Consider the following 144,179-nt stretch of genomic DNA (forward strand, 5'->3'; position numbering starts at 1 on the left):
AGGCATCCATATTAATTATAAACTCCGATGCAGAAGCCGGCGTATAGCCAACTAATCACCGACTACGATGAAGTGTTTGATGGTATCTTCTTGAGTTAATTTGGAGATAAAAGTTTCCTCATCAGCGAGTTAGCGATGTTGGATTTAGCGGCTGATCTTTGGAATCCAATTACACTTACAAGTTGACATCAAAATGATCTCATTTTGGTTTCATTTGCCCATGCGACACGCTCGCGCAAATCATTCAGAAAAAGGATGCGAAAAATACACGCACGAATAATAACAAAATGACATCGTTAAGATATCACAATTTTTGTGAGATGTAAATGGTCTCCAAGACTTGAATTCTCAGCAACTTACCGGTAGGAACCTAAATCAATGTATGGAACCGTTCACAAAGACTCGATTTGTTAAAACTGTATGATATGACTTTGACATTTAGAGACTGTATACATCTCTAATAAAGTATATATATTTCATTGTTTCCATCGGAGCTGCTGCTGCAGTATTCGGTAAGCTGGATGCCAAGGTCTTCCGCTCGCATGACCTAAAGCTAGCTACAAAGATCTCCATATACATGGCGGTGGTGTTGCCCAACATATTGTACTCCTCTGAAACGTGGACCGTATATCGTCGTCACATCCGCACACTAGACCGATTCCATCTTAAATGCCTCCGTAAGATCCTAAAGATCAGCTGGTCCGACCGAGTGCGGAACACCGAAGTCCTACGGAGAGCCGGCGTGGGTGGAATCGAAGTCTACCTCATGCGACGACAGTTACGTTGGAGCGGCCACGTTTCAAGAATGGTGGAGGGTCGAGTGGCTAAGTGCGTCTTTTATTCCGAGTTGGAGGAAGGCAAGCGAAAGCAAGGCGGACAACTCCTCAGGTACAAGGACGTGCTTAAACGCCATATGAAGAACTGCGACATTGAGCCGCTACAGTGGGAAAAGCAGGCCGCCAACCGCCCTGTGTGGAGATCTTTGATTAAGAAACATACGGATATTTTTGAATCCCGTCGTCAAACAGATCTGGACGACAAGAGGGATGAGCTGAATGCCCGACCACCAGCGGTGATCAGCTATAATTATATTGATGGTGTCCTCTCGTGCCCGTTGTGCGCACGGGTCTTTGCCAACAAGATCGGCTACATCGGCTACGTCAGCCACACGAGAGCACATGAACGCCAAAAAAGGAGTTGAAGCAGTCGCCGTGGCCGAAAACGGTCAGGAGCATATATATATATATATATATTTGTAATTGTATTTTGTTATTTTATTATTTGTAAAATTTGACATGTAAAAGTGGTTGCTGAATAAATGTTTGATATTTGATATTAGGAGTAATTTACCGGTGCTGGTAAGCAATTATACCTACGTATACAAATAATTACTTAGATATCCCTTCAAATTCCTTCTATTTTTATCCATGCTAAAGTAACTCTGTCGGTCTACCTGTTACCACTTCATGCTCAAACCGCTGAACCGATTTAGACGAAATTGATATGGATATACCTAGTTTTAGTGTTATAGGTTTTGTGACGTCACGCTGACGTAGTAAGTAGCGCTAGCAAAGATCTAAAAATGAATCTATAAGTTTAAATTAATAGCCAATGTAAGTGTAAATAACCGTCACCGCGCCGACGACATATCGCGTCCTGTGTAAATCAGGCGCGATAACGCGGCGGCGGCGTAGCGGTGGCATAGCGGTGGTTTATTGAAAAACTTGCGCCCGATTAGCGGCAACTTGCACCGTAATTTAGATCGCGGGGAAACTCGCGGGACAACGCGCTACGGGCGCTGGATATGCCTTTTTTCTCGTTTTCTTACGACTGTTACGGTTGTTATGTGTAGCAACTGCATGAGGTCGTTGTTTTGTGTATCAAGGCTCTCCATTCTGCGTGATTTTCCGCCATACTAATCACCGTCAACGCGCCGACGACATATCGCGTCCTGTTTAAATCAGGCGCGATAACGCGGCGGCGGCAGAGCGGTGGTTTATTGAAAAACTTGCGCCCGATTAGCGGCAACTTGCACCGTAATTTAGATCGCGGGGAAACTCGCGGGACAACGCGCTACGGGCGCTGGATATGCCTTTTTTCTCGTTTTCTTACGACTGTTACGGTTGTTATGTGTAGCAACTGCATGAGGTCGTTGTTTTGTGTATCAAGGCTCTCCATTCTGCGTGATTTTCCGCCATACTAATCACCGTCAACGCGCCGACGACATATCGCGTCCTGTTTAAATCAGGCGCGATAACGCGGCGGCGGCAGAGCGGTGGTTTATTGAAAAACTTGCGCCCGATTAGCGGCAACTTGCACCGTAATTTAGATCGCGGGGAAACTCGCGGGACAACGCGCTACGAGCGCTGGATATGCCTTTTTTCTCGTTTTCTTATGACTGAGGGTCGCGACCACATGAGGTTGTTGTTATATGTATCAAGGCTCTCCATTCTGATTTTCCGCCATACTCTTCTTCTTCCTCGCGTTGTCCCGGCATTTTGCCACGGCTCATGGGAACCTGGGGTCCGCTTGACAACTAATCCCAAGAGTTGGCGTAGGCACTAGTTTTTACGAAAGCGACTGCCATCTAACCTTCCAATCCAGAGGGTAAACTAGGCCTTGTTGGGATTAGTCCGGTTTCCTCACGACGTTTTCCTTCACCGAAAAGCGACTGGTAAATATTAAATGATATTTCTTACATACGTTCCGAAAAACTAATTGGTACGAGCTGGGGTTTGAACCCGCGACCTCCGGATTGCAAGTCGCGCGCTCTTACCGCTAGGCCACCAACGCTTCCAAGACGCACGTTTATCAATGGAGACCAAAATCAAGCCTAAAGCTGCTAAAAATGTTTCAGCATATCATGTCTCTATTTTGAAAAAATCCAAATTTCAAAGATAATATTTTTTTAACCATAAATGTGAGACAGGGGCCGGGTAATCCTTTTGTTTTTTTAATTAGACTCTCAGCTATAAATAAATACGCAAATAAAACCTAGAACTTTTAAAAATATTTTTCTATATTTCAAATGAATTTTGTTAAAATTGAATATTATTAAAGTTAAGTTTTTTCTTGCTCGCTTGATTTAGGACCGAGAACTCCGAGAACTCCTGAGTTCTACGAACAATAGAGCAAGAGCTATCGTTTGAAACCAAATATATGTCTGTACCTTGTTAATTTACATCAGCATAACACGTGTGAAGTTAGCATATCATTGTATTTAAAAAATAATTAATAACTGTAATGAATGGTCTCTGAGATGTCTTTTTTGTGTCAGGAACTTTTTGTTATCACGTGACAAGGCAATACAATTTTTTTCATTCCATTTGTAACTAAATGATATGCTAGTGTGTGAAGTTAGCATATCATTTGGTAAAAATCCATAGTATTAGTTTTTATGATAAAAACGCCAGAACTATTGATATAAAGTATCAGGAACTCTAGAACTATGGTGCATGCTATAGAACTCCAATAAAAACGTGATCTGCTAGACTTTGATATGCCAACTTCACAGACATCAAGATTCGGCTCAGGACAAGCTCAGGATCGGGACAAGTGGCGTACTAGAAGAGAGGCCTATGCTCAGCAGTGGGCGATAAAAGGCTGATATGATGATGATGATGATATAATGCTAAAGTAAGTTTTTGCATTTTTATGGTAATGCTTCGTGGTTTTCTATCGAAATTGCCCATACATTAGTATTAAGTACCTACATCCTTTTCCTTTTTAAATATGGCATACAAAATTAACGCGACCACAATAATACGCAAACCCAAACCACAAAGATAACTTTCCGGGTAATACTTATATTATTTTTTCTACTCATAGGCTGTAATGGTTGAAGGTTTCTTATACCAAACTATAATTGCGTACTATTCATGTATGGGCTCCCACTCAACTATAAGATCCTTTCGATACGCTGTAGTCAACTATAAAAAAAAAATTGTCCAATCACGTGCTGCCGCGCTACCATAGAAAAGACAAAACAGGCGCAGGCGGGAGTTGCGCGTTTATGTCTACATTTTTGTTGAGATACTTACCAATTTTCATCGAATATTTAGGTTTTATAGTTAAAAAAAAATTTACATGAATAGTCAAGCATTTCAATCTCGTACCTTACTTAGGCAACACAGCAAGCCGTTGGCTAAACACGATACTCGACTGAAAAGCTCTCTGTTACATAACGATTGTTTATAATAAAGTCAAAGTCAAGTCAAAGTCAAAATTTTCTTTATTCAAATAGGCCTAGCAACAAGCACTTTTAAATCGTCAAATTTTACGAATATCATCTTAATCTAAATATCAGAGCAATTTATTGATGCAGTTATTATTGTTCTAAAAAAAACATTGAACTATTATAGATATGGTAAACTTAATAATAAGAATTTCACAAAAGGATCGTCAAACATCAAAATTGTATAAAAATACTAGTCTAGAACCTTTCTAGAATAAAATCTAAATGTCAAAAAATACGGTATATATATACATTGAATTAACAATTTCATCATTAATAACAACAATAAATAATTCATTATTTACAATCACACTTAATCCCACAGTGTTTCATCATTCATGTAGTCTTGTGTGCTATAGGCTTTAGAGATAATACTATTATAAAACCCGAAAGCGCATGGAGAAATGGGTTATATCATGTACTAGTGACCCGCCCCGGCTTTTCACGAGTTACACAAAACCTTAACAAATTATACACCTAAACCTTCCTCAAAAATCATTCTATTGATAATGTACCGCAAAGAAGGTGTAGTGATAATTTTTTTGTTTCCAAGGTTGGATATTTTACGGTAATTTTGAAAAGTACCTATGTCAATTGAACGGCCTAGTCGGTGTAATAAGGACCATCCTACAGTAGCGTCTTTTGAGCGTCGCCGTCTAGTCAGCGCTATGGAAAATGGCGTCGCTGCGCAGTTGCGCCAACGTTGCGTCGAGCAGCAGCCATAGGGTTGACTAGACGCCGACGCTCGGGTGACGCTAGTGTAGGGTGACTCTTAGTCTCTTAGATACTTGTCCCCTAACAAGTTTTTTTTTATTAACATAAATATGAAATATAAATATATTTTTTATTTCATAAGAAGTAATTTAATGTTACGGTGAATAAGTGACGTTTTTTATTAATCAGGTTTAAAATAAATTAAACTAAAAAACGAAACAAATTAAACTAAAACTACCTAAAATATATAAATAATCTCAAATCACTTCCAGTATGATTACATCAGCCGTATCTTGTAAGTGCTTAAGCCTAGTTTACACTTAGCTCGTCTGTCGAGCTTCTAATGAATTAAGTCGTATTTACACCCCTCCAAACTGCATAATATGTAGCTGTTATTATAAAGTTTTGTGGCGAACGTCTGCTGAGTCGTAAATAATGAAAATTTGCTTTATTATCTTAATCACCTCGCAGCTTTAGCTATATGGACTTTAAGAAATAATGGTAAATAACTCTTTTGTCAAAAAGAAACGTTTTTAAACAAGTTTTTATCGCTGACTGTACTTATTTCACACGGCATCTAATACTCGTCGAGAAAATCGTAACATCTCTGTCGTTTCGCTCTTGGCACAGCGGTCTTGGTCAGGTTGAGGTGCCCGCATCGGAAGTACAGGCGGACACAGCTCTTCGAACGGAGTCCCGCCATCTTTCCCTGTTGGTAGACTGTCTGGCACCGTCAGACACGCGGTTTCTTAACTTTTATAATCTTAAGTAAAAATTCGAAAAAACTCAAACGTCCCCTACGTTTATAGTGTGGTTGATATACAACAAATTGTATCAAAATATTTTCCATAAATATGCAGAGATGAAAATGAGGCCCACGTTTGTTAATTTGTTTGAAACGGCAATTTCGCGCGGGTCCTTCAATTCCGTCTTAAAGTCGTTTAAAAAATACAGCATAACCTTTTCTGGAACTTTATAAAGTTACACTTACAATATGGTCTTATAATGAAAAAAAATCGATTTGTGTTTCATCCTTGATTCAGTTCGTTAAATAAATTAATTTTTAAAACCCTGCCTAATTACTAACTAAGCTAGCGATACTTACTCGTCAGAGGCAAATATGACGACCTAGTCCTAAATATGTGCCTTACAGCCGTTTTTTGCCTTAATTTTCCAAACAAAATTTATTAGTCAGTTTTGTAACGGTCTATACATGTACGGTTAACTGCGATACAAAACTGACAATTAAAAGTGGGACACTTTTTTATTGTTTAAATCGAGAGTGCTCTTGATTCTGAGTAGAACTTTGTTAGGTTTTCAAAGAAAAGTAAACTGTACCCTGTACTTTTTTTTAAACCTAACGAATTTTGGATTATACTATACTCTCCCCGGCCGGTTTCGACCACGGCGACTGTTTCAGCTCCGTCGAATACGTTCGTGTGCTCGCAAGTGGCTCGCGTAGCCGATTTTATTTGCGAAGACTCGTGCACACGACGAGCAAGAAAGCACACCATTCACGTAATTGTACGTAATAGCCGCTGGTGGGCGGGCTTTCAACTCATCCCGTCTGACATCGAGTTCCACAAGTCGACGGGATTCAAAATCACTGGTTTGCTTAACTACGAAAGATCCCCACACAGGGCGGTCGGCCGCCTGCTTCTCCCACAGAAATGGGTCAATGTTGCAGCTCTTCATGTGGCGCTTAAGCACATCTTTATACCTGAGAAGTATAAAGATGTGCTTGTGTTGTTTTGTGTGTGTGTGTGTGATTTTGGATTATTTATACTCAGAATCACAATCATTAGAAGTTTTGTAACACAGTTAACCATACATGTTGTGTGGACCATTACAAAACTAGAGTCTGGCTACTGAAATATTACACACATTTTTGGCGGGAAATTCAAAAAATCTTGGGCTGGTCACACTTTGTGTAGTAGGAATTATAGTTTTGATACTAGAAAATATTTTTTATTTTCTGTGCGCTCGTAAGGTACCTAGCACGTAAGGAAATGAGTTAAATATACGTTGACGTGCACTACTAAAGTACAAATGACATATATGTATAGAATAGACATGTTTCGCCAAGATATTTTTATTATTTTATATTTTTATATCAAATTACTACTGACCAGTCACTCCACAGATTTCTTCTAAATATTGGTTTTCAGTAACTCGTTACGTTCCAATGTTTTGAGTTTATTGATATTTTCCAGAACTTCTAGTCTATCCGTTTCTTTACACAGGTGTCCTGTTCATGAGATTCAGGTATTAAGAAATTCACGTACTTAATCAAAGTTATAGGCAAATGTTAGAACTAGTACTTATGTAACAAAATATTAATAGAGCACCAACCTAATAAATTGTTTACGACTTGTAAACATTGCAGTTTTTCGTTATACAACGCTTCACGTCGACATCGCACATTGTCGTAATTATTTACGAGGTTAAATAATAGTTTGCGGACGTCACTCGGTATAGTCATTATTAATATTATTTAAAAAAAAAACTAAAATAAACCCCTTATAAACCGCGAACAATTTAAATGAATGACATAAATTGACAACAGACTATTAGCTTTTTTTAAATCATAGACAATTGGTGATACAACAAGGAAATATCTGTCAACAATATTTGGTGAGCCAGACTCTAACTAATACATTTTGTATGGAAAATAAGGATAATTAAGGCAAAATGTAAATTTGTTCTCATGTTGATAGCAATCGCTCGTACATTTTGCAGCAATTTATAAGAGCGAGCAAGCTGCGCTGTGAGTAATAACGTATTAATAACAAATCGATAACAGATTTATAATGTTCGAATAGGCGCCTATATTCGATTCGGTCGAAGTGTGCACCGAAAGTTCATTCGGTCATACGTACATACATACTGCTGCGCGACATACACATTGCACGCATGAGTGGCACATTTAAATAAGTTATAAATAATATTTAACAACATTGTTCCAATATCTTGGTCAAATGTTTGCCTTGTTGTGTCTTATTTTATTAGTGGGTAAGTTTATTTTTTGTATTTTCTCTACGGAGTTAAAAAAATAATAATAATTAAGGCTGGTTAATACCGATTGTTTTTCATAATCTATTTTTTATCTCTACCGTTCGACTAGATATAAAAAGTTAACGTAATTAATTTATTTATTTATTATGGATGTACTCGTAACATTAGAATATGTACGTACTCATATTTTTAACTCGTTACATATTTTACGCTCGATATATTTTGTAATAGTACATTACTATAGAGGACGGGAAGCGAAGGGTTGCAGGCAAAGTAGATATAGACGGCCGAGCGTAGCGGGGTCGGTTAGGGATACGCGGCCGGCAACCCCGGCCGGTCTAACTCTACAAGCCCTAACTTCACAAACTCTACACCTTAGTCAAAATATGTGGCTAGGTAGATATTGCCCTGGCACTTCACTTTGCTCGTCTTGGCGGGGGCACTACCGTGCCCCCAGATTAAGATTTTACTTCGCCTACGATAGTTATTTAAAATACTTAACAGTAATTTTGGTATCTGGCTCATTTTCCTTGACTGAGGACAAAACAATGGTACATACTATTAACTTCATAACAATTTTTCCTCTTCGTTATTATTTTGAAGGTTATGGTTTTTTTTTGCTATTATATTGTGACTAATGTCACCCTGGTTGCTTATTAAATCAAATGTATCACTCTATCACTTCTTTTAGTTTATTTACAATAACAATATACATAATTGACATATACAGAGGATTACTCATCATTCGCTTGCTCTTATCCCATTCATTTGGGGTCGGCGCAGCATGTCTTTTTCTTCCATATCTTTCTGTCACCCGTCATCTCATCATTCACTCGCGTTCGTTTCATGTCATCTGTCACACAATCCATCCACCTTTTCCTAGGTTTTCCTCTCCCGTTCCATCCCTCCATATTCATTCGTAATACCTTTCTCGTCACATGACTTTCATCCCTCCGCATCACATGCCCATACCACGTTAGGCGATTCGCTCTTACTTTATCTATTATGGGTGCAACTTTCAGGCTTCCTCTTATATACTCATTCCTTATCCTATCCATTCTTGTCACACCACACATCCATCTTAACATTCTCATTTCCGCTACGTGCAATCTCTTTTCATCCGTCACTTTTAGGGCCCAACACTCTGATCCATACAGAGGATTACTATAACTAGCTTAAATCTAAAATAGGCCCTTGAGGCATTGTACCAAGGATGCTGGCGGCATTTCCTTGTTGTATCGCAATACTGATACGTTGTGCGAGGAAGCAGCCAGCTCTTCGGTCACCAGTTACGTTAACTAGACGCTTCGCGATTTCTGCAAAAAACTTGTGCGCGCTGTGACGCCATGGAGCTCGAGTTTCAACTCCGAATGGTACAAAACGGTACTCTTTACTACCGAGGTCCTTATATTTATAACGTTTCAAAATTTCGGCGTTTTCCGCCGCTGCTCCCGCTTTTATATTAGTCCGTTGGAGGTGGGATGGTACCAGTGTGTCTACGCATGTAGCATCCCACACTGACATCCATCCCAGACTCCAAAGGAGCCAAGGACAACCCATCAGGCCTCTTGCCATCATCCCTGATAATAAAATCAAATACTTTCTTCTGGGGACACAAAAACCTCCAGTAAAAAGTAGAATGACCCCTTTGACCAATCACGTGCCGCCGCAGCCGCGGTCAAGAGGACGCAACAAAACGATAGCTCTAATATTTATTTCAAGTTATATAGTAGAAACTTTTTTTTCATAAGGCAGAAACGCGCATGTGACGCCCTTAATATAGCTACATACAAAGACTACGAAGACCGCGCTAGTGTTGCTTGTTAGTCTCCATAGGCTTCTGTGGCTAAAATCGAGAAAAAAATTGTTTAAAAATTTAACTTAGCTCTAGCTAAGTACCTAATGAAGGCCTTATGAATTACATGAATTACCTCATGAAAGTGGCGCCACCCGGGCGGCGAGGCTACTTGCGTATCTTGGCTGTATACTTTTGGTTTGTTTACCTAATATGATTAGGTATACTAGTTTAAAGAATTATTTTAGTTGACTCATAGAAAAAGTATTGTATACAATAGTGACATAATCAAGCTTTTCAATCTCGTACCTACTAAGGCCACTCAGCAAGCTTCGTGATCGACATTCACACGTACACGACACCGTACTCGACTGAAAAGCTCTTCATTATATCACGATGTATATAAAATACCAATGAAAAAGTCAAATCCCTCGTATTTGACCCCTAAATTATATTCACTAGCTGATTTTTCTTTAAAATCTGTTTTAAATGGATGCCACGATCAAAATAACAATAAGTGTGTGAAAATATCGGTTGAAAAAATGGAGGTAATTCTCAATTCATCAGAACCCCTAGTGTAATTTTTTCGATAGCGAAACGTGACGTACGCTTTTGCGTTAAGTCTCATTTTATATGGGATTTTGAGTTTCCAAAACGTCCCGCTTGGCGCGCTGTTTCTAAATCCCATACAAAATGAGCCTTAACGCAAACGGGTACGTCATGTTTCGCTATCGAATAAATTTACACTAGGGGTACTGCTCACCGATTACTCGAAAACTAATACTAATTTCGAAAATTATGTTTTATGTGTAAGGGTATGCTTTCTTGTCGGTCACATTGTCATCAAGTCAATATCTGTTAAGGGGTTTTTGGGACACCAGTCTAGGGAACATCTCAAATAGCGAGTACAGTGTTTTTGAAGTAATACGTGAATTTGCTGTCGAAAATTACCATTTTGCGAAGTACACCTGCTGATGAAAACCATAAAATGTTGGCATTTTGAATTGTGAAATCGGACCTTTTCTTATTAAAGATTATCAATTGTCTTCCCTACAAAAACCATTATATGCTATTCACTTGCTTGTTATATTCATGTTTAAATGAAACACTGTCCAGTACAAATTAGATTTAAATTTTCTGAACATTTTTGCCTGTTTCGCAAGTAATAATACATTTCATAAATTGTTCGGGTATTACGAAAAATTATGAATAACCGCTAGTTGTGCGGAAGTTACGCCATCTTTTGGTACGACTAGCTACCAACTTGCAAAAAATTACTGTAAAATTTTAATTAAAAATTAAAAGGGAAAATTCATGAATGGAAAAAACGCTAGAGGAAAGATATGATTGTGGGCAAATGATATAACAAGTCAACCACGCTAAATTTACACTGACTTGGCAGATACAATTACCCATTTGTCGGAGAACTAGGCATGAAAACTTATCGTGGTTTGACTCTAATAGATGATTAAGTGTTACGTTTAAAATAGTACGTCTATGATCGACAGGGCGGTACTGCGCAGCTAGTGCGCCCAACTCTGACTACGTGTACAGGCCAGAAGTGGACGCGTGGCTGCGCCTGCACACGGTGCCCGCCATCTGGTCGGACGCGGGCATGCGCTGCTACCTCGAAGGTATATTATATTCTAAATTGACCAAGTGGGTGACTCTTTGCGAGTTTGAAGGCCAAGCTGAAGGCTCTATAACCAACATTGGTGAACAGCCACACATTGTTAGCTACTAACTGTTGCCTATTAGTATTATCACAAAATTACCCACATCAAGCCTACCTACGAGTACTTGTCATGTTTTGTAGACTATTAGGATAGACCAAGGCGTCGGTTTACAAGGCGAATGGTATCCAGATTATTTAATACGGGTATTAATCCGTTGTTAATTTGAATATTGCATTGATATTAGCACACTAAAATTGCAACACACGTCTCTCCTCTTAGCCTGCGACGCCAATCATAAGAAATATTTTAATTCACAATAGCGGTGGCAGCTTGGTTCCATTTTTATCACCTGTCACTATGCCCATCACTTTCGCGCTTACTTATTGCTTAGAACGTGATAGGCATGGTGACAAATGATAAAGAGCCGACCATCATAGCCCTACAGATTATTTTAGTCTAATCCGATTCGCCCTGTGATCCGATTCACCTCGGTCGACCCTACCTACATACGAAAACGTATGGTAGACAGTGTAATACAAAGTGTAATTAAAATAGTGGGGATTCTGATTAGGAAAAAGTAGAAGAAAACATCTTTTGACGCGAAAAATGTTTGATCTTTGTATGGACTATGGAGGGTTGGCCAATGGTTGGATAACCTGCTCCATAGAACAATATTTCTTTTCGCGTCAAAAAATATTTTCTTCTACTTGTTCCTAATCGGAATACGATACAAAATATGCCGTTCAACGCATACCCGGCATACCTACTATTTTTGTAACACCCTGTATGTATACGTTTGCTGATCCACGGTCTCCATCTTACTAAATCGGTTTTAGTTTCGGCTTCCGTTTAAAAAATGAGCAAAAAATATGATAGGTATACAGGGTGACCTTAGCCATTGGACAAACCTTGAAATCCCACGTAGGGTTACTTCTCAGGAATGCTCTGGCGTTAATATTTTTTTAATTAGAACAAAGGATAAAAAAATATTTGCAATAATCAACAACAAAAAGAAACACACTGCTGCACTAACACATATATGCTGCTCCAAAGTAAAAAATGGTAATTTGTTAATTTCTTCGAAACCGCTACACCGGTTGTTATGATACTTTGTACACTGGTTCTAAATACCCTAATGCATATGTACATGTCGGCTTTGTCATTGGACCACACCATTAGCCATTGGGCTAGAAACACACTGTATATTTCTAATGGAACTTCCACACTGATGTAAATTTGCAGGTGGGACGTTGGCTTCACCGACGACCATCGGCATGGCACAGGTGATGTCAGCCATGATGGCCGAACACAATCTGACGCGCAGCATCTTTACCGGGATAAACTCCATCTTGACCGCGAAAAACTTCAAGTCTCTTGACGGTAAGCTACAGAGGCAGTAGCAGCTTAGTAGAGTTCGTGCCATCCACGATGACGTGCAGATTTGTCAAATCTAACCTTTAATAACATGACAATTCTAGTCAAGGCATGCGTCTTCGTGAATGACACGATCTAAATGTACGGTCGCGGAAATTGATTCTTTAGCAACTTGCGGTTCAAGTAAATTTGGCTGTACATACTTATGGTAAGAGCTGTCCATTGTAACGTGACACGTTAACTGCTAAAGAATCAATTTCCTCGACTGTACATGTGTCAGACAAGATGCTACCAAATAATTAGCAGAATTAGCGTTTTGAAAGTGTTTTTTTATCAAAATAGACTACGTTTTGCTAATCGTCAATAGAGTCCCAGGCTTGTGTTATGTATGGGTACTAGACATCGATATATGTATATCACATACGTACAGTTGCGATCGTGACCCACAACTGGTCTGGTCAGAAGATCAGCGCTGACCAGTCAGAATTATACTGAGGCGAGCCCATTCCATGTTAAACAATGTCAAAATGTTTTAGTCTTTTTTTTTTGTAATATATACACTTCTATATGTAATTTAAGTTTTTATTTTTCTTTTATTTTATTTATTTGGGGCATCAACAGCAATACAAAAAATAATACATAGCATAGTGAACAGGAAACATAGCCAATAACAGATGTCCACATAAGAAAATATATAGAAACCATCCATAACTCATTCGTGATAAAACACAAATATTAGCCCTTACCGGAATTCGAATTCGGGACCTCCAGCTTCATAAGCAGAGTCACTTCCAACTAGGCTAGACTAGGCCGTCAAAGGTGTCCGGTTGTTGACAGGAGTGCTGGTCTCCAATATCCCTCTACCCTGGGCTGACGGTCAGCCGGACGACGCGAACTCGGACGAGGACTGCTTGGTGCTGACGAGCGCGGGCGAGCTGGCTGACATCAGTTGCGAGAGCTTGCTGCCATACTTCTGCCGCAAGGAGAACAAATGCGGTGCCAAGGACAATGGTGACTGTTATTCATTTTAATAATGTAAGAGTAACTAACGTTGAAGTAGTATTGCCATACACCGGCAATAATACATCATATTTAACCACTCACTTGCTTTTGTTAACTGTAGTTACCAGCTGTCACTCTTATTTTATTATAATAATGTGGTTAAAGAATTTGAATGGAGGTAATAATAAAATAAATTTTTAATAAAATAAATTTTTATTGGCATTAAGGGAAGTACATTTTAGTGTTGAAGTCCCTGACTTCAGTACCCCTAGTGTAAATTTAATCGACATCATAACGTGACGAACGCGTTTGCGTTAAGTCTCATTTTGTATAGGATTTTGAGTTTCCAAAACGTCCCGCTTGGCGCGCTAGGGGTACTGAGCTAGGTAAAAACCTGTGTTACAGAAGTCAGTGTCCTCTCCCAAACATAATAGTAACTATTAAGACATTTACCATTTTCATTTTAGACTTAAAGTAGATAATTAAGGCTTGTTTTAATACTAGAAAACAAATGCCATTCTAATAAGGATACAGTGCAATTTATTTTACGTTTATATTTTTTTGCGTAGATGTGTGTGTGTGTGTGTTTGTGTGTGTGTGTGTGTGTGTGTATGTGTGTGAGTAAATCAGGGAAAGATGCTTTCAGTTTGTACATAGTCTAGTGTCAGCAACCAGGACTTAAGTTTTTCCTTACACTCATGTTTATTTAGGGAATAAATGTTTAGGGTTTTGTTAGAGGTCACTGAAATATGAAGCATGTGAATGGATAAACAAACAAAAAATGTGAAATTAATACAAAATTCTCGGTTCAATCGCAGCACAACCTGACCTACGGAATTATTTTTTGGGAAAATTCTGTAGATGTACAAAGTACTTTTCTTTTACAAAAGAAATGTGTACGTACTATATACATACGTATAGCGAGCAATCACTTCCAAGTGTATTTAAAGACAAACGGATACACACTCTTACGGATATTGATGTACTTGAGCTTTGTCTTTTCGTTAAGAATAATTTCGAATATTTTTCTAAAGTCTTCATCAAGAGATAATCTAAGGGAAAAATACATACTTACTTACTTACTTACTTACTGCTGTGGCGCAGCGACCCGAAGTGGATCTTGGCCTCCGACACCAAAGACCGCCATGCTTCTCTGTCCAAAGCCGTTTCTGTCCAATCGACGGCGCCGAGTTCGCTAAGGTCTGGACCGAAGACCGTCTGGACGCCCTAGGTACCGCTGGAGAGATGAAGTGCAAAAAGACCTTAGCGAACTCGGCGCCGTCGATTGGAAGGGAAAAATACAAGTATAACTTAATGCCTCCAAAGAAAAATACGCGCTAATAGGCTATATATAATATATAGGTCATATTGAGCAACTTTTACTATCGGACCGACCCCGAAATCGCCAAAAAAAATTACTCTCCCATTCAAAATGTCAAGGTCAGACAGCCAAAATGTATGAAACAGGCAATTCCTTCGCGATTTCGGGGTTCGTCTCATACTAAAGGTTGCTCAGTGTGACCTATATATTCATCACCCCGTAAATTATTGCAGGTGACTAAATAAACATCCTGTATAGTTGTTATTTATTTTTAAGTCTATAATCTGTACGGTCGTAACGAGCAATTTTGATACATTATTTATATTTAACACCTTTATGTACATACACAGTTTACAATAAAGCAATTACTTACAACATACTTCTACTAAACTGTACCCCTAGTGTAAATAAATTCGATTTCCAAACGTGACGTACGCGTTTGCGTTTAGTCTCATTTTGTATTGGATTTCGAAAGAGCGCGCCAAGCGGAACGTTTTGGAACCTCAAAATCCTATACAAAATGAGACTTAACGCAAACGCGTTCGTCACGTTATGATGTCGATCAAAGTTACACTAGGGGTACTGAAATAATTGTCATATAATAAGAAAAAGTGACCAAGGCCTCCAGTGCCCCAGGCTGGAATCTAACCAGCGTTCTCTGCTATCGCAGCAGGTGCCTGAGCCACTCGGTCACCGTGGTCACGGCAGCATTGATCGATTTATTTTATTTTTTATTTTTATAATTTAATATGTTCTAATACTTCTAATAGTATTGATTGGCAGCGCCATCTCTCTCGCTAGCTCGGTATCACCTGAGTTGATCCAGTTAGAAGGTATGAACCATACTGTTCTACCTTAGGGGTGGCTAGGGGGCGCCATAAGGCTTCAGTAAGAAATGCATATACTTGAAAAAATCGATCAATGCTGCCGTGACCCCGGTGGCCGAGTGGCTCAGGCACCTGCCGCGATAGCAGAGGACGCTGGTTCGATTCCCGCCTGGGGCACTGGAGGCCTTGGTCACTTTTTCTTAGTATATGACATTTATTTCAGTTTATAACTTATATAGTAGTGTTTCTACTTCAAATATAAACAAATTAAAATATTTTCTGAAAATAATTTAATTTGTTCTAATACTTCTAATAGTATACTTCTACTAGTTGCAAAAATAAAACCTTATACTAATTGGATCGGTTGTCAGGGTACGAGTGGGAGCCCCGCACGGGGAGCTGCTACAAGTTCCACCGGACTGCAACGACCTGGTGTAAGGCCCTGGCCACGTGCCACGCCGAGGGCGGACGTCTGGCCATCATCAACAATCCGACTGAGTCCGCTGCGCTTAAGGAAACCATTCCAAAGAATAAGATTATTGGGGCGTATGATGTAGATTATGCCTTTATTGGATTCAAACAATATTATGATGACGAATGGGCTACAATTAATGGTAATTGCTTTATGTATTTAGGAAGTTTTTACATTTAACTTGCAATGTAGATAATAGGTATACAAAGTCTTCTATAGCTTAAAATCATTTTATAACTATGTAAACCTAAATGTACCTATATTAATATCAGTCGCTACTGTGTTCGGGCATTGTAATCTTTTAATATGAGGGTAAGTCGTTCCGGAGCAAATTCGGGGGTAGACAAGAAACCGACTGACGTTCTCCTACCTCGGCTCGGGCGCGGCCTGCAACGCATGTCGTCTGTGCGCTATTATTTCCAAAAATCGGTATTTCGGTGTTTTCGGCGAACAATCAGTTTTGTGGTGCTTTGTATTGACCTCTCAAGGACCTGGAAGTGCTAGCTAGCTGAAGAAGGCCCAGGATCTTCAGAGTTATCGGAGTGTGCTCAAGGTTAGTGACTATATCCCATATTGAATGAGTGCAATGCCTGTCCAAAAGTTTTAATATGCTAGGGAACCTAGGACCAGCTGAGCTATCGAAGGGTTCATACGTGAACATAAAATTTTGGTCCATCGAAACGGATAGGTTTTCATAAAAAGGCGTTTAGCTTAGGGCAGCCATCTTGTAACGGTAAAATCCTTGTCCAAGAAGGCACATTTTGTTTTGTCATTCATTCATTTCGGTTTAACTAAATAAATTCTTAAAAGTAATATCGGTTAAGATGGCTAAGATTTTCGCCAGTAAATTTAAAGTTAAATACGATTGGTTTAAAAATACTTTGCAAATAATTAGCAGCAAAAGTTATAGTTCTACCGTAATTTCGGCACGGTTACGTAAATTAGAGGAATATTTTAATGCGTTAACGGAAGCGTATGAAAATATATTATGTGCGGAACTGAGCGAGGATATTGTTGCTAACTATGATGAAAAATATAAGGAGGCCACAGATGCCTACAATCAGATAGATGCGGTGGCGGCGGCCTATCCTAACTTGGACGGTACCCACTTGCCAACGGAGAGCGTTGCTTCATCACGGCTACCTCGGATTAATTTAACATCCTTTGACGGCGACGTATTTTCATGGACGAGCTTTATTAGCCTGTTTACCTCACTAGTTTTGTCGCGCAAAGATATTTCTAAAACGGAGAAATTTCATTACCTATTTTCTAATTTAGAAAAAGAACCACAAACGCTGATAAGGCATCTGCCTATGATAGATAGTTCATTAGATACGGCAATGGATATTCTCAAGGCTCGTTATGAAAATAAACGGTTGCAGGCGGATTCATACATTTCTCGGGTCTTGCATTTACCGGTCCTTAACAAAAGTTTGGGCCTTAGGGCAAAAATCTTAAATCCATTGTTAGAATCGACGCGGGCTTTAAAAAATCTCGGCCTTCCGGTGGAGCAATGGAGCTATATGTTGTTGCATATAAGTCTGACGAAGTTACCTTTAGATATTAAGACACGGTTTGAACAAAAATACGGCGGTAATAACTTGGAGTTACCTACTTTCGATCAGTTAATGGAATTTCTACAGAACGAGTGCAGATTAATAGACACGGCTTCGGCGGAACCAGTATTGACTTGCAACGACCACGCACGTAAACCCGGTCGTTCGGTGCATGTGACAGAGCGCAATAACAATAATAATAATCATCATAAGTCGGAATGGCCGAATACGCGTAACAACAATTCACATAAGGCTGCTAACTGTGCGTACTGTCAATTATCGGGCCACAATATAAATAATTGTTATAAGTTCGCAGATATATCTACCTACAATCGCAAGGATTGGGTAAAAAATAATGGGTTATGTTTTCGATGCTTTGGGAATCATACGGCGGCCGCGTGTACTCGGCAAGTACCATGTAATCGATGTGGTAACGCAGGTCACGATAAGTTACTTTGTACAATGTCCATTGCGCGCTCAGACCCGCCGGTGGATAATGAGCAGCGTTCGAGACACGCGTTGGTTAGTTCGCAACGCAATGATTACGGGGGCGGTCGGCGTTCACCGAATGGACATTATCGCGATGATCGAATGCACCGACCCTCCAGTTCTTCGGATAATGGAGTTGATAGTCGTATGCGTAAATTAATGAGTAGTTACGAATGTGACAATGCGGCTGGTAACACAACGGAACGTGACGATCGGCGAAGTTCGGAATCGGGAAATCGGGAGTCGGACCGTTCAATTTCTAGGAGTGCGCAAAATTCGGGTAATCACCGTAACTTGCGCTCTCAGAATGGTTTCCAACAATAGCAATTACAGTGTTGTAATGTCGCTTCGGTACCACAATTAGTAAATAATGTTATTCTACCTACGGTTGTTATCGAAGTCAAATCGGCTACTGGTAACTTTGTTCAGTGTTTGGCTCTTTTGGATTTGGGAAGTCAAAGTACATTAATAAAAAGTGATTTGGTAGCATGCTTGGGATTGAAGCGACATTACTGTAAAACACCTCTATCAGGTGTCGGAGAATTACCTTATAATGACGGAACCCACATTGTTGAGTTTCATTTTAAATCGGAAAATAAGAAATGTTTACTATCAGCCACGGCGGTTATATTAAAAAGGCTTACCTCGTATTTGGTTCGTAGGTTACGGACGTTATCGGCAACAGTTAAACTTTCGGGCGGTGATCATAACATGAAACATATCGACGTCATTTTCGGATGTGACGTTTTAGGTAAAATTTTGACCGGTGAAATAATCGATCTAGGTTCGGGCGGCCCGTACGCTTTAGGTACGATTTTTGATTTTGCGGTTTTCGGTCCGGCGCGGTCGGCGGATTTTTATGATTCGGAGTCTACTTGTGATAATAATAATTATGTCGGTATCACGCTTATCGAAACTGTTGAAAGGTTCTGGCGGTCAGAGGAACCACCGTCGGCGACCATAATGAATCCGGCGGATTTAGAATGTGAAAACTTGTTTACGACTACTACGTCGCGGGGTTTGGATGGTAAATATACTGTTCGATTACCATTAATATTGGGTCATCAGCAGCTAGGTGATTCTATGGAAGTTGCGTTACGACGTTTCTTGGCCATAGAACGTCGAATGAAACGGCAACCGGACAACTCGGCCATATGGCGGTTTCGGCTTTTGATACTGAGTCGAAACAAGAACATTATTTTTTATGCCACCATGGAGTGTTCGAAAAATCTGGGGATGAACGGATTCGTGTTGTTTTTAGTGGTCGCGTTCAAACTACGACAGGCGTATCACTAAATGATTGTTTGTATTCGGGGCCAAGATTACAAAGTGACATTACGGTGATCATAAATAACTTTCGTTTGCCACGGTTTGTTTTTACCACGGATGTAAAGATGATGTTTCGACAAACATGGGTACATGCGGACGATCGGAAATATCAACTTATATTCTGGCGTGCGTCACCTGACGAGCCGCTGCTTATTTATGAATTAACGACAAACACTTACGGTTTAAAATCTAGTCCTTTTGTCGCTATCCGGTGTTTACATCAGTTGGCTAACGATGAGGAAAATAGATATCCTCGCGCATCGGCATTGCTACGTAATAATAGCTATGTGGACGATCTCAACGGCGGAGCCGACACGTTGGAGGAGGCGATGTCCTTACGGAATGAGCTGGTATCTCTTATGAATACGGCCGGCTACGGCCTTAGGAAATGGGCATCTAATGATGTCAGACTATTAGATGGGTTACCGGTAGATCACCTCGAAACTCCTCATTCGTTTGACCCTGACATGGACGGTTCTAGTTTCATCAAGGTTTTAGGGATCCAATGGGATCCAAAATATGACGTATTTACCTATCGACTTAGTCTACCGGATCCAGGAGTAATTACTCGGCGATTTATCTTATCTTTATCGGCGCGGCTTTATGACCCTTTGGGGTGGGTATGTCCGGTTGTATTTCGAATTAAATTACTATTGCAAACTCTTCTTGGTACCTTTGACAATTCACGCAAGGTCGAATGGGACGCTCCGGTACCAGAAGAGGTAAAACAAAAATGGCAAGAGATATTATCGGACTTACCTAATCTGCGAAGAGTATCAATACCTAGGTGTCTCAAGTTTGATAACAATGCTACATATTCAATTCACGGGTTTTCGGACGGCTCATCACTCGGTTTCTCAGCGGCGGTTTACTTACGATCGGTTAACACAGACGGGACGGTCCTCGTGCGGCTACCAATACCTAGGTGTCTCAAGTTTGATAACAATGCTACATATTCAATTCACGGGTTTTCGGACGGCTCATCACTCGGTTTCTCAGCGGCGGTTTACTTACGATCGGTTAACACAGACGGGACGGTCCTCGTGCGGCTACTCATGGCGAAATCTCGATTAGCTCCATTGAGGACTAAGCACACAATTCCGAAGAAGGAATTAAATGGAGCGGTTTTATTGGCTACTCTTATTAACCATCTCACCTCCTCGTTAGAGCGTGATATAAGGTTAAGTGAAGTAATCGCTTGGTGTGACAGTACCATTGTTTTAGCGTGGTTAAAAACCCCGCCATACAAATTACAAGTATATGAAGGAAATCGAGTTTCACAAATAATAACCTCCAAATCAGCTATCATTTGGCGACATGTCCCAAGTGAATTAAATTGCGCGGATGTCGCGTCGCGCGGATCCACGGCGAAAGAATTGCTGCAGCACCCGCTATGGTGGGAGCCGTGTTGGCTGCGAGACACCCCTGACCATTGGCCTGGTCAGTGCTCGGATTTCCCGGCGGATATGCTACCCGGTATACGGACCACTTCGGTTAACGTTTGCACTTTATCGGTTTCGGATTTTGACTTAATGGATCGGTTTAGTTCATTTGAAAAGCTAATAAACGTCACGGCTTATTTACTACGGTTTATTCGGCATTGCAAAAATAAGGATAATAAATGCGGTAATATTCATATATCAGTTTCGGAGCGCAGGGACGCTACTACATGTTTAATACGGTTAGTACAAGATCGGCATTATAAGTCAGAGACGGCCTTATTACGGGAAAATAAACAGATAAACAATACATTACGGCGGCTAAATCTGTTTTTAGATAAAAACAATTTAATTCGGGTCGGCGGTAGAATTGATGCGTCCGGACTACCATATAACGCGCGGCATCCAATTTTGTTACCGGGCAAAAATCGGTTTACGGAACTATTAGTTACTCATTATCACAAGGTATATTGCCACATCGGGGCAAACTCACTTGAATCTATTTTATCCTGGACATACTGGATAGTCGCCGCGCGGCGGGTAACGAGGAGTGTAACCTTCAAATGTATAGCGTGTTATAAGGCCCGGCCGCGATCGGTGCAACCTTTCATGGCGGACTTACCCCCCGATCGGGTAAAATGCACACGAGCATTTCTCGGCACGGCAACAGATTTCGGCGGTCCATTTTACATAAAATCTAGTAGCCTTCGTAATGCAAAAATAGAGAAGTGTTTCCTTTGCATATTTGTTTGCCTAAGTACTAAGGCTGTCCACTTGGAAGTAGTTAGTCAATTGTCGGTTGAGGCCTTCGTTGCGGCGCTTACGCGTTTCGTATCTCGGCGTGGACTACCAAATTTATTGCGGTCAGATTGTGGTACAAATTATACGGGCACTAACAAATACTTAAAGGAACTGTACTCGTTCCTGCGGCAAAAACAACCTGAGATTGACCGGGAATGTGTTAAGCGCGAGATTAAGTGGCTGTTTAATGCACCGTCAAGTCCAAATCACGGCGGCTTATTCGAGGCGGCAATTAAGTCTGCAACAACTGGCGACCTTTTTCTCCAGGGTTGAAGCGGTGATGAATTCACGACCATTATGCCCTCTAAGTTCGGATCCGGCTGATCTAAGTGTATTGACTCCAGGTAGTTTTTTGATAGGGGAACCTTTGGTAGCGCTCCCGGAATACCCGTATACGGAAGTTAAGGAATCCCGTTTATCTCAGTTCCAACGGATACAAAAGATGACCCAACATTTCTGGATACGGTTTAAAAATGAGTATCTTCATACGCTTCAGCAACGCTATAAATGGACCTCTCATACGGAACCACCTAAATTAAACGATTTAGTATTGATAAAAGAAGATAATTTAGTCGCGCTTAATTGGAGGCGCGGACGTATAGTTCGGCTGCTGCCAGCTAAGGATGGAATCGTTCGCGTTGTTGAAGTTAAAACACAAAACGGTGTCTTATTAAGACCCGTTTCCAAACTCTGTAGGCTACCTATAGAAGATTAGGAACCAAGGAGGCCTTGGTTAGGCGGTGGGATGTTCGGGCATTGTAATCTTTTAATATGAGGGTAAGTCGTTCCGGAGCAAATTCGGGGGTAGACAAGAAACCGACTGACGTTCTCCTACCTCGGCTCGGGCGCGGCCTGCAACGCATGTCGTCTGTGCGCTATTATTTCCAAAAATCGGTATTTCGGTGTTTTCGGCGAACAATCAGTTTTGTGGTGCTTTGTATTGACCTCTCAAGGACCTGGAAGTGCTAGCTAGCTGAAGAAGGCCCAGGATCTTCAGAGTTATCGGAGTGTGCTCAAGGTTAGTGACTATATCCCATATTGAATGAGTGCAATGCCTGTCCAAAAGTTTTAATATGCTAGGGAACCTAGGACCAGCTGAGCTATCGAAGGGTTCATACGTGAACATACTGTGATCATCAAATATGTAATAATGAGCTTAATATTTCACTATATTAAGTAAATATAGTGAAACTACTCAAGTATAGTCCAAAATCTAACAGCTCATAGAAAAGTAACGAAATGCTTAGATCTAAAGTATAATGAAATTATCTATGTCGGTCTGCTCTGCTTTTTAGGCTAATTGATGTAAATTTCTGAATACCTACCATGCTAAATTAGGCTGTTTTTGCGAAGATTTCAAGTGCACTAGCGCCTTAAGAAACAAAAATATCATAAAAGCAAATCAGTTAGACACAGATATTAATAATAATCGGTGTTAAAAAAAACATTGCTCTAACTTCAAAAACCACGGAGGAAACAGTCGAATACGTATGTATAGGGAATGACCACTCCTGTTGCCTCTTAAATGTTTCTTTCTATTGACAGGTGACACTCTCGCCAAAGCAGGTTTCGAAAAGTGGTCAAACGGCGAGCCGAACAACCCAGGAACTGAGTGCTGTGGCTCCATCTACCGAAACGGATTGCTCAACGACGCCCAATGCGAACTAGAATTTCCATTTATTTGCGAGTTTACGCCTTAATATAATCGGACCTGTTTGCCTATAAATCGTTTTTTTTATACCACGTCGGTGGCAAACTAGCATACGGCCCGCCTGATGGTATGCAGTCACCGTAGCCTATGGACGCCTGCAACACCGGAGGTATTACATGCGCGTTGCCGACCCTTTAAAAACCTGTACACTCCTTTATTGAAGAACCCCATACTGTAGCCCCTCGGGAAAACCTCGGCAGGAAGTTCATTCTACAGCCGGAGTGTTCGCGGGAGGAAATTCCTCTTAAACAGAAAAGTAGCTACTGCATGTAATTGCATGATTTCTATAATAATCTAAATTGCATTTTTTTCTTATTTACTGCATGTTAATTATAATATGTAATGTTTTGAAAAGATGTGCCCCGCCGAGTTTCTTGCCGGTTCTTCTTACCCTCCTATTGAGAGGGATTTAAAATTTAAATCTTCTCGGGTCAGAGGTGTAGGGTTGGAGCCGGTGTAGCTTTATTTGACGTTCATAAGCGCATTTTAATATGCCTACTTGAATAATAAAATATCTTTAAGGAGCACAAAAAATACTTCCATAATTATGTAATGACCTCCGAAATAATTAGTTTTTGTTGATTAGTTTTTCATGCCATTTATCTTTGTTACACTCGTTGTTGAACATAAGCTTGTCCCTTTCTCTCGTGTGCTTATTAGCACGTGCACATCTCTCGCTTGCCTAGGCGCGACTATAGAGCATTCTGTACAATTGTCATAAGTTAAGTGCTTCAATTATGGAGCGTGTATAACCTATCTATGATTATAATATCACTGAGTACAACCAAAAGTATTTAGGTATTGCAATAGAAAAGTTGTGTTTACTAATAACGTGCTTCTTACGTTTCGGGTAAGTAAGTAAATATTCTTTATTATATTACAATTAAAAATAGACAGGAAATGAAAAACACATAAAAGTTAGGTAACAACAGGCGGTCTTATCGCTAAGAACCGATCTCTTCCAGACAACCTTTGGGAAGCAGGAAACTATGAACTTACAACATTGAACGGATAGTGTCGTTATACATATAATTCAACAAAATGAAGACGCAAACAATATAATACATACCTACATACTAATAAAATAAATACATATATACATATTATACAATCATAAATAAAGGCAAGTTAAGGCAGCGAAAGGTAATGAGGGTTATTCGCGGACGGTCTAGAACGCAAAATGACTAGTGTAATATTTTACCTACATCGGTTATAGTCTACCGCTCTAACGGACTAGAACGCAAAATGCCCACATAATTTTTTCCGTTTTATCTTAAATTTATAGCGAGGTCGACGGAGCCCCGCTACCGCGGGGCTCCTATTCTGTACTGTTTGGGCTTCAGCCATTTGAAGATACCTAACGAACCTAACCTACCTATATAAAATGTTGTGGTCATTTTGCGTTCTAGACCGTTTGCGATGTAGACTAATAGCGATATAAACAAAATATTACAGTAGTCATTCTGCGTTCTAGACCATCTGCGAATGACCGGGTAGTCTTCAAAAGATTTTTGAAAAGGGGAAGGGATTTAGCACGTCTAATGTCTAATGTCTAATGGTAAATAATAAATGGACATTAACAGGAAAACGATAGTTTTATTATTGTTAAAAATGTATGTGATATAAATATTTTAACGTATTTATGATAATTATTGTAACTACTGAGCTCAGTGATTGTGATTGGGGGGTCACGGTCGAGTTATAAACTTATAGATAAAGTACAATTCACGCAAAAAATACATACTTATGATTCACTACACAGTGAAATAAAAAATTATAAATATAAATTAGATTCCAGAAATCATTTTTTTTATTATTTGACAGCTTTCATTGTTAACCAAGGGATAAAAGACACTCATTTTAGTCGAGGTTGTTTCACATTTGTCTTTCACTTAAACCCTCTACTTTTCATTTCGAATACGAGGAATGTAAAATATATGTGTATTTAAAAAAACATAACTAAGTTTAAACTTATTTAATATTTGCTGAGGGCAGGTACTTTCAAACAAACATTTAGGTAAAAGTGTCGTATTTATGGAATGGGAAGTTAAATGGACCATTTCAGGGTTCCGTACCTAGTCAACTGGGAACCCTTCGGTCATTCTCCAGGGTTGTGCCTGCCTCCAAACTCCGTCAAACTGTCGTTAAGAAAGCTGCAATTTGGTATGAATATATAAAACAATTATGCTGACAAAATGGTGAAATAAAATAAAGTTTTTTTTTTTGGGCAGCTACCCAACACGTAAAGAGGGGGTAGTTTTTTTGTCGCTTCAACCCTATGGTCGTTGGATAGGTCTTTCAAAACCAATAACGGTCTTCACGAACCATTTTTTGATAAACATAAGATTTTCAGAAATAAATCCTATTTCAAACCAAATTTTAATTGCTTGTCGTAAAAAATATAAAAAACCGGCCAAGTGCGTGTCGGACCATGACTAATGGTTCCGTACTTTCATACAATACTTTCATACAATTTCATACATAAAAGCCGTATAAGCAAAAAAAACGTATCTTGGCGGCACTTACATCGCTTTAATAAGATCAGTTTTTCAAACTTGTTAATGGCTAAATCGATAATATTCATAATAATTTTCGTAGAAAGTATGTATTAAGCTTTATCAGAAAATGGTATTGAAAAAAAAAATTACAGACGTCCAACAAAATAGGTACCGACTTCACAAAATAGATTCCAAAAGTTTTATGGTCTTCATCATTAGCGCAAGATGCTGTCCGTGAGCAAATGCAATATGTGTTTTCTAAATATTTGACGAGTTTGATCGCATCATTAAATTTTGCCGTGATATATACTAGAACTGAACCGCATTGGGAAGTATTATTCAAATAAAAATATTTAATTTCCAAAAACGGTTCACCGTATTGTCACAAAAAGCAAAATTGGATAAGTGTCATAAGTTTACCTATATTTAAACAAACCGGCCAAGAGCATGTCGGGCCATGCTCAGAGTAGGGTTCCGTAGTTACTCTTCCGTCACAATAAGATAACTGGAGCTTAAAGTATAGTAGATTGTTAACCAAGGGATGAACTGTTGATGTACGTCTTTTTACTATGAAGGGGAAATTTTTTGCGATAACTTAAAAATAGCTAAACTGATCATGTTCGCTATAGTTTTCATTTAACGTCTTTCTTAAGCTCTACTTCCTTGTTTTTTTTTTCATATTTTTTGACCTATGGTTCAAAAGTGAGAGGGGGGACACATTTTTTTTTTCTTTCGAATTGATTATCTCCGAATATATTCACTTTATCAAAAAAATTTTGTTGAAGACCCATATTAGTTTTGAAAGACCTTTCCAACGATATCCCACACTGAAGAGTTGAAGCAAAAAAAAAAATTCCACCCCCACTTTACGTGAGATTTTATTGTACAACTTTGTTGGCTTCATTGATTTATATATCCATGCCAAATTTCAGCTTTCTAGCACTAACAACCACGGAGCAAAGCCTCGGACAGACAGACAGACAGACAGACATGGCGAAACTATAAGGGTTCCTAGTTGACTACGGAATCCCCCTTACCCGACATCCTAATTCAAAATTTTTAAGTCCGTCATAAACAAGTTGTTTTTACAAACAGGGATTTTCCAGTTTTTTTCTTAGTTAGTCATTCTCAGTTGATAAAGACAGACAATATAATGGGTTCTCGCACGTGAATGAGCGACAGTTACACAGATTACACCACAAGTGGTACATTTAAGAAATTGCGATATAACTAGTGTACAAATCAAAAGTTTAGTAAAAATGATTAAGTTAGGCAACCTATTGTATGTCGTTTTATTTGCGGGTAAGTTTTTGTCTTAATTTAAGCTATTTTATTTAACAGGCAGGGTCCGTCTAAGGGCTAACTTTGCACTGACTTAACTTCATGTTTTCATAGAAATCCTGTTTGTTTAACTTTTACTCGATAGAAAAACGATCACGAACATGCGTTCGAATCGCTGAAGTCCCTAGTCCTTCGTGTGCTAATCTCCCGCAGCGGGAGGGAAATAAATAAATAAATAAATATTATAGGACATTATTACACAAATTGACTAAGTCCCACAGTAAGCTCAATAAGGCTTGTGTTGAGGGTACTTAGACAACGATATCTATAATATATTAATATTTATAAATACTTAAATGTATAGAAAACACCCATGACTCAGGAACAAATATCCACGCTCATCACACGAACAAATGCCCTTACCAGGATTTGAACCCGGGACCATCAGCTTCGTAGGCAGGGTCACTACCCACTAGGCCAAACCGGTCGTCAAATAGGCCACATCTGCCAGCCTCCATTTTGCATATTTTGCCGGGTCTCTTTTGTTTCCCATATAGTTTTAAGTCATAATGTATTGTTTGTCCGCATTTTCGTTTGCCATAAATTCGTTTTTCTCAGAAACGTGTAGCTTTTCAGGATTGCCATAAAACAAACCTAACCTAACCTATCTACAGGATAACCTAAGGAAATTCCTGAAAAGTTAACGGTTTCAGAGTTATGACTAATGATAATATGACTATCATTACATTAGGACTTTCACTAATTATGCCAAACAAAGGGAGCCGTTTAAAAACACTCATATTTTTATAAAACTATCCCTTTTCGGAATTATTCACATTATTTGACGTTTTTTCAATACATGGTCCATACTGTAACTGGTGTAAGACACATGACACAACTCTGGTTTGATTTTCTCTTCCGGATAGTTTTCTCCAGTCTCCTATTATACGAGGGCTGATCCAAAAGTTGTTAGTTGCTTCGGCTCTACTCATGCGATAAAAAAAATATTTATACTATTGTGAGGGATATTTCAATGCTACTTATGGCCATCAATTTTTTTTTAATTAATGCAAATAGTTTTTTTATTATATATTTTTAACTGAAAGCTGTTTTGTAGAGTTACGAATTGCTTAGAAAAAACGGCATTTTTGGGCACATTAAATGAATTTCGTATAGAAATCTTTGAAAATCGAACATAAATTTACCCGGGTCTAATTATTATCTTCCTTGTGCTATTTCCAATGTATAAATCAATAAATGATCTTATATATCCATATATGTATTTTTTTAAATATCAGAAATTTTTACTTTTAATGAAAAGACTCATTGTTGACACCTATTAAATCATAATAATATTTACTCAATCAAAACGATTTATACGTAAAAGAAGGGCCGAGATTCCTGTTAGTAGCACCTAAAAAACTTTTTTTTTTACAAAAACTGTATATAAAATGACATATGGAGTCTCAATTACTGATTTTCATGACTGATGCTTAGGATTCGACGCGTCGAAGTAAAAATAAAATAAAAACAAAAAAAAGCTTTTTCTAAAAATGTATTTACATCACTTTAATAACCACTGAAAAATCCCTCACAATAGTATAAATAAAATTTTAATCGCATGAGTAGAGCCGGAGCAACTAACAACTTTCGGATTAGCCCTCGTATTAGATTCATCCGATTTCTAACAGGTCCGTGAATGATGCTGGCGTTACTATAGTTACCTTCTTACGTTGCAGGAGCGCACTACGCTGCTGGCGCTCCCAATTCTGGCTACCAGTACAGCCGAGAAGTGAACGCGTGGCTGCGCCTGCACATGGTGCCCGCCACCTGGGCGGAGGCGGGCATGCGCTGCCTCCTCGAAGGTTATTAATTATATTTTCACCACACCAACTGTTAAAGGCCCTCTTGATTGCTCAAACACGAATGAGAAAGTTGCATTTTATCCACATGTGGGACAAAGTCAGATGCAAATTTTGATTTGTTTCTTTTTTAGCTAGTAGAATTGACCTTTAAATGATGATATGGAATGTTTTTATTTTTTATTACTTTATTTGGATTTATCTAATTTTTTTGGTAGTTCATAGTAGTTTCCTCGCGTTGGTGTGGTAATTTTTTTTGTGTTTAACTCGGAGGCAAAGTTTGTTTAATCCTCGTGCTTTGAAACCCTCGCAATGCTCAAGATTCTACTTCTCGAACCAAATTGGATTGGTTCAATCACTTTGCCCCCTTGTAAGGGCTCCTCTACACGATGGCCCATCGTACGCCAGTCTAAGGGACGCAACTATGCAGTGGAATGAGATAGCAATGTCACTTGCTCCCTCTAACGGATAAATGCGTCCCTTGGACTGGCCTACGCTGGGCCATCATGTAGAGGAGCCATAAAACAAATAATTATTACAACAGTCTCTTTTAGATTCTCCGATTTAATATCAGATGTCGGATACGACCACAAAGAATTAAAATTTGAAAATGTGCTATTTATGTTTATTTATTAATTTAAAATGCGTTTCTTGTTAATGAAAAAACATTTACTTATGCAAAAATAAAAGGACTGGCTTCCAGCGCGGCTGTATTTCTGTAAGGGTCATCCAACATCAGATATTGCATCGGACGATGTGAACGTACTCGTGTTTTTTGCTGTAGAACTGAAGTTATAAAAAATACTTAGAGACAAATTTGCTACTATGGTAGCAAATTTCTCTCATTATCAGTCGGTACCTTAATGAATCGACGGACAGCGCCTCCACTCCTTTTTAAATGCTCTAAGATTTGTGAATCCATAGTGTTACAGAGGCTTGTGCAAAAATCACGCGAGGTTTTTTCGACTCCTTTTTTGACAGAACCTTGGTGATATTTGGTGAGGTTCTTGGCTATATATTTTTCTTACTTTCGTTCGCTATAGAAAAATACACGTGAGGTTTCCTTATACCCCCCCTCCCCCAACGTGATCTGTCGTGATTTTTTCGTGACACTCCCCCCCCCCCACCCCACCCCCCAACTATCGAACCTCGCGTGATTTGTGCACAAACCCTAATCCACGTCATATTCACGGTACGCGCTAATTTTATAGTGTCAAATTGGGCCCCAGGTCTCATAATAAAATAATGCTTAGTTATTAAACCACTATTATTATTTTTCGTTATTGAGCTATATAAATTTTACGTTTCACAAACAAAGCCCTGGGAGCCTAGCAAAGATAACAATTACACTCATATACAAGAATGATAGAGAGATATAAAGCGTTTTGTTGAATATAAATATGATAGCGCCCCGAAATAATTATGATAGTAATGATGATACTATCGCGAACGTATTGCGAACCGGCTAATATTTGCCATCGTTATGGAGTAGATGGCGCTAGTAGTCACGTTTAAGTTAAATAACCGCTTCTAAGTTATTGTGATTTTTTAGCTGAACTTGAGAGGGTAGATGCGTACGACAGTAGGACAAGGAGGTTGTGTTCAAACAAATCTACGGAGATTGATATTTGCTTTTGGATCAAGTCAAGGATGTTCTTATGGTGTTATTAGAATAATGATGTGTCTCTTGTAGATTGTGACTAACGTATATCAGTACTCAGAGTAAACAGTGATCCGTGGAAAAGTTTATAGCTAGAAGGTAAGCTTAGTATGAGGAATGGGGTCGCTATACGGGGAGGTTTGGAGGCGACTATTAAGCTCAAGAAACCAGGTGAATAAACATGTGAAACTCATGTTATATGTAAGTAATAAAGTAGGAAACCAGCAATGAGTTCTCGTCATCTCACTAACGTCCAGGTCTCTTATAGGTATGTAGTATATTTACATATCGCTTCTCAGTATCAGTAATGGGCATCAGCTCATTCGATAGGTTATTCAGTATGGTTGGTTTGACGACAGATACCGATCCACGGTCTCCATCTTACTAAATCGGTTTTATTTTCTGCTTCCGTTTAAATGTGTAAAATAATTATGATAGGTATATTTCTGATGGCACTTCCGCACTGATGTTAATTTGCAGGTGGGACCTTGGCTTCTCCCACGACCAATGCCATGGCCCAGGTGATGGTGGCCATGATGGATGACCACAAGCTGACTCGCAGCGTGTTCACCGGGATCAACTCCATTCTAGTCAGGGAAAACTTCACGTCTCTTGAAGGTCAGTTATGGGACTAGGGAGTTGTATAAAAAATCCATATAATTATCGAACCAGCTCATAAAAAGGTATAATTTATTTTACCATTATCGCACAAAAAAATAATACTTGTACAATTGTATAAAAGGCAGACTTAATGCTATGTGTAGGGTTTCGTAGTTACCATTTATTAAGTATCATATATATCACGTACATTACGAGAATAAGGGTCTAAGGGAGTACCTTCGCAGCGCTTTGTACGTCTTTTGACTAAGAAGAGTTTTTTTTTGCAATAACTCTAAAACGGCTGGACCATATGTGCTGTAGTTTTCATTGAAAGTATTTATTAAGCTTTTGTTTCACGATTTTTTTCAAATTTTTTGTACCCATGGTTCAAAAGTTCACTTTATCAAAATATAATGGCTTTTGGAGACCCTTATTCGTTTTGAAAGACCTATCCAACGATACTTCACACCATTGAACATTGGGTGTAAGCGAATTTTTATTTACAAAGAAAAACATTTTTTATGGGAGGTACCCTAAAAAACTTTTTTTCTGCTTTTAATTTTACGTTCTGTCGCCATCCATGATTCTTGTATCCCTGCCAAATTGCAGCTTTCTCGCACTAACGATCACGGAGCAAAGCCGCGGACGGACGGACGGACGGACATAGCGAAACTAAAAGGGTCACTACGAAACCCAAAAAAAAGCGTATGTATTATGAAATATCTGTATTCTCACTAATTCTGTCGTATTTGTTTTATTTCTTTAATGCATGGAAAGTACGTAAAGACAACTCGTGCTACCAATACCTAGGTATATATTATTTCAACCGATTTCAAGATAAGGAAGAGGTTATCAATTCGACCCTACTTTTTTGAAGATAAGAAACATGACACTTACATTCGGCTAATACTCGTAAATATCCTATTAAACTTCATCAAGAAACATATGCTTAAACATTAATTACATACAACAAATACTCTATTTAATAAGAAAATATCTAAACATTTCTTAGATATCTGTTTTTATTCATTGCAAGAGTTTTCTGATAGTAATGTATATTTATAGTATTTACTATAGTAGAGTTTAGATATAGCAAGTAAAAAATTTGTTACCATTTATAAGATATATATTATACCTTGCATGATCCTTATAAGAGATAGCCTTAAGCCATGATTAAGTTAGATTTTAAGTTGTATTGCAGTGCCCTACAGAGTTTCAAAGCTAAACACAATTAAATGTAACATCTTGTGTAACCTATGAAAGTAATAAAGATCAAGAAATTGACAGAAAGGGGGCGCCACAAGCCCTCAGAAAATTGTCATACACTTAGAAATTTTGATGACACATGCCACCATGACCGGATGGCCGTGGTCTTGGCATCTGTCGCGTGAACAGAGGATGCTGATTCAATTCCATTCCAGCTTTTCCTTCGTATATAATAATAATAATTAGGGGCCTCTACGTGTTGGCTTCGGCCCCACGCACGCCTTCAAAATGCCCCGAGAATTTGTAAGAGACATACAAATAATAATAATAATAATATTCTTTATTGTGCACAACGAAAACATGATTAAATACAGTAATTAACATAAAAAAACTAAGCAACAACAGGCGGCCTTATCGCTAAAAAGCGATCTCTTCCAGACAACCTTCAGGTATTAGAAATTACCGTAAGGAACAAATATGTATAAGGGTAGCAAATATAAATGGAGAACCAGAACAGAGGAAAAAAATAAAACAGCACAAATATATGTATAACATATAAATATATACATAAATATGATAAATAAATATATATATAAACATATACATCCATATTTCACACAACACAGAATCAAAGAGACTGAATCGAATGATTAACGAGTTTGAGGAAGGGACAGATAGTGTATTTTGAGTTGAGCCTTAAAAATGGGGAGCGATTTAGCATGTCTTATATATTTCGGTTTACAGTTTAAATCTTAAATAGTGTGTCTACTTGCAATAACACAAATTAAAATAATTTTATAGAAATTAATTTAATTTGTTCTCAAATCAAATTAAAAGAAGTTTTTCTGCGCTGGGTTAGGGTGGAGACTTTAACTCTTTTACGCTGCCCTCAGGCTGGCTTGTACGCAGCGTCTGTTACTAAGATATGGAACTCATAGGCATTACAAATTGACAGGAGTGCCGCTGTCATCTATTCCGGTGGGCTGGGCCGCCGGTCAGCCGGATAACGAAAATTCGGACGAGGAATGCGTGGCGCTGACGGGCGCGGCCCAGCTGGAAGACGTGAGCTGCGGGAGCATGCTACCATACTTCTGCAAGAAACCCAGCAAGAGCCCTAACTGCGGGGATGGAGAACATGGTAAGAGCATGACAATGAAACTTCTAAGTACCAACCTACCTACACATTATGCTAGTCTAATAGAACGAACGAATAAACTATCTATTTTGCTATGGACGATCAAATAAATATCCTATTGAGATTAAAAACAAAAATATTACTTTGTTAATCGGCGAAATAATAAGGTGCTCATAATTAATCAGTGTGTGTGTGTGTCTAATTACTAATTCATTGCATGTTAAATTACGAAAGTAAGTATAACGGGTTAGCAGTGATTGACTAGCACTTTATTATTTCGGGGATTAGCAAAGTAATATTATTGTTTTAATTAATATGGATTTCTGCAAAGTGACGCCTGATTCTATCATCCTATTGATATTTTCGTATAGATATCGTATTTTATTTTATTTTTTTACAATGTTTTCAATGGATTTCTCGTATAATTATCATCTTGATTTTATAATTCTTACTAGAGTTATCCGGCAAAATATCGCATCAGAAATGGGTACCTTTCATCTCTTGGTTAAGAAGGAAAAATACCACGTGATCCATACATACAGAGACAACGTTTTTCTACTTCTAAATATTTTCCATACTCCATGATTTTTAGTATGTTTTTTGACACAATGAAAAACTAGGTTTATAGGCTTTAATTTTTTTTAAGTGAAACCTATAAACCTAGAATATATTATGCTGAAGCGATCGACATCAAAATCAAAGTGATTTGTTAAGATTTAGTTAGTGGAAAACGTTTTCACCCGAAATGGAATTTCAAAGAAAAAGTACCGTTATTTCGCTAGGATCGCAAAGCTATTCTTCCCTACAAACTACAATATGTTATCGAAATTATTTCAGAGTACAATATGGTGTCTCGTACGGGCAGCTGCTATAAGTTTAACCGAGAACCGAAGTCCTGGCGTAATGCCCTGGCCACCTGCTACGCCCAGGGGGGATACCTGGCCATCATCAACAGTAAGACTGAGTCCACTGTGCTCAAGGAAATACTGGCCGTTGAAAAAAAAGGTGGATATACCTATGTTGGATTCATGAAATACGCTGATGGCGTGTGGGCTACAATAAATGGTAAGGAATTTATAGACCGCGAGCCAGGAATCTGTCGGGTTTAATTGGCCCACGTTGTATATATATACCGTGTTTTTCTTATTTCCGTTAATTTCAAGGGAGTATTCCTGAGCTTACATTAAGTACCTTTCTCAGACACCGGTATTCTAATTAACTCCATTTCGGAGATAATCAATAATTTATTTTGTATGTAGGGCAAGTGTATACGAGCGTATACACTTGCCTTAGGGCCTGTACATATTGATTAGTGTTAAGTACGAGTTCATACATTTGCTACTAAACGTAAGTACAGTCAGCATCAAAAGTAGCGGATCAAACAAGGTTTCAAAAGTATCTGCCATTCTGTAACAGCTTAACAAAATGTGGTGGTTATATGTAGAACAATTAAAACGGTAAAAAATATATAGTTTCTATTTTCCTCCGTGAGCTTCTACGGATTATCGTCTTATCTATTGTTTAAAAACCGCAAAGGCGCGTGCCACTATGAAAAAATGGTCAAGCCGCATAGGTAGCGTTTATTGAATTACTACTCTATTGAGCACGGAATAAGATTCATTATGAACTAATACAGAATTCTAACAGAATAGCTGTCTGATCTCTATTGGTGCGTCTAAGGTAGGCGACTAAACGCTCTCAAACCAGCTTAACTTGTGACACTGCGATCCGAAACAAAGATACGTATTCGAAGACCTCGCTTGCACTGGTAATGCGAGCGCACGGCTAGCTAGCGCCAAGGAAGCAATGTTATGTTTCTCGAGGAGCAGGTAAAAAACAGGGCCGGATTTTCACACAAATATATTTGGGTGGTTATACGTTGTTTAATTTAAAGAGATAAAACATAACACTTATACTTTTCAATGTAAATTTTAGAGATTTATCTATATTTGGAAAAGTTATCCGGAATATCCGATACTTTTGGCGCGTTGTTTCATCCGCTACTATTGATGCTGACTAACATATCTCGGACGATTGATGTTCGGAATAACATTGATATGTATTTCAATCGTTTATTTGTATTGATCATACATTGTTATAGATGTGTAATTTACATTATTGTATACAATAGGTACTTATATCAGGAATACATAAAATCTATTGCTTATTTTATACAATCATTCAAAATACTTAAAAACTAGGGAATACATATTTCAATTGTTTGGTTGAATTAATTGTAATGCCCGTGTTTTAACAACTCTATATGCAACATTTAATTATTTTTTATAAAAAAGAGAAAAATTTATATATATACATATATAAACGTACGTACGGTCAACCAATTTGATTCCTAGGCCACTATAGAACCATGCCATAATGACTTCTACGACAGTGCTTATTGAGTGATGCGTGTCAAGTATCTAGTAGTTAAAGCGACAAGGTTCTATAGTGGCCTAGGATTCAAATTGGTTGACTGTACGTTAAATGTACTTACGTAAACCCTGAAGTTAACGGAATTCGGTAAAAACACGGTGTATTCGTCCATGTTTTTACTATTCTTACGTTGTAACGTATTTTATTTCATTTTTTAAGATTTAGGTTTTAAGTTTAAGGGTCCACTGAAAATCAGCGTCGTTGCACTTTGTGGTCCTACACGTGCTGAGTGGTATCCTCTTTGGGACAACAAATTACTAAAGTCAAATGTTAATTTTAAGATTGTTGTGTGTTGTTTCAAATAAATTATTTTCATTTTCATTTTCAATCATTTTTCATTTTCATAAAATAATTTTACACTAATGGGGTGTAAAAAAAAACTGAACATAAATGAGTTTCATCAGGAAACTTTATTATCAGCGAAAATACTGCACACTTGCAAGGATTTATATTGGTTTTCAGTACTAGAAACATCTTATGAATAGACATATAAAACTCATCTCGCTATTACAACTTATTTTTAAATTTGACAAATCGATAAAAATTGTAACTGTTGAAATCTAGGCGTAAATAATGATTCGGGGGAAGAAATATACCAACCAAACCAACCAACTTATACTAACTTATACTTAGGGAGCAACGTGTCATAAATCTATTTAAACATTTAATCCATATTTGTCCACACTTATCAAACTGGTAGTCAGGCAGCGACAAGACAACTTGTAACTTTAGCATGTCTTTACTATCGCACGCACAGATGACTAACCCCCTTATTCATAAACGATTATTAGCGGCTTGTTAACTTTAGTAGACGTTTATGAATAAGGGGGTAAATGCACACCGTGGGAACAAGTAACCCGACAGAATTTAAAGATGTTTTCTTGAAAGTGGAATAAAAAAAAAAATTGAGATTATAAAAAAATACAAGGCTCCGAAGTCTCTAAAAAAAATTTTTTTTTTGTCTTTCAAAAATAGAATAGAAAATGGTACCATTCGATTCCTTACATTTTATTGAAAAATAAATTGTATGACAACTATACACATAAACGCAATATTTCAGTGTCAAAATGGCAATTACCTTGATCTTCCATACATTTAGGACAGACTTATATGATGTGACGTCACATCACATTATCATTTTGTTAGAGGCGTTTCAATCGTCGAGTGCGAGCGTCAGACTTTAACTCTCATTTCTGACCTTTGTGTTGCTTAAGTGCCATGAGTTCCTATTTAGACATTTGATCCTCAGGAAAATCAAGATCGTTTGACATTATTTACAAAAAACTGTCAAGTAGCCAATTCATGTAAAAAATTGTTGTGAAAAAAGCCTTTTTTGGCTTCGACGCTACCACTATGTGACTTAGCTTAGACATACCTACTGACAGACTAAAGACAAAGAAAACTCGCAAAAATTTTCTGTAAATAAAAAAAAATACTTATTCAAAAAAAAACTTTAATTAAATAACGTGTCGTGTGGATAAAATACACACATTTTTTGTGGAATTTTTCCAAAGGCATATTACATATTTTGCACCTTATAAAATCAATTAAAAAAATAAAAATCGTTTATTTCAGACATCCTCCATCCGTCCATACAGGTGTTAGATTTACTTACTCAAAAAAAAAATATTATTATTGAAATAAAAACTTAAAATTAAATTAAATATTTTAGGGTTTCAATTGGAGCCAGGCACATACACCAGTAATAACTACATACACTCATGTGAGTCATGTGTATGTAGCTACCACTGAGTGTACCCTAGTCCAGTGCACAAGAAGCTGATTGTCAAGCCTGTCAGCTATAACTGACAGGAGACTTGCGGCTGCCCCGCAGGCGCAGCGCGCGAGCATGATGGCCGGGAACCCGTCCACGCGCGCATCCGTGAACATCTTCCATCATCTTTCATTTTCGTCTTAAGACCTCAGAAATTTTCTTAAGCCACATATGCTCTAATTGCGCTTATGTTTTGATAGGTGATACGCTCGCCGAGGCCGGATTCCAAGAGTGGGCCCCACAAGAACCCAACAACGCCGCAGGAATTGAAACCTGTGGCTCCATTTTTGCTAGCGGACTTCTCAACGACGCACAATGCGTGGATCCACGCGCATTTATGTGCGAGTTTACCCTTTAAAAGTATCTTAAATGAACCTAGTCGCCGCCATTTTATTAAAGTGACGCTCTCATTTTAGAGTCCGCAGCAAGCTCGGTTCTCCATACGAACGTGCTCTCATTTAAAACAATTAGCTAGATTGATCTTAAACTTTTTACTTACAATTAAAAAAACCACCTGTAATTAGTTTATGTAGCTTAAGTAAATAAAATAAGTAAATAAAATTCAGCTAATTTAAGTTTTTCATACCGTTATGACGACCGGTCTGGCCTAGTGGGTGTATAGTACCCTGCCTATGAAGCCGATGGTCCCGGGTTCAAATCCTGGTAAGGGCATTTATTTGTGTGATGAACATGGATATTTGTTCCTGAGTCATGGATGTTTTCTATGTATTTAAGTATTTATAAATATTTATATATTATATATATCGTTGTCTAAGTACCCTCAACACAAGCCTTATTAAGCTTACTGTGGGACTTAGTCAATTTGTGTAATAATGTCCTATAATATATATATTTTTTTTAAACTTGTTTTTGCTGTATTTCGTTTGTTTTATAAGCTGGACTAAGTATATAAACTAATTACCTACTAATCCAACACGTAGTTTAAAATGATAACGAAACTCCATTTGTATTTATTTTTTATATTATACGTCGGTGGCAAACAAGCATACGGCCCGCCTGATAGTAAGCAGTCTCCGTAGCCTCGTTGAGCTCTGGCAACCTTACTCACCGGCAGGAACACAACACTATGAGTAGGGTCTAGTGTTATTTGGCTGCGGTTTTCTGTAAGGCGATGGTTGTATGTAGAAAGTGAATTTTCTATAACAATCTCTACCTATGATAACTTGTACCAGTAACTTTTTCATGTAATTTCGATTTTACGGTGACAGGTCCGTGTGACTCTTAAGACGAAATTAGAGGACCCGCGTATAATCGCCTTGGCATACAAACGTAGTCCTCATTTCCCTCTCTGGATGTTAACATTAATGAAAACATTTTAACAAAATTTGTTGTATATTGACCGCTATGCCTCTACATTTGATTTTTTTCAATTGTTTTTATTATTATAAAAGTTAGGAGCATTTAAACATTTGTATGAAAACTGTTTTTTTTTTTAATGTTATAATCAAAAACTCGGAAAATAGTCAAACGTAGCTATTGTTAACCCTTTACAGGCTGACAGTTCAAAAATGACAATCGAATGTAAGTCTTACTCATCGAAAATAGAACACATGTTTGAAGAGCCGCGTGTGGGAAATATATATCCCTTAGCCTGGTAAAGGGTTAACATACATCAATTTATGTAAAAACTTTCCAATAATGTCAATATCCAAAGAGGAAAATGTGGACTACATTTGTATGTACAACCGGCCGTCCCTTTTCCTCCTAAGTGGAAAGAGAGCAGCGTGCGAACGCGTTTCCTCTGCATTACGTCACATATCTCAAATGTTTTTATCACCGCGTAAGCAATTTATAAATTAATGGAAAGCTAGAGTCCGTCTAAGCCAACTCAGCGCGAACTTTGACAAAACAACTACACTACACTAAACTACACCACATTACACTACACTACACTACGCTACACTACACTAAACTACGCTAAGGTCAGTGTTGCCAGGCACACGATAATTATCGTAGTAAGTACGATAATTTGGGTTCTGGTATGATGTACGTTCGAAAGAGCATTATCACACGCTAAAGTACAATAATTTCAGCCCTTGGACGATGACACCCAAAAAGTCAAGTATCATTTGAAGCAAATTATTACACTTTCCCTCAAAAACAGGCTACAATTAGCACCTTTTGGGTGTTCAACTCCTTGGTGTACCTAAGTCAATAATATCGAAATCTCCTGTAAATCTTTGGATCTGTCCCAAAACTATACAGATATAAAACTGATTTTTGCGCAATTTAGACGAAAATTGCGTTTTCTTTGATTATACATTGGACATGTAAGCTTATTTTGCAAGAAATTTTAAGAGCAGTGCCTATTTGCTAGGCCCTACGATATTTTTTATCTGTACGATAATTTTGACATTGAAATACGATAATTCTCTTCCGCTCACCTGGCAACACTGCTACAAGTACACTGGAAAAGTCATATTTACATACCATTTGACATTTATGAAAAGTTATAAGCTCTGTCTGACTCTAGCTATTATTATGAGATCATTTGTAAAAATTATGTATTGAATAAAGGATTACATTTAATGTAATGACTATTGACTTATTTATCTTCCTACGTACAATTTCAGTTGAAATTATACATGGTATTTTTAATATAAATTTATATTGCTATTGTAAGTTTGTTTATATATACAATAATGACCTTTATGGGAAATATATTGTTACCAACATTTGATTCAAAACTCAGAAAAGAAATAAAAGAGGACATTATATTTTTAGAAAGGAGATAAGAATTTATAAGGAAAAACACGTAGGCTACAAAAGTAATTCCAATTTATTGATGAAAACGCACAAATCAATTTTAAAATTAAACTCGACCTAAATAAAGCGTGAACAAAAGTAATCGCGAATTTCGGGACAACCGCACCGCACCAGTGTCGAGCTAAAAGTGTCTCCACACTCCAGCCAGAAGGACGCAATATGGCACCATTTATTTGCGTGAAGTTGATGCCGGTTGAAGTTGCAGCAAATCGGTAGGTAGTAGAGCGCCATCTATTGGTTCAGCGCGAAACAACTTTGCTCAGAGCTGGTCTTGTATTGATTAGCGTCACCGGGTAAGGCTTCTCTTCAATAAAATAAACTATTGCTACTTAAAATATATAATAATTACATGAATAAAAATCGTAGTATGTTTTGTTTAGCTGTGGCAACAATCATTCAATTTTATTATCACATGACAATAATGATTAGTATTCCTAATGAAAGAAGGGGACAGAGATCTCTCTCGAGATATCTCGCTCGTCACGTTCTTTGGAGGCGAGTGCGCTCTCTAGTTCTATTACTACGAGTATGTCTATGTTAACGGTACCTTTGGACCCGGGTATGTCCTTAGGCCGCCTTTACACCTGTAAGTTTTACTTACGTAAGTAGGGACACAGCTATACTATAGAGTGAGAGATGAATATCATTATCTCATTCTAACAAATAGCTTTGTCCTTACTTACGTAAGTAAAACTTACAGGTGTAAAGGCGGCCTACAACTACGTCCACAAGAGAGGTATGGGCATTGTGAATGTCATCTCGCTCTGTGTGGTAGGGCACAGCACAGCGGATGTCATTCCAGATCTAGAGCAGAGCCCAACTGGGGAAGTACCTCGACCTTACAGAAAATCGCAGCCAAATAACACTAGACCCTACTCATAGTGTTGTGCTCCTGCCGGTGAGTAACGTTGCCAGAGCTCAACGAGGGTGGGAGGGGGTTAGGGATTACGGATACTGCTTACCATCAGGCAGGCCGTATGCTTGTTTGCCACCGACGTAGTATCTAAAAAAAAACAAAAAAACACCTACGGATTTTGCATGGTAACAGAATACTACAGAAAATATATCATAAAGTATTGATTTAACCTTTATTGCACAAAAGAAAACCTTACAGTAATAAAGGTGAACTTAATACCATAAGGCATTCTCTACCAGAAGTCAACCTTAAAGCGAAGCAGAGAGATTGTGGGCGGCAAATTTTTTTTTTTCTATAAGAAGATCTTCGTTGCAAAGTGTGAGGCAAATCAACAACAAAGTCCGAATAATGGACTACTTTAGTACATTTTGAGACGAAGATCGTCTTATTCGTCTTACAGAAAAGATTTTTTTTCTGGATGTCATGGATTTAGATGTCTACAGCGTTAATTACAATTAATAGGCAAGATACTAAATTACAATTATAATATAATACACAGTTGTATTTTTTTTGTCGTAGGGTTTTACGTTTTTATAAGAATTTCTGCGTGTTAGTTTACTCACGAGCGGTTAAACAACAACTTTGCCCCCTTGTAAAACAAATAACTATTGTAGTCGTACTCGGCGATGGGCACTGTGTGAATAAGTTGTATTCATGTAGATAAGAATATTTTGCGATGCGTGGGATCTCCTCTTCTTCCTAGCGTTGTCCCGGCACATTGCTACGGCTCCCATGAGCCGTAGCAATGTCTGCATAGCCTGTATAGCCTGGGGTCCGCTTGACAACTAATCCCAAGATTTGGCGTAGGCACTAATTTTTACGAAAGCGACTGCCATCTGGCCTTCCAACCCAGAGGGTAAAACTAAGCCTTGTTGGGATTAGTTCGGTTTCCTCACGATGTTTTCCTTCACCGAAAAGCGACTGGTAAAATATCAAATGACACAATGAGTGGGATGACACGAATGAAACAAACGTTTAATAAAACATGTATTTTATTACAGGGCACAGTAAAATAATTCACACTTATTTTTTATTCACATCAATAATTTCACAAGAAAAATATTTATAGCGTACACGTATTTGCTATGTAAGTACCTGTAGTAAAACTGCTAGGTACAGTCGCCATCAGATATATCGAAGCGGCCGACGTGGTCAAAAATATCTGAACACGCACTCTAGAGCCTTGACAATTCAATTCAATTCAATACATTTATTTCAGGTCAAATAGGCCCATATAGTTTGTTAGTAATTACATTATACTATATTAAATTACACATTTACATTAATTAGTCTTCCTACAATATTAACTATTTCTACATACAGTATATTGGCTTGCCTGTCAGTACATGTATCATATGGCAATGGTTTATGTACTGACAGTCAAACCTTGACGCAAATGCCCTCAGGATGATGTTAGAGCTGTCCCGCACCCTACGCGACAGGGATGTGCACCGCTTCCGCATTGTGGTGTAGAAACAGTCTGAGAGTGACAATAGAGGCGTGTTCAGGTATTTTTGAGCAGCTTTGCCGCCTCGATATAATTGATGGCGGCTCTAGAGTCAGAATCAATAGTAACCGATCATACAGCGCGTCAAAAGTGTCTACCGTTCCGTTATACATATATATTTTATTTTGCACCGGAAGCAATAGGGAACAGATATGACTTAATGTAAGTAATTATTTGTAAAACTTTGTAATTTTTTTTAATTAATGATAATTCATTTTATTTAAATGAATTATCATTAATGATTATGATTATTTTATGATTTTATTCTCATAATTATAATTATTACTATATATATATAAGTCCCTCTAATATGTAGAACAATTGTCTAATAGTAGAAGGAAATAAAAAAAAGACATTTATTCCATAAAGCACACATACACAGGACAAGAAGATGAAAGAAATAAGATAAAAAGATTATTCAGAGAACAACAAAACAAAAAAAAACAACAGATAAAATTATGTACACATTAAAAACCGAAATTTACACACTTGGGTCCAGCAATGTGTGCCTTAGGGAAAAGACCCTGTCTCAGCATATTCTAACGTGCTGTTATTCTGCCAAGGCCTTGACGAGTGACATATAATAAATAAAATAAATAAATATTATAGGACATTATTACACAAATTGACTAAGTCCCACAGTAAGCTCAATAAGGCTTGTGTTGAGGGTACTTAGACAACGATATATATAATATATAAATATTTATAAATACTTAAATACATAGAAAAAACCCATGACTCAGGAACAAATATCCATGCTCATCACACGAATAAATGCCCTTACCAGGATTTGAACCCGGGACCATCGGCTTCGTAGGCAGGGTCACTACCCACTAGGCCAAACTGGTCGTCAAACCATATATAAATATTAGTAAATAGGTTTATATAGTAATACAAATAATAATAATAATTATAATAATTCAGCCTATATACGTCCCACTGCTGGGCACAGGCCTCCTCTCATGCGCGAGAGGGCTCGGGCTATAGTCCCCACGCTAGCCCAATGCGGATTGGGGACTTCACATACACCTTTGAATTTCTTCGCAGATGCATGCAGGTTTCCTCACGATGTTTTCCTTCACCGAAAAGCTAGTGGTAAATATCAAATGATATTTCGTACATAAGTTCCGAAAAACTCATTGGTACGAGCCAGGATTTGAACCCGCGACCTCCGGATTGAAAGTCGGACGTCATATCCACTCGGCCACCACCGCTTAGTAATACAAATAGGTATTCAAAAATACTAGTAATATAGTAAATGAATAGTTAATGAAGATTAAATTTAAATATTAAATATTCATGCCAATAACAATTTATAGAAAGAAGTTTTCACTTCAAAAAAAATTGGAAAATAATTTCAGGGTAGCAGATAATTTTGGCACGTTGTTTCATCCGCTATGATACTGAGTCGTAGTATTTCTTATAATGTATTTGTCCCTGTAGCAAATCTACTAGGTACCTAACTTTCAGCCCGATTCTAAGAATGATTAAGACACGTTTAAGATCTTGGAATGATCTTTAAAAGATCGATAACTAAACGACATGTCAAAATTGACGTTTATTTCGATTCCGCTGTGTGGGATCACAGCTACCTACGATATTTCTAACGTCAAAGTGACTCTGGTTGCCCGAATCGAGCTGCTTCTGTCAATTATACGACATACAAACGATATCTAAATGAGAACTTATCTAAACCATAACTTATCGTTATCGTTACTCATTCTTCGAATCGCGCCGTTTGAACAAACAGCCGCCGACTAATTTTTAGGGGTAAACTCGCAAATAAATGGAGCGGATTGGTGGCACTGGACGTCGTTCAGAAGTCCGTCGTGATAGATGGAGCCGCAGAACTCATTTTCATTGACGTTGTTGGGCTCACCTTTAGCCCACCCTAGAAAACCGAAGTCGGAGAGCATCTCACCTGGCAACACACGAAATAGAACTAAAACTTTTAACCGTTAAAACATATTATAAATATCTTTATTCAGTAATAAAGGACAAATATTTGTTTACGTTTTGGTTTAAATACATAGATATAGTTATTAATTAGGAAAACATCGTGAGGAAACCGGACTATTCCTAACAAGGCCTAGTTTACCCTCTGGGTTGGAAGGTCAGATGGCAGTCGCTTTCGTAAAAACTAGTGCCTACGCCAAATCTTGGGATTAGTTGTCAAGCGGACCCCAGGCTCCCATGAGCCGTGGCAAAATGCCGGGACAACGCGAGAAAGAAGGAAGTGTACAATTGGTCAATTAACTGCACTGTTTAGTAAAGACTACAATAAAATAATATATGATCAACATTTCATGAATAAAGTAAGCTACATCTATTCCCTGTACTAGTATTCAACTGTATCACGGTGGAAACAGGATTCGCCATCCTCTATTTTCAATATGTTAACATTGTTTACAATCAATAAGCAACATAATTTTATCAGTTAAGTTAAATGTTACCCGTAAACGTGGGTCGCTAGACAAAATACCGGATTCTGATGCTATAATAGTTGCAGTAAGTGTAAACATGTAGTATATGCAAAAGAATCACAGTAATCTTAAAAATTACACAAGTTTGTCTAAGCATGCGATGCATATTTGACGAATTTTTTTTTTTTTACACTTCTCCACATTGGGCAAAATTGTTTATCAAGTAAGACCGTCTACAAACTCTTTCGTCGATCCTAAATCTTGCATTTGTACACATAGTCCACTAACAGAAGATCTGTAGAACAGAAGGAGCGAAGCTCTTCCTTTTTGACTATGTCGACCTATATATTCAAATACGGTCTTCCCAACCTAAAATTGTATATTCCGATTTTCTCCACATTGATCCAAGCTTTTTACCAGACGAGACCATAACACAGTTTTTTTTTATAATTAGGAACCGTCATATCCGAATTATAAGACAGTAAAAACATACCCTTACCATTAATTGTCGCCCACACGTCATCATTATAATGCAAAATACCAACAAAGGCATAATTTCCTATTTTCCCAGAAAATATTTCCTTGAGCACTGTAGACTCAATATTATGGTTGATGGTGGTCAGATGTCCGCCCTCGGCGTGGCACGTCGCCAGGGCATCACGCCACATCCGGAATTCCTCGTGGTACTTGTAACAGCTGCCAGTGCGGGGCTCCCACTTATACCCTGAAAGCATATAATTCTTCTTTCAAAAAATAAAACCGGCCAAGAGCATGTCGGGCCACGCTCAGTGTAGGGTTCCGTAGTTACTCTTCCGTCACAATAAGCTTTTTGGACCTATGGTTCAAAAGTTAGAGAGGGGGGGACACATTTTTTTTTTCTTTCGCAGCGATTATCTCCGAATATATTCACTTTATCAAAAAATGTTTCTTGAAAACCCCTATTAGTTTTGAAAGACCTTTCCAACGATACCCCACACTCTAGGGTTGAAGCGAAAAAAAAAATTCAACCCCACTTTACGTGTAGGGGAGGTACCCTAAAAAAAATTAAATTTTTAGATTTTATTGTACGACTTTGTCGGCTTTATTGATTTATATATCCATGCCAGATTTCAGCTTTCTAGCACTAACGACCACGGAGCAAAGCCTCGGACAGACAGACAGACAGACAGACAGACAGACAGACAGACAGACAGACGGACATGGCGAAACTATAAGGGTTCCGTTTTATGCCATTTGGCTACGGAACCCTAAAAAACAGTGTGGAGTGTACAGGTTTTTAAGGGATCGGCAACGCAAATGTAACACCTGTGGAGTTGCAGGCGTCCATAGGCTACGGTGACTGCTTACCATCAGGCGGGCCGTATGCTTGTTTGCCACCGACGTGGTATAAAAAAAATTGCTAATAGGAATTGAAGACGTGAGTGGATGAACGTGCTATGTCACATTTTTCAGATATTATTTTTATGCAATAAATATGGATTCGAAGCTATTATGAATAGCTTCATTATTTCAGATGTCATTCATGTCTTTAGGCCATAAACCTTAAACCCAATTGATGAACGTGTTATGTACAGTCACCTGCAATAATATGTTACACAACGAAGGCCGCAAAAATATCTGACACTTATTTGTAGAACCATAAAAGCGTGTCACATATTTTTGAGGCCTTCGAACAGTAACATATTAATGCAGGTGCCTGTACGCAAAAAAGTTAAACTCTCCGTGGATGAAGGTACTAAGTGCGCAACTTAGCATGTTCTTCCAATTTTACTCCGTTGACATGGAAGAACGCGTTGTATTTGAATCATAGCATCTTCATCCATGTCGAGGTGTATTTAATTTCACATAATGTAAGAGTAAAAAGCGGCCAAGTGCGAGTCGGACTCGGCCATGAAGGGTTCCGTACCATTTATGACGTATTAAAAAAAACTACTTACTAGATCTGGTTCAAACCAATTTTCGTTGGAAGTTTGCATGGTAATGTATATCATATATTTTTTTTAGATTTTTCATTCCGTTATTTTAGAAGTTACAGGGGGGGGGGGGACACACTTTTTTTCACTTTGGAAGTCTCTCTCGCGCAAACTATTCAGTTTAGAAAAAAATGATATTAGAAACCTAAATATCATTTTTGAAGACCTATCCTTAGATACCCCACACGTATGGGTTTGATGAAAAAAATTTTTTTTTTTAATTTTTATGACGTATTAAAAAAAAACTACTTACTAGATCTCGTTCGAACCAATTTTCGGTGGAAGTTTGCATGGCAATGTATATCATATATTTTTTTTTGATTTTTCATTCTGTTATTTTAGAAGTTACGGGGGGGGGCACACTTTTTACCACTTTGGAAGTGTCTCTCGCGCAAACTATTCAGTTTAGAAAAAAATGATATTAGAAACCTCAATATCATTTTTAAAGACCTATCCATAGATACCCCACACGTATGGGTTTGATGAAAAAAGATTTTTTGAGTTTCAGTTCTAAGTATGGGGAACCCCCAAAATTTATTGTTTTTTTTCTATTTTTGTGTAAACATCATAATGCGGTTCATAGAATACATCTACTTACCAAGTTTGAACAGTATAGCTTTTATAGTTTCGGAAAAAAGTGGCTGTGACAGAATCGGACAGACAGACGGACATGACGAATCTATAAGGGTTCCGTTTTTTGCCATTTGGCTACGGAACCCTAAAAAGTGTCAGTAATGATACGAGATTATTCTCCTGTTAACAGTATTTGTTTATTGAACTTGGAATATGTAGGTATATGTCTATTTCGAAAACAAGTTTCGAAGTAATGGAATTTCGGATTCTTATGCGAAAACAAGAAAATAAAAAATTACTTGGGCAGGTGTCAAGGAATTAAATCTCTATGTACCGAAAAATGTCATCAAAAAACCGTAAATAGGTGGCGCTACTATCTACAATACCTAGAATACTTGAATGAATGAATGAATTTATTGCGTATTTGGAAATTCAGGTTTACAAAGTAACAGATACAATTGCAGAAAATGAGTCACACCGAACCCTACCTATACAGGTATACACGCTATTAGATATATTTCTAGAATTATATTAAATACAAAATAAACATTACAAAATGTTAACTATTATAAATATTATTCAATTATTAAATGGTTAATGGTGGGTCCAAGTAATCATTAAGGCTGTAAAAGCACTTATTTATAAGCCACATTTTAATAGTATTTTTAAATCTGTTACTATTGAGATTCATAAAAGTATCTGGCAATTTATTAAATATGTCAATACTCATCATAAAACAATTATTACATGTCAGTTTTAGTCTAGCTAAGGGCTTGTATAGTTTATGTATATACTGGTTTCGAACTTCTCTGGATGATAATTCCTGGATCTCTTGAAACATGTATTTGTGCTTATGTACAAATAAACAAACCTCCAAAATATACAAAATATGTACCGTTAGGATGTGGTGCTTGATAAAGTATGGACGGCATGATTCATGTAGTTTGAGTCCAAATAAAGCCCTCATACATCGTTTCTGAATCAAAAATAGGTCCTCTCTGTCTGTTGAATTTCCCCATGTTGCAATTCCGTATCGCAAGGCCGAATCCACATAACCATTATAAGCAGTAATAGCGGCCTGAAGAGACACAACCTGACGATTTTTTGTTAATGCATAAACAAATTTATTTAATTTGGAACCTAAAGTATCAATACGCGCTTTCCAATCGCAATAACTGTCCAATGTTATACATAGAAAGGTCATTTGCGTCAATTCTTCAATTGGGATAACATTATAATTTATGTCCAAATGCACCTAAATTTCCCTAAATCGAGGTAGTTCAGAATAATGTGTTTTGTGTTTCCACTGTTTCCATACACGCTCTGCAGCTCTGCACATAGGGCTATCTGTTACCCATAATAAAGAGATGTGTGTCTAGTGTGTAGAATGTGTTTTGTTGTTTCCACTGTTTCCATGCACGCTCTGCAGCTCTGCACATGGGGCTATCTGTTACCCATAATAGAGAGATGTGTGTCTAGTGTGTAGAATGTGTTTTGTTGTTTCCACTGTTTCCATGCACGCTCTGTAGCTCTGCACATGGGGCTATCTGTCACCCATAATAGAGAGATGTGTGTCTAGTGTGTACAATGTGTTTTTTGTTTCCACTGTTTCCATGCACGCTCTGCAGCTCTGCACATGGGGCTATCTGTCACCCATAATAGAGAGATGTGTGTCTAGTGTGTTATGTCCTGTAATTAATCCTACTATGTTTCGTAGGTGTCTTCAGTAGTATTGGTGAGCTTGTAATTTAGTCCCGATAGAATTTCCTTGACCTGCCTACATGTATCCAATTCGTCTCAGTATTTTTGATGTATTTGTTTGGTAAAACACTTATTATGTAGTTTATGTTAGTTCGTATGATGAATAAGAATCACCTTTTGCCTTAGTGGCGCCGCACTTGTCCTCCTTGCGGCAGAAGTACGGCAGCATGCTCTCGCAGCTCATGTCAGCCAGTTTGCCCTCGCTCGTCAGCACCAAGCAGTCCTCGTCCGTGTTGTCGTTGTCTGGCTGACCGTCAGCCCAGCTCACCGGGATAGATGAGACCGGTAGTCCTATCGATAACTGAAAATGTCTAAGCCTGCACCATGGAAATATAAAGGTGGAGGACGCTTCACCTTTATTTGTCATACTAAATTAAACCTTATCACTGAGCTAGAAAGGTGTTCGTACCAGACTAGAGAAAACAGTCCGTTTTCACAATTCTTATTACGTACTTAAAAGTAATTTTATCTAAATAGATATGTCTTTATTTCGGCATGTTTAAATTGGTAGAATTACAGCTAGTACAGAATAAATAATTGCCAAAATTTAAATCCAAAGGCCTTAAACATTAATACAGACTCACATTTATACATAGTATTTTATTACTGAAACGGTTTTTCAAACTATTTACATACGTAATCGATTCTATATATAGGACACACATTTCCGTCAGTAGAAAAAGGCGACAAATTTGGAAAATTTAGTTGCAATCACAGTCATCAGTTTTAGTGTGAGCAGGCAAGGAGTAGAGTTACTAGTAATATTGGGAAACTTACCGGTAAATTTGCCAGTCATTTTAGGAAAACTTTTTAATTAGTAAACCTATGTTCATTTATTTCATTTCATATAATGCAATGCAATGGGTATACTTATTGTTATAATGAAAAAAATATTTAATAATACAAGAAATTCGAAGTTTATCGTAATTTACTGGTTTTTGGGAACGATACCAGAAACGTTACTGAAAATTTACTGGGAACGGCACATCACTAGTTCCTTTCCATCCTCTTTCCGCACAGATGGCCTACCAAGTTCGCAAATTGCAGGCATCTTTCTCTTTTATTCTTATAAATTTTACTCCTATTAGAGTTAAGAGTGACAGAGAAAGATGCCCACAATTTGTGAACTTAGGCCTTCGCGGTAGGGTCGACTCCAACAAGCCCCATAATACTATCTTAAGAAAAATATAATAATAAGATTATCTCTGATACCAAAACTTGTACAAACTCCCTTCGGTCGTGTTTTAATTTATCACCACTCGTTACGAATTTCCTATTTTCTGCACTTGTATCGTAAATAACTATTGTATGGGAGGTACCCTTAATATTTTTCTTTGTAGTTTTAATTTTACCGTTCTGTCGCCGTGCATAATTAATTTATTCAGGCCATTGCAGCGTTCTAACACTAACGATCACGGAGCAAAGCCGCGGCCGGACGGACAGACGGACATGGGGAAACTATAAGGGTTTCAGGATGACTACAAAAGCCTAAAAAGTAGGTGACTTGACCGTGAAACGCTTGTTTTCATATTAATTACATATAGTAAAATCGCAGTTTTCATAAAAATTTCATATTGGAAAATCGTTGTGACTTGAAAAAAAGCTGATTTGACTAGGAAAGTACCCTATAGTCCAGTAAACTGACCTTCAAGAGACGTGAAGTTTTCCCTGACTAGAATGGAGTTGATCCCGGTGAACACGCTGTAAGTCAGCTTGTGGTCATCCATCATGGCCACCATCACCTGGGCCATGGCATTGGTCGTAGGAGATGCTAGAACGGCACCTGTAGATTTCGGTTAACATTTGGCATTGCAATTTCGACAGGGTTACGTTTGCGAAATATAAAATTTTGCTCAATAATGATTAGTGCGTATTTCTGTTAATATAATTCATGAGTGATTAATGAATAAATATAAGTAATTAATGACCTTCGAGGAGGCAGCGCATGCCCGCCTCCGCCCAGGTGGCGGGCACCATGTGCAGGCGCAGCCACGCGTTCACTTCTCGGCTGTACTGGTAGCCAGAATTGGGAGCGCCAGCAGCGTAGTGCGTTCCTGCAACGTATGAAGAAAACTAAAGTAACGCCAGCATCAATCTCGGACCAGTATCATACAAATCGGATGATTGTAATACTTTTTTGCAAATAAAAATTGACCCGCATCCTATGATAAGACAGACATAGGAGAATAGAAAACGATCCGAAAGAGTATGTCAAACCAGAGGGATGTGTAGATGTGTATCACTCACACTTGTTACAGTATATGGACCATGTATCAGTAATAATATATACTAATCTATGGTAGCAACTCGAGTCTTCTGAGTCTAAATTGAAGAACTCGACTGGTATTTACGTGACTCAGAGCTTAAAAAACTTCTGAGTCTTTTAAGTCCTGAGTCGAGTCCTTTATTGAGTCTTTTTTAAGCGCAACTCAAAAGGACTCGAGTCTCCGGATAAAGACTCAGTCAACAATTTTATAGGTTTTATCTAAACAACAGTAAAGTAAATAAGCGTTATTGTATGATTTATGTTATGTACATCCATGAATTTTACATAAAGACAAAGCATTTCGAAGTTATTTGTAAAAAATACAAGTTCTCCGAAAATAACTCATGTCTCTACCAAAGACTCGAGTCTCTAATAAGTTGAAAAGAAGTAGAGTTTCATCTTAATTACAAGAGTCTGAAAAACTGAGTCGAGTCTTAAATAAATAAAAATTGTTTATTTCGGACTATAATCCATAGAAATTGGTTAGTAGCTTTTAAAAATCTATGTTAGTCTTATGAATAATTATATATCTACAGGAAACTTAACCTAGTAGGTATTGGGAGCGATAAATAGTCTTACCCTATTTGTCCCTCCCAATAATCACATCGACCCAAAACACAATTAGGTTATGTTGTTTCATCCCAGAGTTCCTATGGCCACCTACCATCTCCATCATCAGATCTCCTCGATGGTACCATATTATTGCATTGTCACTAGACTTACATTATGTATGCAAATTTTCAGCTCAATCAGAAATTGAGAAGTGGGTCAAATTTGGCTTCTAAAATTTAACCCACACCCCACACATACCTACCTATACATACTAGTTAAACAAAAGCTTATACTCGTAAAAACTTACCCACAAATAAAATGGCACACAATAGTTTGCCTAACTTAATCATTTTGACTATAAACATTCGATTTTGATTTACACAAATTTTATCACAATTTTGTTTACATGTGCCACTTGTGGTGTAATCTTCGTAACTGTCGCTTGTTGACGTGCGAGAACCCATTATATTGCCTATCTTTATCAACTGAGATGATTAGCTAAGAAAAAAACTGGAAAACCCCTATTTGTCAAAACAACTTGTTTTTGACTTCATAATTTCGAATTATTCGATCTTTTTAGGGTTACATTTCGAATTAGTCAACTAGGAACCCTTATAGTTTCGCCATGTCCGTCTGTCTGTCTGTCCGAGGCTTTGCTCCGTGGTCGTTAGTGCTAGAAAGGTGAAATTTGGCATGGATATATAAACCAATAAGGCCGACAAAGTCGTACAATAAAATCTAAATTTTAGGGTACTTCCCCTACACGTAAAGTGGGGGGTGACATTTTTTTTTACTTTAACCCTACAGTGTGGGATATCGTTGGAATGTTGGATATATTCGGAGATAATCGCCCCCCCCCCCTCAAAATTTTGAACCATAGGTCAAAAAAATATGAAAAAAAATCGTGGTAGTAGAGCTTAAGAAAGTCATTAAATGAAAACTATAGCGGACATGATCAGTGTAGCTGTTTTTGAGTTATCACAAAAAGTTTCCCCTTCATAGTAAAAAGATGTATATCCACAGTTCATCCCTTGGTTAACAATCTACAATACTTTAAGCTCCAGTTTAACTTATTCTGACGGAAGAATAACTGCGGAACCCTATTCTGAGCATGGCCCGACATGCTCTTGTCCGGTTTATTTTAATATAGGTAAGGTACTTATGACACTTATGTTCACCAATCTCACTTTTTGTGACAGTTAGCTGGACCGATTTTGGAAAGTACTTATTTTTATTTGAATAATACTTCCTAATGCGGTTCAGTTTATCTATCAGGGCAAAATTTAATTATGGGATCAAACTCCTCAAATATTTGGAAAACACTACTGATTGGGTAAATAACCCTTGCATTTTCTCACGGAAAGCATCATGCGCTAATGACGAGACGAAGACCATAAAATGGTAGCTTTTTGAATCTGTTTTGTGAAGTCGGTATTTTGTTAAAATCTCCAGATGACCCATGGCTCTATGGACGTCTGCAACTCCAGAAACGTTACATGCGCCTTACCGCCTTACCGATTAAAAACCTGTACACTCCTTTTTTGAAGAACCCCATACTGTAAAACCTCGAAAAAAGAAAACCTCGGCAGGGAGCTCATTCCACAGACGGAGCGTCCGCGGAAGGGATTCCTGTTAAACCGTACAGTACGCGGCAATTTAGGTCCTATAGGGTGTGAGGTGATAGAAAGCAGCCGTTGGCACCATGTTAAACAATTCTTCAGAGCACGGCCCATTGTAACAATTAATATAACTTTAACTTTTTTTGAAATAGCATGTACATCTTAGTGTGCTCACTCTATACATAGATAAAAACTCATTTACTCATATAATAAGTTTTAAGTTTAAGCCTATTAAGTATTATCATTTAAGCTAGTTTTAAACTGAATGGTAATACGTTTTACCATACCTCCCATTATTATTATATGTATAAATAAACGAATGTATGAAGCGAGTACTCTAAGCTTACTTTAAGTTTTCCTTTGTCATGCTCTGAAACGGGGTCATTGTTTTTATATGAAGTGTGCAGAAAGTGACACGTTGCTGCTCTAGAGCATTTTACTATGGGAAATTCCATACGTTTTTTGTAACCCAGTGGATTATTTTGTAGGACTTACGGTGAAATTTCGCTTATGTTGCACAGAAGGAACTATAAATTTAAATAAATTTATAAATTTTATCCAAATCTGAGAAAAAATCGGCCAAGTGCGAGTCGGACTCGCGCACGAAAGGTTCCGTACCATTATCTAAAAATCACTTTTTTTGTATAGGAGCCCTCTTAAATATTTATTTTAATCTCTTTTTAGTATTTGTTGTTATAGCAGCAAGAGAAATACATAATCTGTAGAAATGTCAACAGGCTTACTATCAAGGTTCATGAGATACAGTCTGGTGATAGACGGACGGACGGACGGACAGCGGAGTCTCAGTAATAGGGTCCCGTTTGGCCCTTTGGGTAAGGAACAAATGAATAAACCAGCCAAGAGCATGTCGGACTATGTTCAGTGTAGGGTTCCGTAGTTACCCGTCCGTCAAATGGGCTCAAATCTGTATCTACACAATACCCACTAATAGTCCCCGTTCAAGGCAGCCTATAATGTACAACCTACATAACCAGCCTTTTAGCCAATTATGTACCTAAATGTATGTTCATTATGGACCTACATAAAAAGTAAAAGGGAGTACCTTTGTAGCACTTTTACTAAGAAGGGAAGATTTTATTCCAAAAACTCAAAATCGGCTTAAGCGATCATGTTCGCTATAGTTTTCCTTTAAGGATTTTTTGGACCCATGGTGCAAAACTTAGAGGGGGGACACTTTTTTTTTTTAGAGCGATTATTTCTGAAAATCTGATGTTTATCAAAAACTGGTTCTTGAAGACCCGTGTTGGTTTTGAAAGACCTATCCAACGACACCCCATCATAGGGTTGAAGCGACAAAAAAATTCACCTCCACTTTACGTGTAGGAGAGGTACCCTAACAAAATTCTTTATTTTATTTTACCATTTTGTCGGCATAATTGTTTTAAATATTCATACCAAATTGCAGCTTTCTAGCCCTAACGACCACTGAGCAAAGCCGTGGACGGAGAGACAGACAGATAGACGGACACGGCAAAACTATAATTCTCAAATTATATGACTGCGGTCAGACTCAACTCCTTCAAACTTTTCATACATGTATTTAGTATGGTTTGACGGAGTTTAGACGCAGGCACAAATATAGAAAATGACCGAAGGGTTCCCAGTTGACTCGGTACGGAACCCTAAAAATAGTCCATTTAACTCCCCATTCCATAAATAACGATACTTTTACATAAATTATTATTTGAAAGTACCCTCAACAAATATTATATAAATTTATACATAGTCATGTTTTTAAATACACACGTATTTTACATTCCTCGTATTCGAAAATAAAAGTGTTAAACTCGGGTGAAAGGCATGGGCCAAGGCCAAATCCTATTAATGTCATTATTATTGTGTATTATCTTTCTCAGACCGTGGGGACCTTATACATCTCCAAACTTAATGTATTAACCATGGAGACTATACGTTTCTGTAATATTGTATAATATACTTGACTTGGTACTAGTTATGTATTCTGTAGCATTAGTTTATGAGACTGCTAGCTTAACAGTCCAGACGCGATTTATTTATTTAGTATTAATTTTATTTTGACACTTGGAGAGATTTTACACCTCCAAATCTTATTAGTATTAGTACTCTGACATTGGGGACCTTTTACATCTCCAGATTTAATGTATTTTAATCATAGAGACTATACATCTCCATTGTATTGTAGTAATTATTTATTTTAAGATTATTATAATGTAATGTTTACCCAGGTATTAGCTGTTGTATTTATAAATGTTGTTATGTATTTTTCATGTCACTATATGATGTTACTATAATCAATGTTGTATTGACTCGTAAAAGAGTCCTTGAGGCCTGCTTGTAGAATACATTTTTATTTTTGACTTTTGGGGGAAACAACCACGACTAAAATGAGTGCTTTCCATAACTTGGTTATAATTAAAGGTGTCAAAATATTTAAAAATTAAAATTTATAATGATTTCTGGAACAATTTTAGCACTGTGTGGTGAATCCCAAATAGGTGTGTATATATTTTTTGCGGGGAATTGCGCTTTATCTATAAGTCTATAACTCGACCGTGACCCCGCAATCACTGAGCTCAGTAGTTACAATAATTATCATAAGTAAGTACTTTAAAATATTTCTATCTAAGACATTTAAATCAATAATAAGACAATCGTTTTCCTGAATGAATAGGTTGCGCGACACTTCCAAAGTGGTAAAATGTGTATCCCCCCCCCCCCCCCCCCCCCCCCCCCGTAACAAAGTCTAATTATTATTTACCCGAAACATAAGAAGCACGTTATCAATAAACACAACTTTTCTATTGCAATACCTAAATACTGTTGGTTGTACTTAAATAATAATAATAAATAAATAAATATTATAGGACATTATTACACAGATTTGACTAAGTCCCACAGTAAGCTCAATATGGCTTGTGTTGAGGGTACTTAGACAACGATATATATAATATATAAATATTTATAAATACTTAAATACATAGAAAACACCCATGACTCAGGAACAAATATCCATGCTCATCACACGAATAAATGCCCTTACCAGGATTTGAACCCGGGACCATCAGCTTCGTAGGCAGGGTCACTACCCAGTAGGCCAAACCGGTCGTCAGTTACGTCCTTAAACTACGTCCAAAAGAGAGGTATGGGCATTGTGAATGTTATCTTGCTTTGTGTGGCAGGGCACATCACAGCGGATGTCATTCCAGGTCTAGAGCAGAACCCAACCTTACAGAAAAATGCAGCCAAATAACACTAAGGCCTGTATGTATATACTTTATTGTACATAGAAATAAAAACACGAAAAACACAGTTACAGAGTAAATTAAATACAAAAAAGGCGGACTTATCCCTGTATGGGATCTCTTCCAGTTAACCTTTGAGGAAATGAGTAAAACAGAAGTAACGGTGAATGAATGACAAACTCAAACAAAAGTGTACAATCACTGAAATTAATGAAATGCACGTTTTCAATACCCATTGATAAAAAGATGCATATATAGAAAAATAACCATAAAATAATGCATATATATATATATATATTAATTCGAACCAGAAAAGTAAAGGAAATTAAAAAAGTAGAAGTACTCAATGGAACTAGGACGTCGTAACCAAAGTATCGAAAACCACAATTTTTTAAGCTTCTCCTTGAGTGATGCTACAGATTGGGATTGCCACACGGACACAAAATATAAATAATTCTGGTTTTACGCTAAGCAACGTTACTGCCTAAAAAAGCCCGGGAAGCCGCAGGTTGAGTATCTACCGTAAAACCCCGTCTCTTCGCCTGGGATACCTATCATCGCCTATTTTTTTTAAAGTTGATATTCCTGCCTAGTTTTTAGGACAGGTTCGCGATCGCGCCGAGAATTCTCACCCAGTACACACAAAGGTTTGTTTCTTCCTCGCCGCGTCGCGCCACTTTGCATTCGTGGTAAATTCGCTTGGCGTGGGTGATGTGGTGTTTGGGTTTGGGTCACCTAATAGTTGTAACGACAAACAGTACGAACTCACTATGTCCACTACACTATCACCACACTCACTGGCTTTTATAAACATAGAATTTCTTTGGATTCTTTTTCAACTGTGTGACTGTTTGTATTTAGAATATGGATTGACTTAATATATGGTTGTCGTTGAGATTCAAGATGGCGAAGACATCTCGAGAATATTTTTTTGTGTTTTGCTCATTTATGTTGTTCAAAGTGTAGTATAGATAGCTTATTATGCAGTGAACTATCGTGGAAGTGTGCAGTTAATGAAAAACTAATCTTGAAACGCGTTTAACCATGTTTTAATCAACATCCGGCAATCCATCGTGGCTTTTAGTAAAGTCCAGCTATCTCTTTACTAAAAGCAACTACCGAACAACGTCATGCTCTACGAGCACACTTAACACTTACAACGAAACTTGACATTGGCAAAATCATCATAGATTTGATGGAAGCCATATTTTAAAAGAAGAAGAAGAAGACTTAATATATATATATTTTTTTTATTAGTATTCAGGACAACAACAGCCGTAGATATACAATTTACATAGGTATTTTTACATAGTATTAGGCCAATAACAGTATTATTGCTTTTGTTATCCGTGTACATTGTGGTTTCATAATAAATATGGGGTATCTTTTAATCGATCTGCGAAATATTCCTATTTTGATGAACAATAATATATTTGGTCAGCAACTTACGGTTAGCAAGTATTTCTAAACCAGTTCGCAATTAATGTCATCTGAGCTGCTCTAAATTAATTTCGTTGGCAAATCTATTATTTGATCGGCAGTAAGCGATCCACCATTAATCAAATTTTGATAAGCAGTCAGTGGGCAAGCGGATTATTTCATTTTGGATAACAATTTACCTAATCCGCAAAATTTGGTTACCTGACAAACCAGTTGATCAGCAAATGTCTAACCAACCTAACCTGGGATAGGTTTGCTGATCAGCTAATTTTATTACTTCCCATTCATTTTTTCCTTCAAAAAACTTACTGCCCTGCCTGACTGACTGGTATTCGTGGGTAAAATTTTACAATATGGACCGTCTGGTGAGGGGTGGCCGGGACGCAACTGCGGCGGGGTGAAGCTGTAGGATCTGGGTAGCTCCAGCGCTGTGAAAGAGCAGCCCTTGCGCCCTCGCGTGACGAAGCACGGTCACTACAGTCGGCCCTCCCTCCGCGTCTCCTTTTTCGCAATTGCTGTCTAGGAGTAGGACAAACAAGACCACAAACAAGATTCTGGTGACCTTGAGGATGATGGTGTGGTATCGTGTCACGTGTCACGTATCGGCAGGACAGTGCAAAATTATGTACCTTTTTATAAGTATAACGAGCGAGCTCATCGCCAACAAACTGTCTCGCAGTTTGGCGAATATTTTGTTTTGTGGTACACATATTTTATATTTTAATGTTGAAATAAATAAAATTTAAAAAAAAACCTGATTTAGCTTCGCCTGCAACTCTGCCGATTTTTCAAACCAAACGCTAGCCACCTTATTATATCAGTTTACCATTCCTTTAATATGCATACATCTCATTTAAACTGCTTAGAGACATGTTTTTTCTACCAACAAATTTTCAAATCTTGCTGACCTAATAATAATTTTGCAGCTCAACTATTTATAAAGCAGATAAATTATAATAAGCAGATCGATATTGGTTATAATGTTGACAGTTTGTGAATTATTTGCTGAACAAGAGTTATACCTCGATTTTTATTTATTGCCAGCAAATTATTTGTATGCAGTGATTTAATGGCTATTTTGTTTTGCAGATCAGTTTTAAAAACGGCTGATCATTTAATTACTTCGCTATGAAAATTAACACATTCTCATTTTGATGCACATAGACATCATATCCAATCTCTTTATACGATTTTTGCACATTGTGCAAGGTTTTTGACAGAGGGGTAAGTAACTGAAAGGTTCAGTCTTTTATGTATTTTTGTAGTTGTACTCTCCGAAAATGGGCAAGTTAACGAGTATAAATATTACATATCTCCTAAGTATTACCAATGGTGTAATCCAGGGGTTCCCAATCTTTTTCAACATGCGGCGCAGTTACAAGTTTAGTATTTTGCAACGGCGCCCTTATAAATTTAAAATCACGGTCGAAAAAGAGTGACACGACGCTATATTATTTACCGATGCGAGCGCTGAAATAGGTACCCGCGGTATTTGTGGTTTCGGATAATGATAGAACTCACGGCGCCCCTCTTTACTTTCTACGGCGCACCAGGGCGCACGAGCAATCGATTACACTGTAATCGATTGCTCTGAGTTGCTAAGTAAACTATGTTTCAAAACCCCCTTTCGTTCTAAAAGGTATCATCCCCCAATAGCAATCAGCAATGCATCTTCCAAATACAAACAATAGTTTTTTATCACGCGCCAGTCGTAACCTAAATGAGCTATCTAAAGTATTGGATATGGATATATTCAACTGTGGCATTCCTAGCGTGAGACGTAATTTAGTGCAGAAATACTTTGAGTATTTTGAGTGAGCGTGTTGTCGCCCTCTTGAATACCTATTAATTACTTATTTATTATTTATACTTTTACCTTACACCTCATTATGTTACTAAGTTAATTAGTATTTTGAACTCCCACATTATCCTTATTAAGTATCATTTGTATTCGCTTTGTTCACATATGTGGTTGCAATAATGCGTAATCTTAGTTTAGTATTATGTCACTACCAGTGAGTTCCTATAATTGGGTTCCTGTATCTACTATATTTTTCTATGTTGATGTTACAGCTGTTGGATCTCCAAATAAATAAAAATAAAATAAAATAAATACAACTTTGTAGGTAAGAATATTTTGTGTTCCGTGGAATGACATGAATGAAACCAAATTTTAATAAAGCATATATTTCTTCACAGAGCAGAATCAAATATACTATTCGCCCTTATATTTTATTCACATCAATAACTTTACAGGAAAAATATTCATCTAGAGTGGATTTCAATAGTAATTGCAAATAATGAACTTAAACAAATATGACAGATTTCAGTAGCATTTAACATACCTATGTATAGGTACCTAAGCTAAATATTTTATAAAGGTTGTTTTCACTTAAAATATTAATAACTAACATTAATTAAGATTGATATAATTAAAATATTTAAGTATATAACCTGTTGATAAGATCACAGTTGTGGTTAATACATAATAATTACAAAGTTTTGAAGGTAAAATGCTTTGTTTACATTATTTGCCTACCGTGGGACCTAGTCAATTTGTGTAAAAATGTCCCTATAATATTTAGTATTATTATTTTGCAATTAGAACTTTACTTTAGGCTAACGTAGCGTATTTGCTATATAATTGTACCTGTAGCAAAACTGCTAGGTATTAACAGATATATCAGAGCGGCCGAGGTGGTCAAAAATAGCTGAATATGCACTCTAGAGCCTTGACAATATAGCGTGTTTAGATATTTGTGAGCAGCTTGGCCGCCCCAATATATTTGATGGCGGCTGTAGAGTCAGCATCAAAAGTAACGGATCAAACTTCGCGTCAAAAGTATCTATTGTCCAATACGTTGTGCAACAGATAATTTAGAACGCGAACTGAAGATCCATATATATCTTCTGACCAGTAATATATGATCCCACAAAAACATTTTCAGGTAAAATTTCCCATTCAAACTTTAACACCTTTTTTCCCCAACGCCCTGTCGGTCGAAAATTATTCTATATCCTTCACTATAACAAAAACTATCTACATACCAAATTTCAACTAAATCGGTTCAGCGGTTATTGATTGCGGTTAATGTTTTGATGATCATCAGTGAGTGAGTGAGTCAGCCAGTCAGTGACGATGGGTTTTTTTAGATATGAATAAAATCGAAAGTATAAGAGCTATGCAATTGTTTTTTTTTAATGCTTAATAAGTCCACTATTGACATTATAGTCCGAGAATTTTGTTTATCTGGAATAATTCCAACCCAAGTAATGAGGGTTCGAAAAAACGACGAAGCGCTTCGAGAAAAGGTAGGTGCTCATCTTGGCGGGGGCACTACCATATCCCCAGATCACGCGCCATTTTGCGGAATTTCATGGGAACTAAATTTATCATACTAAACTAATTTAACAGCGCCCTCTTGACAATGATCATATATTTCTGGTCCCGCTTTAACTGTATTTGGAAAATAATTCCAGGGTGGCAGATAATTTTGGCGCGTTGTTTCAACCGCTACTATTGACACTGACTGTACGAGTATTTCCTATAATGCAATTGTATACATGTAACAAAACTGCTAGATACCTAAGTTTGAACAAACGGCCGTTAATGTTTAGGGGTAAACTCGCAAATAAATGGAGCGCCTCGGTTGCACGGGGCGTCGTTCAGAAGTCCATTGTGATGGATGGAGCCGCAAAACTCATTTTTACTGACGTTGTTGGGCTCATCTTTGTCCCACTCTGAAAAACCGGCCTCGGAGAGTCTCTCACCTGTCAACACACGAAATAGAACTACTAAAACTGCATTTCGTTAAAACATATTTGACGAATATTCATTTTTTACACTTCTCTACATTGGACAAGATTGTTTATCAAGTAATACCTACAGTCTACAAGCTTTCAGGCGGGCCGTATGCTTGTTTGCCACCTACGTAGTATTTAAAAAAAAAACAGATAGTCCACTAACAGAAGATCTGTAGAACAGGCGGAACGAAACTCTTCCTTTTTAAAATAGGGTTCTTCCCCTCTGACGTGACCGTCTTCCCAACCAAAAATGCTATATTCCGATTTTCTCCACATTAATCTAATGCCAAGCTTTTTACCGAACGAGACTGTAATACAGTTTTTTATAAGTAGGAATCGTAATATCCGAATTTGAAGGTAGTAAAAACCAACCCTTACCATTAATTGTTGCCCACACGTCATCATAATAATGCGAAAAACCGATAAAGGCATGATATTCATCTTTGTCTTTAAATAATTCCTTGAGCACGGTAGATTCGGTCTGACTGTTGATGATGGTCAGATGTCCGCCCTCTGCGTGGCACTTGGCCAGGGCCTCGCGCCACGTGTTTTTAGACTCGTGGTATTTGTAGCAGCTGCCGGTGCCGGGCTCCCACTTATACCCTGAAAGCATATAATTGCTAAGTAGGAATTGGCTATTGTGCAAAGTTGGTGGTGGCGGAAATACAAGCGACTTACAAATACAAATACAAAATACAAATTGTTTATTTGACCAATATAAGTTTAAACAGTGTTACATGTTATACTGACCTCCACACTAGGCATAGCCTGTCTCGTAGAGGAAATAATAAGATTAACATATTGTAAGCATTCACTTCAACCCACGATTTCGTGTAAATATGAACTTTCATTGGATCGAATTTAAACTGTTATGAGTCGCACACATGTCGCGCGAGTGACTAAAATCACGTGAGTTAGACCGTATTTTTTGGCTTTCATGAAATCCTCATACTATTTGGCAGCTGCGAATAAGCAATATGTCCCACAGCCACTAGGCAGGCATACACGGAACGAATAATAAACTGTGGTGTTCTTATTCACATTGCGTTGAAAACAGAAACTGTAGGAGACACTCAACTCTAACGCATTTTAAAATTTTTGGTAATACCCAAAATTAATATGGTGGGGCTTCTCATGAAGTGACGTACATCGAAAGTAAATAACATCCTTAGAAAGTTATCGTCCTAAGAAAGCCTCGAAGCGACATCCTGACAACGTGACCTAACTCTATTCCTCCTAAGAAAGTGACCACCTAAGGCTGCCATCGTAGCAAATTGATTTTAAATATCCAATCGCAGCCATCAGCATAGTCAATCTCAATGTTAAAACTAAGGCGAGGTATGTCGAGAAGTATAGTATGGTTATAGTTTTGGTGGATTATCTTATCAGTTAATACGAAACAGAAGAAGTTACAATTTTTCTTACAGCAGAAGGCTTTGTCGCTCTCTATAGTATTAAATTTAGTTAGGTGCTTTGTTATTCTGGATATTTTCCGTAAATCGAGGTAGTTCAGAAGAATGTGTTTTGTTGTTTCCATGCACGCTCTGCAGCTCTGCACATGGGGCTATCTGTTACCCATAATAAAGAGATGTGTGTCTAGTGTCTTATGTCCTGTAATTAATCCTACTATGTTTCATAGTTGGTATCTAGGTGTCTTCAGTAGTATTGGTGAGCTTGTAGTTTAATCCCGATAGAATTTCTTTGACCTGCCTACATGTGTCCAGTTCATCTCAGTATTTTTGGTGTAGTTGTTTGGTAAAACACTTATCATGTAGTTTATGTTAGTTAGTTTGATGAATAAGAATCACCTTCTGCCTTAGTGGCGCCGCACTTGTCCTCCTTGCGGCAGAAGTACGGCAGCATGCTCTCGCAGCTCATGTCAGCCAGTTTGCCCTCGCTCGTCAGCACCAAGCAGTCCTCGTCCGTGTTGGCGTTGTCTGGCTGACCGTCAGCCCAGCTCACCGGAATAGATGAGACCGATAGTCCTGTCGACAACTGAAAATGTCTAAGCCTGCACCTCAACGTTTTACATTTTTACAAATCAGTTACATGTATGATTTAAGCTAAATTTAAGGGATGGTGGAGATAACGTCACTACTTTACAGCTTTTTATAAGACACTAGAGAGCCTGTAGAAGCTCCTTATGCGGATTTAGTGAGAAAGTGAGGCATTATACAATGATATTTCGGTATTAGAAATTATTAACAGCATTATAGTAACAAAAATGACTTTATTGGTTTTCTAAGTATTTCCCTTTGAAGTCTACACATTTTTTCATTTTTTCATTATATTATTTTAAAAGCAGTACCCCTAGTGTAAATAAATTCGATTTCGAAACGTAACGTACTACGCGTTTGCGTTTAGTCTCATTTTGTATTGGATTTAGAAAGAGCGCGCCAAGCGGGACGTTTTGGAAACTCAAAATCCTATACAAAATGAGACTTAACGCAAACGCGTTCGTCACGTTATGATGTCGATCAAATTTACACCAGGGGTACAGTTTAGCCACTGCGATTGGGACACCTCCGAAACGTGCGTTTTGAACGCATCGGCTGCTCCTATAGTATCAAAAAATGTTGTCCGCACAGTTTGTACTTGATGTATGGGAACAAAAAGAAATTGGAGGTGAAAGTGACCCATTAAATAGATACTTTGAGCCTTTAAACAAGCGGATGTTGTTGCCGACTGATGTAGGCTCGCATTATCGTGGTGCCTATAATCCGTCTGCGGCGACTGACTTCCCTGACTTTTACAATCACCTCTGGCAAACAAATGGACCATTCAGAATTTACTGTTCTACGTTTTAGCAAGGGAACAGTTTTATTATGCCCAGTTTTTCTAAAGAAACAGGCAACCATTTGTTTTGCAGTACTTCGTGCACGAACAACTTTTGCTGGATTTTGTTCAACGTTTGCTGTTTATTGTTCGGTTCATACGAATAGGTCTACGTTTTGTCACCTATGACAATATCATAGACATGTTTCGAAGGCCCGCCGTTATATTTTATTACAAGCTTTTATTTAGTTTCACCATCAGTTTTAGTTTCATCTGTAATCAAATCTTGCAACTGAAATTTGACCCACTTCCCGGTTTCGTCGATCGTGTTAAAACTTTTTTTTTTTTCTTCATATTACCGCCAAAATGTTCAAACTATACTGTTATAACCTCAGTTGGCAGATGGCAGCACTACTTCATTCAAATCAAATCCCGAAATATAAGAGGCCTCGTTACTTAAGGAGGTATTATAAAATAATATATATATATATATAGTTATTAATATTTATTACCACTCTTAGCATGTAAATTATCTGCAACGCAGGCTTCGTCAGGTGGCCACAGATGCATATCAGCAACATGCCTCGTCCCTAACAAACCAATGATGATATCCGCAATAGGCTTCGTCATTTATACGAGTAAACAATAATAATTTAAGCTAAAGAAAATAACCGTCACGAATCGTACCTGGCCTTTTATATTTTATTTATTTTCTGTAACTACTTATGTCAATAAAAGAGACGTGAACCTAGTTCATACCTAGTTGCTAACTATGTATGAATCAAACTTACCGTCAAGAGACTTGAAGTTTTTCGTGGACAATATAGAATTTATCCCGGTGAAGACGCTGCGAGTCAGCTTGTGCTCGGCCATCATGGCCGACATCGCCCGGGTCATGGCTTTGGTCGTCGGAGAAGCCAAGATACCACCTGCAAATTTACAATGACCGTACAAAATTACTTTCTAATTTAAATTACTTAATAAACGATTGAGGAATGCGACGTGTAGAAGAGCACAGCCGGAAAAAATTACGAACACACTTTTGACCAAGCTTAAGGGATTTGCCACACTGGATGCGTTCTGCGGTCTGCGGTCAGGTCAGGTCATAATTTCAATTTGACCAAGCTTAAGGGATTTGCCACACTGGATGCAAATTGAAATTATGACCTGACCTGACCGCAGACCGAAGAACGCATCCAGTGTGGCAAATCCCTTAAGCTTGGGCAGGTCATAATTTCAATTTGACCTGACATGACCGCAGACCGCAGAACGCATCCAGTGTGGCAAATTCTTAAAAGGAGACGCTTCTTTCGATAACTTACCTTCGAGGTAGCAGCGCATGGCCGCGTCCGACCAGATGGTGGGCACCATGTGCAGGCGCAGCCACGCGTTCACTTCTGACCTGAACACGTAGTCGGATTCGCCACTAGCAATGTAGTACGGTCCTGTAAAGTATCATCGGACTATTTTATGAAAGCTACACGTTTTCGTTCTTTATTTCTACGAGGAAAAGACCGTATCAGGTAAGACCATCTCCGTCTCTTTCGTCATTACTAACTCTTGCGTTTGTACATATACTCCACTTACAGAAATTCGTTAAAGCAGAAGACACGAAGCTCTTCCTTCCTGACTGTGTCTGAGCAAGATACGATGGAAATACAAATAATTCTTGTCCTATGACTGTCTTCGCAACCAAAAGTTTTATATGCCGCTCTTCCCCACATAGACCTTACCTAGATTTCTTAGATACTGTCATTGTCTTCTTTTTCCAAGTTGAATCCTCATGTCTGAGTGTCTGTTGCTCTATATTGTACTGCTTTCCATCGGTCATCGTATGAGGCCAGCCAGAGAGTCTACCGCGAACCACGTTTGAAGTGTTGCCTTGTTCGTCGCATTTGTAAATTCGTACGTAAGTGTGACAAGGAGGCAACACGACGAACGTGATTCGCGGTAGACCCTCTAAACACTCATCGCATTCTCGCGCATGACTTCATGCATCTAGGCGGCGCGACCAAAGAGCATATAATCACTACGTTTTGGCGCGACTTCGAGTATGGAGTCGAGCGCGAGAACGCAAGTCATGCGATAAGGGTACTTATTGTAACTATTTTGAAAAAAGATCGTCATTGCTTGCTTTTTTAACTACAATCATGAATCACTTTTTGAACGATGGGTCATACGCCGTATAAGCGGGAAAATATTAATTGTGAAATATGTTTCAAATATAAATTACCTACGTATTTATAGTTACGTATTTATTGCGGAAAGTTAGGGATACGGAATAATAATTATCAACTATGTATTTTGTGATTAATAAATATTTGAGGACAATCCATGTGCAAATGAAATATTTATATGACATTGTACTTGTCTATTTAATTTAGAGGTTTGCAAAAAGTTTATTTTTGCAGAAATCGCGAAGCGTCTGGTCAACGAGGAAATGCCGCCAGCGTCCTTGATACAATGCCTCAAAGGCCTATTTTAGATTTAAGCTAATTATAGTAATCTTCTGTATATGTATATCCATTATGTATATTGTTATTGTAAATAAAGTTTACAAGTTAATTTTTATATGAAATGTGTGTTTTTAACACGTTGACTTCTATAGTTCGTTTTTTTAGGTATCATTTAGTGAAAATTTATATTTCATAAATTTAGGTACAACTTAAAAAAAAAACATAATAATAATAAATTATATACTAAGATATTAAAATTAAAACTAAAATATAATAGAACTTTAAATAAACTTATAAATAAAAAATGCTCTCAGGTGACCTGCCTTCATGCATTATGGTACCCAGAAGACTGGCAGCGTTACCTTTTTGGATGGCCAGGCTTATCCTCTGGCCGAGATAGCTGCCAGCCCTCCGGTCACCTGAGGGCTTGGGTCCCTTTTAGTGAAAGGGTAAAAAATCTTAACGTGTTTTTTATTGAAAAAAATCTTTTAAATAAATAGTAACTAAGGTAGGTGAGGTATATAAAGCCCACCTTTATTTAATATGTTTTTTTTTTTTAAATAATCAAGATTATATGTGAAACTCACTCAATCCTATAGATTTCTCATTTATTTAAGTTTCTTTAATATTCAATTAACTGTAAAGTTAAAAAACAATTCAAATCTGTTATTACTGTACGAAATGTAATTTTAAAATGTAAAAATAATAAGGCCCAAAATAATTATTTAAGTAACTTGAAATTTTCAAGAGTACCGTAATATTTTAATATTCTAATCTACTCAAAGGTTAACTGGACGAGATTATTTATTCCAACTCTGTATCTAGCATATTTTCTCTTTGTGTAACTATTACCTATGTTGGCTATGTTCAATAAAGAAATTATACAAGTACTAGTAGTTAACTCTTTATTGTACAAAAAATACATAAAAGTAACATACAATTAGTAAAAAGTACAAACGCGAACTTATCTCTTTGAGGGATCTCTTCCAGTTAACCTTTGAGTAGATGAGAGCAGAGAGTGAAAAGAGGGTGACATATGCAGCAAAATGTACAACAAGGTACCAGAAAGGGACCAAGACCACCTTGGTACAAAGTATTGAAATACATCAAAATAGATTTTTTTTTTATTCATAACTCTGATAAAAATAAATTATTGATTCGTAACGAACGTTACTTAAACATTTAAAAATAAAAATACTTAACTTACCCATAAATAAAATAATACACGATAAGAAAAACATTTTAGAAACTTATACAATCTTGTTAATTATTTTTATCATAAATTTAACTATTTATTATTTTTATAATCGTCTCTCACGCGTGAACCTTGTCTATGCCATCAAGACAATATAAACGAATTATGTTAATTCGCTCATCGAGTGAGTCAACTGGTGTTTCGCCGATATTTCCTCCTGGAAAATCTACAACAGCTATCGACTTACCTAACTATTAATTTAACAAGGATAAAATATCAAATTGATATTGTTAATAGGCTTGACCGATTTGTATACGTATTGTATCGACTGCGAAAAGAAGCAGCTCTTTCCGTGTACCATGGTTATGTGGCATCCATATTACGATATGGGCTCATACTTTGGGGTAACTCAGTAGATGCGGATATTATATTTAAATTACAAAAGAAATGTATCCAAACTCTATGTGGAGCTGACTTTTTAGCGCACTGTAAACCTTTGTTCCAATCCAAACATATACTGCCTCTTTCGTCACTCTATTTTTTTTTATGTGTAAGATTTTTATTAAGAAACATATGTCACTTTTTGAAATTATCACAACGAACTCCAAGCATAAAAATAATTTACTTTTACCTATAACTAAACTAGCGTTATCCAGAAAAAACGTCTACTGTATGGCTATCAAATTATTTAATATCCTTTCTGATGAATTTAAAAAATTGCACCTACATACATTTCAAAGAACATTGTTTGATCATTAATTTAATTGAGAATTGTTACTATTCTGTAGATGAATATATTATCAATTGTAAATTATAATTTAATTTTAATAGGTAATTCATTAATGTAGCATGCTAATCACACTGACACTTCAATATCATAACTTTGCAAGTACTCACTTTCAATGATAATTATGTCACTAGTTTTATAAACAAGGTATTTAGGTAAGTACTAACTTTGAATATTGCATATTCTACACTGTATCTTGGTTGACGTGATCTGGTCCTGGCAGAATATCAGTGCCTCTCCCATAGGGTGAAGCGTAATACTGAGCCAGAACCTTTTTGTTTTGCTGCGACGCACACAACATTTCCTTTATGTATGGAACAGTATTATTTAAATGTATTTTTTTTTTTTTCTTTCTACTTCTATTTTGTATAAATGTGTATTTCTCTCGTATAATTTTGTATCATCTGTTTTTTTTTGTCATTTTATTAATTGTATTTCCTGTGTGTATTGTGGCAAACAAATAAACGGATTATCTATCTATCTATCTATCTAATGTTATAATTTATCAAAAATGTATTTGAAATTTTGTTATTTTTGGAATTGCATGAATAATTGTAGTGTGTAAGTTTACCTTTTACATTTTGTACATAGTTTAGCTAGTTAGTAAGTAGCAAGATTTGTACACCAGTCATGGCAAACAAGAATCGTGGTGTAATTAAACATTGAACACCTTTATACACACACCTTTATACATACTACATACTTAAATTTTTGAAGACCTATCCATAGATACCCCACACGTATTGGTATGATGAAAAATATATTTTTTTTTAAACTACTTACTAGGTTTCGTTCAACCCAATTTTCGGTGGAAGTTTGCATGGTAATGTATATCATATATTTCTTTTAGGTTTATCATACTCTTATTTTAGAAGTTACAGGGGGGGGGGGGGGAGGGCTTACATTTTACCACTTTGGAAGTGTCTCTCGCGCAAACTATTCAGTTTAGAAAAAAATGATATTAGAAACCTCAATATCATTTTTGAAGACATATCCATACCCCACACGTATGGGTTGGATGTAAAAAAAAAAATATGTTTCAGTTCCAAGTATGGGGAGCCCCCAAATATTATTGTTTTTTTTTCTATTTTTGTGTGATTATCTTAATGCGGTTCATAGAATACGTCTACTTACCAAGTTTGAACAGTTCTTATAGTTTCGGAAAAAAGTGGCTGTGACATAAACGGACAGACAGACTGACATGACGAATCTATAAGGGTTCCGTTTTTTTCCATTTGGCTATGGAACCCTAAAAAGTAGTTACTTACATAAATATTAAACTCATATTTAAAAAAATCGTCTAGGGCCAGAATTTCCTATGTACTTACTTTACTCTTTGGTCAGAATCCAGAGAGGAAATTGTCGAGAACGTTTGTATGGAAAAATTACCACTAATCATTATCAATGCCTCAAGGGCCTATTTTAGATATAAGCTAGTTATAGTAATCATCTGTATATATCCATTATGTATATTGTTATTGTCAATAAATTTGAACCTTAAATCGGAAAATAAAATAAAAAAATCATATTCAATCATTTATTTATTTACAGACAACAATAGTCCACACAATACACATTATATTAGGTACACACAATACAAATCTTCTTGTACTTTGACCGACTTAAAACCCAAATTTGACGATCTGGCTCCTAATATAAAATTGGGTTCTCCTATATTTGAAGAATCTTTTCCTGATTATGTTTCTGACTCTATATCTAAATTCAAAAGTCACACGAATAGTTTACTCGAAATTAGCCCTCATTATGCTCTTGTGATTCTGAAATTCTGTCTTTTTGTCCCTAAATTTACATATGTGCTCCGCTGCTGTCCTTTTTGGAAACATCAAAATTTATTGTCGCCTATAGACGATTTGATCAAAATTAGTTTAGAGACGATTCTAAACATTCAGCTGAGTGAGCCTTCCTGGTCTCAAGCGTCCCTCCCTATTCGGTTCGGAGGTTTAGGAATTCGCAAAATTTCCAGTGTGGCTTCCCCAGCCTTTTTGGCATCCATTAATAGCACGTCTGGTCTCATAGGAAATATCTTAAGGGCTTTGCCCACAAACTATGAGATTACGGGCTTTGAGGATGCTAAAAATGCTTTTAAAATTGCTTGCCCGGGCAAACAATTTCCAGACAACCCAAAATCACAAAGGAGCTGGGATAATATTTACTGTGATTTAACTTACAATACTCTTCTAAACAACTGTACAGGTCCAGATCACGCGAAAATTTTGGCGGTCGGAGCCCGGGAAGCCGGCTACTGGCTACATGCCCATCCTTCACCTAATACTGGTACTTTCTTGGATCCGACCTCCCTAAGACTGGCGACTGGTTTGCGACTCGGGGTTTCGGTATGTATGCCACATATATGCTCTTGTGGCACGGACGTGGACCGACTGGGACACCACGGATTATCTTGTCAAAAAAGTGCAGGTCGTTTTTCAAGACATGCGTCGCTTAATGACATAATTCGTCGATCTCTTGCCACCATCAATGTGCCTGCTCTTCTTGAGCCAACTGGCATTATCAGGGATGATGGCAAGAGGCCTGATGGGGTGTCCTTGGTTCCTTGGAGCTTGGGACGGATGTTAGTGTGGGATGCTACCTGCGTAGACACACTGGCACCGTCCCACCTCCAACGAACTAATGTAAAAGCGGGCGCAGCGGCGGAAAGCGCCGAAATTTTGAAACGTAATAAATATAAGAGCCTCGGTAGAGAGTACCATTTTGTACCTTTTGGCGTTGAAACCCTAGGTCCATGGGGTCCCAGCGCGCACAAGTTTTTTGGAGAAATCGCGAAACGTCTGGTTGACGTAACTGGTGACCGAAGAGCTGGCGGCTTCCTCGCACAACGTATCAGTATTGCGATACAACGAGGAAATGCCGCCAGCATCCTTGGTACAATGCCTCAAGGGCCTATTTTAGATATAAGCTAGTTATAGTAATCATCTGTATATATCCATTATGTATATTGTTATTGTCAATAAAATAATTTAATACAAATTATATTAACATAAGATTAAAATAGACAAATGTTTCCTCTTAAGGGGTAAACTCGCACAAAAAAGGTAATTGGTAGTCGCAAGGGGCATCGTTGAGCAGTCCGTTCCGATTGATGGAGCCACAATTCTCTTGTCCAGGGCTGCTGGGCTCACCTCTGTTCCACTCCTTAAAACCGGCCTCGGAGAGCGTATCACCTGTCAAGAATGAAACATCTACAACTTAAGCTGGTGAACCCCTTATACCGCCTCTACCATAAGGGCGCACGTGGCCTATGCCCAGGGCCCCCATCCTCAAGGGGCCCCGAAAGACAGACAGTATATTTGATTATCCATAATAAATATAAGGTCATAGTAGAAAAATGTTAGTTTAATTCGGTTTCTTTACTTTGGAATAGGGCTCCAAATTCTTAGTGCCCAAGGGCCCCAGCATTAATGAAAATGTACCTAGTAAACCTTTGTTTTTTTTCTCTTTCTAACAAAAACAAATGTCAAAATGATAGATTATCAAGTGCTTGTTAGACTTGACAGGCGTTTATGAGTAACGCCATTCGTTTCTAGTGATGCAATTTTAAATCTTACGTGATTTCTTCTACTTCATTAAGATCTGCTTAAAATAATACATTGTTAACCAGATAGAGACAAAAAGGGACCCATTTCTGGCTAGGATAGGTTTTGATAGTCAAAAATAACATCTAATTTAAAAATTATCCACGTTTCTGTTGTAGCTTTGGAAAAAGCTTCTAAACGTTACCGTTGGCGCTGCAATCTGTAGCAGGGCATGAACAAAATGTGGTGTGGGCAAGGTACATTTAGCGAGGCCCTCTGGTGTCGCAAGAAATAACAAATATTTTACAAGCTTTTATTTAACTTGCCCTGTTAGTATGTATGGGACAAATCTTGCAAGTTAAATTTGACCCACTTACCGGTTTCCGATGAAGCTGAAAATTTGCATACATATGTAAGTCGGGTGACAATGCAATATTATGGTACCATCAAGCTGATCTGATAATGGAGACAGGAGGTAGCCATAGGAACTCTGTTATAAAACAACGCAACTTAATTGTGTTTGGGGTTTTTAGAATTATCTCGATGAGTATTAGTTGCCTGTGGAAAAAAAGTACAGTCAGCGATAAAAGCTTGTACCAAAAATGAAATTATTGCCAAAAAACTTATTTTACGTCGTGTCCAAGCTATATGTATTTGAGGCGCGAGGCCGTAGGCAGTAGCCCTCGTCGCTCACGCCTAGCGCCGCTTCTTGCTGCAACAAGCAAACTCTCACCGTTTATTGTTGCCCACTCTTTATCATAATACTGCATGAATCCAATAAAAGCATGTCTGTTTTCATCTACATCATTCATAATGTCCTTGAGCACAGCGGACTCGATCTGATTGTTGATGACGGCTAGATGTCCGCCCTCGGCGTGACACGCGACCAGCGCGCGGCGCCAGGTCTTTGAACCCCGGTGGAACTTGTAGCAGCTGCCGGTACGCGGCTCCCACTTGTAACCTGAAAGCATTTCATTGCTAGTTATTTGTTTTACAAGGGCAATGTTGTTGTTTAACTTCTTTGCGTTTTTGTTCTAAATAACTATAGAAATTTCAATTAAACATCGATGTACAAGAGTCTATCACTAAACAGTTTACACATACGCCCTGTCCAGAAACTAAAATGTTATTTTTAATGTGCTGAGAACACTTTGTCTCGTGCTCTCATCAACGGAATTCATTTAGCAGGATAATTTTATTTGTCGACGTTTTGGCACTTGCGCCTCGATAGCACTGGAACACCTTTAGGAGCGTTAGTCACTCCTTTAAAAGAGTTACCGTTATTCTTGGCGCCGCATTTGTGGTCGTTCTCCTTGCGGCAGAAGTATGGCAGCACGCTCTCGCAGCTCATGTCAGCAAGCTCGCCCGCGCCCGTCAGCGCCACGCAGTCCTCGTCGGAATTCTCGTTGTCTGGCTGGCCTGCGGCCCAGCGCGGCGGGATAGACAAGAGCGGCACTCCTGACAACAACCGGACTTAGTTACTGACAAAGTTTATTTCTTATTATCTAAAGAAAAAATCGGTCAAGAGTTTGTCGGGCAATGCTCAGTGTAGCTGTAGACTGTAGGGTTCCATAGTGACCATTCTTGTTAGAATAGGCTAAGCCTATTAGTAATATGTGCATAACAAGCATAATCATGATCCGATCATGTTCGCTATAGTTTTCATTAAAATTACTTGTTAACCTTTTGTTTTAAGATTTTCTCCATATTTTTGGACCCATAGCTCTAAAGTTAGACCCCGCCTCTAACACAATTGTTTTTCTTTCTGAGCAATTATTTCCGAAAATATTCACTTTATCAAAAAATGGTTGTTGGAGACCCTTATTTAAAATGCCTAACCAACGATACCCCACGACACCAATGGGTTAAGACAAAAAAAAACATTTTATATGGGAGGTACCATAAAAAAATGATTTTCTAGTTTTTATTTTATTGTTCTGTCGCCATGCATGATTTGATTATCCTTATATCCATGCCAAATTGTAGCTTTTTAGTACTTACGATCACGGAGCAAAGCCACGGACGGACAGACGGACACAGCGAAACTATCAGGGTTCCTAGTTGACTACGGAACCATAATATTCAACACAAATCAAAATATTTCATTAAAGTAATTTGATTTGTTCCCAAAGTTGTGTATCTTTTACAGGTATCGGGGAAATTACAAAAATACTCCGAAAAACGTTAACTAATATAGACTACTAGACCGCCCAAAAGAAACACGACAGTTTAATCCATTTCGCAGTGAATCCAACTTCCTTTTCAGAATATAGCAAAGAGGTAATTAATGACCAGGAAATATAAATTTAATTATAATATACATTCTGTAAAACACAGTTCAAACATCATATATGCTTGCTTATTTAGGTACAGAATAATGAAAATACAAGTAAATAATTTAAATACCCATGAAAATAGTTCTTTATTTTACAGGGGTGTAAAGTTATTGTTTAACTCCTCGCGCTTAATATTGATATCCGAGCAAGCGAAAGACTCCATAAATTTAATTCCTGGGTGTTGCGAGAGTTCCAAGTCACTATAAAAAATAAAAACCAATTTGAAAATACTAACTGTAAAACATTACAAATCAAATTACAAATTAATGCTATAAAATATTAATCATTTAAAATTATCACTTTAAAGTCAAGTCCACCAGTCAACATCAGGACGCATCTCAAAATTTGCATCGAATTACTTTGCCACTCTTGTGAATAAAATGCAACTTTCTCATCAGTTTTTAAAGAATAAAGAGAGCCTTTATGAGCGAGTGGTGAAAAAAAATATTTTTTTCTTAATGTTTATTAAAGAAATAAAAAATAAAAGAATAGGCATTCTTTTCAAGTATAGTTTACCTACCTTCAAGAGACTTGAAATTTTCTCTGGATAGGATGGAGTTTATCCCGGTGAAGACGCTGCGAGTCAGCTTGTGCTCGGCCATCATGGCCGACATCGCCCGGGCCATGGCTTTAGTCGTCGGAGAAGCCAGGGTCCCGCCTGTAGGTTTACATAATGGCGGAAGTTCAATCAGAATTATATGTGACGTTATCTATGAAAAGGGACCTTATTGTCGATGGCGCTTCCGTCGTCATAAACGATGCTCCGATACAAATACAACGCTGCGCAACGCAGTGCGGCGTAAGCGCCATTGACAATAAGGTCCCTTTTCATAGATAATGCCACATATATCATAATTTGTATACTCATTTAAACAGAAGCCGAACCTAAAACCAATTTATTAAGATTTATCTTAGATGGTGACAGCCCATTGGAATACGTATGTATCTAACCATTATCTACAATAGCGCTCTCGGACAAACAAAACTCACTGATGGTATAACATTCAACATTCTACGCTTGCAGTCTATGGAGAAGGTACACCTTGAGATCGTATAGGGCCCTACAAGTACAATATAATAACGCGTTCAGGGCACTGATGGGGCTGCCGCGATACTGCAGCGCATCAGGGATGTTTGCGGAGGCGCAGGTGGCGTGTTTTAAAGCTGCCATGCGCTTGCGAGCCGCATCTCTGGTGCGACGCGCGCGCGCCAGCTCCAACAGCGTCCTGGCAATGATTGCGGACAAGTTTTGCCCGTACATGTCATTTTGCTGTGGACTCCATGCGCCCAGCAGCGCTGTGGTTAACACATTGAGATAGGTGATAACTGTCAATGTGTTAACCACTGATGCGTTAAAAAACTTTTATTTTCTTTGTATTATTTTATTGTAGGTATTAATGCATGTGTACTAGTATTTGTAGTATAGTGTTTAAGTCTAGTGTTCCAAATTAATATGTATGAGTCATTATGTTACTCGAAATAAACGAATTTTAATTTTAATTTAATTTAATAACACGTTAAAAGTTTTATGATTTATTTAAGTTTACATTAAAGGTAGCAGTTGGATAATAATTTAAATGTGGAAACATTATTGCGTTACCCGGGGATTAATACAATAGTTGGCAACACGGTAGGTAGTGGGGACACGGACCAAGTTGGACTGGCTTGTTCAGTTGGGCCGAGGCAGTCAAAGAGAGCACATCGTGAAGGATCGGTCAGATCAGGGTATCTGCAAGTACCTCCATTGTTGTATTAGTAATAGTTAGAGTAACCATGCTAGAAGAATCACCACAAAATTATGTAGGTACCTAAGAGACTTTAGAATGAGAACTTAATTATACTCGGTGTGGGCTCAAGGGCTTCCCCAGACAATGTACCTACCGGGGACGACCGGATAGCCCCTCCCCACCCCTCTGGAGGAGGGGAAGGGTGTACATCGTATGTAATATTCAATACCAAGCTGCCCCCTCCCATGATTACAACATTAGGTAACAGTAGGTAGCTAACAGCGTGTCACTGTTTATCATAAATCATTTATTTTACTTGAAACATGGTACAAAAGATGGTCAATATACTAGGGAAACACAATGCAAAATTACACAATTACACTTATTCATTAACAGAACAACATAATTAAAACAAGCAGGAAAACATAAAAATATTAAAATACATTAAATATTAAAACACATTTTATAGTATTAATTAAAATAATTAAGAGATTCGCATATTCATTTTGAAACCTACTGCACGGCTAGCAGTCGCACAGTCACCCACTCTGTTATACATACCTTCGAGGTAGCAGCGCATGCCCGCGTCAGACCAGATGGCAGGCACCATGTGCAGGCGCAGCCAAGCGTCCACCTCCGCCCTGTACACGTAGTCAGAGTTGCGCGCACTAGCCGCGCAGTACGGCCCTGTCAATCATAGACGTACTATTTTAAAGCATGTCTCGTACTTGCAGATGAAACCTCGCTTATATGCTCATTGGGCCCTCGCAAAATGAGACATCTAACGGGGACGGATTTCGAGGAGTGACTCAGAGCTCAAGTCAAGGTTCTATCTACCTACGAGAATGCAGTTATACATCCATCCGACATTTCCACGGGAGAGTTCTTTCTTCTTCTAGAAACGTAGAATCACTGTTTCCCAACAGACTGCTTATACTGATTACACTGGTGAGCACCTATGGCTGATCGTCGGTCGTCAAATATCTACGCCCTTTTTAAATGGCTTGCAATGAACTATGCCAATGTTGGCATTTTTTACACATATCACGAAAAAATTAAGACAATTATTTGACTACCGGTCTGGCCTAGTGGGTAGTGACCCTGCCTACGACGCCGATGGTCCCGGGTTCAAATCCTGGTAAGGGCATTTCTTCTTGTGATGAGCAGGATATTTGTTCCTGAGTCATGGGGGTTTTCTATGTATTTAAGTATTTATAAATATTTATATATTATATATATCGTTGTCTAAGTACCCTCAACACAAGCCTTATTGAGCTTACTGTGGGACTTAGTAAATTTGTGTAATAATGTGCATTAATATTTATTTATTTTATGCACTTATATGTATTCTAAGTAATTGGCCACTCTTAACATAACAGCAACACTTAATTTGCCTTGTTTCTTTCTGCCTTACTATGGAGGGGCCAATTACTATGGAGAGGGCAATAACTATAGCAGTCACCAATCACCCTACATTTGATGAAATTAAATACATTTAAAAAATTAGTAAAAAAAATCATACCTACAAAATGGTTATTTAGTTGTTACTGAGCGGTAAAAATCAGTTCTGAATATATTTACGTCTATATCTCGGAAAATTATCTTAAGGAAAACAATGGTTAAAAGAAGTCACTGTGTTCCGATACCGATCTGTCAGGGTCCAAAGTGACATTTCTTCAACAATAAAACGTCACTTTTGACACTGACATGTCGGTAACGTAACGTATCGTGCCGTATTAAATGTCCAATCAATTTTCCGCGTCTGTTTTTATTTGCAACGATGTCCGATGTGCACCTAGAGTCACCCACGAACCCACGTACAGACATGCATATGCCGAAGTCACTTATGTAAACCGATTTTAAATATATTTTTTTAATCGAACGGGTATATCAGAAATCAGAAATCAGAAATCAGAAATATTTATTGTGCAAACTGTGTAGGTACAAGAATATGACTTAGGTACATTTTTTGACGAGTATCAACAGTTTTACCCTTCTCGGGTGTACAATTATTTTTAACTTAAACTAGGTTTTAATATTTTATCTTAAACTATATTTTAATATACATTTAGGTTAACATAGTTATAAAATTCTTTTAAATTATAGAAGACTTTGTCTATTAAAAAGTTTTTTAAGCATCTTTTAAAAGTATTTCCTTCGAGGCTTTTTATTTCGTTTGGCAGATGGTTGAAGACATTAATAGCCGATATGAACGTACTTTTTTTTATATATTGAGGTGCTAGTTCTCGGAAGTACCACATTATAACCCCGAGATGGTCCCGTTGGCACCAAGTCGGGGTCTGATGATGGGATCTTGGAGAAATCGAGGGAACTCTTCAAATGTTATAGGTACATGTATGGCGCTTTTGGTAATTTCTGAAGTCGGTTTTATCGGTTATATATATATCGACTCAAGTTAGTCTTCGTCTGGCAAGAACAGACAAATAGAAAATATAGTACCTAAGTTTTTGTCTAAAAATTTAATTTTTGGTACAAGCTTTTATCACTGACTGTACTTTTCTTCCCACAGGCAACTAATACTCACCGAGACAATTCTAAAAACCCCAAACACCATAGATTGCTTTGTTTCGTCATAGAATTCCTAATGGCCACCTCCTGTCTCCATCACCAGATCAACTCGATGGTACCATAATATTGCATTGTCACCCGACTTACATATGTATGCAAATTTTCAGCTCAATCGGAAATCGGGAAGTGGGTCTAACTTCCGAGATTTGACCCACACCCCACACATACATACTAACAGGGCAAGTAAAATAAGAGCTTGTAAAAATAAATTCAGGGATCCAGGCTATATTTATGGCTTTTTTTATTTAGTACAGTAAAAAAAATACTTACCCACTATTGAAATAAGACACAATAAAGCAAACATTATTTCAATAAAGCTGTTATAATGTTGTTATTATTTTTTTCACTTATTTATATGTGCCACTCATGCGTATGCGTGACGTGAGCCTGAACACAACGCTCGAACGAATATGAATGAATCACGTTGCTGCGCTTTCCGCCGAGTCGAATAAATATGTCCATATTCGATTCGACGATGTGCGTCTAAGTATATATTGAAGTCTGAATATCTATTTTTGATTTGGTGATATTCATTTTTAGGGTTCCGTAGTCAACTAGGAACCCTTATAGTTTCGCCATGTCCGTCTGTCTGTCTGTCTGTCTGTCCGAGGTTTTGCTCCGTGGTCGTTAGTGCTAGAAAGCTGAAATTCGGCATGGATATATAAATCAATAAAGCCAACAAAGTCGTACAATAAAATCTAAATATTTTTTTTTTGAGGGTACCTCCCCTACACGTAAAGTGGGGATGATTTTTTTTTTCTGCTTCAACCCTACAGTGTGGGATATCGTTGGAAAGGGCTTTCAAAACTAAAAGGGGTCTTCAACAAATATTTTTTGATAAAGTGAATATATTCGGAGATAATCGCTCCGAAAGAAAAAAAATGTGTGGTCACCTCCTCTAACTTTTGAACCATAGGTCCAAAAAATATGAAAAAAATCGTGGAAGTAGAGCTTAAGAAAGACTTTAAATGAAAACTATAGCGGACATGATCAGTTTAGCTGTTTTTGAGTTATCGCAAAAGTTTCCCCTTCATAGTAAAAAGACTTTAATTAGGTACTGATTATGCAAATTTGCCTATTTGTTCAACTCGCGTGAAAGGTACCGTTTCATCCCTTGGTTAACAATTTACTATACTTTAAGCTCCAGTTTAGCTTATTGTGACGGAATAGTAACTACGGAACCCTACACTGAGCATGGCCCGACATGGCCGGTTTTTCATTTTGTTATATATACACCGTGTTTTTTTATTTCCGTTAATTTCGAGGGTGCATCCCTGAGCTTAAATTAAGTAACTTTCTCAAAGACACCAGTATTCTAATTAACTCCATTTCGGAGATAATCAATTATTCTTGCCTTAGGGCTTGTTTACATACTGATTAGTGTTTAGTACGAGTTCATACATTTGCTACTAAACGTAAGTACTATCTCGGACGATCGATGTTCGAAATGTCATTGATATGTTACAGTTTCCAATTGTTTGGTTGAGTAAAATGTAATGCCCGTGTTACAACAACGCTATATGCAACATTTAATTATTTTTTATAAAAATAAAAATAGTTAAAAAAATAACAAAAAAATGTTTTATTTGAAAATTAACTATGCCATTTAGTTTAAACGTACTTAGGTATACTCCGAAGTTAACGGAATTCAATAAAAACACGGTGTATATATTTTATGCCACGACGATGGCAAACAAGCATACGGCCCGCCTGTAAGTAGTCACCGTAGCCTATGGACGCCTGCAGCTCCAGAGGTGTTACACGCGTTTCCGACCCTTTGAAAATCTGTACACTCCTTTTTTGAAGAACCTCATACTGCAAACCCTCGGGAAAACCTCGGCAGGTAAATCATTCCACAGCCGGAGCGTCCGCGGGAGGAAGTTCACGTTTCGTGTTATAATTTCTTGCAGTACTACTAATTTTTGCAGAAATAATTCAAGTGGCTCTTTAAAACCTGGCTACTTCCTAAAGGTACCTTCCTAAAGGTGCTACCTAAAGGTTGTCTGGAAGAGATCGCTTTTTAGCGATAAGACCGCCTGTTGTTACCTGGTTCTATTTTCCTTTAAAATTCATTTGTAGTTTTACATGTATGTAAAATGTATAATTGTTGGTGCAATAAAGAATATTTACTTACTTACTTACTTACTTACTTACGTCATGCCACTTCTCCCCGACCCGATCATCCTGTTTTTCTATTTTATTTATTTGGCAATCGAACTTATGTTAGCTTTATTTGAAGTTCATAAGCCCATTGTAATATTCCTATTTGAAAAATAAACTATATTTATATGTCAAATTCGTATAGGGAGCTTGCATGAACGGTACGAGAGACAGCATAAGAGCCCTCTGTTGATTGAAACGAAGAGAGAGTTTACTTTTCAATTCAGGACACAAGTTGACAACACAAAACAAAGAACGGATGCAAAGTGTAGAAGGCAGCACTTTCTTCAAGTTTAACTTTTGGATTTATTCTAACCGTACATACTCGTACCATGAAATTAGATATCCGCGCACGGGTCCTACCGAATATCAAAACAAAGTTTAGTTTTAATCACGTTTTAATTAAGTAAATTTTTAATACAAGAATTTTATTAAGGCGTAATCTCGCAAATGAAGGCGGATGTGTCCTCGCATGGTGCATCGTTGAGCAGTCCGTTCCGATGGATTGAGCCGCAGAGCTCCAGTCCCCTGTACCCTGTTTTACTGGGCTCATTCTTGTTCCACACTGTAAAGCCGGCCTCGGCGAGAGGTTCACCTGCGAACATTAGGTAGCAGTTAGGGTGACATTCGGATGAAGAATTATAAACTGAGATATCAAATATTTGCAGAAATCGCTAAGCGTCTGGTTGACGTAACTAGTGACCGAAGAGCTGGCGGCTTCCTCGCACAACTAGGTATCAGCATTGCGATACAACGAGGAAATTATGAATGTACCTAATTGATTTTACGCTACGAATATCCCTACTAATACCTATTATAAATGCGGAACTATCTGTCTATCTGACTGTTACCTCTTCACGCTTTAACCGAAATTTAATATAGAGATAGTTTAAGGCCGAGGGAAGGTAATAAGATAGTTTTATCTATCATCATCATCAATAGACACGCAGAAGTCCAAAATCTCACCATAAATTGTGGCCCATTCGTTATCTTCATACTTCCTAAATCCAATAAACGCATGTTTATATTCACTAGCACCAACTAACACTTCATCTGGGTGCACTTCATAAAGTTCCTTAAGCACCGTTGACTCAGTGTCGCTGTTGATGATGGCCAGATGCCCGCCCTCAGCGTGGCACGTGGCCAGGGCCTTACGCCAGGTGTTGGTCATGTGATGGAACTTGTAGCAGCTACTGGTGCGGGGCTGCCAATCGTATCCTGAAACATTTTTTTACTTAGCAGTGTGGCGTGGTCTGTCACAGACAACGACGTGTCGTAAGATTGTAACAGATGGCGTTAGCACGTTCTACATCGCGCTTATGGAGTTCTGAATGTCAGGTTTTATAACTTCTGAACAACTCTCAGTGGACTTCGGTTTTCAGGAACAACACCCACCTGGAGAGAGCAACTACTGTCTATTGTACTTCTTTACTTACTACATCAGCAATACTTTACAAAATAAATGTTGCTACGAGGGCCGTCTAAAATGGTATAGACAAGTTCTTACATATAGTGAGCCCTGAACATATATAGGTACCTATGGAATACCACCATGATGTTCAAAATCCCCAGGGCCAAAAGGAGGGAAAGGCCGAAATGGACATGGGTGGATTCAATAAAGAAAGATCTTGAGTGCTAAAACAGGGCATGTAAAAGATCCAACCATCAGATGGGAATAATAATTTTATTGCGAAGAAGAGACAGAGAACAGCCTTCCGAAAAGCTTACCATTCCACCATTACCACCTTCCTTACCATTATCCTTAGGACCACACTTGTTCTCCTTGCGGCAGAAGTACGGCAGCATGCTCGCGCAGCTGACGTCGGCCATCTTGCTCGCGCCCGTCAGCTCCACGCATTCCTCATCCGAGATAGCGTTGTCTGACTCAGCTCATCGGGATAGACGAGAGCGGCACTCCTGAAAATCTATAGGTGGCCTTCCAAAAAGAGCTTACCATTATCCTTAGGACCGCACTTGTTCTCCTTGCGGCAGAAGTATGGCAGCATGCTCGCGCAGCTCACGTCGGCCATCTTGCCCGCGCCCGTCAGCGCAACACAGTCCTCATCCGAGTTAGCGTTGTCCGGCTGGTCGGCGGCCCAGCTCAACGGGATAGACGACAGCCGCACTCCTGAAAATAATTTAATATTTATTTGCTCAAAATATTTATACTTTATCGTACAAATCCATTATGTTTAAACAGTCATTGCGGTTCACGTTACATCGGTTCGATTCTGGCCTCACCACCGGTGAACTTGGTCACTTTTTCTTTAGTGTATGACATCTAAGTATTCCAGATGATGTCTGTCGCTATCGACTTCAGTACCCCTAGTGTAAATAAATTCGATTTCGAAACGTGACGTACGCGTTTGCGTTTAGTCTCATTTTGTATTGGATTTAGAAAGAGCGCGCCAAGCGGGACGTTTTGGAAACTCAAAATCCTATACAAAATGAGACTTAACGCAAACGCGTTCGTCACGTTATGATGTCGATCAAATTTACACTAGGGGTACTGTTCTGTAGTTGCCGATGCACGTCCGATTGGTAAACTTTTATAGCAGAGAAAATCGTATCAAAGATGCCTCTTTTTAAACAACCATTTTCATTGTACATGCAAAGGGACCGATTCAAGCCTCTACACGTAGATTAATCTAAACACATTTCGATAGTTGTGATTTTTCGATTAATTCTTGTTTTTTTTACTTCAATCGGTAAAACCCGTTTACCACATACGACTTTATAGAATAAGCAAGATAGCGCAACAGCAAATTCACTACGAACGAAGTATCGGGATGAGCGCGGGCTTCGGGACAATCAAAACTAAACGTCACCACAAAAAATAATAAAAAGAATTCTAAGAGATGAGAACGAAAGAATCATAAAGTGTTTACCGTCGAGTGACGTGAAGTTATCCTTGGCTCTTATTGAGTTAATCCCGGTAAAACTGTATGTCAGCTGTTTTTCAGCCATCATCGCCACCATCACATTGGCCACGGCGCTGGTCGTCGGAGAAGCCAGAAGTCCATTTGTAAAATGAGATTCATATTATTAGACAGCGCCACATAATAATGACAATACGCCTGTCGAAAAATAAAAATGATACATTTCTGTTTGGCCACAGAACACCTGTTGGTAAGCAATTACTGAGGCCCATGACCACCTGCAGCACCAGAGAGGTTGTAAATCCACACTCTTTTCTTGAAGGTTATCGTAATACTACGGCGACAGTTCATTCCACTGTTTAGCTGTGCATAATTCTTTGCATTTATTATTTACCTTCGAGGTAACAGCTCATTCCAGCTTCCGCCCAGCTGGCGGGCGCCATGTGCAGGCGCAGCCACGCGTCCGCTTCCCGGCTGTACTCGTAGCCAGAATCATCGGCGGCAATATATTGTGTTCCTGCAACGTAAGTCTCACATTTTGGCTTCAAGCGTGGTAAATATACGGCAGATTTTTTTTTATACTACGTCGGTGGCAAACAAGCATACGGCCCGCCTGATGGTAAGCAGTCTCCGTAGCTTATGTACGCCTGCAGTCTTAGCTCTCACATCAGAAATTACTCGACAGGTAGATAAGGGAAACAAGTGCCTTGCCATATTTTTGGACTTACGGAAAGCGTTCGATACAGTCTATCTCCCTACTCTTATTCATAAACTTGAGCTCTTGGGCATCCGGGGAAGGCCTCTTGAATTATTAACAAGCTACCTTTCTGGTCGGACACAATCTGTTAGGATAGGTGACGTAATAAGCAGTGTAAGATCCATATCTTATGGAGTCCCCCAAGGTAGCGTTATGGGGCCCACACTGTTTTTAACCTATATCAACGACCTAACTAATCCCCCCATCGAGGGAGGCCGTGTGTACTCATATGCTGACGACACTGCAATTGTTTTTACAGATCACTCATGGGAGGCTGTATATAATAAGGCGCAACAGGGTCTACTAAAGGTTAGCCAATGGCTACAACTTAACCTTCTTACTCTAAATACTGCGAAGACCAATTACATGTGTTTTTCAAAGTATGGGAACACACAGCCCTCATCTCACCTCAAACTGACAGTACACAAGTGTGACCAGATTGCAATTGCAAATTGTAACTGCACCACAATTGAAAAAGTAGTTACTGTCAAATACCTTGGTATAGTCCTGGACCAAAGGCTCTCTTCGAACTTTCACATAGAGTACCTTAGTGGTAGAATACGGAAGCTTATATGGATCTTTAAAACCTTAAGGCACATAGCCTCGCCTACTTAATTAAAGCAAATTTATACTGCATTGGCCCAATCCATAATGAGCTACTGTATCCCAGTTTGGGGTGGCAGCAATAAAACTAGATTCATAGAAGTCGAAAGAGCACAAAGATGTCTAATTAAAGTCATGCTTTCGAAGCCGCATCCTACTGCTGAACTATACAATTAATGCGGTCTTCTCTCAATGCGTAAACTGTAAATAGTAAACTCTGTTGTCAAAGTGCATAGGACTTTGAATTATGACCCAGCCATTGCTGGACGTAGAAGACGAAACAGCGTGGCCCCTAGACCTCCAAATGAATACTAAATTTGCTGCACAATCTGCCTATTTATACAACTCTATAAATAAAATCATTAATATATATCCGCTGCAAATATTTAATTGCTACCATGGACTGGCTAAAAACTCAATCCTATGAAAATACTGAGGCGTCACTTACCTACACTACCTGAGTAATAATAATATGACTTAAACTATTTAATATCATATTGCATTCATGCTTTTGCTTTCGCGCGCGCACACCCACACCCACACACATACACACACGTATGCACACATGCACACACACGCACACACAGTGAAATAATAAGTGTTAGTTAAGAAATATTGTAATTATCCTACTAGTACTACTTTTTAGTATAAAAGAAGTATTTAGTCTTAAGTTTTAAGTATTAGATTTAGACTATACACTATCATATTGGTTTCTACCCTTACTTATTGGAAGGGCGGGGTCTTCTGTCACAAGCATATTTGTTGCTTAAAAGAAGATCCCAACATATATTGTAATAACACTTACATAAACCAATAAAATATTTTCATTTTCATTTTTCATAAGGTACATCGTAAAGCCACGAAATTAAAAGAAGAAAAAAAGATATGGCGCGCCGCGCGAAACTTGCGTTGCAAGATTTTAGAGATTACGTTGGAGATCGGAAAATTTTTGCTTATAATTTTGCTTGTCAGATCCCTCGGATACCTATATTAAAATTATAATGTTATAATATGCAGGGTAAAATATGCCTGCAACTAAAAATAAAGGAAAATCCGCGCATATTAAATGTGTGCGTTGCTACCTGTACAATAGGGAAACTACATGGTTAATATAAATTTATCTTCAAATGAAGTGACTCATATAATGTCGATCGAACTTCACTTCAAGAAGTTCGATTGATCATCAATTATAATATGCAGGGTAAAATATGCCTACAACTGAAAATAAATGAAAATTTTACATGTTTTATCTCCAAATATAGGTTTTTTATGGCATTTGCCCTTAAAACATGTATAAATATAAATAAATATTATAGGACATTATTACACAAATTGACTAAGTACCACAGTAAGCTCAATAAGGCTTGTGTTTGAGGGTACTTAGACAACGATATATATAATATATAAATACTTAAATACATAGAAAACACCCATGACTCAGGAACAAATATCCATGCTCATCACACGAATAAATGCCCTTACCAGGATTTGAACCCGGGACCATCGGCTTCATAGGCAGGGTCACTACGCACTAGGCCAGACCGGTCGTCAAAGATAAATATAAGATAAAGATAAATATAAGAAGTATAACTACAAATTTTCGTAAGCTCACTTTAAAATGTTTTCTATTCGGTCTCTTTGCCCTTAGCCGTGTTTGAACTATTGTAATTGACATAAAAAACACGCACTTTCAAATCTAAAAAGTAAAAAACACCAGGACACAAAAGTAACTCACCCGTGAATAAAATACACATTGAGGCAAACTGAATCATTTTGAATAGACTGATAAGTTGTTGAATATAACTTAAATAACTCGTGCATAAACTTCACACAGTTGCATATCGAATAACTGCATGCGTTTGCGCTCTAATTATATACCCCAATCCATATCAATAAATACCTATCCCAATACATATAAGTACATTATAGGTAAGCCCCACGCATAAACAAGATAACTACCACAGACTCAACAATAATTCAAAATATACCAACTGGGGGCTAGTCAGTTATGAGGCGAAACATTTTCATAAATAGGAAAAGAAACCAAAACACTAAACCAAGACATAACCAAAAATCTTGCATGCACAACCATGGATAAGATAATGCTAATAATGACTTGAATTTGGACAACCCTAAATAGCCGAAAGGGCCATACATTAGAAAGGGACTTCATGATTCGTCCCTGAATGGCTGTCAAACTTCGGTTTTGTAGGAAGTTTCTTTTCTGTCACGGTAGTACTACTACATACTTATTATGTGATTAAACTTGTGAATTCCTGAAGTCGGTAAGCACTTTGACAGCACGGTATAGGGACCGTGCGCGTTGGAGGGACTGCCATCTTGTGCTCTGAATCGGAACCATAAACAGGCACATTTACACGTCAAGTGTTTTCTTGTGCATAGTAGGTTCTGCCATCTTGTGGGCTACATCGGAACAAAATACATCACATTTACGCCTCGCGCCAAAAATCTGACGGCTCCTGTGCTGCCTCCTATAGTTCATGCACGCTCCCTATACCAGCTACATAGGGTTAAGTGGCATGGCTCCTGTCAGCTAAATAGAGCGTGGCGTAACTACTGTCAACTGAGGCCAGTGAAAAATGCATCGCATGGGGCTATGTCATAGACAAACAATAAAAGACAACCTGGGCCCTTATTCGACATGCTAAAAGTGACGTTTCGTGTTGATTTCCATTTGATGTGAGAAATATTGTGACTTGTCGAATTGCTATTATCACCACCTGTCAGTGAACAATATCCACACTAGAGGCGGGGCGTTGTACCGGAATAGTTTTTGGAACAGGTTATTTGTAATAGACTACTTTTAGCTTGTCGAGTATTTAAAAGTACGGACTTTGATTTCTGAAATAAAACAAATATGAAACTTTTATCACCTCGTACCTCCATTCTTACCGTTACTTTAGGTAAAATAAAATTTTGTTAACAGATAGTCGTCTGGGTGTCTGTTGTATCTAAAAATAATGTAATAATATATAACAAAAATATGACAATAGATTCATAGCCTTCACTCAAAACGTCACCATATTTCCGACCCTTACCGAAATAATAAGTCGATATCCTTATTTGTAAGACGCCTAAGCACGGCAAATACGTAAACTGCCTATTGGGGGTCATACTCGTAAAACTGGTATTTTAGACGTACTTTTGGTACGAGTAACAGAGACGTACTTTTGGTACGCAGTCCCAGCTCTAGTCAGGATTCTAGTTGTCAAATATAAGCGTGTCGAATACGTATTAGTTAACTGTCAAATGAAATTAGATCAACGGTAGACTTTTTTGTCGATGGGTATGGCTGCCATGTTTGGATTTATGACATTTAAAAGGGGATCCTAAGGCAGAGAGTAGTTTTACCTGTACGATTTTGATTCTTCTACTGGACGCAAGATGGAGTTAGCTGCCAAATTCCGATCAGGCTGACGCAACTAGGAAGAAAAAAGTTTTGTATGGAATTTGTTTCGCAAATCATTGCCAACGAAGAAAAAGAAAACGTCAGTGCTATTTATTCTGTCAAGTTTACATCAAGTCTACTGTCAGCCTAATTGCTTTGTTTGTTTTGAAGGCTTCAATGTTTTGTTCGGGTCTTTCGTGTAATTTCTTTATTATTTAGTGCAAAAATCGAAAACAGTCAACCGTGATCAGAGTAAAGAGCGAGTTTGTTACAATGCCAGCGAGAAAACGGTTTACTAAGTGTGAAATATGTGGCAAGCGAGCCACTTGAGAAAATCACGAAAAAAGGGATTTTATGGCGAAATTTCCCTTGGATGAAGACTGGTAAGTATTGCTTTATATACTTTTGACCTTATTTTGGGTCAGCAGGCTATAAACACATCGAAAATTAGATATTTTACATTATTTTTCGTTGTGAACTAGGGATGTACTATAACTATCGATAACTGTAGTTTTATTTGTATATCAGTGTAAATAATTTAATTAAATATGTGAAATTTCCTTAGAACTAGCATGCAATATGACCATAATTAATTCGTCGAAGATTAATAATGCATAAATTATCTATTACTTATGCATTAATGGTCATTAGTTAACATATTTTTTTATCTAGTGATTATTTAATATATTAACCTAAAATGTAAGAAAATTAATCTCTGTTTTTATGATAAATAAAGAAATATTATAGGACATTATTACACAAACTGACTTAGTACTAAAGTATGAATGGCATGTGTTGTGGGTACTTAGACAACGATATATATATATATATATATACCCACAACACATGCCATTTATACTTTAGTACTAAGTCAGTTTATGCAATAATGTATATATATATATGTACATAGACCTAATTTATAAGTATTTATAAATACATAGAAAATACCCATGTCTCAGGAACAAATATTCATGCTCATCACACTAATAAATGCCCGTTCCAGGATTTGAACCTGGGACCATCGGCTTCATAGGCAGGGTCGCTGCCAACAAGGCCAGACCCGTTCTCATGATTTTTTTTTTTTTTTATAACGATAGGCAAGCGTTTGACCACGATCTCACCTGATGGTAAGTGATGATGCGGTCTACGGTGGAGCACGCTTACCTATGAGATACCTATTTACCCTAGCCTTGAAGAGACCCAGATTGTACTCATGCGGAAACACAGACTCGGGCAGGGCATTCCACTCCTTGGCAGTTCGCATAAGAAATGTTGAAGCAAAACGCTTCGTGCGTATTTGTGGAATACCTACCATGAAGCGGTGCCGGAGTGCCGATTGTCTGGTAGTCCGATGGTGAAATGGGGACGGAGGAATAAGGTTGTGCAGTTCCTCAGATTAACAGACATATAAATACATAAAAAGTTAAAGCATTGATAAAGGGCTGTTGATAACTGGATGCCGAAAAACATGATTTATAGATGCATATTAGCGCGAAATAATCAGTTGATCATCTCATTAGCAAACACATGGAATATAAACTCTACAGTTTAACATACAGCCTTGGAAAAACATGACTTTATCTACATAAAGTCATGTTTTTCCAAGGCTGTAAGTTTTCAGATGCAGGCAGTGGGCCAAATTTGTTGGGAACGAAGACCTGATACATCTTCTCATAGAAAAGTTACATTTATTCAAACATGTATATGCACATCATTTTGAAAATCAAGCATTTAATAAAATAAAAAAAACACGACTTAAAAACTGTATTAAAATAATTCGGGTCCACATTAAGCCCGACCAGATAGTAGTCCAATTAAGAACTATCCACTATATAACATACAACTTAAATGTGGACTCGATGCTAACCTGATTTCGAGTACAAAATTTGTAGACAGGAGCCTATGTTTCAACCCTCCCCATTTTATCGATATCGATAAGAATCGTAAGCGTGTAGCGTACTACACTATTTAAATCGCTTATGTTGGTACTATGGTTCTTTGACAGTTCTTTGTCGTACATTTTGGTAATGATTTGCGAAACAAACTGATTCCACTCGCTAGTATGGAAGTCCCGTCTCTTAAAACGTAGTGATTATATGCTCTTTGACAATGACATGCAGTTGCGTCGATGTAGATCTATCATAAAAACGTACATGTGACGCATGTGACAATTGTCCAGGATGAAAGAAATATCTTGACAATTAACATAAAGCAATACAATACCACAAAATGTCAACAAGAAAACAGATTTATTATAAAAATACAAATTATATACCAAGCCTCATTTTAAAACCAATGGTCGTGGGTTCTAACCCCGGCTCTTAACAATGTGCATCTTGTATCATGTACAGATTGCTTTTCAGTAAAGTAAAATATATTATCATGAGGAAGATGGAGTAGCCCCAATAAGGTATATTTTCCCCTCTGGGTTAGAAGGTCAGATAGTAGTGAGACAGGGATATATAGTGAAGAATGCGGAAAAACAAGCATTTATTGTGTTGTTAGGCTAGTTCTTTTTTTCAAAATTTGAAAACGAACGCAACAGCATGCTCAAAGCCCCCTGTGAGTCAGAATCTGTTAAATTCAGGCTTAAGACGAAACAGGAGCTGAGCCCGTACACAAATTTGAGATTTTTAGGTAAAAGGTAAAAAATATCGCCGTCGCGCTGACGAGTGTGGCACCCCGTACCTAGCTAGAGACTATCCCTTGTGTGTGTACCAACAAACCAAATTTTAGACAAATATGATACGTCTTCTTCTTCTTTGTCGTTGTACTCTTTGCAGAGCGTCGTGGTCAACTGCTGATATCAGGCGCAGATGTTGCTTGCCGTACGATTTCTCGCCATTTTTCGCGGTTGAGGGCCATTCTGGCAAATGCGTTCAGGGGACCCTTCATGGCAGATTTGATTTGGTCAGTCCATCGCATAGGTGGCCTTTTGCGCGGTCTTTTTCCGTTTGCTCTACCCTGCACCACTAGACGCTCTATGGAGTCGTTGTTCCTCCTCGAGACGTGACCGAAAAAACTGAGTATGCGGGTCTTTACGAGAGTCGAAAGGCGCTGCTTGATACGGAGTTCTTTAAGGATGGAGACATTAGTCCGAAACTCGGTCCAGGATATCCCCAGCATTTTCCTCCAGCACCATATTTCTAGGGCGTCTATCGTCTTCTCCTCTGTCTTTCGGATAGTCCAGGTCTCCGCAGCGTATAAGAATATAGAAAAAACGAGGGCCCGTACAAGCCGAACCTTCGTGGTGTTTGTGACGTTTCGGTGATACGTAGCCTATACGTAAAAACTAGCCAAGACAAATCCTTTATAATTTCAGGATTTTCTACACAGCACAGAACATGGCACCTCAAATTCTCAATTCCGTTGTCGGCGAGTCAACAACGACACATATTCTTAATATTGAACTTAATTGGCTCTCATTTCACATTCATGTTTTAAATTAATTATAGGCATAGACATACCATATCCTATTGTAAGTACAAAGTTTCAGAGCAATCTAGCAAGTCATTTTAAAATGAGAGCGTAACTACATTTGTATGGAGAACCGAATTTGCTGCGGACACACAATGTAGCATAATCGGGTTAGGACCAACCTCGAAATCTCTGTAACAGTCATGAAATTTATTATGTATATAAATTAAAGGCCCCTTTTTCATGCCCAAACCATTTAACATTTGGGGACCTCGAGGAATCCGAACCATCTTGGAAAATGTGTACCATCAACACAACAGTCAACATTAAAACTTATTAAATTCTACACAAAAAAGTCCTCGATATCTTTGCAGAACAATACATCTTGTTATAGAGAATACTTGCTGAATCTAAGTTTAACGCTTATACACTTCCAGGGGACATTCTCTTAAAAGGAAACTCGGAGGAATATGAATTCTATTTTTAACTATACATTTGTACGTGGTCTACCCCAATATTAACATTTTACTCTACTGTGACTAAACCAGAAAGAAGGGTTATGGGTGTAAGTGCTGATGATTCAGTACACCCAGTAGCTAGGTATTAGGATACTGGACGGATTTTTTTAAATGACATATCGTTAGATTCCTCTTGCCATTCACAACCTACTTTTACTTGTTCTATTAAAGAAAAATCAATACAGCCGCTTTGAGAGGACTCCGAATATTAAATCATATTTTTTCTTCTAGCGCCTAAACTATTGAGCGGAGTACAGTAAAACAGACATCAGTAGATCCACAGTTAGTATACAAGTGCTATGCAATACAAAGTTACTAAAATTAATGGAAGAAAAAGGTTTAGGGCTAAATAATACGTCATTTAAAAAATCCGTCCAGTATCTTAAGCTACAGGATGTCCTGAATCCTCAGTACTTATACCCATAACCCTACTTTCTGGTTAAGTTGCAGCCAAGTAAAATATTGATATTGGGGTAGATTATGTACAAATGTATAGTTAAAAGTGGAATTTTTATTCTTCCAAGTTTCCTATTAAGAGAATATCCCATGAAAGGGTATAAGGGCTAAATCTGGGTTTAGCAAGTATTTTTTAAAGCAAGATCATTTTTTTTTCGCAAAGATGTCTAAAACTATTTTATGTAGAATTTTATAAGCTTGAATGTTGCCTTACACGATTATTGAATAAAGAACGTAGATTTAGAGTAAAACGCGAATTTCTCCTGGATGGTCCACATTTTCCAAGATGGCTGCGGTTCCTCGAGGTCCCCAAATGTCAAATGGTGTGGGCATGAAAAAGGGGCCTTTAAGGGGCGTATATACATACCAAATTTCATGACTGTTCAGACATTTCGAGTTTGGTCCTAATCCGACTGTGCTAATGCCACTATGTAGTACATAGTATGTACGTAAACTGTAACTGTACTGCGGACTCAACCTTCACGTTATATTTTTTTAAGTATTAACGTTGACATAGTAACGAAAATAATAAACACGTCAATTGAAGTATACAATATTATTATATGCAAGAAAATTTTGCAAAATAGGTACATTAATGATTAATTTGTAAAACACCATTAATTATTGAATTAAAATTATGATTTCGTGTTAAAAAATATGAGACCAATTATACAGCCCGATTACACGGGCTACATATTAAAAATGATTATCATGGAAACAGTAAATATATATATATACACAGGTGAAAAAAGTTATAGTAAAATAGGTGCATAATTTCAGAGCTTGCCTGGCCCACCTGTACCACCTACCATGACCACGGCCGTCTCCTACTATTATTTTTTTCTAATACCTATGGCCTTACTAGCGAATAGTATTCCATGTTCTTGATCCAGAATTTAAACCCTTAACTACATATTTGTGGCACTTGGGGTTGAATTTGAAACTCTAGGGCACTAGCGTGGCTCTATGAGAGCGCCTTATATAGGCTTCTGGTGACCAGAGGATCAGCATTGTTAACCAGCGCGGAAATGCACCCAGCCTTCTGGGCACCCTACCGAGCGACCAGAATATAGGGTAAATATTTTATGTATACGTTTTTGACTTAAGTGTTTTTATCATGTTTTATATTTAAACTTACAGATGTCGAACTACCAGCAAAGTTTTTGAAGAGGTGTAGTTTTTATATTTCCTGGTACCAAACTGATACAGGAAATTGGAACATCAGTAAATAATCTACACCGAAGACAATGAAATATAGTCACATAATACTTTAATGTTTTATTTTATTAAAGAAATCGGTAAAAAAATGTGTTAACTGAAAAAGATAAATTTTATTTTATTTGTAGTTGAATAACAAAATATGTATTTAATCTCCTTTTAACATAGGAATTCTCTTTGTGTAGGTACATATAAATAATAGGTACTTAGGTCTTGGTAAGTAATATAGACAGTACAGTAGGTCTTATCTTAATAATTTGAGATCTCATACATGCGTTCCGATATATCTGATGGCGACTGTACATACAATGGGGTCGCGTATACGAGTACAAAGAGCATTAAAATAGTTGTTGATAGACCAAGTGAGCGAGCTACTATGGTACCTATCTTTATATCAATTTTATGCATTATGTAATAGCGCAATACAGATTTTTTTTTGACAAATTTAATGTAGTATTATTTTTATAGTAATAAAGGTTATTCATGAACCATCTCGTAATTTAAAAAAAACGGACTTTATCTCTAAATCATATGCCTTATATTTACAGATGTGTTAGGTTACAACTTGGTTCGTGAATGTGATTTAGAAGCAACTTGAGACTGGGTGCGGAGTAAATTGCATCAATTTTTTTTACAATTTTGAGCGTTTATAGGAGAATATGTGGAGCGAGCATTATTCGACGTGTAGGTGTGGGTTCAACAAAAAGATCGCATGTCAATAGTTCTTTATTGTCGTTAAAATTCAATTAATAATCGCCTTTATCGACCATCAACTGTGTGGTCACTTTTTAATTGATTGACGTTGTCAGGTACAGTTTCACTACTCGCCGCCGCATTGTTCATAGCGCATTACTTATCCTATCGAATACAAGATGTCGCTGATTCCTGTAAACTTATGTTTAAAAAAAAAGATGCTTTACTCTATGCCATATATTGTAGGAAAGGAAGGGTATTCCCTGTCGTACGTCAAAAAATCCAAGATGGTGCCCAAGCCCATGGACAATAAAGTCTAGCAATAAAATCAACACTTGTCAAAATTTGACATTAGCAATCCACAGTCAGGTGACAATCAAATCAAACCGAACCACTTCGAGTTCAGAGCCATTTCAAACTATATAGTAGTAATAAACAAAGTTGATTTTTGTTTGATTATTTTTTCTATGAATGAGTTTTGATTGTTCCAAATGATAATATCCACAGTTGATAGAATCAACACTTGATACAATCAACATGCGATAGAATCAAGTGTTGATTTGATGTGGACGCGAAATTTGACAGTTGTGCATCTCGAATAAGGCCCCTGCAGTGGCATCATGGTCCCATTTTTATCGCTTGTCACTATGCCCATCACTTTCGCACTTACATACTTGTTAGAAAGTGACAGGCATGGTGACTAATGAATAATGATAAAGAGCCGACCATTTTAAGCCCTACTGGAATAGGTATAGGGACTAATAGGGAGGAAGGTACTAAGGTGATATTTTACCAGTCGCTTTTCGGTGAAGGAAAACATCGTGAGGAAACCGGACTAATACCAACAAGGCCTAGTTTATCCTCTGGGTTAGAAGGTCAGATGGCAGTCGCCAGTGGCGTAGCGAGCCTTGGCGGGGCCCCGTATAAAAATTTGTTTGGGGGCCCTTAGGAAGGGTAAAGATTTCTCACAAAAACGCACGTTGGGGGCCCCCGTGGCCCGGGGGCCCCGTATAATTGATACGGCAGATACGGCGGTAGCTACGCCCCTGGCAGTCGCTTTCGTAAAAACTAGTTCCTATGCCAAATCTTGGGATTAGTTGTCAAGCGGACCCCAGGCTCCTATGAGCCGTGGCAAAATGCCGGGACAACGCGAGAAAGAGGGAAGAGGGGGAGGGAGGAAGGTACTAATAGGCTTATTCTATAAGATCGTATGCGGCAAAACGGGTTTTACCGATTAAAGTAAAAAGAGGGAGCGTGCGTGAACTGTAGACGGCAGCACAGAAGCCGCATATTAATTGGTCACGAGATTGCGTTGGAGGCCACTCCAACGGTTCCAACACGCACGGACCGCACGGTCTCCATTAAAAAAAGAATACAATTATTTGGAAATAAAAGGGTTTCACTGATACTTACACATTAGGTTATAGGCTGCTAAAATCATAATTATTTTTTCCTTTAGCTATTGCCGTACGTAGTCGAGTCCGACGCCCCGCGACACGTAGCTATAACGTTGCACGACCCCGCAACGTGAGACGTCGTCGTATCGTGGGTATGTGTGTTGGCCCTTAGTCGGATAAAACCTCAACGAGAATGAATGAATGAATGAAAGTTTATTCACAAGAACATATGGTACATTAGATATCATTAACATTGTTGACCCTTGATATGCTCGGCATGTGAAAATTATTTGTATTGACACAGTTTATGCATGTCAAAGGAAAATACGTTACATAAATGTCGTGTTTCCTAAAATATTATCAAATATAAACATTAAATTATTAAATACAGACGTCAAGTTTTAAGTCTCAGTCAGTTAGTCATTCAAATTCCGCACATAAATTCATCAAACTGTTAGCTAATAACTAGTTAATCCAATTTACTTTTTTATGTCAAAATGAAGTAATAATTAGAATCCATAATGTCAAAATGAACCAGTAATTAGAATCTATAATGTCAAAAGTTTACATGTCAAAATGAAATAATAATTAGAATTTATAATGTCAAAAGTTTACATGTCAAAATGAAATAATAATCAGAATTATAATGTCAAAAGTTTACATGCCAAAATGAAATATGTTATAATTAGAATTTATAATGTCAAAAGTTAACATGTCAAAATGAAGTTATAGCTAGAAATTATAATTAAAATATTCATCAATGGTATAAAAACTTGCATTTCACAATATGTTTTTCAATTTAAATTTGTATTCATCATTTGGTAGCGACTTTATATTTGCAGGAATTTTATTAAATATTTGTATACACATGTGATACGCGCTTTTTCTTCTTATTTTAAGCTTATAGGGCGGTAGTGCCATTTGGTACTGTCGAAGAGGTCTATTATTTATATTATTAAATGGCTTGATTACGGCTTGAGAGTGCTTAATTACGTGGAATACAAATGGCAAAATTCCTCTGTTGACATATCCTTCTTATCTCGTATAAGGCCGGTTACGTTACATTCCCTTGGGTTATCGGAGCACACTATGGTCACTATATGTACGCATTAATGAATACAAGATAAATCAGAGGGGATGTGTCATAGTGGGATTCTCACAATGGTGACGTCACTGTTACTCATTTATGCAGATAAAACCTATAGGTAGCCCAGAAACCTATAAAAATAAATAAATAAATATTATAGGACATTCTTACACGAATTGACTAAGCCCCACAGCACAGTAAGTTCAAGAAGGTTTGTGTTGTGGGCTAAGATAACGATATATATAATTTAGAAATACTTAAATAGAACACACACACATGACTCAGAAATAAATAGCTATGCTCATAACTCAAATAAATGCTCTTACCGGGATTCGAATCCAGGACCATCGGCTTCATAGGCAGGGTCACTACCCACTAGGCCAGACCGGTGTCTCATTCCATTCCAATTTAATGTATTAAATCTTTATTTTACAAATGATTGCATTTGTGTTGGCAAGTTTTAATTTCTGGGGGACTATGAGGAACATAGTTTAATTTACTCGCATCAAAAGAAACAGTATGAGCCTTCGAGCAACCCCGGGAAGGGAGACGGCATTCGTACTATTTCCCCCCTGCCGAAGCATAGGTACAAATGTACCTATGGCGATGCATATTGTGACTTGTCCGTACACAAAAAGAGATCGAGGTGTGCAAGCTTTGTCTTTGACGCATGTCATTTTCTATGTATTTGTGACGTCATTACAGATTGGATTTTGTATGTAGTGAGTGAGAAGTGCGACTGTGTGCACGTTTTCCCCCGCAAAAAATGGCAGAATAATTTGTACGGTAAGATATCGCTTGGGCTCCTCCCTTCCGACGTGTCGGAAGCTGGTGTTGCTCGAATGTATAAGCATTCCCTGCAACTGTTCCTCTTGCCCCAATGTTTCTGTTACCCTGTAAATGTACGTTCTTACTCAAACATTTTGGCGTTATGATTGTAGATACCTCGAGCTTGGATTCATGTTAAGATAGGCGAATAGGCGTTACGTACAAATCATTCCCTTCTGTGCCCGCCTCTTATATGGCGGTGGTCATGTGGGGCGGGCTAAGATAGGAATAGGCGCTACATACAAATCATTCCCACCTGTACCCGCCTCTTGTACAGCGGTGGTCACGTGGGGCGGACACAGATAGGAATAGGCGCTACATACAAATCATTCCATCATTCCCACCTGTGCCGGCCTCTAGTATAGCGGTGGGCAGATAGGAATAGGCGCTACATACAAATCATTCCCACCTGTAGCCGCCTCTTGTACAGCGGTGGTCACGTGGGGTGGTCACATCTGGGAATAAGCGTTACATACAAATCATTCCCATCTGTGCCCGGCGCTTGTATAGCGGTGGTCACGTGGAACGGGCACATATGGGAATATACCCGATTGGTGGAGTCCAATATTTGGAGGTGTTGAGTACCTAACGTACAGTCGACAATAAATGTTTATAAAAATTGAATATATACATAAAACTCTTTTTTATACATATTATATACCTATAATCAATAATTTTCCAGCTAAACTGCGTTTATTACTTCCCCGAAATGCGCGAGTCAAGTTTAGGCCATTATCTACTAGGTATTTTATTCACATTACACTCGGAATAGTTTTAAATTGAAAACAACTTTTTACTAACGATAGGCATTGATGACAGTAACTCCTGCCAACCTATAGTAACTTATTAAATAGTGATGCAATAAACAGCTCATCACATCGAGTGCCGGGAACCCGCACGGCGGGTACTCTGTTCGTAGTCGCTTTCGTCTACAAAGCGGGAAAACTCGGGAATCGGCTACGAGCGAAGTGCTACGAAAACGTTCCCAGTGAATGTGTTAATGATTTTTAATTCACGATTAAAAAGGGCGTTGGAATAGCTGCTTTTGTCTAATATTTTATTTTTGCCATCACATTTTTTTCTAACTACACCAAAGGGTTACAAATAAAACTCACTTTAAATTCCCAATGTTAATCATTTATTCAACAATAAATAATTCAAATAAAAAAATAACTGCAATATATACAAATCACCTATAACTTTGCGCTTAAATAATTTCACTTATAGACTAGACTTTGCACCATAGATAAAATAGCTATTCAAAGCTAAGCACAACATAAAACTTTCGCTAAAAAATGAGTTACAAGAAACTCAACTCTTTGGTCATCAATCAATCATCAATCATTCTTTCTCAGAGCTCGTGCAAGAAGTATGTCGTTTGCGTTGATAATTTGACGTTTGACAATGTGTTTCAAGGGCCATTTTACTTTGTCATAACCATTCCCAGAAAAAAGTATGATAGATATTGAATTCATGTATAAGAATTGTATTCCCAAATTGAACCTGAACCAAATCCTACGAATTTGTTGACCGAAATTGTTGTTAGTTTGTTTTATATTTATAAATTGTAATAGATTATACATGTAAGCAATAATAATTGCATGCTCCATCTTGACTTTAGATTAGATTCATTTATTTCTTATTGGAAATGTACATTATATTTTACATGTCAAAATAAAATGCATTCACAAAAAGATCGTCACCACACAATAACAACAATAATAATAATAACTACGAATCGGAATAAAATAAAACAGTAAACAAATTAAAATAAAAAAATATAAAAACTTAAATATTTGTATGCCTAATGGCTAAACATGGTGATAAGCTACTATAATTATAAGACCTATTATGTACCTGTGTTTACAAATAAACGTATTGATTGATTGACCTAGATGCTAAGCGTCATATCCGCACGCGACCTAAGCCCTCCCACACATACACCCGCAACTCGATTGGACAACTCCATTGCGCATCGTGTGACCGCATCTTCAAAACAAAGTTTGGTTTTGCGAGCCACATAAAGGCATTTCATAATCCGGATAAGAATTGTTGATGGAGTCGCCATTGCCGGATACGGCAAGGAAGGAGATGATGATTGATTGATATTCATATATTAATATGAATCAATGTAAAAAGATGGTAACGCAGTGGTAAATTACTTATTATTTTCGTACATAACCAGGAGATAATCAAAGAACACTGAATTACGGTAATTAAGAATATTTACAGTAATTTCTTATTGAACAAAGCTATCGGGATAGTTAATCTAATTAAGCCTCTTTCTCCATCACAAAACAAATAAAAAAAAGCGGCCAAGTGCGAGTCGGACTCGCCCATGAAGGGTTCCGTACCATTTATGATTATGACGTATTAATAAAAAACTACTTACTAGATCTCATTCAAACCAATTTTCGGTGGAAGTTTGCATGATAATGTATATCATATATTTTTTTAGTTTTATATATCAATATCATTTTTGAAGACCTATCCATTAACCCACACGTATGGATTTGATGAAAAAAAAAATTGAGTTTCAGTTCTAAGTATGGGGAACCACCAAAATTTATTGTTTTTTTATATATTTTTGTGTGAAAATCTTAATGCGGTTCATAGAATACATCTACTTACCAAGTTTGAATAGTAGGTATAATTCTTATAGTTTCGGAAAAAAGTGGCTGTGACATAAACGGACAGACAGACGGACATGACGAATCTATAAGGGTTCCGTTTTATGCCATTTGGCTACGGAACCCTAAAAATGAAATTAATTGCCAAGTAATCAAGTATTATAAAATATGCATTTTACGAAAAAGTGTCGAAAACTCATGTACAACGAAAAGTAGAAGGGCTCATAAACATCTCACACGAGTACATAGCGCCATCTGCTGTTAAACTCGGTGGCACAATATTTTCTAGATTTAACTCATATTATGCAACAGAGTTCGAATACTCTTTATTGGCACACCTCAGTAAAAGATACAGCTTAAAGAAAAGCAATTGATTAGTGATAGAGGCAGACAACAGGCGGTCTTATCGCTAATGAGCGGTCTCTTCCAGACAACCTTTGTTTAGCGGATACAAAAACAATTAATCAAAAAGAGTAGGTGTTGCAAAAAAAACGTTATGAAGCCTACTTTCATATACACAATTTAGGTCAATAAACATACACGTATACGAATAAGAAAATAAAATAGACATACATAAACAAAAATAAATATATTAGACAGAAACCAAAATATACCAACATATAATAATGCATAATGAAAACTGTAAAATTTGCTAGTGAAATTTAAACTGAATACAGTAATGTCTGATGATTACGTAAAATGGCATACCCTTTTCGACGTCTGATTATTTAATATATAAAGCTGGTTTTATTTATTTTAACAAAAAATTATGTATCTTTGACTAAGCTAATGTGACTCGCTGCTTCTCCAGCTGCCGCGACATCAGCTTCTGGTCTGCTGACAACTTCTCGCCCCTAAACCTCTTGTATCTAGAACAAAACACATAAGCAATCTATATTGATATTTAGTTAATTATATGGTATAAAACTCACGTACTTTTAGTCAGTCGCGCGACAATGTTCGGAGAGCCTAGGTCTCCATTTTCAAGCACTAAATATAAAGTAAATGTTAAATAGTGCCTTTTTTATAAATAAATATTATATGACATTATTACAGAAATTCACTAAGTCCCACAGTAAGCTCAATAAGGCTTGTGTTGTTGGTACTTAGACAACGATACATATAATATATAAATATTTATAAATACTTAAATACATATAAAACACCCATGACTCAGGAACAAATATCAATGGACATCACACGAATAAATGCCCTTAACAGGATTTGAATCCGGGACCATCGGCTTCATAAGCAGGGTCACTACCCAATAGGCAAGACCGGTGGTCAAACTAACTAAAAGTGCACGAGTAGCGTTCACGACAACTATGGCGCGCGGCTATCGTGAACGCTACTCGTACACGCTGCTCTGCGAAGCAAGTCGCGCGAGTGACTAAAAATACGCGAGTTAAACCGTAAATTAAGTGTAATGTTACTCACGACAGTTTCAATACGATAGTCTATAGTGAGTCGATAGTAAATAGTTTATATTAAACGGTTTGGTTTTATGGAAAAGTATACAATATGAAAACGTGGGTTTTTTACTATTTATTCAGTAAATACGGGGGAAAAAGTGTAAAATTTACAATTTTTACCTAACCATAAATAAAAAAACTTTAAATAATAGGTAGATCATTTGTGACTGAACAAATTTGAATGAAACTCGAGTTCTGAGGATGCTTCCTCAGGACTCGGGATATATTTTATCCCGGAAATCATTCTCTCAGGGCGTGAAAAAGAGGGTGGAATATATTATGCCAGTGGTATGTGAGAATACTAATTTTATGCAGATGAAGAGCATAAGCTAGTTTAATCGAATTTAAACTGTCGTGAGTCATAATAGCATTTACTTAATTTTACGGTTAAATTCACGTACTTATTTTTCGTCACTCGCGTGACATGTTTCGGAGAGCCTAGGTCTCCTTTTTCAAGTACTAGCACTGCATGAGCAGCGGTCACGATAGCCGCGCGAGTGACTAAAAATACCTGAATTTGCAATATTAACATAAAGATGCTAGTTTACTATGTAACAAAAAAACTATGAATTACTCGGTGTATTGAAAATTCTACTCAAATAACAATGAGAAATGCGACATACATCATATCGTAGAAGACTCTTTGCTCGTTGGAAAGCGAAGGTTTGGTCTCCAATAGCGCGCTCTGTATGTCCGTCTTCCTCACTACCACTGATTGCAAATCTTTCTCTACTCCACTTAACTGAAAAAGAGAGCATTTGATCGTTTTTTTTTTTTTTTATACCACGTCGGTGGCAAACAAGCATACGGCCCGCCTGATGGTAAGCAGTCACTGTAGCCTATGGACGCCTGCAACACCAGAGGCATCACATGCGCGTTGCCGACCCTTTAAAAACCTGTACACTCCTTTTTTGAAGAACCCCATACTGTAGCCCCTCGGGAAAACCTCGGCAGGAAAACGTAAAGCTTACACAGTATTTCAAATAATATTATATCAAGCTATACTTACACACAACACGAAAAAATAATATTTAATTCTGGTTTTTTCGTGGAATTACACAAAGAATGTCAATTTAGTCACTTGCAATAATTTACGGGGTGAATATATAGGTCAACTTGTACTATGAATGGGACTAACCCCGAAATCGCGAAAAATATTTTACAGTACATATGGTACTACCTTACCGTGAGAAAATTAGCATATTACGTTACTGTGTTGACCATTTAAAGGGCCATATGTACTGTAAAACGTTGTACGATACATGTGCGAATAGGTAATTCGCAACTCGTGTCGATTTTTTTTTAAATTTATTAACAAAAGAGAAGATACATCGGCTATAATTACTTATCTGCCAAACTGCATAGCAGTTTGTTGGCAGAAAACTTATTCTACCCTCCAACATTGTTAAGTAAGTTATTGCTTACTTGATTTATAGCATTATAGCTATATCTATAGTGCGAGAACGATTTCTTACAAACAATTGTAATAGCTTTAGATAGGCAGACTAGATAAACATTAAGGTCTTCGCACACTATATCAATTCCACACCAACTCAACTCACTTTTGGTTCAGCTTAGTGGACGACGAGTGGACGACGCGTAGACCACCCGACAGTACTTAAATGTTAAACATTGTACTGTAGGACATACAAGATAAGGCTTTAATTTCAATATTTAATTTTGAGTCGAGTGGCTGTTGAGTTGTAATAGTGTGCTAAGACCTTTAAGCTATAGGTAGACCGTTTAAATGAGTCTTCGCCCGCGCGGTACAGAGGCGCGGGGGTAAGGCGACAAAGGGGATCGAGAGAGGAGCGGGCGGCAGGCGCGCCTAGTGTGATACACAAGAGGTGAAATGCGCACTGGACAGGTTTTGAGATATGTGACGTTATAGCGCGTAATAGTTGGTGTTTTTTTAATGGGAAAGAATATGACGATAATTTTATTGAAAGTTTATAAAACAACAAACTTAATTAACTTTTGTACTTTTATTCAATGCAAATTATGAATATAATAATTTATTATAATATGTAAGTACGATACTGATGATGACAACTCGAAAGTGATTTATAAATTATAAATCAATCACTTATGTCCATATCAATATCACTTGAACTTGATTCTTCACTTTCGGAGTTATCGTCATCATCAGAATCGTCCTGCAGATTTATAATCAATTGTTGATACTCAATAGAATTCGGGTCCAATTTCTTCTTTCTAAAATATGTGTACACATTAAAAGCCATTTGCTTGGTTTGACTATTAAGTTTCTGTCCAAAGATAAGTCGAGGCATCTTGAGAATGTAATCTCATGTGTATATTTCACCAAGCGCCCGGAACTTATTAACACGAGTGACTGCTAACCGCGTGGCTAGCAAACTGAGCTACGGCAAAAATGCGCCTGCCGCCCGCATCTCTCTCGATCCCCTTTGTCGTCTTACCCCCGCGCCCCTGTACCGCGCGGGCGAAGACTCATTTAAGCGGTCTACCTATAACAATAAACATTAGTAGCAATAACAGACTAACTAACTAGTCCGTCCGTAGTAACTAGTCCTTCGGTCGTGTTTTACTCGTAATATATCGCCACTCGTTTCGAATTTCCTATTTTTCGCATTTGTATGTACTATTTACTACTTATACATTTTGGCTGGCTTATGTTGAGTTTAGTATGGGAGAGTCAATATTTATTACTCGATTTCGGGGTTGGTCCCAAAATAAAAATAGCTCAGTGTGACCTATACATTCACCCCGCCAATTATTGCAGTTGACTAAATTAAAAAAATAATTAAAGGCTAAAAAAATAGTCATTAGTATATACGATTTATATTAATCTGTTTGAAGTCGGTCCCAAGCCTAATAAACTTATCTTGCAACCTTTTTTCACTTTTCTACATTTTATACAGTAAAATTTAAACAAATAACCATTTAAAATAATTGACCGTGGACTCGTTTGCCACCTGCACTTACCAGCTGTTTCTCTAGACTGCCAAGTTGAGCTGTGACCAGTAAACTCTTGAGGTCCGCCGGTGAGTAACCCTCGGTGACCTCCGCCAACTGTTGCAAGTCCAGGTCTTCTTCGATGACTACGTTTTTGCTCAGCGTTTTTAGCACTTCGAAGCGGTCATTCTGTGGAACACAAAAAACGTAATACAATACATTATCTTGATGTTATTTTGAAGCAGGAGGTCACGGGTTCGAATCCCGGTAACGGCATTTATTTTTGTTTGTCACAGATATTTATTTCTTAGTCAAGTATTTTACCTCTTTATATCTATTATATTATCGTCGTCTAGTAAATACAGCACAAGCTTTATTAAACTTACTGCGAGATTAAATCGAGTTATTTAAGATTATCTGATAATATTTATTTTACTTTTTTTTTGTTATTTACTCATGACTTCAGTTGTACCTCGTCAGGATGAGTGCTGTATACATGCCACTGTGATCTCCTCGGTCTTTAGAACGCAGGATCGACTAAGTCCGGACGACTGGTCGCAGCGATTACTGTCATCACGCACCACACTTTCAACTGATCTAACAGCCGTCTAACAACAATACGAGTTGTGTTCGATGCCAGTTATACCTGGTCGGGCGGAGCGCAGTATATGTGCCGCTGTAATCTTCCCGGTCTTAGTAGCGCGGGGTCGATCAAGTCGGGGCGACTGGTCGCAGCGATTACTGTCATCACGCACCACACTTTCAGCTTATCTAATAGCAGTCTAACAACAATACGAGTTGTGTTTGATGCCAGTTATACCCGGTCAGGCGGAGCGCAGTATACGTGCCGCTGTAATCTTCCCGGTCTTAGTAACGCGGGGTCGATTAAGTCCCGACGACTGGTCGCAGCGATTACTGTCATCACGCACCACACTTTCAACTTATCTAACAGCCGTCTAACAACAATACGAGTTGTGTTTGATGCCAGTTATACCTGGTCAGGCGGAGCGCAGTATATGTGCCGCTGTAACCTTCCCGGTCTTAGTAGCGCGGGGTCGATTAAGTCGGGGCGACTGGTCGCAGCGATTACTGTCACCAAGCACCACACGTTCAGCTGACCTAATAGTAGTCTAATAACAATACGAGTTATATTCAATGCTAGTTCTACCTGGTCAGGCGGAGCGCAGTATATGTGCCGTTGTAATCTTCCCGGTCTTCGTAACGCAGGATCAACTAAGTCCGGACGACTGGTCGCAGCGATTACTGTCATCACGCACCACACTTTCAGCTTATCTAATAGCAGTCTAATAACAATACGAGTTGTATTCAATGCTAGTTGTACCCGGTCGGGCGGAGCGCAGTATATGTGCCGCTGTAACCTTCCCGGTCTTAGTAACGCGGGGTCGATCAAGTCGGGGCGGCTGGAGGCGGCGAGGACCGGCCCGCGCGCGCCGCCCTCGGCGCCGTCGAGCCGCGCCAGCAGCTGGTTCACCACGCGGTCGGTCACTCCTGTGGAGTCGTGTCCTCGCCTGATGACAAAAACACAGGTTTTTTTTTGACAAACGAACAAACATTTATTCAGCAAATAGGCCACAGGGACACTTTTACACGTCATTTTTTTTTTTAATAACAATAAATGTCAATTTCGCTATAAAGTATAAACGTTTTCACTGTACGCATTAAATGGTAGTGATACGTATTACCATCCCGATTGGTGTATATGAAGTTATGAAATAAGAAAACGCGAACGCATCTGGGAGGAGTCTATAAACTCCCACTAGACTGATATTAGCAATTTTTACTACACTTATTTTTTAACATTATAATGGTATTTCTACTCAGAATCAGAAGAAAGTGTCCCATTCCGTTACCATTTTTCAGACTTTGTATGACGGTAACGGAATGGAGAGATCGAAAAATGTATAGAAATTTTGGGACAAAACTAACATAAATATTCCCGAATTTGAAAGAAAAGTGAAATTTACAACTTTTGATAAAAAAAAGCCCAGCTGTGCGTAAAATAAATTACATCAAGAAATATTTATTTAGCACGGTTCGTAAGCAAAAGGAAAAGAAGAAATGAACAAGTAAAAGACGACGAAAAGTATAATTTAATGTATATGAACTCGATCAAAAACGACTTACTTGGGCGCTAGACTGTCGAACTCGTCAAAGAACAATATGCACGGCCGTTTCATGTCCGCCCTGAAACAAAAGGGATAATTAAACTGAACATTCCTCAAACTTCAAACTAATACGCCGTATACGAACAAACACAATATGAACGAAGTTATTTCAATGAGGGTCACAAAGGAGAGAGATCATTCTCGCCGAAGATAGAGATATGACCTCGGTCGTCCGTGTGGTTTGGTGGGTCACTCATACTTGCCGGTGTACAAGTATGAGTGAGACGGGCAGTCGGGCATACTTATCGAACACGTCGCGGACCGCCTTCTCGCTCTGGCCGATGTATTTGGAGAGCAGCTCGGGCCCCTTCACCACGATGAGGCTCATGTTGTGAAGCCTCGCCAGGCTGGACCCGATGTGGGACTTGCCCGTGCCTGGCGCCCCGTACAGGAGGATCCCACACGACTGGGACGGAAATAGGGCCGGGTACTGCAAAAAACAAAGATTTTATTTTTCTAATTTATACGACAGTTTTCATTATTCCTATATGGCAACTTTCACACGTTGCCTGGGTTACGTTTAGTTTTTTAGGGAAAGCGACTCTTAATATCCATATTTTTTGTTATTTTTTCTACTCCCATACTTTTATTTGTCATTTAAAGGGTCGTGCACACATCTTTAAAACCCTACCTTATAGTTGTCAAAACAAGTCTTTAGTCTATTCCCCAAAAACGCATTTTTGCATACACGCAGTATCTTTTTGGTACTTTTCGATACTTCGTGTGATGACCACTTAAAGAATATTGTATGAAATACAATGTTGCCAACCTTATTTTAAATGTCATCTGTGACAAATAAGTGAACCATAGACAAGTTTTTTTAATTTCATTCATTAATTTTCCCACCAGTACCCTACATTCTTTGTTATTTCTTGAATGAGGTTATTGGGTGGGTTATTATGGTTGTCGAATAAAAACTTAACTTTTGTGTTAAATAACAGTGTGTCTTTCAAGTTAAAATGGATGACGACGAAAACTTAGTGTTTACGCCTGAAGAAATATCAATGATTAGCCCAAGAAGTCACTAAAAATTTTCTGCCTTCAAAATCGCGATAGATGAAATGAAGATATTTGTTAAATTTACAATTTTATTTCAAAGTAAGTGCTTGGTCGTAGAAAAAGTATTGTATGGAACGTTCTTTAACGGAGTCAAAAAATACTCGTGGTTTCTTTATTAACAATTTTCGGCTTCGCCTCAAATTGTTACTCACGCCACTCGCCTTTTTTGACCTCTCTTAAACAACGGTTGCATAAAATACTATAAATGCACCAAGTGTGTGTTAGTTACAAGTCATTTAGAGAATGGTTTTCTACTTTTGGGTTCTGGGTTTTTTACTCACCATAAGAGGCCAGAAGATGCATTCAGTGAGCTCCTGCTTAACTCCCTCCATTCCCCCTACAGAGTCCCAGATGTCAAACGCGTTGTTTTTCTCCTCTGAGGCAATCGCGCTTTCTACTAACCGGGGCATGGGTTCGGATGGATGAGATTCTGTAACAGTGCACAATAGTCAGAAAGTGATTATATTCTGTAAAACCCTTGATTAGCACGAGAAGTGACAAGAGAGAGTAGGCTCATTTTAATGAGTGAAAAAGACAAGTTATATTTTCAAAAACTGAATGCTAGTTACCTTTTTCCCCAACGGATCGAAAACGAAGCCGTATACGCATTATTTTGATAACAGCAATACTAATACACTAGATGGCGCCGTCGTAATTTGAAGGAGGTTTATGCATTTTGAATTTATAGTTATTATTAAATAATCTATACGTGGCCTATTCTAAAATAAATTGTGTTACCTATAGTATTACTTTTAACTCCGATACTAAAACGACAGTTCGATAATGAGTAAATTTTAGTATTTAGTACATAAAACAAGAGCTCAAACTCGCAAAATCCTTATCTTCTTTAAGCTACGAAATAGTACATTACGATACAAGTGCGAAAAATAGGAAATTCGAAACGAGTGGCGATAAATTAAAACACGACCGAAGGGAGTGTTTTAAATCGACACGAGTTGCGAATTACCTATTCGCACATGTATCGTACAACGTTTTACAGTACATATGGCCCTTTAAATGTTCGACACAGTAACGTAATATGCTAATTTTTGCACTAGTGCGCTAAAGTAGGACTATATGTACTGTAAAGTATATTTTCTACTCACTTTTTTTCTTAACAGCTTGGAATATCTTCTTACTCAAATGGTCAGTAATTTCCCGTATACTAAACCCGGCGGTGGCGGCGCCCAATCTTATGAAATCATCTTCTTCCACTAAGAATTGCTCCCGTAACTTATTGTTGATAAGATGCTTGAAGAGTTCTACTCTCTCCTCCTGAAAATTGTAGTCAAAACATAGAAAAATAAGTAAGTCAAGATTAAGAGTGAGTAAGTAGTGAGTAGATGATATGACATATATGTAAATGGTCATTCTACTTTTTTATGGCAATAGAATCAATAATCTATTGCTAGAATAAGTATGATAGTAAAAAGATGGCAACGCAGTTGTAAGTTCCTTATTTTCAGGTTTTTTATTTTATTCAGGAGACATTCAAGGACCACTGAGTTATCGGGATTGATAAAAAAAAAAAAAAAATTATAGGACATTATTACACAAATTGACTAAGTCCCACAGTAAGCTCAATAAGGCTCGTATTGAGGGTACTTAAACAACGATATATATAATATATAAATATTTATAAATACATAGAAAACACCCATGACTCAGTAACAAATATCCATGCTCATCACACGAATAAATGCCCTTACCAGGATTTGAACCCGGGACAATCAGCTTCGTAGGCAGGGTCACTAGGTCACTACCCACTAGGCCAAACTGGTCGTCAAATTCAAGCTTCTTTCGCCATCACAAAACAGAAAATGAGTCCAAGTATTCTAAAATACTTATGCATTTTACGAAAAAGTGTCAAAACTTATGTATGTGAAAAAAGTAAAATGGTCGGAATAATATGTCATGGCATACATCAGAGGGCCTACCGCGAAACACGTTTGACGTGTTGCCTCCCTGTCACAATTTACAATTTTACAAGTGCGACAAAGAGACAACACGTCGAACGTGGTTCGCGGTAGGCCCTCAGATAGGAATGACAGATTTATTTTGATCTTAGAAAATTTGACTTGAAATCATAGATAAAATCACAGCTCACTAGCCCAGGGGCGTGTAGATTTAAGCGTAAAATGTAATCGGTAATGAACAGGCCGAAAGCCGAAAGACGCTATGTTTACAGCGTGCTTGCGTGCGTGCGTGCGTGCGCGTATGCGTGGGTGCGTGCGTGCAACCGTGCGTGTGCGTGTGAGTGTGCGTATTAGTATGTGTGCGTGTTATTGTGTGTGTGTTTACGATAAATATTAATTTATGGTGATACCTGTTGTAACTCTGGCAAGCTAAAGTGCGCAGTGAACAGCGGCTTGCCCCCGAGCTGCCGCAGCGTGGCGTGCAGCTCGGCGACGGCCGCGGCCGTCAGCAGCACGACCACGCCCGAGCAACTTTGTAGCAAGTGCTTTATTACTACCGCCAATCTATAATAATAATACGAATAGCCGAATGAAAATACAATATCTCGTTTTAAAGGTCTCGGTTGTTATAAGTATGTAAATTTACTTCGGAGTGGTATTAACGTTCGTTTCTTGTCTGTTTGTCTGATTCAATTTCTTGTCTTTTAATTATTCATATAAGAATTCATGTTTTGGAGACCTTTTATATCTCGAAGGATAATTTAAGGATCTTTTTTTTTAAATCATATTTTATCTCTGACGCTTAGAGACATCTCTAAAGAATTTTAATATTAGATTTTTGTATTTTTTTATCATACAACAACAACAACAATTACAACAACAACAACAACCACAACAATTACAACAATACAATACAATTTTTTTGTGTATACATCTCTAATAAAGTATCTAATATTTCATTGATTCCATATTTGTAATTGAATTTTATTATTTTTATTTTTTGTTAGAATTTGACATGTAAAAGTGCCCCTGTGGCCAATTTGCTGAATAAATGTTTGATGTTTGACAAAATTTGGCTCAGTTTGTAAAAAGTTGATGTTTGGCCGTTGAAGTTGAAGTTTGGAATTCAGTTACCTACCACAAGGTATTGCCAAACGTCAATTTTAAATATCTTGTGGTAGAACGCTATTTTTTCAGATGTCAAACTCGAGGGCAAGATATTTCTTTACACTTCACACATCTTATGCAATTATTGAATCTCTCACAAAAAGAAGAATCTCTTGTTCTACTGGTAACTGTTACCAGTAAAAACCCTATTCTTTCTGATAGTAAGTAACACCTTGCGGCCACGACTCTTATGAATTCGGAGGCACCAAACTATCAAAATTATCACAGATAAATACTGCAGAATTTCTCTCTTGACACATCAGTATAACGAGGCCTAAGGTCCTAGTTTTATTATTCTCCTTTTGATGTTAAAATACGCAATGTTAAAATTGATATAGAACAAAATTGATGCCCTAGATTCGCAGGTACCAAACTATCAATATCATAACCAGAGATCGGACAAATTAGCGTCATTGCTCGCAATAATGTGGACATAACTCCAAAATTGATTAAAAAAATAATCATATTTTTTCAATTCGAACTGGTTTATGTTTATTTCTGTACAATTAATGGATGTATTTATTAATCAAGTAACATAGTATATAACTATAAAAACGAACAAAATAAATAAACTAATTATTAATATTAAAACTAAAATATAATAGAACTTAAAATAAACTTATAAATAAAAAAATGCTCCCCAGGTCACCTTCATGCATTATGGTACCCAGAAGGCTGGCAGCGTTGATTTAATTTCTTACCTAAGATTTAATTTTGATTCTTTCTTTTCTAGTCAATAAATAATACAAAGATTTCTTATAATGTAGATTTATAAAAGAAAATAATCAGTAATTTTTCTAAATTTTCTGATAATTAAATGATTAATTTTTTAATCACTTTTAAGTCATATCCACATTATTGCGAGCAATGACGCTAATTTGTCCGATCTCTGATCATAACAGATCAATACTGAAGGGCTTGTCTCTTGACACACAAGTATAGCGCGGTCTAAGGCCTCGCGGCTATCTTTTCTCTACTGGAGTCTACGGACTTTGGTCTCTATGACTTACCTCTGATAATAAGCAATGTCTTGCGGCGAAGAACCCTCTAGATTCGGAGGTACCAAGCTATCAATATCATCACAGATCAATACTGAAGGGCTTCTCTCTTGGCACATAAGTATAGCGCGGCCTAAGGCCTCGGGGATATCTTTTCGGCCTCGTAATGAACGACAATGGAGTATGTGCGACCAGACGGTGAGGTCTTTTTGGACTATGTGGCAGAGGGCCGATTTGCCTGTGCCGTTGAGACCTGAAAAAAAGTCGAATTTTAAGCTGTGTTTGGACTGTATAAGATAAATTTTAGTACATATAAGTTCTAACAATTTTTGAATCTTTTAAATATAGAACTATGAGGTAAAAACCTGCTGGAAGTTTCTTTCGGTGTAAAAAAAAACTGACTGGATTTGTGTCCGAAGATATGTATTGGCCACCTTGTCCATTTTGGTAAAATATTTTTCCAATACTGCCAGAATGCAATGAACTTCTTGTTACATCATTCTACATGTTACACAGGACAAATTACATTTAATAAGCATTTGTCTCTCTTGTTTTTAAATGCTAAAAGGAATATTTTATGATGATCCTCACTGTAGAGAATTGAATATTCTATTCTTTGCCTGTGGTTTAGAAAAAAAATATAAATACAGTTTTAATTGCTCACCTAAATCGAATAATTAAATAAAAACTCACCAGTAACAAGCACATTGCTCTTTATCTCCGACACATCTTTGAAAGTCGCCTCCCTATGTATCTCAAAGAACAGATGCGACACAACCTTCTGTACCAACTCCTCCATAGATTTCAGCCCTCTACAGTAATTCTTAGAATCATACTCCAAACTCGACGAAGAAATTTTAGGAAACTCAAAATCCGTATCACTAAGACATTTTGCTGAGACAGTACTTTGCCGGAAAGATTCAGAATTCAGCAACGTATATTTTATTTTCTCTGGTTTCAATTTAAATTGTAGAAATCCATGACTGATTTGAAGATTTTGCTTTAGCATATCATGATTAATAAGAAACTTTTTGCCAGAATGTGTACTATCTATGACGCATTTCTTGAACTTCTCAATTACTTCATCTTCTTTCTGTGATTGTTCGGAATAAGTCACTATATCTACATGATCTGGCTGTTCTATATTATCTCCTATTATTTTAAAAGCCATTCGCATCCCATTTTCAATATTAATAATGGAATTTAAAGACTTTGGTATAAGCACTGTCGGTATAAATCTGTTATATACTTCATGACATAGACTTCTAAAGACAATATTATTTACGGGAACAATTTCAACGCATAAGTCGTTGATTTCTCTATGACCAGCTTCATCGTCTGTGTCTTGAATTATTGAAGGAATATTTCTCATTGTCGCTAGAATTATAGTACTATCCTTATACTTAGCTTCTAATAAGTCTTCGTGCATAAAAACTGTGTATGGATGTATTAAGTTTCTTTTGCCATCGCTGTCTATGGGTAGAGCTCGAAGGTATAACCGCTTTGGTGGATTTAAGTAAGGCCGGAGCATTCCTTGGTTGATGATTCCTATGTTGTTGAAGCGGTTTTCTTTTTCTTTTTCTTTAGCTATGTTTGGCGTATTTTGCACGGGTGTCTGTAAATAGAATTGTTTACGTAAATAATTGTTTGCATGAATTAAATGATAACTATGTCAATCGTTGTCATGGTTCTAATTCTAATTCATTCTCATTCATTTCAGCTTAGACAATCAATTATTATGTCTCAAATATGCGTGGAAATATTGTCATGACGTTCGTGACAATATGCTGAGAAACATCGTATTGCACGCGCTTGTCCACATGCCGCCCAATGTGCATTAAAATGTATTTCAATGGAATTCCTCGATACATGAAAAATAGCATTTCTTTTGTCTCATTAAATTTTCGAAAAAATCAAATTCAACTTAGCAAACATTTTGTATGGTGGGACGCACGAGTTAAGGGAGGCGCGTCGGCAATGGATTTATGTACAATATTACTAGCTAGGCTAGCAATGTGACCGTGAGCGAGAATCACGCGCCGCGTTCATAATATTCTAAACGGCTCTCGAAGGCCACAAATTCTTAATGAATAACGACTCATCTCATCACTCTCTCTCCCTATCTCCATTATTGTCACGGTTCTGGAGCCAGTGGCTGATCATCACACGATAAAGTATAAAACACCCATCGGATGCGGATCTGCACGCCGCTCCGGTGTCCAAACGAGACATCGCTTTACCTATATACGTGTGCATAGCGCTATCTCATTCACACAGCTGAGCAATTATTTTGTCAGAGCCAATATAGAACATACCGAATTTTTGGCAAGAGTGTTGAAAGCGTCCACTTTGACGATAATTCTTGACTGGTTGACCAGCAACCCGGTCTGTTTGGGAGTGAAGATAATGGGCAGAGAGACGGAGATCCAGACGACGCATTTCTGGCCTGATACCACCAGCCGGAGCTGATCGAGGATACGAAGCTGGAGGAGTTCTGCATTGTGTTCCTGGAATTCAGAATTGAATTATTGGTAATTTTAGTTCTAGTTCTAACAATGACTTTTGGGAAGCCGAATTCCAGATAGAGAGATAATATGCTAAATTGCTAATCTAATATTATTTAATTCATTTGCGTGATGAACTTAGATATTTGTTCCTGAGTCATGGGTGTCTTCTATGTACTATATACAACTCAGCCTCCTTGCGGATCATCCGTGGTCCAAAAGGAGCCGGTCACAAGCCCGGGTAAATGAGGAGTGCACAGGTCGTGTTGTCATCTCGGGGGAAACCCCGTCATGGCAACACGCCCCAAAACCCCCAGGGTCAAGGTGGGAGGACGTGCCGAGGGCCCTCACAGCCGGCTGTGGGCAGCGGGGGGTTGGTGCCGATTGGGCTCGCAAGCGGAGGAGGGGAGGGGGGACAGGGCCTGTGTTGTGTCTGGCGGAAGGGGAGGGGTGGAGGCTGGGGAACCCCGGGGTGTCGTGGAGAGATGCCCTTGGGGTGAAGCGCCTCTATCCCAAACTGGAAGCTGGAGTGGTGGGCATATGTGTACAAGTGTTAGCCCCGGGAGGTCACGAGCGACTTCCTTGGGGTAAACCGACGTGCACAGTCCCATCGCAGACAAGCAACGCAGGAGCTGTTCTTCCATGCTTGCAAGCCTACTCGGCACAATCGCTGTCGTGTACGACTATGCGCAGGGGGGTGGCGCCACTGCGTAGGTGTAAATGTTGCTGGGTGGACGGCAAGGGAGCACTGCTACCACTCTAATTTTATTTCTTCCCATAAAATTTATAGCGTATGGATAAGGTTGATAAAATGCACAAAAACAAAAATAAAATCACCGCGCAAGCGGAGAAGGAGCCCGCAAGGGTAGAAGAAAGGGAGGGTGGGAAGCCAGCCGGTGGACCCCCGACCATCATAGAAGGCGGAACCTTGAGCTCTGGTGAATCGGAGCATGGAGGTCAGGAGAGGAGCAGTAAAGGTACCCCGGATGTCCTGCAACTGGAGGGCCTGACACTGCATGAGGAAGAGGCGCTGCTACAATCACCATCGAGGGAGGAAACCGTCAGGGAGGCCACACCGGTGGTGAAGGAGCAGTTCCACAAGTACGAGTCGAAGGCTCAAAAGAAGAAAGCGAAATTGCTTAGGAGGAGGGCTGCGATTGCTGGGGAAGGGAGTGGCATTCCCGTGGCATTTACCAAGGGGGAGGCCAAACCCGGCCCGAGCAACCGCGGTCTAAAGATGAAACGACAGAGCACGGATGAGGGTCGCTCGGAGCGTCCTCCGGCGAAGCGTCATAATCAAGGTAAGGCGGTCGCAGAGGGACCACGGAACGTTGCTAAGGCGAATCGAGGTCTCGCTGTGGCTGTAAGCCGGGAGGATGGCGTTTCGGTGGATGAGGCTCTGGCGAAACTCATAAGAAAGAAGCTTACGCAGCTGATTGAAGTGGTCGTCTTGAAGGTAGTCAGGGGGGAGCCAGGCTTGGTAGCGCCAAGATTCGCTACGTCGGGGTTGGTGTCGGAAGGATTTTTCCTTGTGACACCAAAAACGACGGAGTCGAGGGAATGGCTGCTAAGTCAGGACTTCGGAGAGCTGGACGGCCACAAAATCATCGTGCGGAAGCTGGAGCAGACTAGGGTGCAGGTTTGGGTTCCGGGCGATACCGACACTGAGTACGTAAAGGAGTTCCTTTACGCTCAGAATCCGGATCGACCGGAACTCAAAATTCTGCACTGGAAAGCGGTAGGTAGGGAGGCACTAGAACTAGGAACCCGACTGACCTATATGGTTCCAGAAGGTGTCGAGGAGAGCTGGGGCGAGGAGAAGACCAAGGTATTGGACTTCTCGGCCACTAGCGTCCGAGTCCGGATTCTGAGGGCGAATCCAAATCCACAACCCTCAGAATCCAAACAAGATGGAACAGAAGGAGAACCCGAGCTGAAGCAGGAGGGGGCGAAACCCGTCGATGTCCATACAGGAGGAGAGGAGAGTATGGATGTCGCCGGAGATGAACCCTCCGAGTAGCAGCTCGGGGACAACGACACTACACATAGATGAATAGGAAGGCTGACACACAAAGAACACTACACAAACACACACACACCAAGTACACCAACACACACACGAATATATGCCAAGTAAACCTCCAGCATTGCAAAGATGCAATGTCCGAGTTAGGACAGTATGTTAGGAGGGCCAAAGTAGATATAGCCCTGCTGCAAGAACCCTATGCATGGAAGAATCAGGTGGCAGGCCTGGGACATCTGGGGGGAGCTCTCTACTACGAAAGGAACGGTGAGCTACCTCCTAGAGCATGCATATACGTGAGCAATAATATAAGAAATATGGGTTGTGTCATGACCTTATGTTACAGAGATCTTGTTGTTGTGGAGGCCCACTTCATGAATGACAAAGGAAGAAGTTACAAGGTGGCGCTGGCGTCCTGCTACTTGCCGGGAGACGGAGCAGCACCGACGCTAGAACTAGAAGAAGCGGTACTGAGGTACAGAGGTAAGGGAACTCCCCTACTTGTTGGTTGCGATGCTAACGCACATCACGAGGTGTGGGGTAGCACCGACACCAATGAAAGGGGGGAATCACTAATAGAATTTATGATTAGCAATGACCTAGAAATTATGAACATAGGTAACACACCAACGTTTATAACGAGGGCAAGGAGAGAAGTGCTTGACATTACTATAGCAACGAAAGAGATATGCGACAAGGTAATGAACTGGAGGGTGGATGAGGGGGACAGCATGTCTGACCACCGCAGAATACTCTACAGCATTGAATGTCGTGTAGAAAAGGTGAAGGTAAGAAATCCACGAAAAGCAGACTGGACGAAGTACGAAGAGGAGCTAAGGAAATCGGCTGTCTCGGGAGTCAGGTATGAGAATGCGAATGACCTAGAAAATGGGGCACTCAGACTGAAAGAGATTATAATAGGAGCATACCACAAGGCATGCCCGGAAAAACTGGTACAAACAGGAAAAGGACAGCCATGGTGGAACAGAGAACTGCAGAAGGTAAGGAAGAAGGTACGTAGGGCAATGAGAGTGGCAACAAAAAGGGATGACTCTCAGAGCTGGGATGCGTATAGAGAGGTTAGAAACAAATACACCAGACTGAGAGAGAAAGCTAGCCTAGAGGGATGGAGAAGGTTCACAGGTGACATCAACAGTTACTCAGAGGGGGCGCGAGTGGTAAAACTGCTTGCTGGAGACCGAGCGTGCCAACTGGGTAGTCTGATAGTGAACGGAGACTTAGTCACGGATCCAGAAGAGATATTAAGCGTCATGCTGAAATCACACTTTCCGGACTGTGAGGAGGTGACAGAAATAGAGGAACAGGAAGGTGGGGGGGAACCCGACTGGGGGGCGGCAATGGAGGTGGTGGAGGCGGAGAAGGTAGAATGGGCAATTAGCTCCTTCGCGCCCCTCAAGGCCGCGGGCCCTGACGGAGTCCTGCCCGCACTGTTGCAGAAAGGCTATAGATACATAAAAGAGGACCTAGTGGAGTTATACAGGGCAAGCATAGCACTAAGCTACATTCCAAGGGTATGGAGAGAGGTGAGGGCGGTCTTCCTGCCAAAACCGGGTAAGAAATCGTACCAAGAAGCAAAGTCATTCAGAAGCATAAGTCTGTCGTCTTTTGTACTGAAGGCTTTAGAGAAAGTGATAGACAAACATATAAGAGAGAAAGTGGAATGCAGCGGAGATCCGCTACATGCGAATCAGCATGCATACATGGCAGGAAAGTCAACGGAGACAGCCCTACACAATCTAACGGTGAGGGTGGAAAGAGCATTAGATATGAAACAGTACGCATTGGGCTGCTTCTTCGACGTTGAGGGAGCCTTTGATAAGGCAACCTTCGAGGCTGTAGAGGAAAGCCTGAAAAGAGAAGGCATCCGACCGACAATAGCACTATGGATAAAAAGAATGCTCAAAGGAAGATCCATAACGGCGGAGTTGGGCGGAGCAGCAAAGACGATTAGTCCAAAAAGAGGGTTCCCACAAGGAGGATGTCTGTCCCCCCTGATGTGGTGCCTACTGCTAGATTCGATGGTGAAGGAGGTCAATAGAGGGGGCATGTATATGCAGGCTTACTCTGATGATGGAGTGTTACTAGTGAGAGGGACGGTTCTGAATGTCCTAAGAGATATAATGATAAGAAGTCTCAGACAGGTACTGGGATGGTGCAGAGATAGAGGACTGGATCTCAATCCGTCGAAAACAAAGCTTGTGCTGTTCACGAACAGGAAGATAAAAGAGATAACACCTATAAAGATACAAGATAAAGAACTAGAAATGGTGGATGAGATAAAATATCTGGGCGTTACTCTGGACAGAACGCTTAGATACAGAACTCACATCAAGGAGCAGTCGGCAAAAGCCATAAGAACACTGTATCAATGTAAAAGGGCAGTGGGAAAGAATTGGGGGTTGAAGCCGGGAATGATCTACTGGATCTACAAGGCGGTCATACTACCCAGGGTGCTATATGGGGCCGTGGTATGGTGGCATAGGGCCCATATCAAAGAATACCAAAGAGACCTAACCAAAGTACAGAGATTAGCGTGTCTAATGATGACGGGGGGCCATGAGAACGACCCCGACACACGCGATGGAGGTAATGTTAGGTTTGAAGCCACTCTGGATTGAGGTAGAGAAAAGAGCCACAGAACAGTGGTACAGAATGAAAGCATGTAAAGAATGGAGAGGAAGCTGCGTGGACAAAAGGCACGCGCTGATACAAAGAGAGGCACTATCAAGATTTGAGATGTTGATGGCAAACAATGACCTTATAAAAAGGCAGGAGATATTTGACAAGAAGTACAGGGTACATATAGGAGAGAGAGACAACTGGAAAGTGGAAGTCAGACACCCAACGACAATCTGCTTCACGGATGGCTCGAGAAGAAGCTCAACGAAACTAGCAGGAGCGGGCATTGTGATCCCTAAACTGGGAGAGAAAGTATCAATATCATTGGGTAGATATGCGAGCGTGTTCCAAGCTGAGGTATGTGCAATAGCGCGCTGTGCACGTATAATCAAAGAGAGCGTGAAGCAAGAGGGTGCTGTTGTAATATATACCGACAGCCAGGCAGCACTGAAGGCACTGAAGAAAGTATCAGTCACCTCCGCTCTCGTGAGAGAATGCAGAGAGGAGCTAAACTCGATAGGCAAGCAAAGAAGTGTCACGGTGGCATGGGTGCCGGGGCACCAGGGAGTAACAGGGAACGAGAAAGCGGACGAGCTGGCGAGGATGGGGGCGGAGACGGAATACATGGGTCCGGAACCGGCTCTACCTATGTCAGCGGATGTCACGAAGGGAGTTATAGAAAAGGTAAAAGAAATGGAAGCACAGAGAGAATGGGAAGAAGAGACTAGCTGCAGACAGTCCAAGATGATGGTCAAGGGCATTGACCACAAAAGAACTAGGTATCTTCTGAAACTAGGTAAGAGCAGTCTGAGAATACTGACAGGTATCATTACTGGTCATAATACTCTCAACAGACATCTTAAGGTAATGAAAATAAACAGAGACGCCTCCTGTCCACACTGTGGTAAGGAGGAAACTAGCTTTCACCTACTAGCAGAATGTATTATGTACGCGGCACTGCGATATAATATATTCGGTAGAGATTCACTAATAGAAAATGAACTAAAGGACGTCGAACTTAAAGATGTCCTTCTGTTCTGCAGGAAAACAAGAAGATTTGAGGAGATTGGTATGGGAATGCCGCCGGGACAGTAACCTGCAGCTCCAACTACAGGGAACTGGGCTGAATGAACGCAACATGCGATCGACAGCCCGCCTGCTTCCGGCCGGGCGTCCCTACACTACATCTACATCTACATGTACTATATACGTATGTATTTATCTCGTTGGCTCGTTGGGTGGACGACATTCGGAAGACTGCGGGTCACTTCTGGATGAGATTGGCTCGGGACCGGGATAAGTGGCGTACTAGAAGAGAGGCCTATGCTCAGCAGTGGGCGATAAAAGGCTGATATGATGATGATGATGATGATGATGATGATGATGATGATGATGATGATGATGATGTATTTATCTATATTCGTATGTATATTGTCGCTTAGAGCCCATAGTACTTTAAGCTTTGTTTTCGGCTAGGTCGATTTATGTATCATTGTCCCCAAATGTACATAATAATCTTGTGTGAATAATAACACTTTAAAACAGTCCTACCTATAGTTATAATTTCATCAATATAATTTAAACCATTTTCAAAGAGTTGCATTTCGTTTATTTCGTTCAATTTCAAAACAAGAGGAATACAACCATTTTTTGTATGGTGGGTCTTAGGATGTAAGCCAAATATTTGAAATAAAATTTTATTTAAATTGAATAATATATCACTTACATTATACTGTCTAAACTCTTAGGCTCTTAGGCCACTTGCACCAATTCAGGGTCGGAGCTAAGAGTTAGCACAGGGTTAAATTGTGCCAATGCCGCTGGGACAGTAACCTGCAGCTCCCTGAATGAACCCGACACGTGAATGACAGGCTGCTTCTGGCCGGGCATCTGTACACTACATCTACAGGGTTAAATTGTACTGGTAAATCCGGGTTTAACCGTTAACCCTGAATGGCACAAGTGGCTGGTAAAATCAGAAAGAAAAAAAATTGATGGCTCTTATCATGAATTTCTTGGACTGATCAATGGTATACTCCAGTTGCAAAGTCATTTTTCACATCACACACATTATGCTTTATAGTTTTAATTAAATACTTTAACTTACCAATATCTCCTGATCATCAGGACTATCGGTATCTATATACAGCTCGTCCAGCATCTTAACATCCCCATACGGGGACACAAACACCTCCATCCCTTCATCCAAGCCAAGCAGGCGACCGTGTATTGGGTTGCAGGCTAGGTGTCCCTCCGACACACTGTTGTTGTAAACTACCCATAGGAGAAGCTGGCGGTCTTTGAAGATTACTTGGATACTTTGACCCTAAAAATATTAAGTAAGCCAATTAAATTAGTAAATTTAGCTGGTTTGAAGCGCTCCTCATTCTGGGCAGAGTAAGGGTTGTTTCACACGTACCACAACCACACAACAACTACAACACATTGTGGCAAAATGTGATACTATATTTTCAATACAAAATATGCGCTTGTGGTTGTCAACCAACCCTAAATATGAAACCAAAACTTGGACAAGAAAAAGTTTATGTAATTTTTCATTGAGTTACAAAAATACCATACATTTCACGAAATAGTTTTGATAAAGAACTCCTTTCAGGCATATTTTACAAAATAAATAAAGTGTGTCTCGAAATGGTTTATGTACCTAATGGTATCTTTATGACTTAAGGTAAAATTCACTTTTTATCTACTTATAGCAATAAATGAAGATGGAGTCATGTTTAAGAAATAATAGGTAGGTATATAAAATGATTAGAATAAAACATTTAGTGTCAACGTGGAACTACTGACCTGGTTTAAAAATAAAATAAATTCTTCCTTTTTAGAATTTAAGAAGCAGTATACAAAGCGATTTTGTATAAATATATTTATTTTGTAGAACATTTAGGTGTTGGCAGTAACATCGATATATTTAACTATCGATAAAATATTTTGTAACGTCACTTTAGTATAAGTGCCCCGAGTTATATTAGTGGAAAGTTAAAGATGACTCGGTGAATTAAGTTGGATTACATGTTGTATTGCATAAAAATATTAAATAGCCTAGTTGTGTGTTGTAGAAAATGGAGTGTCAATATACGGAATTCTTCATGCTAAGCTTCATTACTTTACCTACAATTTCAGAAAGGCATTAATTGTTTCTCATTCCTTCTTCCTCGCGTTGTCACGGCATTTTTTGCCACGGCTCATGGGAGCCTGGGGTCCCCTTAACAACTAATCCCAAGATTTGGCGTAGGCACTAGTTTTTACAAAAGGGACTGCCATCTGACCTTCCAACCCAGAGGGTAAACTAGGCCTGGTTGGGATTAGTCCGGTTTCCTCACGATGTTTTCCTTCACCGAAAGGCGACTGGTAAATATCAAATGATATTTCATACATAAGTCCCGAAAAATTCATTGGTACGAGCCGGGTTAGAACCCGCGACCTCCGGATTGCAAGTTGCATGCTTACCGCTAGGCCACCAGCGCTTCTTTGTTGAAATGGTTTCTCATTGTAATGTGTATGTGTTACAAGCAATGTACTTACTTTTCTATTTTATGTTTGCTGATGGCCTAGTTGCTAATGCTCGTAATAAAAAATAAAAAAAGCATTAATTTTCAAAAACAGAAAACCTTTGGACTTTGACATTGACCTGAAATACTAATAACATAAAAACAATGCATAAAACTCGCTTAAGTTGTTAGTCTTAATGAAATACAAGTTTTTAGTTTAAAGGATATTTAACCCTATAAAGATTGAACGTACTATTTGTTATCACAAATTGTAAAATCAAAGGATTAACCTAAAAACTTTAAGTATCTGTTACAAAAACAGCTATTATATAGAATATATCAAGACTACGTCGTCGGAGTCAACCACTATACGTACCTGTTCATTATTGGTGCTGTATTTAGAACTTAAATAAGCAAAACAAGTCTTTTCGTGCGTGTAAGTAACTTGCAATCTCAGTCCGCCGAGCATTATATAAAATTCTAAATTTGTTTGAATACTTGTACAGCGCGAAAACTATTAAAATAAACTAAAGCACTTTGCAGAATAAATTAATGTAAATACAATTTTTCACAAAAATAAAGAATAGTTCTGGTTCTGGTATTACAAAGTAAATTTATTTATCTTCTGTCACTTTTACTAATGTCAAAAATGTCACTGTCATGACTGTCAAATTATTGCACTCAGAAATGTTGCCATGGGAAAAGCACTGATTCCCTTCATTGCATTGAACAGTGTTTAGTACCTTTGTGCAAAGCTTTAAACTACTTTAAAGAGGCGTATAACAAGGACAAATTTAAAGATTTTTTATAAAAACACCCATAATGTTATAATCACCATGTTAATAATATCCCAACAGCAATTTTTCCTTAATTCAGATATTTGTCAAGGGATATGAATGAGCGTTACCTTACTTTAAAGAAAGAGCAGTAAATATGTATTTTCTAAAAGCATTTGAACATTTATCAAAAATTTAGGTGCTTATGATCAACCTCTCCTGTATATTTAAAATATAACGCGTTAAATGTGGAATTCAAAAAAATATTTATTCTTCATTATACATTAGGTGTTACAATTTGAAGATTACTACGCTACTATTATTTAAATTTTGTCTTAGTCATATATACCGCGTGTCTCCCTTGGCTTTAAATTAAATACAAGGCTCGATTCTATTTGCAAAACTGAGCTACTTTTATTATGGGACCAACCCCGAAATCACGAAAAAAAATTGCCGTTTTCACACATTAATGTATAGGCAACGGGAATCACCACCTTAATCGTTTGCACATAGGATTCAAACACCTTGTAGCCTGTATATTAATTAAGTTTTGATTCAAAATATTAACTCAGGTATTTCAATTATTACAACTTTATCTACATAATTTATATATATGATAAACCAGCGTACAAAAATTAATAAATGACTGCCAGCAAAAAGGTAAATTGTTTTGTTGCAAAAAATTCCTTATCTATGTAAATATTATTATTGCGTAAAATTACGTCGTCAGTTTAGATTTAAAAATGACTCAAATTTCGAACAACTCTGATGGCTCAGATAAACAAAGGTATTTGACTTGACCTAATTGGGTACTTGACACATGTTGAATATTATAACAAAATTTAGTTAAATGGATAGAAAATGAGCCATCCATTATAAAAAAGAGGAATTAAAAAAATATATTGAGATTATAAAAAAATACAAGGCTCCGAAGTCTAAAAAAAAATTTGTTTTTGTCTTTCAAAATTAGAAAAGAAAATGATACCATTTGATTCCTTACATTTTATTGAAAAATAAATTGTATCACAACTATACACATAAACGCGATATTTCAGGGCCATATGGCAATTTCCTTGATCTTCCATACATTTCGGACAGACATATGATGTGACGTCACATCACCTTATCATTTTGTTAGAGGCGTTTCAATCGTCAAGTGCGAGCGTCAGACTTTAACTCTCATTTCTGATCTTTGTGTTGCTTAAATGCCATGAGTTCGGTATAGACACTATAGACATTCGATCCTCAGGAAAATCAAGATCGTTTGACATTATTTACAAAAAACAGTCAAGTAGCCAATTTCTAGTATCAGTTGATATGTCATTTTATTGAATCTTTGATCAAATGCCGCAATGGCAGTCGTATCATGCGGTTTTTATACACACAGTCTATACATACAAAACTTGTGGCAACCAAAATATGCGATGTTTTTTAAAGAAATGAAATACAAATGACTGATTCTGTGACTGAGGATGCTAAATTGAATGAACTTGATTAATTGTGTTGTTTTATTCAGAAGATGTTTTGCAAATACAATAAAAACGTGAAATTAAAACCAAGTCCCCTTACAGAAATTTTCAATTTACCATGGTAATAAAATTAACAATTTAAGGGCAATATTTTACACTGGCACCATGAAGTCCGTTCGGAAACTACTTTCACATCCTAATAAAAATAAAATCTGTGACAAAACTAACAAATTATGTGAAATTCAATAGCAATAATCGAATTTGCCCCGAAATTATAAAAATCCTTAAGTTTTGCACATTTATTTTCAGAATAGCATACAATTTGCTGACTGCTCTTTCTAACTAGAGGATGGACTTTGAATGTGCCTACACGTTTCATTACACGAGCACGTACAAAAACAAAACTACTATTTTTTTTTTTTTTTGAGTCAAACTTATAGTAAATAAATTCTTTATTTATTTAATTTATTACAGTAGTTGTGTTTTATAACTTGCGTAGTAATCAAAGACACAAGCCCTTTCTCAAAATATAACTGTCGGTATAAGTGTCTTTTAAGTTCCGTAGTTTGGAGCGTTCAATCACAAGCTTTTCTGCTATTGGCCAGGTGGATGCCCAATAGAATTTTAAAGCAACGGTTTCTGTCTGTGGTTGTCGGAGTTCAGTCCGGTTTCAGGCTGGACTTTCGTTAAGTTTAGATAATATTTTACATTTCTTAGCAAACAATCGGGACGTGCAACTCCTTAAATAACTATTAAACTAATACACAACGGCCGCCGCCGTCTAGAAACGTGAGTATTCACAAATCGTTAGATAACCGTTTGACGCTGTCTCAACGGGCGACGTTCGCTTGTTTTGCCTCCATTTTTAGACGGTTAGACGTGAGATTTTCGAAAGACTTGTTTACATTTATCATCCGTGTTCTATTATATTTAACTGTTTATGTGCTTAGTGTTAATAACTACTACGTTGAAGCAGTGCACGTGAATTGGTTACCGATTTCAGTGCGTAATGGCGCCAACCAGGTTGGCATCTAAGCCAATCGGCGTCAATGAAAACTTAAACGGTATCCTGAGTCATGGCATCACGACGAGGAGTAAGCAGATGGCTACTCTGAAAAGCTACAAAGACAGTATGAAGATGCCAAATAAGAGGAAGGCTGACAGTCCCCTGAAAGATGCGACAGCAAAGCGAGCGGCGTTCGGGGACCTCACCAACGCCTTCAACAAATCCGCTGCCCCAGAAAAGGCTGCGCCTCTCAAAAAGGTCACAGTGGAGTCTAAAATGCTCCCTACACTTAAGGTTAAACGAAGTATATTTCTCTTTTTTTTTTTTGTATATAGAGGGTACTCTATTTCTTGGTTTTCTTGACTTCTTTTGTTTTAAACATCACCAATGATGTAGATAATAACTATTGGGCTTAATGATCATAAGGTAAGGCTATATTTACGTTCTTATACAGGTCAATGAACTTTCCCTCCAAAATTGTTGAAGTGCAACATTTATCAACTGATTCAATTAAAGTTAACTAAATATCCATTAACAATTTTAACTAATGCATAACCACAAAGAAAGCACATGTTTTGTTTTTTGTTATGATTACACTCTTTTTTTACAAATCATCAATGTTATTTTTAGAACATCAAACCACAAGTCACAGTAAATGGCAAAACATCAAAGTCAAAACAGCTGCAACGAGTAGCCACTAATGCCCTAGAGTCTGTACAGAAGCACTTTGCGAAGGACCCGCCCAAGCCTGTTGCGACTCGGGCCCAGAACGGCATCCTCAAGAATATTGAGAAAAAGGTGCTGAAGGAAAATCAGAGTCAGAATCAGAGCAACTCGTCAAACTCTGCTAAATCAATGAGGAGTGATGTTTCTGGGGAGCCTTCACTGTATATGACTGCATTAGAAAATATGTAAGATATGATTTATGCCTGCCATTTTTAATTTTAGGATTATGAAATTCAACTTTCTTAGTTATCTTGAGAAAAAGTAATGGATATAAATTCATGCACTATTTGCATTTTTTTTTTAAATTCATAATGGTAGTAGTTTCACATAGGGTCCCCCAGCAAGCTGGTTCTCTATACAAACATAGTTATGCTCATTGCTCTGAGACTTTGTACTTCCAATAGCATAAGGTATATCTTGGGCTGTAATTGTTTTTGTAGCTTCAGATACCATAGTAAAAAAAAATACAGCTAAGTTTTTCATACAAAACTTGTTTTTGCTCTATTTTGTTTGATTTATAAGGTGGAGCACTATAAACTAACTTGTGCAAAGTTTAATTACAATCCAACACCTAGTTTTAAAATGGGAATCAAAATCTGTTTGTATGGGAAGGTGAAATTCGGCCATGCCGGGGACTCCTACTCATAAAAATTCGAATAAAAACTGGAACCTTGACTTAAATACTTATCATCCACGCTTTTAATCAACAACTTTAAAAGATAAACATGAAGTTGGTCCACAGTATCATTATAATAAGAATAACTTCCTTTAGTTTGATCGAATTATAGTATTTTTCAAAAACACTGTATGGTGACAGATGTCATCTCAGTACAATTTTGCAACATATTGCGTTTTAAGGTTATAAATTGTATGGAGTTGACATCTGTCACTGTATCTATGCTGTTCTAACTTCACCAAACATTACATTTAGGTTTTATATCCCAAAAATACCATTTTGTTCACATAATCTACCTGTCTGCCCTAGTGGGTGGGATGGTCCCGGGTTCAAATCCTGGTAAGCCTTAAATGAGCATGGATATTTTTATTCCTTACGCATGGGTGTTTTCTATGTATTTAAGTATTTATAAATGTGTATAATATTATATATAACACAAGCCTTATTGCGCTTACTGCGGGGCCTAGTCAATTTGTGTAATAACATCTTATACAAATTACACTTTATTTTCTAATACATAATGGTTATATACAGATGATTACTATAACTAGCTTATATCTAAAATAGGCCGTCGAGGCATTGTACCAAGGATGCTGGCAGCATTTCCTCGTTGTATTGCAATAATATTTATTTTGCTTCAATTCTCAATACATTACACCCTTGCAGAAGCCCCTTAGACCCCACAAAAGAAGAATGCAAGGCGATCAGCGAGAAACTAGACAAAGTCAACCTAGACGACAGCGCAGCCAACAAATCCCTAGACGATGAGACAGATTTCCACCAGGCCCCTGCGGGAGTGGTGGACTTTGACAAGGAGAACTGGAATGATGTGTTCCAAGTATCACAATATGCTATGGATATTTTCAATTATTTAAAAAATAGAGAGGTGAGTTTATGTTTTTGATGACTTCATACATAGCTTGTTTACCTTTTATACTAGTTTATCTTTTTATGCTAAAAAAAAGGAGCTTGTGGCGAGCTCTTGGGGAACGAACTCACTGACCTGAGTGGGGTTTATATTATAATAACTTTTCACTTTTGCATAGATAAGCCAACATTTTTGTGTTGACAAGTTTTAATTTTTTTTTATTAGTATAGACTAATAGCCATAGGTACCATTCATATGAAATGTTGATGTAAATAAATTCATTAGCGTAGTAAAGCATTTATACTCAAAAAAATTACATTGAAATAAATGGCAGGTGACAATTTTAACCTTTTCAACGCCAAGAACACCTAAAGTCGTTGGTAATTATCAAAGTCAAAGTAACCTTCACACCATAATATTAAGGTTTACATTAGCTCCCTTGCGCCCGCGAACTTGGCGTTTGAGTGATGCTTGTGTTTATGAAATAAAGCGTTCAAAAGGTTAATAGTGGATTTTTATGGGTTAGATCCCAGTCCCTAATTTAAACAAAAATATAATTAGTTAATTTCCTAATATAAACTATGGAAAGTTCCTGCTATATGCTCATTGCCGACCTTTATAGGTTTTATACTTTTCCAGCATCTATTTCCCGTGGACGACTACCTATCCCGGATGAAAGGCATCACCTCCTGGATGCGAGCTCTCCTTGTAGACTGGATGGTAGAGGTCCAGGAGAGCTTCGAGCTTAACCATGAGACGTTATACTTGGCGGTGAAGCTGGTGGACCTGTACCTAACCAAGTCCTCGCTGAAGCAGGCTGAGAAGGAGCATCTTACTAAGGAGGAGCTGCAGCTGCTTGGGGCTTCTGCGCTGTTCATTGCTTCCAAGTTTGACGTAAGTGTTAATAAGTCAATAATCTAGTTCTTGACAGACAAGTCCAGTATTGGAGACAGCGTGAAATGGACCAGATAGCATTTGAAACAAGATGGTTTCGCCTGTTGCCAACTTTTTAAAAATATGTACACTCCTTGAAGCACCCTATATTGACCAACTGTCAACGTGTGTTGTAGACTCCGAGGAAATATCCTTGCCGCTTCTTTCCGTCACTCTACGCAACATTTTAATATTTAACAAATTTGACACATATCAGTGAAAGAATAAGGATCAAAGTCAAATGGCATTCTAAAAGTTTTAATCATGTGTCGAAAGATGGCAGTAAATTCACGTGGCTACAAAGTTTTCTTTGACAATACACCTCTATTTCAAACTCTCTTTGATGATGTGTATATAAATACTTAAATACATAGAAAATACCCATGACTCAGAAACGGGTCTCTATTGCTTCCCATAAAGTTTTAAGTCATAATGTATTGTTTGTCCGCATTTTCGTTTGCCATAATTTGGTTTTTCTCAGAAACCCTAACTTTTCAGGATTACCATAAAACGAACCTAACCTAACCTATCTATAGGATAACCTAAGGAAATTTCTGAAAAGATAACGGTTTCAGAGTTATGACTAATGATAATATGACTATCATTTTTTCATTACGTTATGACTTTCTTATTGAAAGTCATATATATGCGAAAGAAAGGGATCTGCTCTGAAATCCGTAAATTACCTGGGCAGGAATCACGTACTTAGTTTATGTAAACTGAAGTGTATATTGACAACATTAGGCAGAACGATGCTAGAAAGACCTAAGTGTATTTCTGACAAAAAAATTGGTTGATATTTATCTCATCCATACGCACCGATTATTACCGGAAACCACTGACAAACTATTTACATTTCATATTTTTTCACGCGTCACAAATAATCTTCCCTTTTTCCCAAACATATCACCACTACCGTCTACACAGGTTCACACCTTTTGAAGCTTATTTCATCTAGATAAGGGCTACTTGAATCATGATCAAATAAGTACAAAGGGTGCAATAATCTCTTCAAGTCTCCCAATTTATATTCGCACCCCAACCCCATGTGCCAAATTGAAAACCACCCATGCAATGCTCTGATTTCTGTCCGTCCTACACAATGGCACCCCTCACTGTAAAGTCAGACAATATATTCATTCCTTATGCACCCTAACGTCTCAGCTGCTAAATATATTTTGGTAAAAATCTCACGCCTTGCCATTTGGTTTGGGGAAGGTACAAGCTGTCATATACAATATGACAGCTGATTGTAGTATTGGTTTCGTAATTTAAAATTATAAAGGTAGAACTAGTATGGAGATAAGAATTCTTAAAATGACGCTGACAGTTTATGTGGCCTTTCTACGGTACAATACTTCATATGAAAATATGACCAAAACTATTAAGTTCGTTTTTCTCAAATTTGTAATGAAATGTTGACATGACTTCAAATTAGGTCCGGAAATACGACGTATCCGGCGCGATGAGTGAAGATGATACGTACAGGAATTTCATACAGTCATACACTCCTAGGCCTGTAAAGCAACCTTCTTTTACTTTTAAACATCAAATTGTGACACAACGTCTTGGCATTCGACCATGAAATAGTAGTAGATTCGTAATTTGTTTTTAGCTGTGTAACAAATTGACTACACTTTTTTTTATTTCATTGCAAGTTTTTTTTTTATGCTACGTCGGTGGCAAACAAGCATACGGCCCGCCTGATGGTAAGCAGGATCCGTAGCCTATGTACGCCTGCAACTCCAGAGGAGTTACATGCGCGTTGCCGACCCTAACCCCCCCCCCCCCCTCGTTGAGTTCTGGCAACCTTACTCACCGGCAGGAACACAACACTATGGGTCTAGTGTTATTTGGCTGCGATTTTCTGTAAGGTGGAGGTACTTCCCCAGTTGGGCTCTGCTCTAGATCTGGAATGACATCCGCTGTGCTGTGCCCTACCACACAAAGCGAGATGACATTCACAATGCCCATACCTCTCTTGTGGACGTAGTTTAAGGACGTACCCGGGTCCAAAAGTTTGAGAAAAGCACTATACAAATCTCGGCGAGAAACGGGGTTGCTGGCCGCGTATGCCTATCCTGCCTCGCTACGCTCGGCCGTCTATATCTACTTGGCCTGCATTCCTTCGTTTCCCGGCCTCTATAGTAATGTACTATTGCTGATGCGTTTGCAGTTACTTTTCAAAACAAACTAGCGTAGTCAAATTATAGGTCCCTTTCCGGTTTCCGATGAAGCTGAAAATTTACATAGATAAGTACGTAAGGGTGACAATGCAATATTATGGTACCATCAAGCTAATCTGAGACAGGAGGTAGCCATGGGAACTCTGCGATACAACAGCGCAGCCTAATTGTGTGTTCGGGTTTTTAGAGTTGTCTCGATGAGTATTAGTTGCGTGTGGAAAGAAAAGTGCAGTCAGCGATAAAAGCTTGTACTAAAAATGAAGTTTTTGTAAAAACTTATTTATTACGTTTTTTTAGGGTTCCGTACCCAAAGGGTAAAACGGGACCCTATTACTAAGACTCCGCTGTCCGTCCGTCCGTCTGTCAACAGGCTTGTATTTCATGAACCGTCCTAGCTATGACGGTTCATGAAATACAAGCGACAGTTGAAATTTTCACAGATGATGTATTTCGGTTGCCGCTATAACAACAAATACTAAAAAGTACGGAACCCTCGGTGGGCGACAAGGGCGACTCGCACATGTCCGGTTTTTTTCATTCTTATACCGAAATATAATATTTTATGCGAATGGAACATGAAAGAGGTTGAACGATACATTACTTTTAAATCTGATTTTCGAGCTGTTTAAATGCCATAATAGTACATTACGTTACTGTGTCGAACATTTAAAGGGCCATATGTACTGTAAAACGTTGTACGATACATGTGCGAATAGGTAATTCGCAACTCGTGTCGATTTAAAATATTTACCGCTTCAATTTATCCGAAAAAAACGTTTTAATCGTTTTTTTCGTGAAGGTTTCAATCGGTTATTTTTCTTAATACTGGTGTGTAGGTAAATGATTATTGACAATATTGACATCTGTGTCACTTCAGTTCAATTGTCACAATCGTGTGGCTTCGTTACGCTTTATGTGGCTTTATTATCTGATGAAGAGTTTCTAAAAATGGTGCAGTATATTACGAAATTAACAGATAATATGCAGTTAAGCACCAGCGATATGATGGGTCAATTTGCCGAGTATCAATCGAAAGGAGGTTTCTGGGGTAACGAGTGTATTTGGCCTATCACGAAAATAAATCCCCTTAATTGGTGGAAAGGTTTATGCTCTACAAAACTGCTTTCAAAAATTGCAATCCGATTACTGAGCATTCCTCCATCATCTGCCGCCGCAGAAAGAAATAGGTCATTATTTGGAAGGACGCATACTAAAGATCGCAATCGACTTTTGCCAGAACGGCTAAACAAATTAATCTACATTCGGTCTAATTTACACCTACAAATGGGCAACATCGACGACATGATAGCCGAAACAATTGAATTATGGTCATAGTGATAGTGATGATGAAATAAATGAATAGTAATGATATTAAATAAATTGTAGTGACTTATTGTATTTTTTCTTTAAAAATCCGAAAAAAAACGGAAAAAAACGTATATTTCATAAATTCCCGAAAGAATCATTTGTTTTTTTCCGACATTTTCAACGCTAATTGTGACGGAAGAGTAACTACGGAACCCTACACTGAGCGTGGCCCGACATGCTCTTGGCCGGTTTTATTTATTACTGATATTTCTTGTCTACTGCAAGTGCAATCGCCACAGAGTAACTAGGTCAGACCAAGATAAGTTGGCAGCGATTTTGATAGCCCAGACAACGCAAGTGCTGTTAAATTATGACGTTTACTTAACACTTGCACAAGCTGGGCCATCAAAATCGCTGCCAACATAGCTTGGTCTGATTGTTATATTCTGTTAGTTTTAATTGTTTCTCTCGTGTTAATAATGATATAATTATTTTCAGGAACGCATCCCCCCTCTAGTAGATGACTTCCTGTACATCTGCGATGGCGCGTACACACTGAGCCAACTGCTGAAGATGGAGATGACCATCCTCCGCACCGTGGACTTCGACCTCGGCGTGCCGCTCTCCTACCGCTTCCTGCGGCGCTACGCTCGGGTCAGTACACCGTCACAAACATCTTTTTATACCAGGCGTTACAGACATTCCCATATGCTGGGGATGCATGGAGACGGTAGAGACAGCTTCTCATGTGGTGGTAGAGCGGATATCAATCCAGAGACAGCGGATGTCATTCCAGATCTAGAGCAGAGCCCAACTGGGGAAGTACCTCCACCTTATAGAAAACCGCAGCCAAATAACACTAGACCCTACTCATAGTGTTGTGTTCCTGCCGGTGAGTAGGGTTGCCAGAGTCAACGAGGGGGGGGGTTTAGGGTCGGCAACGCGCATGTAAATCTGGAGTTGCAGGCGTACATAGGCTACGTAAACTGCTTACTATCAGGCGTGCCGTATGCTTGTTTGCCACCGACGTAGTATTAAAGAAAAAACATGAAAGGTTTGATAGAATTCCTATGTGTGTGCATGTTTTGTCTGGAGCCCATTGTATAATAAACCGTTTAAAATAAAAATATTTAACCTGTACTTAGTTTGATAGGTCTAAATTGCGCTCTGTGTTACAAGTTTAATATGTGTATCTGTGCGTCTGTATGTTACATTGTAGCTCCCACCAATGAACCCATGTAACTTCGGTTTTCTGCATATGTATTTCGCCGAGAATTTTAATTATAGGCTCAGTTGCAATAATCAAAGCTGTCTCACTGATAGGGACCGTGCGCGTTGGAGGGTCTGCCATCTTGTGGCCTGAATCGGAATCATAAACATGCACATGTACACGTCACGTGTTTTCTTGTGCATGGTAGGTTCTGCCATCTTGTGGGCTACATCGGAACAAAAAACATCACATTTACGCCTCGCGCCAAAAATCTGACGGCTCCCGTGCTGCCTCCTACAGTTCATGCACGCTCCCTATAGCGATCGACGTTATAATAAATAAATAATCTATATTAATAATTTCGTCCAGGGGTACGGTAGACCCGAATGAAATTATACTCAAATGAAAGAGCGTTAAAAAATAAGAGTTTTGAATCGACTACATATATTGGCAAAATTCGGATTATCGCGTATTTTGCATTTAAAAGTGTTAATTTAATGACAAACACATGACAAAAGGTAGGCCATATTTAATTTGGAAAATGACAGCGACGGGTGCGTTCGGAAATTGTGAACACTTTTGCGACGGCATGTTGGTTGGCACCCAGTGTGTAAGATGCACAAACTTTTTTTAAAGAATGACTATGTATGTCACTGTTTGTAAATGATGTATAAAGTAAGGCGCGGTAAATAAAATTTTCTATGGGAGGACAACCCTTCACGCCTACATTTTTAACCGACTTCAAGATTTCAAAAGAGGAGATTATCAATTCGGTTGTGTTCTTTTTTTGTTTTTTTTTTAATGTTTGTTACTCCATAACTCCGTCATTTCTGAACAGATTTTGAAAATTATTTTTTTGTTTGAATACAGATTGGTCCCGTTTTTGTCAAAACTCAGTTCTGATGATGGGATCCATGAGCAATCGAGGGCACTCTTCAAATGTGAAAGGCATACATATAGTGATTTTTGTATTTTCTGTAACAAATCAAGCATTTACATTAAAAAAAATGACATTTCATGAAGTGGAACTGCTGATGATGAACAGAATGGAACTCTTCAACGACGCATAGTACACGTTTGGCGATTTCTCCTGTTCGCTGTGTTTGTTAAGTAAATTAAATTTTCAAAACAAATTTTTGTCAAGTTCGCATTTACATTTAAAAAAGTGACATTTGATGAAGTGGAACTGCTGATGATGTTCAGAATGGAACTCTTCAACGACGCATAGTACACGTTTGGCGATTTCTCCTGTTCGCTGTGTTTGTTAAGTAAATTAAATTTTTAAAACAAATTTTTGTCAAGTTCGAGTTCTGACGATGGGGTCCATGAGGAATCGAGTCAACTCTTCAAATATGAAAGGCATACATATAGTGATTTTTGTATTTTCTTTAACAAATCAAGCATTTACATTTAAAAAAGTGACATTTGATGAAGTGGAACTGCTGATGATGTTTAGAATGGAACTCTTCAACGACGCATAATTCACGTTTGGCGATTTCTCCTGTTCGCTGTGTTTGTTAAGTAAATTAAATTTTCAAAACAAATTTTTGTCAAGATGGAGTTCTGACGATGGGGTCCATGAGAAATCGAGTCAACTCTTCAAATATGAAAGGCATACATATAGTGATTTTTGTATTTTCTTTAACAAATCAAGCATATACATTTAAAAAAGTAACATTTGATGAAGTGGAACTGCTGATGATGATCAGAATGGAACTTCAATGATGCATAGTTCACGTTTGGCAATTTGTTCTCTTTGCCAAGCAGTTAGGTTTTCAAGGCACATTTTTATATTTTTATCCTATTTAATTTTTTTAATAATTATCTGGTGTTTTATTTCATGCATGGTGTGAAATAATTTATCATAAATACAGTCGAATACCCTATTGCGGGCTTACCAGTCAACCATAGGGCAAATCTGAAATGTGTCAAGGTGGGTGCAGTGGCAAAAAACAACATGTTACCTCCTTTTCTACATAATTAGGCGTAGGACGCTGTCTTTTTAATTTCATTTTATGAAATCTAAAATCAACAATAATCGTTCTTCCACCGGTCTCCCTCATTGAAGTCGGTTTTTTTTTCTTAAAAATTATATAGCCGCATTTTTCTACTGACTAACTGAGTGTGCCAGAGTTATTATTTTACCCGAGCAAAGCCGGGTTTTCGTCTAGTAAATAATTATTATAGGACATTATTACACAAATTGACTAAGTCCCACAGTAAGCTCAATAAGGCTTGTGTTGAGGGTACTTAGACAACGATATATATAATATATAAATATTTATAAATACTTAAATACATAGAAAACACCCATGACTCAGGAACAAATATCCATGCTCATCACACAAATACATGCCCTTACCAGGATTTGAACCCGGGACCATCAGCTTCGTAGGCAGGGTCACTACCCACTAGGCCAAACCGGTCGTCAAACATACAGCTCAACAGTGAACTATGAAACCTCCCATTCTATAAAATTTGACGAATCTTACATTATGTTTTGGAGCAACCGACGCTTGAGAGTTATTTCCAACAATTTCAGCTAACAATAAGTATCTTTGGTCGTGTTACAGTGTGCTCGCCTGTCGATGCCAACATTGACCCTGGCGCGCTTCGTGCTAGAACAGTGTCTACTAGACTACGCTCTAGTACAACACTCTGACAGCAAAATGGCGGCGGCAGCTCTTTACATCGCGCTACGTATGAAATCCCTTGGCCACTGGACGCCCACGTTGGAGTATTACACAGGTAGCTATTATTGTTTGTTCGTCTGTTAATGCAAACATAGACAATAGTCCGGTTCGTGCTAGAACAGTGTCTACTAGACTACGCTCTAGTACAACACTCTGACAGCAAAATGGCGGCGGCAGCTCTTTACATCGCGCTACGTATGAAATCCCTTGGACACTGGACGCCTAGGTTGGAGTATTACACAGGTAGCTATTATTGTTTGTTCGTCTGTTAATGCAAATATAGACAATAGTCCGGTTGGTGCTACAACAGTGTCTACTAGACTACGCTCTAGTACAACACTGACAGCAAAATGGCGGCGGCAGCTCTTTACATCGCGCTACGTATGAAATCCCTTGGACACTGGACGCCTACGTTGGAGTATTACACAGGTAGCTATTATTGTTTGTTCGTCTGTTAATGCAAACATAGACAATAGTCCGGTTCGTGCTAGAACAGTGTCTACTAGACTACGCTCTAGTACAACACTGACAGCAAAATGGCGGCGGCAGCCCTTTACATAGCGCTAAGTATGAAATCCCTTGGACACTGGACGCTTACGTTGGAATATTTCACAGGTAGCTATTATTGTTTGTTCGTCTGTTAATGCAAACATAGACAATAGTCCGGTTCGTGCTAGAACAGTGTCTACTAGACTACGCTCTAGTACAACACTCTGACAGCAAAATGGCGGCGGCAGCTCTTTACATCGCGCTACGTATGAAATCCCTTGGACACTGGACGCCTACGTTGGAGTATTACACAGGTAGCTATTATTGTTTGTTCGTCTGTTAATGCAAATATAGACAATAGTCCGGTTGGTGCTACAACAGTGTCTACTAGACTACGCTCTAGTACAACACTGACAGCAAAATGGCGGCGGCAGCTCTTTACATCGCGCTACGTATGAAATCCCTTGGACACTGGACGCCTAGGTTGGAGTATTACACAGGTAGCTATTATTGTTTGTTCGTCTGTTAATGCAAATATAGACAATAGTCCGGTTGGTGCTACAACAGTGTCTACTAGACTACGCTCTAGTACAACACTGACAGCAAAATGGCGGCGGCAGCTCTTTACATCGCGCTACGTATGAAATCCCTTGGACACTGGACGCCTACGTTGGAGTATTACACAGGTAGCTATTATTGTTTGTTCGTCTGTTAATGCAAACATAGACAATAGTCCGGTTCGTGCTAGAACAGTGTCTACTAGACTACGCTCTAGTACAACACTGACAGCAAAATGGCGGCGGCAGCCCTTTACATAGCGCTAAGTATGAAATCCCTTGGACACTGGACGCTTACGTTGGAATATTTCACAAGTAACTATTATTGTTTGCTCATCTGTTAATGTCAACATAGACAATATTTTGGTTCGTGTTAGAACAGTGTCTATTAGACTACGCTCTAGTACGAGTACAACTTTCGGATGTATGTGGAATCATAAAGAATCGAAATAAAAATGCGAGCGTAGCGAGCGCGAAAATTCTTCTATAGAAATAACTCAATTTGATAGCCACCTGACCTGAGAGCTCACGATCGTCGCTCTCAATAGCTCGTACACACCAAGTCGCCGTGGCCGAAACCGGCCAGGACATGATGATGACCTATAACACAAGCTTTGCTTAATTAATAGAATCAGGCGTTACTTTGCCAATTAAAACAAGAAAAAAAAATACGTTGTTTTCTCGCGGATTATCACAGCAATATTTCTTGTTTTAATTAAGCTTTGCTTAGTTTGGTTCTAGGTGGTTTTTTATAAGTTTGTTCCCATGTATTTATTTCATTTAACCTTTTGAACGCCACGCCTATCGCACGCGGCGCGTAATCGTGAACCTTGTCGGTACGCATGAAGGTTGATATTGGGCCGTAGCCGCGCGCGTCATATGACGTCTTTGGCGGTCAAAAAGTTAAGAAAAAATACCCTGTTTTAAATATTATTATAGGACATTATTACACAAATTGACTAAGTCCCACAGTAAGCTCAATAAGGCTTGTGTGGAGGGTACTTAGACAACGATATATATAATATATAAATATTTATAAATACTGAGAAAACACCCATGGCTCAGGAACAAATATCCATGCTCATCACACGAATTAATGCCCTTACCAGGATTTGAACCCGGGACCATCGGCTTCATAGGCAGGGTCACTACCCACTAGGCCAGACCGGTCGCCGGTGTTTTGCCGCCCCGGGCCGTGGCCCTCTTGGCCCTAGGGTGAATACGCCCCTGCTAACAGTGCCGAGAGGCTGTCACGTTAAAACGTAAAATTAGTATGTTAGTATGACTCGTGACAGTTCCAATGGGGTTATATGAAGTCATAGAAAATGTCACTAGTCATACTCGTAACAAGTGTTGCTTCTTATTTTCCAGGCTACACGTTCCAAGACATCCTCCCCATCGTCCTAGAACAGAACGCCTCGCTGCACAAGAAACCCAAATCGGCCATCAGCACCGTCCGGAACAAGTACTCGCACCAGATCTTCTTCGAGGTGGCCAAGGTGCCGCTCCTGGACGACGCGGCGCTGAGCAGCTGAGGCCCGCGCGGCTGTACTCGTGCAGGTCCTGAGGTGGTGCGCCTGCTCTGACAGTATTATGCTGTGCCCGGGTACTGCTAGAAGGAACTGGCTGGTTAGATCGCGTTTTTATTGACCCCCTGCCTGCTTAGATCACTGATGACGTGCGCGGTCGCGACAGTGAAACACACCCTTATATTGTTTATAAAAAAATCCCAAACGAATACTGTATATGAAGCTCAAAATTCAAAAAATTATTCTGCAAGGACTCTAGCTTTCACGAGTCAATACAACTCGTATTTTGATGTTCGTTTTTGGAAGTAGTTGCAGTTTTGTTAGTGGAATTTGGATGTAAATTGGCTATATAAACCTCCAAGGTGGAACTAAAAATAGTGAAGATCCATTTACGGACATATTCGGTATCGTAAAAAAAACGTCCAAATCGGCCAACTCTTCATATAAAGCCAAAAATTTTTCGCGTCAAAAACATTTACCTTTTACTTTTCGTTATTAGAACATGATTCCGAATATGCCCTTAAACGGATCCCTACTATTTTTGATACACCTTGCATGTCTTGAAACTTTACAGAGAATTTTTCATTTAGGCATATTAATTACATAATTACAATACGATGCACCTATAAATATCAAAAACTACCACCAGCCGGCAAAAGTGCGGTTAATCCAGCTTTCTACTGCCATTACTCGGTGGCCAGACTGCCAGATTCAATAGCTATCGGAAACTTACATTTTTTTAAATGATTAGTAATGAAAAATATTCATTAAAAAATAAACTACTGTGGCAAAGTAGAGCGTGTAAAAATTTGGGAAATTTACTTTTCAACACGTGTTTATCACTAGTAATTATTTTACTGTGGAATTTGAAAATTATCTCATACAGAAATTTTATGATTTCTTTTTTATTGTACTAGAGAATAGGGTATAGAATTACTGACCAGCCTTTAATAACTAGCCACCTTATACTAAAATGAATTATGTTTAAAGGTGAACAGAATATACTTTTAGCAAAGAGAGTTGATTGTAATAGAGAGGTAGTCTAAGAATAAAACGTGCCCATTTCAGTTTGACATCCAAAACAGATGGCGCTGTACGTTTGTATGTTTTGCGCTCACTGAATTGTCAAACGTCAACTTTTGATATTCAAAGTTACCGCAAAATGTATGGAGCTGTACAGCGCCATCTCGTTTATCTGTCAAATTCGAAGGACGAATTTGTCTTAGATTTTACGCATCCTAATTAATTTATCTTTGATTATTAGTATAAGATGAATTGTTATTAAAGAGTGGTCAGTTATTAACGATTTACCCTATAAATGCAATAGCGATAAATAAGTTATATAACCGATAGTTATTACAAACCTGGCATTACTGTACCCGTAAACAAACTAGTTCAGAACAGTTCCAGTGAAATTCAATTTTGTACAGACACATCGGCTAGACGTAAGATTTAAATCGGTAATAATTCAAGAGACGTCCCAACTGTGACTTCGCGAGTTTTGTATGTGTCATTTCTAAGCAAAAAGTCCCACTTTATCGCTTGCCATAAACTTTGGTAAGCGAAAAAGTGGGAACTAGCCTTCGACACAAATAGCTTTGTCGCATTGTTACTGTTTGCAAATGTAAGGTGCCACGACGCTATTTAATACTAGGATAGGATCTGACAATTAATTTTAGACAAATTGTTCTCGTTATGATAATTGTATGTATACTTGTATTAGACCGGCGGTTGCTCACTGCCCCAGACGGGAACCTTTCCAAACGGAGCGGAACAGACAGTATATGCTACAGTCCAAGCTAACTTTGCATTGACTAGAACCATAGAGAAATAAGTAAGGATAGTGCTCTATACATTAGTTTTCTTACCAAAACTTAAGAGAATTTTAAATAGAGGTGCCATCTTTCGACACATGATTAAAACTTTTAGAACGCCATTTGACTTTGATCCTTATTCTTTCACTGATATGTGTAAAATTTGTTACATTTTTTTTTATATACTACGTCGGTGGCAAACAAGCATACGGCCTGCCTGATGGTAAGCAGTCTCCGTAGCCTATGTACACCTGCAACTCCAGAGGAGTTACATGCGCGTTGCCGACCCTAACCCCACCCCCTCCGTTGAGCTCTGGCAACCTTACTCACCGGCAGAAACACAACACTATCAAAAAGTGGCGCCATCTTACCGGGCACTACCAAAAGATTATGGCGCCATCGCTCGAAACGATGCTGCCATATCTTTGGCCTTTGATATATTAGATGGCGCCACTTATGATGTTTAAAAATGTTCACACATATCAGTGCAAGAATAAGGATCAAAGTCAAATGGCGTTCTAAAAGTTTATATTCTCTTTGCCAAGACGCAGGTTATTTTCGTAGTCGATATCTAGCGTCAAGTAGCGATTTTATCAGTACTGCTACTTGACAATAGATGTCGCGACGAACGAAAAGTCTAATGCTCAATAATTTTCAGCTAATTTTATAACCGGATTAACTGTAAATCTATTTTCAACTGCTGCTTGTAATCTCTTCTTATTCCTCGCGTTGTCCCGGCATTTTGCCACGGCTCATGGGAGCCTGGGGTCTGCTTGACAACTAATCCCAAGATTTGGCGTAGGCACTAGTTTTTACGAAAGCGACTGCCATCTGACCTTCCAACCCAGAGGGTAAACTAGGCCTTGTTAGAAATAGTCCGGTTTCCTCACGATGTTTTCCTTCACCGAAAAGCGACTGGTAAATATCAAATGATATTTCGTACATAAGTTCCGAAAAACCCATTGGTACGAGCCGGGGTTTGAACCCGCGACC

General features: G+C 38.3%; 10 protein-coding genes across 11 annotated transcripts; 4 read left to right on the top strand and 6 right to left on the bottom strand.

The window, feature by feature from the left end:
• Positions 1 to 11,031: 11,031 nt before the first annotated feature.
• Positions 11,032 to 24,125, top strand: LOC133518247 (lymphocyte antigen 75-like). The gene is made up of 5 exons (XM_061851879.1): positions 11,032 to 11,392; positions 12,677 to 12,814; positions 13,646 to 13,828; positions 16,324 to 16,572; positions 23,548 to 24,125. Exons 1-5 carry the CDS (start codon positions 11,374 to 11,376, stop codon positions 23,742 to 23,744), a joined length of 786 nt encoding a protein of 261 aa, XP_061707863.1. The 5' UTR covers positions 11,032 to 11,373; the 3' UTR covers positions 23,745 to 24,125.
• Positions 24,126 to 27,512: 3,387 nt separating this feature from the next.
• LOC133518248 (pulmonary surfactant-associated protein D-like) lies at positions 27,513 to 38,562 on the top strand. Its single transcript, XM_061851880.1, has 6 exons — positions 27,513 to 27,555; positions 29,274 to 29,399; positions 31,537 to 31,674; positions 33,818 to 34,000; positions 34,835 to 35,062; positions 38,405 to 38,562. Exons 1-6 carry the CDS (start codon positions 27,513 to 27,515, stop codon positions 38,560 to 38,562), a joined length of 876 nt encoding a protein of 291 aa, XP_061707864.1.
• A 2,284-nt stretch (positions 38,563 to 40,846) lies between these two features.
• LOC133518153 (macrophage mannose receptor 1-like) lies at positions 40,847 to 57,297 on the bottom strand. The gene is made up of 6 exons (XM_061851751.1): positions 53,270 to 57,297; positions 52,073 to 52,198; positions 51,790 to 51,927; positions 50,259 to 50,435; positions 46,337 to 46,561; positions 40,847 to 45,335 (listed from the first exon to the last, which is right to left on the bottom strand). Exons 1-6 carry the CDS (start codon positions 53,424 to 53,426, stop codon positions 45,172 to 45,174), a joined length of 987 nt encoding a protein of 328 aa, XP_061707735.1. The 5' UTR covers positions 53,427 to 57,297; the 3' UTR covers positions 40,847 to 45,171.
• A 5,335-nt stretch (positions 57,298 to 62,632) lies between these two features.
• LOC133518249 (hemolymph lipopolysaccharide-binding protein-like) lies at positions 62,633 to 65,469 on the bottom strand. The gene is made up of 2 exons (XM_061851881.1): positions 63,377 to 65,469; positions 62,633 to 63,064 (listed from the first exon to the last, which is right to left on the bottom strand). The coding sequence occupies exons 1-2, from the start codon at positions 63,678 to 63,680 to the stop codon at positions 62,871 to 62,873; spliced, it is 498 nt and encodes a 165-aa protein (XP_061707865.1). The 5' UTR covers positions 63,681 to 65,469; the 3' UTR covers positions 62,633 to 62,870.
• Positions 64,853 to 67,673, bottom strand: LOC133518250 (collectin-11-like). The gene is made up of 4 exons (XM_061851882.1): positions 67,576 to 67,673; positions 67,165 to 67,268; positions 66,634 to 66,771; positions 64,853 to 65,052 (listed from the first exon to the last, which is right to left on the bottom strand). Exons 1-4 carry the CDS (start codon positions 67,671 to 67,673, stop codon positions 64,853 to 64,855), a joined length of 540 nt encoding a protein of 179 aa, XP_061707866.1.
• Positions 67,674 to 71,803: 4,130 nt separating this feature from the next.
• Positions 71,804 to 81,672, bottom strand: LOC133518134 (macrophage mannose receptor 1-like). Its single transcript, XM_061851717.1, has 6 exons — positions 80,754 to 81,672; positions 78,456 to 78,581; positions 76,688 to 76,825; positions 75,110 to 75,289; positions 74,565 to 74,792; positions 71,804 to 73,480 (listed from the first exon to the last, which is right to left on the bottom strand). Exons 1-6 carry the CDS (start codon positions 80,785 to 80,787, stop codon positions 73,326 to 73,328), a joined length of 861 nt encoding a protein of 286 aa, XP_061707701.1. The 5' UTR covers positions 80,788 to 81,672; the 3' UTR covers positions 71,804 to 73,325.
• Positions 81,673 to 83,023: 1,351 nt separating this feature from the next.
• LOC133518156 (hemolymph lipopolysaccharide-binding protein-like) lies at positions 83,024 to 89,187 on the bottom strand. Of its 2 annotated transcripts, XM_061851755.1 has the most exons (5): positions 88,618 to 89,187; positions 85,532 to 86,039; positions 84,598 to 84,771; positions 83,610 to 83,861; positions 83,024 to 83,238 (listed from the first exon to the last, which is right to left on the bottom strand). In XM_061851755.1, exons 2-5 carry the CDS (start codon positions 85,620 to 85,622, stop codon positions 83,075 to 83,077), a joined length of 681 nt encoding a protein of 226 aa, XP_061707739.1. In that variant the 5' UTR covers positions 85,623 to 86,039; positions 88,618 to 89,187; the 3' UTR covers positions 83,024 to 83,074. The 2 variants fall into 2 exon arrangements, with proteins under 2 accessions (XP_061707739.1, XP_061707738.1); XM_061851754.1 differs by lacking the exon at positions 88,618 to 89,187 and having other exon boundaries at positions 85,532 to 87,436.
• Positions 89,188 to 101,020: 11,833 nt separating this feature from the next.
• LOC133518137 (peroxisomal ATPase PEX1) lies at positions 101,021 to 125,586 on the bottom strand. The gene is made up of 14 exons (XM_061851719.1): positions 125,323 to 125,586; positions 123,542 to 123,760; positions 116,583 to 116,774; positions 114,961 to 115,882; positions 114,280 to 114,520; positions 112,513 to 112,666; positions 111,293 to 111,461; positions 110,468 to 110,616; positions 109,370 to 109,557; positions 109,087 to 109,146; positions 108,284 to 108,470; positions 106,972 to 107,130; positions 104,631 to 104,749; positions 101,021 to 103,404 (listed from the first exon to the last, which is right to left on the bottom strand). The coding sequence occupies exons 1-14, from the start codon at positions 125,413 to 125,415 to the stop codon at positions 103,317 to 103,319; spliced, it is 2,940 nt and encodes a 979-aa protein (XP_061707703.1). The 5' UTR covers positions 125,416 to 125,586; the 3' UTR covers positions 101,021 to 103,316.
• LOC133518136 (uncharacterized) lies at positions 116,962 to 122,616 on the top strand. Its single transcript, XM_061851718.1, has 3 exons — positions 116,962 to 119,061; positions 119,141 to 119,277; positions 122,478 to 122,616. The coding sequence occupies exon 1, from the start codon at positions 117,565 to 117,567 to the stop codon at positions 118,789 to 118,791; it is 1,227 nt and encodes a 408-aa protein (XP_061707702.1). The 5' UTR covers positions 116,962 to 117,564; the 3' UTR covers positions 118,792 to 119,061; positions 119,141 to 119,277; positions 122,478 to 122,616.
• A 1,514-nt stretch (positions 125,587 to 127,100) lies between the features above and the next one.
• On the top strand, positions 127,101 to 141,463 carry LOC133518146 (G2/mitotic-specific cyclin-B3). Its single transcript, XM_061851737.1, has 8 exons — positions 127,101 to 127,980; positions 128,195 to 128,491; positions 128,828 to 129,108; positions 130,266 to 130,485; positions 131,107 to 131,361; positions 135,393 to 135,548; positions 138,678 to 138,852; positions 141,215 to 141,463. Exons 2-8 carry the CDS (start codon positions 128,201 to 128,203, stop codon positions 141,376 to 141,378), a joined length of 1,542 nt encoding a protein of 513 aa, XP_061707721.1. The 5' UTR covers positions 127,101 to 127,980; positions 128,195 to 128,200; the 3' UTR covers positions 141,379 to 141,463.
• Positions 141,464 to 144,179: the final 2,716 nt, after the last annotated feature.

The sequence above is a fragment of the Cydia pomonella genome, chromosome 5 (assembly GCF_033807575.1).
Source record: "Cydia pomonella isolate Wapato2018A chromosome 5, ilCydPomo1, whole genome shotgun sequence".
NCBI lineage: Eukaryota > Metazoa > Arthropoda > Insecta > Lepidoptera > Tortricidae > Cydia > Cydia pomonella.

Coding starts and splice junctions, on each gene's coding strand:
- LOC133518247 (XM_061851879.1), top strand. Junction 12,815..13,645: donor AAACTTCAAGTCTCTTGACG/GTAAGCTACAGA, acceptor GGTTGTTGACAG/GAGTGCTGGTCTCCAATATC. Junction 16,573..23,547: donor CGAATGGGCTACAATTAATG/GTAATTGCTTTA, acceptor TGTATAGGGAAT/GACCACTCCTGTTGCCTCTT.
- LOC133518248 (XM_061851880.1), top strand. CDS start 27,513: ATGATTAAGTTAGGCAACCTATTGTATGTCGTTTTATTTGCGG. Junction 31,675..33,817: donor AAACTTCACGTCTCTTGAAG/GTCAGTTATGGG, acceptor ACAAATTGACAG/GAGTGCCGCTGTCATCTATT. Junction 34,001..34,834: donor CTGCGGGGATGGAGAACATG/GTAAGAGCATGA, acceptor AAATTATTTCAG/AGTACAATATGGTGTCTCGT.
- LOC133518153 (XM_061851751.1), bottom strand. CDS start 53,426: ATGGGTTCTCGCACGTCAACAAGCGACAGTTACGAAGATTACACCACA. Junction 51,928..52,072: donor CATGCGCTGCCTCCTCGAAG/GTCATTAATTAC, acceptor CGAAATCTACAG/GTGCCGTTCTAGCATCTCCT. Junction 45,336..46,336: donor CGTGTGGGCGACAATTAATG/GTAAGGGTATGT, acceptor GTGTGTTGCCAG/GTGAGATGCTCTCCGACTTC.
- LOC133518249 (XM_061851881.1), bottom strand. CDS start 63,680: ATGCTTTCAGGGTATAAGTGGGAGCCCGGCACCGGCAGCTGCTACAAA. Junction 63,065..63,376: donor TTATAAAAAACTGTATTACA/GTCTCGTTCGGT, acceptor AACGAAATGCAG/TTTTAGTAGTTCTATTTCGT.
- LOC133518250 (XM_061851882.1), bottom strand. CDS start 67,673: ATGACCGATGGAAAGCAGTACAATATAGAGCAACAGACACTCAGACAT. Junction 66,772..67,164: donor CATGCGCTGCTACCTCGAAG/GTAAGTTATCGA, acceptor GTAAATTTGCAG/GTGGTATCTTGGCTTCTCCG. Junction 65,053..66,633: donor AAACTTCAAGTCTCTTGACG/GTAAGTTTGATT, acceptor AGTTGTCGACAG/GACTATCGGTCTCATCTATT.
- LOC133518134 (XM_061851717.1), bottom strand. CDS start 80,787: ATGTTTGCTTTATTGTGTCTTATTTCAATAGTGG. Junction 78,582..80,753: donor GTGTCTTATTTCAATAGTGG/GTAAGTATTTTT, acceptor TATGATTGACAG/GGCCGTACTGCGCGGCTAGT. Junction 73,481..74,564: donor AGAGTGGGCAACAATAAACG/GTGAGAGTTTGC, acceptor CATTCTTGACAG/GTGATACGCTCTCCGAGGCC.
- LOC133518156 (XM_061851755.1), bottom strand. CDS start 85,622: ATGGTGGCGATGATGGCTGAAAAACAGCTGACATACAGTTTTACCGGG. Junction 84,772..85,531: donor TAACTTCACGTCACTCGACG/GTAAACACTTTA, acceptor AATTATTTTCAG/GAGTGCGGCTGTCGTCTATC. Junction 83,239..83,609: donor CGAATGGGCCACAATTTATG/GTGAGATTTTGG, acceptor TAATGTTCGCAG/GTGAACCTCTCGCCGAGGCC.
- LOC133518136 (XM_061851718.1), top strand. CDS start 117,565: ATGGATAAGGTTGATAAAATGCACAAAAACAAAAATAAAATCACCGCG.
- LOC133518137 (XM_061851719.1), bottom strand. CDS start 125,415: ATGCTCGGCGGACTGAGATTGCAAGTTACTTACACGCACGAAAAGACT. Junction 123,761..125,322: donor ACAGCACCAATAATGAACAG/GTACGTATAGTG, acceptor TAATATTTTTAG/GGTCAAAGTATCCAAGTAAT. Junction 115,883..116,582: donor ACACTCTTGCCAAAAATTCG/GTATGTTCTATA, acceptor TTCTATTTACAG/ACACCCGTGCAAAATACGCC.
- LOC133518146 (XM_061851737.1), top strand. CDS start 128,201: ATGGCGCCAACCAGGTTGGCATCTAAGCCAATCGGCGTCAATGAAAAC. Junction 130,486..131,106: donor ATTATTTAAAAAATAGAGAG/GTGAGTTTATGT, acceptor ATACTTTTCCAG/CATCTATTTCCCGTGGACGA. Junction 135,549..138,677: donor TCCTGCGGCGCTACGCTCGG/GTCAGTACACCG, acceptor GTCGTGTTACAG/TGTGCTCGCCTGTCGATGCC.